This window comes from Mesoplodon densirostris, chromosome 16 (assembly GCF_025265405.1).
Source record: "Mesoplodon densirostris isolate mMesDen1 chromosome 16, mMesDen1 primary haplotype, whole genome shotgun sequence".
Classification (NCBI taxonomy): domain Eukaryota; kingdom Metazoa; phylum Chordata; class Mammalia; order Artiodactyla; family Ziphiidae; genus Mesoplodon; species Mesoplodon densirostris.
The window spans coordinates 15,560,450-15,698,973 of record NC_082676.1 but is presented as its reverse complement, the minus strand read 5'-3'; the positions used below and the strand labels follow the sequence as shown (position 1 = coordinate 15,698,973).

General features: G+C 49.9%; 9 protein-coding genes and 1 non-coding gene across 12 annotated transcripts in view; 6 read left to right on the top strand and 4 right to left on the bottom strand.

The window, feature by feature from the left end:
• Positions 1-1,610: 1,610 nt before the first annotated feature.
• Positions 1,611-3,002, bottom strand: SLPI (secretory leukocyte peptidase inhibitor). The gene is made up of 3 exons (XM_060079169.1): positions 2,921-3,002; positions 2,086-2,244; positions 1,611-1,855 (listed from the first exon to the last, which is right to left on the bottom strand). Exons 1-3 carry the CDS (start codon positions 3,000-3,002, stop codon positions 1,611-1,613), a joined length of 486 nt encoding a protein of 161 aa, XP_059935152.1.
• An 8,900-nt stretch (positions 3,003-11,902) lies between these two features.
• Positions 11,903-24,512, bottom strand: MATN4 (matrilin 4). Its single transcript, XM_060120254.1, has 11 exons — positions 24,174-24,512; positions 21,676-21,758; positions 20,378-20,947; positions 19,622-19,744; positions 17,211-17,333; positions 16,999-17,121; positions 16,783-16,905; positions 14,545-14,958; positions 14,293-14,445; positions 12,239-12,346; positions 11,903-12,158 (listed from the first exon to the last, which is right to left on the bottom strand). The coding sequence occupies exons 1-11, from the start codon at positions 24,320-24,322 to the stop codon at positions 12,100-12,102; spliced, it is 2,028 nt and encodes a 675-aa protein (XP_059976237.1). The 5' UTR covers positions 24,323-24,512; the 3' UTR covers positions 11,903-12,099.
• A 16-nt stretch (positions 24,513-24,528) lies between these two features.
• Positions 24,529-32,736, top strand: RBPJL (recombination signal binding protein for immunoglobulin kappa J region like). Its single transcript, XM_060079168.1, has 13 exons — positions 24,529-24,664; positions 25,062-25,071; positions 25,155-25,326; positions 25,415-25,431; positions 25,538-25,663; positions 26,856-26,926; positions 27,096-27,211; positions 27,481-27,655; positions 29,904-30,041; positions 30,447-30,556; positions 30,836-30,988; positions 31,978-32,081; positions 32,192-32,736. Exons 1-13 carry the CDS (start codon positions 24,529-24,531, stop codon positions 32,457-32,459), a joined length of 1,596 nt encoding a protein of 531 aa, XP_059935151.1. The 3' UTR covers positions 32,460-32,736.
• Positions 32,737-38,912: 6,176 nt separating this feature from the next.
• On the top strand, positions 38,913-38,985 carry TRNAE-CUC (transfer RNA glutamic acid (anticodon CUC)). Its single transcript has one exon. It is a non-coding gene; the product is annotated as a tRNA-Glu (tRNA).
• A 659-nt stretch (positions 38,986-39,644) lies between these two features.
• On the bottom strand, positions 39,645-60,417 carry SDC4 (syndecan 4). Its single transcript, XM_060120621.1, has 5 exons — positions 60,322-60,417; positions 47,386-47,524; positions 46,227-46,273; positions 45,215-45,407; positions 39,645-41,731 (listed from the first exon to the last, which is right to left on the bottom strand). Exons 1-5 carry the CDS (start codon positions 60,388-60,390, stop codon positions 41,580-41,582), a joined length of 600 nt encoding a protein of 199 aa, XP_059976604.1. The 5' UTR covers positions 60,391-60,417; the 3' UTR covers positions 39,645-41,579.
• Positions 60,418-73,085: 12,668 nt separating this feature from the next.
• Positions 73,086-100,815, top strand: SYS1 (SYS1 golgi trafficking protein). Of its 3 annotated transcripts, none has more exons than XM_060078091.1 (5): positions 73,086-73,140; positions 73,827-73,974; positions 74,191-74,432; positions 75,776-75,843; positions 100,732-100,815. In XM_060078091.1, the coding sequence occupies exons 1-5, from the start codon at positions 73,108-73,110 to the stop codon at positions 100,736-100,738; spliced, it is 498 nt and encodes a 165-aa protein (XP_059934074.1). In that variant the 5' UTR covers positions 73,086-73,107; the 3' UTR covers positions 100,739-100,815. The 3 variants fall into 3 exon arrangements, with proteins under 3 accessions (XP_059934074.1, XP_059934073.1, XP_059934075.1); XM_060078090.1 differs by lacking the exon at positions 100,732-100,815 and adding an exon at positions 76,998-78,220 and having other exon boundaries at positions 73,087-73,140; XM_060078092.1 differs by lacking the exons at positions 73,086-73,140; positions 100,732-100,815 and adding an exon at positions 76,998-78,220 and having other exon boundaries at positions 73,898-73,974; positions 74,171-74,432.
• TP53TG5 (TP53 target 5) lies at positions 84,178-86,913 on the bottom strand. The gene is made up of 4 exons (XM_060078162.1): positions 86,866-86,913; positions 86,465-86,539; positions 86,135-86,265; positions 84,178-84,634 (listed from the first exon to the last, which is right to left on the bottom strand). The coding sequence occupies exons 1-4, from the start codon at positions 86,911-86,913 to the stop codon at positions 84,178-84,180; spliced, it is 711 nt and encodes a 236-aa protein (XP_059934145.1).
• DBNDD2 (dysbindin domain containing 2) lies at positions 100,740-103,244 on the top strand. Its single transcript, XM_060078093.1, has 3 exons — positions 100,740-100,878; positions 101,070-101,207; positions 102,573-103,244. Exons 1-3 carry the CDS (start codon positions 100,740-100,742, stop codon positions 102,776-102,778), a joined length of 483 nt encoding a protein of 160 aa, XP_059934076.1. The 3' UTR covers positions 102,779-103,244.
• A 5,958-nt stretch (positions 103,245-109,202) lies between these two features.
• On the top strand, positions 109,203-121,157 carry PIGT (phosphatidylinositol glycan anchor biosynthesis class T). The gene is made up of 12 exons (XM_060078407.1): positions 109,203-109,414; positions 109,966-110,143; positions 111,933-112,060; positions 112,363-112,463; positions 112,618-112,704; positions 113,232-113,319; positions 113,428-113,525; positions 113,627-113,792; positions 114,475-114,675; positions 119,351-119,516; positions 119,633-119,716; positions 120,483-121,157. The coding sequence occupies exons 1-12, from the start codon at positions 109,228-109,230 to the stop codon at positions 120,733-120,735; spliced, it is 1,737 nt and encodes a 578-aa protein (XP_059934390.1). The 5' UTR covers positions 109,203-109,227; the 3' UTR covers positions 120,736-121,157.
• Positions 121,158-132,238: 11,081 nt separating this feature from the next.
• LOC132476583 (serum basic protease inhibitor-like) overlaps positions 132,239-138,524 on the top strand; it is an 11,550-nt gene continuing 5,264 nt past the window's right edge. Inside the window, exon 1 of the mRNA XM_060078618.1 lies at positions 132,239-132,332. Within this exon, the coding sequence (XP_059934601.1) occupies positions 132,239-132,332 (94 nt within the window). The remainder of the gene's footprint in view (positions 132,333-138,524) is intronic.

The following is a 138,524-nucleotide window of genomic DNA, read 5'->3' as shown; positions in this document are numbered from 1 at the left end:
TGACAATACTCCTAGTGTTGGGAAAGGCAGTCTCATGCATGCATCCCCCACTACAAAAGAATGGGCCTTGGACCTGGAATACTTACTTACCAAGACATAAGGAGCCCATACAACCTATGCCAGGCTTATTGTCATGAGTGGAAATATCTTTCCCTGTTTTAAGCTCAAAGCATGCTCCTTTGTTTTGTGTGTGTGCCCTCTGGCATCTGGTTAACCCCACTGCTGTATCTGCCCTCAGTGGGGAAGGGATGGGGTCCTTCTACCGTGTCATGAAAGGAGCGCCTACACGTAAATTGCCCGGCATCAGCTGCCAGGAGAGACTCCCTAGCCATGGGAAATCGAAGCCCGCTGTGGAAGCGTCTTGTGTAAGTGAAGCCTTGTTTCATCCAGTGCTCGACTATGCTGTGCTTTCCTTGGAGACTCTGATACCAATATACAATGGACAGACAGATGTGTTTGGAGGCCTCCCTTGGGCCTGATAATCGGGTTCTGTTCTGTTCAACACTTATTTTAAGATAGAAGAAATAGTGTCTTGGGAGAGAAGAGAAATGAAAGAAGCTCAAGATCATCACAGAAGGAAAGTATCCACCATTTTTTGAGAACCTGCTATGGCCCCGTAACATTGCTCTTCATTTTGCATTGGATACCCCAATGCTCCAGACACCAAACACTGTGAGAAGTTGATTTTTATCATCACTTTGCAGGTCAAGAGATTAAGATGTAGGAGATAAAGTCATTTGTCCCAAACCACAGAGCCAAGGCTTTTCAGACTCATGATGTAAATTCTGGTCTGTCCAGCCCCTAAGCCTCTTCCTTCCACTCCATATCTGTAAGAGGGAGGCCTCTTATTCAGACATTCCCTCGTCGTCTCCCACCCAACTGATATTCCCCAATGAACCACAGAAGCAGGATGTACGGAGAGAAATATGCTCATTTATTTATTGACCAATCAACAGGCATTTGCTGGCAGCCTACTGGGTGCCAAGCCTTTCTGCAAAGAAGATATTGGTGATAGGACCAAGGCTTCACCACGGAGTGCCCCAGTGATCCAAGTGTGGGAGTAGAAGGGAATTCCCAGACTACATAGAGTAGGAATCCAGAGCCACTTCCAAGTGGCAGGAATCAGGCTGTGAGAGAAAATGAGATCAGGGCTTCAATATAGGAACCAGCCAAGTCATCTCCACATTCTCTCCCCAAGAAACCCCTTGAGATAGAGAAAATAGCAAGGTGCTGATATAGTTGTATGAGTCTTGGTATCAGGAGGCTGATTTCAAGTCTCTATTTTACTAGAAAACTCTAAGGTCGGAGCACTGAGAAAGATTATCCTCAAAATCCACTGATCTTTTGGGCTTTGACCCTAGACAACATCTTGGAAATAGCCTTAATAATACATACTTAGTGCACAGTGCTTTTGACAATGCACTTTCAAGTTCATTATGTCCATTTTACAGATAAGGAAACTGAGACTCACAGTCACTTGCCCTGGGGCCCTTATTCAAAAGGGCTGGGATAGAATCAGAGCCATGAGCCATCCTATGGAAATCCTTGCCCTGGGAACAGGGCTCTTGAAAGACAAGGGAGTCAGGCAGAGGCTTTCCTTGGGGTCCGGATCAGGAGTCCCCCTGTTTATATGCCTGGAACTCCAGAGGGTTGAGACTGAGAGAGCCGGAGGGAAGGAGGTCAGCCTGCCCCAGCCCCTCCTTACCTTTCACAGGGGAAATGCAGGCTTTTCCACACGTGCCCTTGCAGCACTTTAATGTACCCAAGCACTCGCCGTCTTTCTCACAGTTATTGGGGGGGTTAAACATCAGACATTGACTGTCGACCACTGGACACTTCCCAGCCTTCTCCTCAACTGGTTAGAGTAGAGTCATGGGTTAGAAACCTTGTACCTTCTGGACCCCAGCCCCGGCCCCAGGCCCTGCCCCAGCCTGAGCCTCCCATCCCCATGACTACCACATCCTTCCTCAGGCTGGGATACCCTCTGAAGGTAGGCTCTGGCTCTCTTCTGACATTGGGTCCCCAGTCAGTGCAGGTGGCCAGTTGTCCAGTGCTGCGTGGCTGGTGGCTCTCTCACCTCCTCACCTGGGTTCAAGGTTAAGACAGGATCCATGCATTTGATTCTGCAAGTATCAGGGCAACATATCTTCTTCTCTGGACACTGCCAGTCATTCTTGCACTCGGGTTTCTCATATCTAAGGCACTGGGCAGATTTTCTGGTAGGGCAGGCTCCAGCTTTCAAAGCTTTGGAAGAGAAGATCAAGAGTTGGGGAGGAGGCTGGGTGTTGAGTAGCCTTCACGGCTCCTGGACAAAGCACCGCTTTCCAGTAGTGACCCTCATTCAGGTGACCATCCACAAAGTCCAAAGTGAAGTCCCTGTCTGACCTCCATGAAGTGACAGGCTTGATGAAATCACACACGTGGTCAGGAGAAAGGCATAGGGTTCCCAGCCAAGGTTTCTTTCCCCAGGGAGAAGCAAGGCTACACACAGGCAGATAGGCAGGCTGAGCATGATGGAGATGGAGGGAAATAAACAGAGATAAATAGAACCGACAGAGCAGGTGAAGAGCTGGAGCCAAAGACAGGAAAACAGAGATTAACGGAAAGAACCAGCAAGAGTCAGACTGATGATTGGAGAGCCACTGACCAGGAAATGAGACAGAGAGAAAGAGAGAGAGAAGAATAAGAACAGAAAGGGAGTGAGACCTGGGCTGACAGATGGCTGAGTAAAAGAACTTCCAGATGCTCAGAAGCTTGCACAGAGACCTTGGAGCCCAGATGGACATGAACACACCCCCAGGGACGTTTTCTGAAACTAAGCTGAGAGATTACAGTCTAGAGAAGGGGCCATCCCCACACCACTACGAGCCCCCATCTCTGACCCTGCAGCCAGGATTATACCACGGTGACTCCAACTCACCATTTACACTACCTTCCACAGCCCAAGGTGCCAGGGTTCCCAGGGCAAGAAGCACAAAGGGGAAGAGGCCACTGTACGTCATGGTGAGGGCAGGGGAATCTCTGCTGGCCCAGCCGCCCCAGTTATACCTTCCCTAGTGGGTGTGGCCTCACGAGCATTTCCTCGGCCCCTCCCAGTTTCAATGGCATAAGCAGGAAGCTCGGCCAGAGACCAGGAAGTTTGAGACGGGAGAGACAGTGGCTCATTCCTGTCCCGAGCAAGACTGCTAGACCAAAAGAGTAAAGGCCAGGGAAGAAATAGGAGAGGCTGGCCTGGGAGATGTCGCCAGGCTGATAAGGAAACCATTTCAGGTGTCCGTCTGAACGCTGAGCATCGTAGGGGCCCCAGGTTCCTTAGCTGTGTTAGTGGAGATGGGGGGTAAAAGGTCAAATGCAAAAATGCTATTTAGACCTGGATTCTGAGCTGAGACGTTGGGCAATGCACCCCCTAGTTCTCCCACTCCTGGAGGCACTACGCCAGGCCCTGGGGATACAAAAGTTAATGGGACACATAGATGCAGCACAGTGTAGTAGGCAAATGTATGAATGTTAGTGTTAACCTAATCTGGATTCAAACCTTGGTACCACAACTTACTATCTGTTGCCTCGGGCAAGTCAGAAGACCTTCTAGTGTCAGTTTCTGTAAAGCAGGCACCATTATACTTTTTCTTCTTATAATTGTCACGGGGAGTAAATGCACATCTGGCCCAAGGCCTGGGATATAGTAGACACTTAAAAATGGTAGCCATTATAATTATAATTATTATTATTATTAAAAAATAGTCTCTCTCTGATACACACACATGCATGTGCGCACGCACGTATGCACACACACATACCTCGGAGCTCACAGAAATTTATCAAGTCTTCTGCTAACTCAGATTATTTATTATATCTCGAAAGATCTTAATCCAATTGACTGTCAGTGTAATCTACTTCTGTATTCTAGAGCCTCTGTCACTGACTCGCTGTGTGACCTTGGTCAGAACACTGCAGCTCTCTGAATCTCAATTGCCCCATCTGTACAAAGAGAAGGTTAAACTACGAGGTGAAGTTCTCATCTAGAACCGGTACTGCCATGACTCAACAGCCCAGCACAGACTGAGGGCACTGCTGGTAGGCTCTCCTATTCTCAAGGTCCGTCTTGGCTATGCTCACAAGATGGCTTCTTAAGATCGAGGGTAGGAAGAGAGACCAGGAGAAAAACTGGTGGCTGTTCCTTCTTAAGGAAGGCTACCATACCTCATCTCTGGTTCTTGGCTGTAAGACTCATGGTCATGCCTCTGATTGGCTCTCTCTCTTTCACTCACAAATACCATCTGCCTTGCCATCCACTGGTGTTGGGGGAAGGGAGAGTAGGGGGTCTCTGACATCCTTTATGTTAGATGCTCTTCTCTGGGCCTCGCTTTACCTACTTCTTTGCCTATTGATTTGTTTCCACACAAGACTATGATTTCTTTGAGGGAGAAAACATGTCATTAAAAGATCACAGACTTTGGAATTACACTGACCAGGTTTCAAATCCTGACTCTCCCACTTAATAAATGTTCCTTTACATAATTATAGCTAATAATTACTGAGCATTTGTTATGTTCCAGGCACAGTGCTGAATACTTTGTATGATTCATTACCCTTAAACCTCATAACAGTATATTAAGTAGGTAATATAGTCATCCAGTTTGGCCTGCCATACAAGGTGAGAGGAAGACAAAATACTTTGGGTGAGGTTGATCAGGGACTGCCTAAGAACTGATGCTCCTTGCCCAGACATGGAAAGCAGCCAAGAGGTACCGTGAGTCCAAAGCTGGGGTCAGAGGAGAGAACCCCTGTGAGGGTCACATCTATAGTTTGTGCAATTCATGTGCCAGGTGTGCAGATGATAAATGAGCTCCAGAGAGAAATATCAGTTAGCATAAACTCTGTTTTTGGTGTCATCTTATAAAAAGGATAGGGAAATCTCTGGTGGTCCAGTGGTTAGGACTTGGCACTTTCACTGCCATGGCCCGGGTTCAATCCTTGATGGGGGAACTAAGATCCCGAAAGCTGTGTGGCATGGCCAAAAAAAAAAAAAAAGGATATATATTTTTATTTTGATGGAGTCAGTTTTACTCATCTGTCCTTCTATGGATTGTACTTTTTTTTTTTTTGCAATATGCGGGCCTCTCACTGTTGTGGCCTCTCCCGTTGTGGAGCACAGGCTCCGGACGAGCAGGCTCAGCAGCCATGGCTCACGGGCCCAGCCGCTCCGCGGCATGTGGGATCTTCCTGGACCAGGCCACGAACCTGTGTCCCCTGCATCGGCAGGCAGACTCTCAACTACTGCGCCACCAGGGAAGCCCTGGATTGTACTTTTTATGTCAAACTATCCTTACACATTCCCTTCCATTTTGTTTAAATATTTTCACAAGTTTTGTCTTCCACATTCAAGTCATTAATCCATCTGGAATTTATTTATTGTGAATGGTTTGAATTAGGGATCTTGTTTCCATTTTATCCTGATATGGAATGCCAATTGTTCCCCCATATCATTGATCCCTTATTAATTTATAAAACCACATCTACTGGGGGGGGGGTGTTTAGCTAGAAGACCTTATCAGTGGGAGCAGAGTGGAGAGGGGACCCTGAGGTTAGGACATTCCAGGTCTCCTCCTATCTTACCATATGTCAAGGCAACGCATCATATTGAATCCTAATTTGAAGTGTTGCATCACAGCTCCCTCGTACAAAATTGTTAAAGTGATGGAAGAAGGTGTTGAAGTTAGAAATGTCAGGTAGATGCTCTCCCTAAGGGTGAATGGGCAGGTGATCTCTTATCCATGGTCCAGGGCAACAGAGGTTGTGCTCACAAATGGGTTTTGTGTGAGGTCAGCCTCCTTTGATCTTTCACAATGGGGATACATGGGAAATACACACCCTTGCAATTGTGTGGGGGTTTGAGCATCACATACTGGCCTCTGGATACATCTAGGCTTGCATCACAACAGGGGAGCACAAAGCCACAGGTTATCTCCATCACTATGCTTCTACCCAGCTACTCCTGTAGGTGCAGTAGAGCCTGAGGATTACTTTCAGGCATGGGAAACCTAACTGTTGGCCAACATTGGACTTGCCCTGCCAGTACAACCTGTAACTTAGTCAGCTTCTGGCCTGTTAGCTTCCAATCAATGCCATGGACCTGCAAGCTTCTGGAAAGCAGCTGAATTGAGAGTACTCACCCCAGCCCTTCCCCCAGTCTCCTCTCTCCTCCCAGACCTCTGCCTTTTGGCTGCTGGTACTAAGTCAGGGGAAAGCCTCCCAATTTCACTCCAAACATTCTCCCCATTACTGATAAAGTGGAAAGAACCCTGGACGTAGACGTGCTCCCAGAATGGCTTTGGGAACATCTCTTCCCCTCTCTGGCCTCAGTTGCCTTTTCAGTGAAATGGAACTGGTGATACCAACCTCACAATGTTGCCATAAAAATTACATGGGATCGTATAGGATAAAGAGCCCATCACCATCCCTGGAACATAGGATGGTCTCTGTTCAGGTATGTGACCCTGCCTGCCTGAAATCCCACCGTGAACAGTGTGCCCTTTGGGTGAGCCTTACCCCCTTCCTTCCAGGCTTCTTTTAAAGTGCAGATGCCCCTGGGAGGGGGACACAGAAGTCACTGGTCCCTCAAGGCATCAGAGGCTGTGCAGATGTTTCCTCCCATGCTGAACTGAGATGATGAAGACTGACACGGGGAGGGGAGGGGTCTGGGTATGAGGGGCCCAGGCTGGCTGCCCAAACACACCTGCCTTCCCAGAATCATCTGCCACTCCCTTCCTGGCCCACTGAGCTCCCTGCTATTCTAAATGTTTGGCCAATCCTGCCTTGATCAAACAGGCAGAGGATCACAGCCGCCATGTGAGCCTGTGGATGAGGTTACTCCCCACCCAACTGTGCGCCTGTGGGGGTAGGGAGAGTGAGAGATGAGGTTACAAGGGCTGGAAAATAGGTTCTAAGAAGCATGTCTTTGTGTCTGTCTGTGGAATGTCAAAGAGCTGTAAATTACCCAGATATCCTCCAATAAGGGATGCTGAAATGAAATATGACACGTACACAGAATGGAATACTATGCAGCCCTTACAAAGAATGAAGCAGGGCATGGCCAGAGGTCTTGGGAGCAAGCAACAGACACACCAAGCCTGGCTCACTAAGCAGAAAGGGCTCTATTGGAAGGCTAACAAGAGGACCATTTCACAACGCTAGGGGGCACCATTCACATTGTGTTCTGAGTATATGCCTCTCTCCCACCAAGACTTTTGAAACCGTGCAACTTGGAAGCCTTGCCAGGATATCAGGTAGTTCGTGGAAATAAAAGTCAGAAACCAAGAAAATCAGCCAAGGTCACTAGCAAGAATCATCGGGTTAGGGTTCCATCAACGGACTCTCAATACAGTAAGTCCATACATACGAACAAGTTCCGTTCTGAGAGTGCATTCCTAAGTCCAATTTGTTCGTAAGTCCAACAAAGTTAGCCTAGGTACCCAATTAACACGATCGGTTGTATAGTACTGTACTGTAATAGGTTTATAATACTTTTCACACAAATAATACATAAAAAACAAACACAAAAATAAAGAAAACATTTTAAATCGTACAGTACAGTACCTTGAAAAGTACAGTAGTACAGTACAACAGCTGGCATACAGGGGCTGGCCATCTAGGGAACAGGCAAGGAAAGTTACTGACTGGAGGAGGGAGAGGAGGTGGGAGATGGTAGAGCTGAGTGATCGTCAGCAACAGGAGACGGAGGGCAAGCTGTAATTTCACTCACGCCTGACGTTGATGGCTTAGGTTCTGCTTCCTTGCTGGATTCAATTATATTTACCCTCTTGAAAAAATGATCCAGTGATGTCTGGGTGGTAGCTCTTTTTTTTCTCTTCATAGATGACACGGTAGCAGTGGATCGCATTCTGAACGGCTGCTGTAACCTTCGTGTACCATTCTACGTTCGGGTCCTGTGACTTAAAAACTAACAGTGCCAGACTTCCCTGCTGTCTCAGTGGTTAAGAATCCGCCTGCCAATGCAGGGGACACGGGTTCAAGCCCTGGTCCAGGAAGACCCCGCATGCTGCAGAGCAACTAAGCCCGTGCGCCACAACTACTGAGCCTGTGCTGTAGAGCCCACAAGCCACAGCTACTGAGCGCATGTGCCACAACTACTGAAGCCCTTGTGCCTAGAGCCCATGCTTGGCAACAAGAGAAGCCACCGCAATGAGAAGCCCGCGTACTGCCATGAAGAGTAGCCCCCGATCGCCGCAACTGGAGAAAGCCCATGCACAGCAACAAAGACCCAATGCAGCCAAAAATAAACAAGTAAATTTATAAAAAAAAAAAACAAAACAAAACAAAACAAAAAAAACTAACAGTGCCTCCTCAACTAAAGAAAATTCCCTTGCCGCTTCCTGTGTTGTGAATCTCTGGGGTTCTTCAGTTACTTCTTCTTCCTCTTGTCGCTCCACTCTCTCAATTATTTTCACTTTTGTTTCCATCATTATCACTTGGCACTTCTTAGCAGTACCAGCTACAACACTGCTGCTTTTACGCTTGCTTCCGGACATCCTGGGCTACTGTACAGTACTGTACAATAAAGTACACAAAAGCACAACCACTTGTACGGGATGCATGCATGTGACAATGTACGCCAGACACGTGAACTAACTTACGTGATTAGACATGCGAACACACGTTCGCATCTTTGAAAGTTCACAACTTGAAGGTTTATATGTAGGGGACTTACTGTACTATCACTGCACTGTCTTGAATGACTTCCCAACTGTCCCTGAACCTTTGCCTTGTTCCCTCAAGACTCATAGCCCAAGGAGAAAGCATAGAGTTTATTAAACCCCAGCTGTGCATTTTTGTTTTTTACATTTTGTACATACTATGTACCAAGCAGAGTTCTAAGAATATAAAATGGATTATCTCATTCAATCCTCACAAAAACCCAGTGGCATAGGGAATACTATCATCTCCATTATACAGATGAGAAAACTGGGTCTCCTTTGACAGAAGCACAGAGAAATTCAGAAACTTGCCTAAGGTCACACAGCTCATGGCAGAGCTGGGATTCGTAGAGGCAGTCTGGCTCCCATGTCTGTGCTCTTAACAGCTGCACTGTGCCATCATGCCCACATTCTAGCTTCCAAAGAATGGATAAAGGAGTTCTGGCTCCTGCAGCCTCCCCAAAAGAGAATCAGGAAATGGACAAAGGAACCATCCCTTGTTGACACCTACACACAGTTAGTAAATAGCAGGGCTGGTCTTCCAATCCAGGAGTGTGTGGTTACTGCCTAGGAAATGAAGCAGCTTCTCGGCTGGGGTGGTAGGGTCCGCCAGAGTGGGTGGAGGGGTGTGAAGGGGAAGGAGGGTCTTTCGGAGAAGGGCAGGCCTGGCTCAGCACAAGTGCCAGCCCCCAAGACCTGCAAGGGCTCTGGGACTCAACTCCAAATCAGAGCTCCAGGCGCCATCCAGTGGCTACTCTGGAGATTGCAGGAGAAGAGCAGGCGAGAAAAGAAACCTCACAGAAGACAGTCCTGGCCAGCACCAGGGAGGAGGGAAGCAGGAGGCCTCACCTTTGCCTCAGTGCCACCCCCATCGTTGAAGTCCCTGTTACAGTCAGACCCCCGGTTCTCTCACTGTGATCTTGGGCAGACAACTCTGCCTTCTAGGCCTGGTTTCCCGGCCGTAAAACAAAGGGGTTGGACAGGCACTTTTGCTCATCTGACCCTCAGGTCCAGGTGAGACCTCAATCATCCTGTCACCCTGTAGGTTAAGGTTTGGCTGGAAGTCACCTCCTCTGTGATTTCTCCCTCCTTACCCACCCTTTGCTCCATCCCTTCACCTGAAGGGTCCTCTTTCTGTTACAGTCAGGTGGACTTTACCCCCTCCAGCCCTGGGCTCCCCCAGCTCGGGGACTTTTCTCAATCATCTTTCTCCCTCCTCACCATGGCCAGTGAGGGGCCAGGCATATGCGTGCTTAACAGTGCCTGCTCTGAGCTCTGTCCTCCTGGCTTCAAGCCCTGTGTGGTAGGCAGAATAATGCACACACACACACACACCCCCAAAGATGTCCACATCCTAATTTCTGGAACCTGTGAATATGTTACCTTACATGGCAAAGACCGTTTGCAGACGTGATGAAGAGCTTGAGATGGGGAGATTATCATGGATTATCTGGGTCAGCCCAGTATAATCACAAGGGTTCTTATGCAACAGAGACAGGAAGGTCAGAGTCAGAGAAGGCGGTAATGATGCCAGAAGCAGAGGTTGAGGTGATGAGAGGAATTCGGGTAGTCTCTAGAAGCTGGAAAGGGCAAGGAAATAATTGTCTCCAAAAGGAATGCAGCCTTGCCAACCCCTTTTAGACTGCTAACCTCAAAAACTATTTGTGTGTTTTTTAAGCCACTAAATTTGTGGTGATGTTACAGCAGCCACAGGAAATGAAAACACACTAGTTCAGCTTTTTTTAAAATCATTTTTATTTGTTTTATTTATTTATGGCTGCATTGGGTCTTTGTTGCTGCACGCGGGCTTTCTCTAGCTGCGGTGAGCGGGGGCTATTCTTCATTGTGGTGCGCGGGCTTCCCATTGCAGTGGCTTGTCTTGTTGTGGAGCACAGGCTCTAGGCGCACGGGCTTCAGTAGTTGCGGCACACGGGCTCATCAGTTGTGGCTCATGGCTCTAGAGCACAGGCTCACTAGTTGTGGCGCATGGGCTTAGTTGCTCCGTGGCACGTGGGATCTTCCCAGACCAGGGCTCGAACCCGTGTCCCCCTGCATTGGCAGGAGGATTCCTAACCATTGCGCCACCAGGGAAGCCCTGGTTCATCTTCTTACTTGTCATGTGACTCTGGGAAACCTAACCTCTCTTTGACTCAGTTTCCTTGTCTGTAAAAGGGAATAATAAAGGTAATAATTCCTACCTCACAAGGTTGTGAGAATAAAATGAAAATACCTGCAAATCACTTTGAATAATGCCCAAGACTAAACATGTTAGCTATTAATAGTTAAAAGCTGCCATCTGAGAGCCTAATACGTAGTACCAGGCACAAGGTCAGATGCCTTAGAATAATTTCCTCCATTCTCACCATCACCCTTGGGCATAACGATTTCAATCACCATTTCACACATAAGGAAACAAACCCAGGGTAATTTGCCCATAATCACTCTAGGACTGGAAGCATTTTCATCTTTGCACTTGGGAAATTGTACCGGTTTGTGCTCTTTACCTAAAGGGGGTTCGTTTTTATTTTGTTTTTTTTGGAGGTAAAGCACAGGCTGGGAGGGCTACTCTGGGCCAGAGGTCCTGGCTGACACCCCCTCCTTTTCCTATCTAGTGCAGGGAGATAAAATCCAGGCGAAACTCACCTATCCTCCCCTCTCCCGTCCCTTTAGGGGATTCGATTACTGCCTCCCGCTCCTCACCAACACCCCCGCCGCCGCCCCGCCCAGTTCGAACAGTTTTTGAGCCAGACTCGGGGACACCAGTAGATAGGCAAGGCCAGAGAGCGAGGAGTCCGATCCGCTGGGGGTTGGAGGGGCGCAGACTTGCCCAGACCTCCAGTGTACCCGTGGAGCCCCCTCCCTTCCCGCAGGGGAAGGAGCCATCATAAGGAGCCATCTGTTCTCAGCTGAATAAACAAGCGGGGGGAAGCAGCTCCCGGTCCCCCGCCCCCCGGCCCGACCCCCGCACAATGCGCCTTTCTCCGAGGAGACGCCGCCCGGGCGCCGCCGGAGCGCGCTCCGTCTGGCCTCCCCTCCGCCTGGCGGCACAGCAAGACACGCACACCGACCCCGTGGAAACCAGATTTTTTTGTTCTTTTTTTTTTTTTTTTTTTTTGTAAGAAAAAGAAAACAAAAAAAGAAATCCTACAAAGAACTGAGCGCAGCACGCGTCCCCTACATCCCCTCCCACGATCCCCCGCAGTCCGGCTCCTGGTCCAGGCGAGGCCAGCTCGAGCGCAGCGCTGGGAGCCCGCCAGCGACTCCTCCCCGACAGCCCAAGCCTGGGGGACGCAGGTTCTGCCCGGTCGCAGCGCACGGGAGGGGCACGAGGGGGCCCAGTCCGCGGGGCCGCCCCCCTTGCCCGGGTCCGGGCCACCCGCGGCCCTCACTTCTGGGTGGCCAGTTGGTTCTCCACATCCTCCAGGCGCGCCGTCAGCTGGGCCAGTGAGCGGTTAAGGAAGCCGCCGGGGGCTCGCGGGGGTCCCTTCTCCCCTCCAGCCCGCGCCCCTGGACCCAAAGGATATGATTCTGCGACAGACTCTCGAGCGCCCCCAGCGTGCGGCTCTGGAACTCCACAAGACTTTCGCACTCGCAGGGGCTCCGAAGCTCTGTCCCCGCGCTGATGCCCTCCTCTGGCAGCCGGGCACAGAGAGTGGGGGAGTGAGAAGCTGGAGGAGGACCAACCAGCCCTGGCTGAGGCTCTCCGATATCCCTCCACCCGGCCTACGGCTGAGTGTTCGGGTTTGGGATTCAGACAGACCTGGGATGAGTACCAGCTAGGTAGCTGTGAGATATTGGAAAACCCCCTCAACCTTTCTAAGCCTTAGTTTCCTTACCTGTAAAAATGGATACAATGAGAACACCTATTCGTCCGGCGGTGCTCAGGATTCAGTGATTTTCGTGTGTGTATGTGTGTACACATCTTAGATGGTTTCTCAAACCTTGATGCTCATTGGAATCACCAGATCTTGTTAAAATATAGATTCTTGTTCTTAACAGGGAAGGGACTGGGACACTGCATTTCTAATAAACTCCCAAGTGATGCTGATGCCGCTGGTCTGTGGACCACACTTTGAGTAGCAAGAGTCCACAGCAGCACTGTCCAAATGAAACTTTATGTAGTGATGGAAATGCTCTGTATCTGCCTTGTCCAGTGTGGTAGCCACAAGACACAGGTGGTTATTTAACACTTGAAATGTGGCTAGTGCACCTGAGGAACTAAATTATTTAATGTAATTTAATTTAAATGGGCGTATGTAGCTAGTGGCTACCTTATTGGAGGGTGCAGATCTAGAGCATTTCCTGACGCAAGGAAACACTTTATAGGGTATTTCAACTAGGCCAATGGTTCTCCAAGTGTGGTCTCTGGACCAGCAGCATCAGCATCGCCTAGGAAGTTATTAGAAATGCAAATGATCAGATTCCACCCCAGACCTACTGAATCAGAAACTCTGGGGTCAGAGCCAACAATTTGTGTTTTAACAAACCTTCCAGGTGAGTCTGATGCACACTAATGTTTAAGAACCACTGATCCAGGGGACTTCCCTGGTGGTCCAGTGGTTAAGAATCCCCCTTCCAATGCAGGGGGCATGGGGTTAGATCCCTGGTGGGGGAACTAAGATCCCACATGTCGCAGGGCGGGGGGGGGGACTAAGCCCGTGTGCCACAACTACAGAGCCTGTGTGCTGCAACAAAAGATCCCATGAGCCCCATGCAGCCAAAAATAAAAAATAAATATTTTTTAAGAAGACCCACTGATCCAAGTCTATTTCCTCATACATTTCAACATCTCTGAAATCAAAATAGTTGCCTTACAATTAAATTTGGCATCCTTTTTTTCTTAGCAGTATAGAAAATAATGAATCTTACAATGGATGGTATCTTAGATTCACTGAATTCTGTAAATGTGTGCCATTTTTAATATTACAGTACAATGCCTGGCACTTGGCCTTCAATACAGAGTTGCTGTTATGATTTAAAAGTTATATCTTAGTCTGTATGTCATGTTTATCAATGATATTGATAACAGTTCCAGAAAGTCTCTTAACTTTGCAGATGGGGAAATCAAGGAAATAAATATATATTAAATATATATACTTAATACACATCTTTGTGTACCTGAAACACACCCAGTCCTGCCACTTTGCCAGGTCTGTAAAGTTGAATTCCAACAAGGTAAAGGGCTTATGATGTGGCTCCCCTTACCAATGCTGAGTTGGGCGTGCCTTTGAAAAAATTCCCCCCAAATTATTCTGAACGCCCACTAATTTGGGGAACAGGTAGTTTAGTCCAGTGCTTCTTACACTTTAACATAATACTAATCTCCTGAGGGTCTCGTCAAAATGCAAACTGTATTCGGTAGGCCTGGAGAGCACTGGAAATGCTGTCGTTTTAACAAACCACTAGCTGACAGCCCTGCCGCCCGGTCCCCGGACCACACTTTGAGTAAAGAGGCTCTGTCCAGCGAGCCCATCCCCTAGCTGTCACTCAACGAAGGGGGCGGGAACGAATAGGACCGGGAGATCTCGGAGGGTGGGCAGTGAGAGAAGGGGAGGGGTCCCGAGACCGACGTGCTCACCCGGGCAGATGCTGCCTTTGAGGTTCTCCAGCAAGTGCGTCATGGTGCTGAAGTCGGGGGAGTAGGACACGTGCAGCTCGGCTGGCTCCGAGGCGATCTCTCGCAGCTCCTCCTCCACCGCCTTGCCTACGCCCACGGCGTACATGACGATACCTGCAGGGTCGAGGGACTCAGGGGGCACCCTAGGCCTCAGGAAAGCCGCCTCCCCGCATCCAACCCAACCTCAGGCCAGTGGGCCCGCGCCAAGCCCACCTTCCTCCTTGGCGCGCGCCGCCCACACTGAGACGTCATCCTGGGAGCGGCCGTCGGTGAAGACCAGGCCCACGCGGGGCACGTTGAGCGCCCGGGGCCGCGCGCCCTGCGCCTCTGAAAAGCTGTGCTCCACCATGTGGCGCAGTGCAAGGCCGGTCATGGTGCCGCGCTCCATATACTCCACAGCCAGGACCGCCTGCTTCACCTCGGCCGCCGTGCCGTAGCGGCCCAGTGGGAACTCGGTGCGCACGCGGCTGGAGAACTGCACCAGCCCCACGCGCGTGCCTTCTGGGGACACGTCCAGGAAGTCCACGATCTGGTTTACGAAGCGCTTCACCAGCTCGAAGTTCTGCGGACGCACGCTCTTGGAGCCATCGACGAGGAGAACCAGGTCCACGTGGCCTTCCCGGCACCCTACACCCACCCGAGGAGAAGAGCTGGGATTAAGGGATCAGATCCTTGGCTGGCAGCAGCCACCTGCTCATTCATTCACTCGCAAACATTTATTATATAACAGATACTATGTGTGAAGTCCTTCCTATGCCAGGCACTGTGCTAAGTAATAATAATTATTATTATCATCAGTGGCATCATTATAATCTTTGCCATTTATTAAGTGCTTACCACAAGCCAGGCAATCTGCTAAAAGCATCTTTTTTTTTTTTGCTGTACGCGGGCCTCTCCCTGTTGTGGCCTCTCCCGTTGCGGAGCACAGGCTCCGGACGCGCAGGCTCAGCGGCCATGGCTCACGGGCCCAGCCGCTCCGAGGCATGTGGGATCTTCCCGGACCGGGGCACGAACCCGTGTCCCCTGCATCGGCAGGCGGACTCTCAACCACTGCACCACCAGGGAAGCCCTAAAAGCATCTTTTTAATCATCATCATCACCACAATAGCTACCATTTATTGATCATCTACTATGTATCAGACAGAATTCTAAACACTTTACCACTACTAACAATAATAAATAAAAACAAAAACATTACTATTTGACAGCTTACCATGTACCAGGCACTGGGCTAGGTGCTTTATATATTTTTTCTCAATTCTCCCAATAACCTTGGGTATTATCTCCATTTTCTAAGAATCTGAGATTCTGAAGGATAAAGTCATTTATTTGCTCTGGATTCCACCACTAGTAGTGGCTGAGCCAGGATTTGAAGCCAGGTCTGTCTGACCCCAAAACCCAAGCTCCTAATCACTCTACAAGATTGTCTCCCCTGTTCTGAGACAGGGACCTTGCTAGGCCCTGAAGGAGGTTCCCCAATAAATGAAACATAATCCTGATCCGTAGGATATCAGGACAGAGCAGAGCAGTGAGGCATGCCATTTGCTACCATCAAGGAAAGTGCTTGAATAGAGGGGCTTGCAGGGAGCAAGGTAGGGGTAATTCATTCTTCCTGGAGTTAGTGAGGAAGGCTGCATGGAGATGGTGACATGTGATTTGCTCTTCAGGGATGAGTAGGAGTTCTCCAAGGCAGGAAGGGACATTCTAGATGTTGGGGGCAATGTGTGTGGAGGCATGGAAGCTGGGAGCCCTGGACACGTTTGGGAACGGCTCAAATGTTCAAGTTTGTCAGGAGACAGGCTGATGGGGTTGGCTCAAGCTAGATTATAATGACCTAAGGCGGTGGTTTCAAAAATGTGACCACAACCAACAGTAAAAAAAATAATAATAATAATTAATAATAATAATGTAACAATACATCATGATGCACTTATACTCACATATAATTAAAATTAAGTTTGGTGAAACAATACTTTTTCTACATCCACGCAGTAAACTCTATTTTCTCTTTTTTTAAAAAAATTCTGGTTTTTAACCCACTAATTTGATTTTGTTACCCACTGTGGTTACACCCACCATTTGTGTATCCACTGTGGTTACACCCACTATTTGTGTATCCACTGTGGTTATACCCGCCATTTGAAAAACTCAGGGGTAAGGCATTTGACCTTTATTTTGTAAGTACTGGTGAGCCACAGAAGGCTTTTGAGCAAGGGAGAAATGTGATCAAATATGTATTTTTGAAATTAACCTTGGCAGCAGGGTAGAAGACTGAGGGGAAAGACATGGAGGCAGGGCATGGCACACCCTCCAACTCCACCACCACCAGCGCACACACACACACTCATACCACATTCTTGGGCCACAGCAAGGACAGGACAGAGTCAAGGATACTCAGAATGTGGGCTGTGGGTCAGAGGCAGACAGAACCCCCTCCCACCCATAACTCACGGCTGCAGCTCTTGCCATCTGCCTGGAGCTGCCACCGCTCAGGGCACAGGCAGCGGTAGGAGACGCCCTCACTCACGCACTGGAACTCGCATCCATGGTCTACGCCATTGCAAAGGTCCTGGGCTTAAAGGAGAGACAAGACAGAACGAGTCAGGGTGGACTCCACCAGCTAAGATCCCTCGTCCCTCTGCACAAATGCAGGAGACCCCTCCTCACCCTGACAGCTCCTGCCGTCGGGCAGCAAGTTGTAGCCCCCTCTGCAGCGGCACCGTGGCCCACCAAAGGTGTTAACACACTCATGCTGGCAGCTGTGGTTCCCAAAGCTGCAGTGGTCAATGGCTGGTGGGAAGGAAGAGACAGCAAGATGTCACTTCTGACTGGAGCCATCAGAGACCTTGGTCCAGGTGCTAACTGGGGGGTTCGCTCACCCCTGCAGCTCCTCTGGTCCTGCTGGAGTACAAAGCCAGCTCGGCAGCGACAGAAATAGAAGCCCGGGGAGCTGACGCAGTGATGCTCACAGCCATGGGTCCCTTCAGTGCACAGGTCGAGGGCTGAGGAAGAGGTGAGGTCAGGCTGTGCCCTGGGGATGCCCTTCTCAGCCCTGACAGCACAACCACCTGGGGAGCTTTTTAAAAATACCTATGCCTGGACCCCAACCCCTCAAAATCCTGACTTAATTAGTCTGGGGTGGTACCTAGGCATCTGTGATTCCTCCAAGCAAAGGCCCCCTTCCTACTAAGCCAAGCAGCCCTCCCAATTCAAGCCCCAGATGTATCCCAGTGGGCCCATGACTGAGCAAGGCATAAGAATGGGAATCCACAGTTGTAGAAGACAGGACCCCTGCCCTCAAGATGTTCACTAACCCACAGAGGAGGACCAGAGTTAGTGAGGCTCTGCCACTTTACCTGTCTGAGCCTCTATTTCCCCATCTGAAAAATGGGGATATAATGGAAGAGAACAGTTGCTATTTACAACTGCCTTCTGAGGAGGGTGAACTATTGCCCCGCTGAGTATCTTCATGGTTTTGATGTACAAATATGTCCTAGAGCTGAGCTGGGGAATAGGAGCTGGAGAGAGACGAGATGCCCTGCATAAAAGTGTGAGAAAAAAAAAAAGAAAGAAAGCCATTCTTTCTTTGGGCTTCCCTGGTGGCACAGTGGTTGAGAGTCCGCCTGCCAATGCAGGGGACACGGGTTCGTGCCCCGGTCCGGGAAGATCCCACATGCCGCGGAGCGGCTGGGCCCGTGAGCCATGGCCACTGAGCCTGTGCGTGTGGAGCCTGTGCTACGCAACGGGAGAGGCCACAACAGTGAGAGGCCCGCATACCGCAATAAAAAAAAAAAAGTGTGAGAATGTGGGGTTCCTAGAAAAGAGATGGGGAGTGGAGAGAGGAAAAAAAGAACAAGAGAGATGGTGTGGAGATGATTTACTGTGGGTTGAGTTTGCCAATGGAAAATCCCCTATAGAGGGGTGACTGAGGACTTTCGGGATCAAGGGTGCCTAATATTCAATTATAAATAATGGGTGTTTCTTTTTTTTTTTTTTCTTTTTGCGGTATGCAGGCCTCTCACTGTTGCGGCCTCTCCCGTTGCGGAGCACAGGCTCCGGACGCGCAGGCCCAGCGGCCACGGCTCACGGGCCCAGCCGCTCCGCGGCATATGGGATCCTCCCAGACCGGGGCACGAACCCGTATCCCCTGCATCGGCAGGCGGACTCTCAACCACTGCGCCACCAGGGAGGCCCGGGTGTTTCTTTTTCTGTGTGTATGTTTGACTTCACTTAGATGTAAGTCACACCTCTGTCCACCCCCCATCTTTAGTAAAATAGATGGATGCACGACTTAACATATACACACACATGCCCTTGTGTGCACAAGTGTGTCAACGAAGGAAGAGGCTGATTTACAGGCACAGGACAAGAACAGCATGTGTGGATTGAGAAATTGCGCGAGGACCCATAAATTGAATTCAGCAGAAGCTCAGAGCTAGAGGTGACCACAGAATGTAAGCACTTGGGGAATTCCCAGAGATCTTGGGAAGGGTTTTGAATGTTCACAGGTCATCAAATGGGGCTTCACGCCAGCCTTTTCTAAGCCCCAGAAACAAGAAGACCCCAGCTGACATCTGGGTTATTGGAAACACAGGACCTCTTTTTCCAGAATGCTGTGAGCTTGAGAGATGATGCATGTAACGCTCCTAGCTTAATGTCTGATGCTAACCTGGCATACAGTAAATGGCAGCTGCCGTTATGATCAAAGGATTGGACATATATACACAGGGGGAAAAATCCCAACTGTATAAGCAAGGCATTGTGTGTCATAGCTTTTCAGAAAGCAAAAATGAAGAACCAGGCCTTGAGAGATCTGCAGGTGCAAAGAGGAGTGGCAAGAGCAGCCCAGGTGAGCAGCCTGGAAAGAACTGAGATGCAGGAGCAGGAATGAGCAGCGTATATGGGGGTGGGGAATGCAGGGGATGTATGGAGACCCCAACTCTGTCAAGTAACAGAAGCAGTAAGGATATTCCTGTGAAATTACACCCCTTTGGGAGCTGTTTTGGAGCCAGGTAGGAGATGAGCCTGAAAGAGGGGGAGAGAAGGCTATAGAAAATACACTTAACTGTATTAACTGTATGACCTCTGTGAGGTCAAGATTTCTAGCCCTGGTCCCACCAAGGACTTACATGACCCCAAGCGACACCTTCCCTTTCCTAGACCTGTAAAGTGAGGGAGCTGGACTTTGACCTCCAAAGGCCCTTCCAGACTCATTGTACTGAGGCTAGGCCAATGGGGAGCCACAGAAGGCTCAGGAGCAGTGAGACTGAAGGGTGGGGGTAGTTCTCACCCAAACAGCTCTTGTCATCTGCTGCTAGCCGGTAGCCGGGGTTGCAAGCACAGTGGAACGTGCCGGGGGAGCTGACACATTGGTGCTGGCAGCCGTGTCCCCCCTCAGCACACAGGTCCTTTCCTGAGGACACACAAGAGTAGAATCAGCAGGGGACAGATGGGGAGAACCCTCCAACAAGAGAGAGCTGAATGCGGTCAGAGCAGACCCCATGCTCAAGGATGTCTTTAGATGGAATATGACTCAGTTGAGAGGGGCCAATACAGGTGGAAGGGCTTAGGGAAAGTATAGGGCCTCAGTGGCCCCTGTGAATAGGCTCGGAAGACCGGAGCACGGGGCCAGAGGTGTCAGTGGGATAAGGGAGGACTACACGGTGTAAAGTAGAGGAAGAAGAGAGATGCTAAATCAAGGTAAGCGGCATAACTCAAGGTGTGACGAGAACAGATCTTGCAGCATTATGGGAGGAGCTAAAACGAGAGTGGGAGGGGGTCACCCCAAGTGGGCGGGGCTTGACTCCCGAGTGGGCGATGGCTCTCAGCCTTGAGGGGTGGTGCTTGCCGAAGCCTTGAGCAAAAATGGGCAGAGCTGGAATTCCACACACCCCGCGGTAGGCCAAGGCAACTCCACGGCCTGTTGGGCGGGGCTCAAGATGGCGTGGGCGGGGCCAGCCGGGAGGGGGATGGGTTCACTGTGGTGGGAATGGGAATCGGAGCGGTTGGAGAGTTCGAGTCTCGCTCCAGCGCTCCCCTCACTCACGACACAGCCGGCGCTGGAACTGAAGGCCAAACTCCTGGATATGGTCGAAGGACTCGACGAGGAAGACGTGCTCGTCCAGCGGGGGAGACGCCATGGCGCGCAGGGAGGCCACGTCCGCGCGCTGAACCCCCACGGCGTAGATCTCGATGCCGCGGGCGCGCGCCTGCGCCGCCACTTCGGCCACGCGATCCTGGGGCCGCCCATCGGTCACGATGACAGCGACGCGCGGCACGCGCGCCTCCGGCGGGCGCGCGCCCTCGGCCACACTGAAGGCCACGTTCATGGCGTACTGGATTGCCAGCCCGGTCATGGTGCCCTGCGCCAGTGGCACTAGAGTGCGGATGGCGCGCTCCATGTCCTCGCGGCGTGAGAAGGTTCCGAGCGGGAAGACGCTCTGCACTTGACTCGAATACTGGATCACGCCGACGCGCGTGGCGTTGGGCCCCACGTCCAAGCTGCGGAGGAGGCCCACCAGGAACTGCCGCATCGTCTGGAACTCGAAGGGGCGCACACTGCGCGAGCTGTCAATCACGAATACCAAATCCAGGGGCCCAGTACGGCACCTGGGACCTGCGAGGAGATCAGGGAGGACTTTCCTAGGTTAGCCAAGCCTCACCTCCCGGGAGAACCCCACAGAAACCCAGGGCGGAATGGGGCTCTCACGGTGTAACAGCGCCCAGCACAGTCTTAACCTAGCAAATGCAGGTTAGCACTATCCACTCACGCAGCATTTGAGGAGGGCCTGGGCTGGGAGACTGTACCAAATCTCTATCCTACAGCTCTGAGGGCTATACTGAGGAGGTGTTATCCACTTGGGAGGAGGGCGAGGGGACGTCGCAAACTCAAATGCCTACAGGAGCTAGGCAGGCAACATAAATAAATGAGTGAATGTCATGGGATAGGACGGAGGACCCAGAGAGCCTGTATAGCTCACAAAGTGGGCAGCTCCAGACAAATGTTGCCTTGCAGCCGTGAGAACCCCATGTTGGCAGATCTTTGGTCTTTGCAAGAGAAGCCCGAAATTAGGGTTTTTATGTGAAATCTCCTGATGTTTTCCAATTAACTTTAAAAAATTAAACACCAACTGGACAGTTCTGCATGAGCCCAACTTGGGTACCTCCAAGCCACATCCTACAGATGGGAAAACTGAGGCCCAGAGAGTTGAAGCTGTGAACTCGAACCCAAGCCCTATGGTTCCAAAGCTCTTGTTTTTCTCTCCCCAGCAGGCAGTTAGCTGCAGATGGAGAACCTGCTTTTGCTCCCCTCCCCCTGCTTCTGAGGGCTGGGTTCTGGCTCACCTGCGAACTGGAGCTGGGTTTCCCAGGGTTGGAGAAGGAGCAGCAACATGGGCAGCGGCGAGCATAGAAGCCCCCTCATTGCCCTCGGGGAACAGAGAACAGAGGTATCAGAGCCTGAAGGGAGGAAGGAAAATAGCAAAGCAATAGAATTTGCAGAGCTCTTATTCTAGGTGATGGGCATTTTTACGGGGAGGAGGGTCATGGGTTTATTTTACTAATCTCTCTAGTTTTGTGTATGTTGAAATTTTTCGTAATAAAAAATTTCATCACGGTGAGATTGCTGGAAACACAAGGAATTCCGCTTTGCAGAACTGCAGAATAGTAAATAAATAGAAAGTAGATTAAAAAGATACAGAATTTAAAAAGGAAAAGCCTTGGAACTTCCCTGGTGGTCCAGTGGGTAAGACTCTGCGCTCCCAATTCAGGGGGCCTGGGTCTGATCCCTGGTCAGAGAACTAGATCCTGAATGCCACAACTAAGACCCAGTACAGCTAAATATATAAATAAATATTAAAAAGAAAAGAAAAAAGAAAAGCCTTTCCTTAATGCCAGCCACGATGTTAAACATTTTTCATGCATCGTGGCATTCATTGAACCCTCTCAACAATTCTATGGGTCTAAGGCTGTTGTTGTTCCCATTGCACAGATGAGGAAACAGGCTCCGAAAACTTCAGCGCTAGTACCCAAAGTCGCGCGGCAAGAAAGTGGCTGCACCAGGATATAATCCTACGCCTGTGGGGTTCTGAGAACCAGCCCGCGTGAACCTTTGCAGAAGGAAACGATTCCCCACCGCGCCCCCTCCTCTCTGCACACAAGGCGCCTCTGTGTGACTGTCCTCCCGCCCACCCCACCAACCCACCCCACAGCCAAACAGGCACCGTCCCAATGCAGGCCAGCATCGCGTTGGCCTAAACCCTCCACGCAGATGAAGTCTCGACTTGGCGCCGCCCCTTCCCGCCAGCTCTCAGGAGAGGCCGCCAGGGGGCGCCTTCGCGCGTCTGGCTATGTTGGCTAGGTGGCCGTGGGAAGCCCACATCTGCCCAGCAGGTGCCCCTGCCCAAAGCAAATAGGGGGCTGGGAGCCCCAGGGCCTTGGAGATAAGGCCCGGGCAGAATATATCCGGCGCTAGGGCCAAAGAGCAGAAGTGCGCAGGGCTCCGGGGACAGTGGCATTGGACGCGCCCCGGACGCGAGCCGGCCCGGGCCTCGGAGCGCAGCCATGGACCCTGTGGGGGCAGGTGAGCGCTCACTCTCCCGCGGCCCTTGGCGACGCCCCTTGAGAGTCATGAAGGACTCCCATTGTACAGATGGGGAAAGTGAGGCCCAAAAAGGTGGCCCGCCGCGCTGCAAAGGAACCTAGGACTCCTGGCTTCCCTTCTCCCTTCTGAGCTGTCTGGCAACCTGGCCCCTAGGCGTCACCTCTTTTCCTTCCATTCGCTCCCTGGGGTCCCTACCCCACGCCCACCCCCGCACCCCCTACTGAAGCTGTGTTAGCCATTTTTCTGTTTCTGTTTCTTGGCAGAGGGGGCCAGCTGACCCTAATCCAACCGCAGCCCCGCCCCCCGCCCCAATTCCGTGAATGGTCCTATTCTGAGCAAGGTCGGGTGCCTGGAGGGAGCGACAGGCGCCCTTCCCGTCCTGGATCCTCACCGTCTTCGCCTTTCAGGCCTGGTAGAGGAACAAAAATCCCTCTGGCAGGACCCATCGTGGGAGGGTGACTAAGCCAGATGTGCCAGCTGGAGGTGGGAGGGTGTGGAATGCCTTCTCCAGCTTGGGCCACAGTCTAGGCAGGCGAGCACCCTTGCGGAGTATGAGGGTAAAGGCACAAGGGGCCTTTGCTGCCTCCCATCCGTTCCTACCTGCAGAAGCCTCTGAGCCCCCAAACCTTAAGTTTCCCCTTATCCTGCTCTTGGCCTGAGCCAACATCTCGCCTGGCACCCCACCTCCACCCAATCCTAGAAAGTCGAAATAGCGCTTGCCTCAAAGTTCGTCACCTTTCCAACCCCTCATTCTACAGAGGAAGAAAGCAGGACCAGAGAGGGTAATGTCTTGCCCAGGTCACACAGCAACGTGGCAAGGTGACAAAGCTGACACTAGAACCCGGAGCGCCTCTGAGGCGGTTAATCATAGCTTTAAGGAGAAACGCCCTTAGGGTGGGGATAAGTGGACTCTTGAGGGAGGAGAGGTCTGCGAATAATTCCTCAAGAGTTGGCTGAAGAATAAACACTTTGAGGACGTTCCGGGGAGTGGCGGGGGTCGGGGGGAGCCTGGGGGAGGTTCCTGGAGGGAGGAGGTCAGGGAAAAAGTACCCCCCTCTCCATTTGGCGGCCGTGCTGGTGGGGCCTCAATTTGGAAAGGACCCTACATAGGTGGGGAAGGGCACAGCAGGTCGGACGGGGGCATCGTAGGCGGTGCAGCCACGCTTAAATACGGTCGCCTGGTCTGGCTGGATGCCTGCTCCCCGCAGACCCCTCAGCGCACCCAGGCCCTCTGACTCACCTAAGCCTGCCGGACAGCTCGGAGGCGCGGCCGCAGAGCGGAGCCGACGGGCGGAGCCTCCCGGGCAGTTGGACCAGGTAACGGCGCGGGCAGCGTGCCCAAGGTGCGGACGGCCAGGCAGCTGGAGCGAGCGGAGGCGGCGGCCGCATTTAACACGGGGGCTGGCGGGTGGGGAGGGGGAACGCGGGCCGCGACCCCTCCCACTGGTAGGGAGCGACCCCCCTTCCTCCGAGGGCTGGGGCGGGGCCAGCGCGGCGCCCCCTGCTCCCGCCACCCCTGGAGCCGCAGACGCCAGCTGCGGGGCCGGAACCGGGCTACAGTTGGAGGCTGGGCGGCTACGCTCTCCGCAGCTGGAATGCGTTGGAAGCCTCCGAGGCCCTTCCCCGGGGAGAGCCCCAAGGGGCGGAGCGGGGCCTGGCTCGGCCGCCGGCTGTTTGGCTCCGCTTCCGAGGGCGCGGCCCTGCTCTTATCCCCCGCTGTCCCCTCCAGGGGTGGGGAGAGGTCCCGCACTCCGATCCTGCGAAGAGGGTAAAGGGTTCAGATGGACAGCCTCAGGGTTCATTGCTCTTCCCAGGTCCCACCTGGTAGTCCCTCAAATTCCGCCATCACCGACGCCTTTCCACGGTCTCTGCAATTACTTAGGTCTTGGGTCCATCACCCTCACCCATCAAAACTCCCAGGCAGAGACGCCACCAGGCCCCTAGGCTCTAACTGGCTCACTCCACAGGGCCGATGGAGGCCCTGTAATCAGGAGAAGGAAAGCTAAGACAGCAACAGGCGCCTTCTCTTGGGAGAAAGGGGGCTGAGAGTGTTGCTTTAACCTGGAAAAGATGAAAATATTCCCCCGGATCCCGGGCACACCGTTTGGGGGCCCGTCCATTTTCCCAGGCATCCGCAGGTAGGCAGGAGAACACTCTGGTCCAGGGGTCCAGCAAAAGCTCCCCCCCCCCATCACGACTGCACCGAGGTGGGTCCCCCCAGGGTGCAGGGAAGCCAGGCGCCCTCACAAACTCTGCCTCCATCACAAGACCGGCACAAGCGGGGCCTTTGTGCCTCTGGGGCCTCTCCCCAGTACTCCAGGCTGCAATGGGCGTGGAGCCAGACCTGCGGAATGGCGCCTGGGTGGTCCCGGGTGGGCTCCAGGCAGACCTCAGTGAGCACCACGCAACCCAAATATTTAGCCCAGAGCTTGCACCCAAGTCCCCTCCCTTGCCTAAGGCTTCTTCTCTTTGACCCCCTAGGGGGCAGACCTAGAAAGGTCCCTTCCTCCCATTCATTGCATTCCACCTGCCCCCTTCGGGCGCTATGCCACCTCGCCCCTTGACGCTCCCTGCTGCGGGCGGCCGGTCTGTCCCCACTCCCAGGTCACCCCCAGAGCCCGCCGCGGTCCTGAGGGAAGGTGTGCGCCAGTGCCTACAGCAACAGTGCGAGCAGACGGTGCGGATCCTGCACGCCAAGGTGGCCCAGAAATCATATGGAAATGAGAAGCGGTAGGTCCCTCAGTGGCCCTCCAAGGTCCCTGCGACCCGACCTTTTACCCTATGTGCCCCTCCCTTTTTAGTGTCTTTTAGAACCTGGAGAGGACTCAGGGCTCAGCTATTGGCCAATCAGGGGCCTTTTCCTTCAGCCACCATCAGCCCTCACTTTGGTTTATAGCAGAACCTCCCTGTGAATCTCTAGTCCCCATTCACTCACTCATTCACCCATTCATTCATTCCTTCATTCCACAACTACCTACTGAGCGCTTATCATGTGTCAGGCTCTCTGGCACTGCTGGGCACCGGGCATACAGTTGAACAAGACAGCTATGGTCCCTGCCCTCCTGGCATCTTCACTCTAGTGTGTGAGAGACAGACAATAAACTCCTCACAAATCAGTAAACAAGAGGCTTCCAGATTGTGATGAGAGCTAGAAGGGACACAGAACGAGGTAAGGTGATAGAAACTGAGGAGGGGGCATGTACTTCAGCTAGCAAGGTCAAGGTGGTAGAAAGACCCTTTAAGGAGGTGACATCTGAACTAAGACTTGAATGTGAAAATGGAGCCAGACATGAGAAGATCACGGGGAAGCGTGTTCCAATTAGAAGGAACAGAAAACACAAAGACCTTGACACAGTACTAGCTTGGCCTGCTCCAGGACAAAAGAAGTCAGAGTGGCTGGGATTAGAGAAAGAGGTGGGCATTGCAGGAAGTAAAGTTGGAGATGTAAGCAGGGGCCAGATCATGTGAGGACTTTGAATTTAAACCACTGGAGGATTTTAAGAAGATGAGTAACATACTCTAAAAAAAATTTTTTTTAAACACATCTGGCTGCTGTGTGAAATACAGGTTGAAGCGGGTAGGAGTGGAAGCAGAGAGACCAGTTGGAAGGCTGATGCAGAGGTCCAGGCAAAAAGTAATGGCAGTAGGGACTAAGGTGGAGGTGGTGAGAAGTCAGTGGATTCTGGATATGTTTTAAAGGTAGTGGATAGGACTTACGGATGGATTGAATGAGGAATGTGAAAGAAAGAAAGATTCGAGTGTTAATGGGGTTCACAGTCATGGAGAAGCCTGGAGAGAGCGGTGAGAAAGGTGTGTGTGGGGGGAATCAAGGATTCTGTCGAGTCTTTGCTACCTTTGAGACGCCTACAGGACAGTCAAGTGGAGATGGATACACGAGTCCAGCGCTTACATGTCTCCGCAGGTTCTTCTGCCCCCCACCCTGTGTCTACCTCGCAGGTCCCGGATGGAGGGTGAAGCCAGTGCAGGGCCAAGGTGAGGGTGGACTCCAGGGATGCCGGGCGCCTCCCTCTGTAAGGGGACCCTCAGTAGGGCTCGGGAGCGGGGCGGTTCTCAGTCGCAGTCTCAACGCGCCCTCTGGCGGCGAGAACTAAGCTTGCCTGGCACTTGAGTCCTTCCAGACCCCGCTCGCGTCCCTTTCCAGCCCACCAGGCAGGGGAGACCGGGCCCATCGTCTGCGGTTACATGGGACTGGACGGCGCGTCCGGCAGCGCTGCCGAGACGCAGAAGTTGAATTTCGAAGAGCAGCCGGACTCCAGGGTGAGAGCGCATGGGAAGGGGGTTCGATTCTTGCTCCCATCCTTGCCTCTCTCTTTGGTGCAGGGGGGCTCGTTTACTCCCCTGCAGAAGCCAAAAGATAGGTGGGGATGCCGAGAGACCGGGGTTCTGCCTTGAGAGTGAGCCCAAGAGCTTGGACGTGCAGCTTCACGTCACGTCCGACGGGGCGGACGTCAGATAACTGGGGAAAGTCAGTTCATCCAGGGACTGAGGGCTGGGGTGAGACAACCCCATCTCCGCCAACCCTGTAGGAATTCGGTTGCGCCAAGACCCTGTACATCTCGGACGCAGACAAGAGGAAGCACTTCCGGCTGGTGCTGCGGCTAGTGCTCCGAGGGGGGCGGGAGCTGGGCACTTTCCACAGCCGCCTCATCAAGGTCATCTCCAAGCCCTCGCAGAAGAAGCAGTCGCTGAAAAACACCGACCGTGAGCGGGGTGGAGCCTGGCCGCTGGGCGGGGCGGGGAGGTGCCCCTGGTCTGGAAGCTGCTAGGTTTGGGAGGGGGGAGGGGGAGATGCCTGGATTGTAGGGGTGGGGTCAGAGTGGGAGAGGTGGAGTTTGAGTCGGAAGGGGGCGGGGTCTGGGTAAGTAGGTGTGGCTTAGGTCGGGGAATGGGAAAAGTTGGAGAGGCAAGAGCAGAGGAAAGGAGACAGAGGCCGACTTCAGGTTGGGGGGTCCCCAAAATGGCCGTCGGGTGCTGAGCTAAAGACAGATTAAAAGTGATAATGAGGGCTTCCCTGGTGGCGCAATGGTTGAGAGTCCGCCTGCCGATGCCACGGACACGGGTTCGTGCCCCGGTCCGGGAAGATCCCACATGCCGCGGAGCGGCTGGGCCCGTGAGCCATGGCCGCTGAGCCTGCGCGTCTGGAGCCTGTGCTCCGCAACGGGAGAGGCCACAACAGTGAGAGGCCCGCGTACCGCAAAAAAAAAAAAAAAAAAAAAAAAAAAAAAAAAAAAAAAAAGTGATAATGAAAGGGCAGGGGAAATTCAGTTAAAAATATTTATCCAGTGCCTGATGTATATGTAAGTATCTGTTCTGGAGGAACGGACAGCCTAGCAGAGGAGAGAGACACACAAAGCTGATCAAAGAGACAGTTTGAGATGAGTACTGCCCTGGATGCCAAGTGACAAATCCCAGGGCTGATGGCTTTGAAAATACGAGGAAACAAAGCCTGAATGACAATGACAACATCACTGCTACCCTCGCTGGAAGATGGAAGGGAGAAGTAGGTGATGGGGGACTTTCTTGGCAGGTATATACATACATCACCCTGTTTGATGCTCATCCTTGTAAGGTGAGTCGTAGATGAGGAAAATGAGGTTTGGAACATTCATCCATTCATTTAAGAAATATCTGGGCCTGGGACTTCCCTGACGGTCCAGTGGTTAAAACTCTGTGCTTCCACTGCAGGGCACGTGGGTACAATCCCTGGTCAGGGAACTAAGATCCCACATGCCATGCAGCGTGGCCAGAAAAGAAAGGAAGAAAGAAAGAGAGAGAGAGAGAGAGAGGGAGGAAGGAAGGAAGGAGGAAAAGAAATATTTGGGCCTGTCACCTTACAGGTGACTTGCCTAAGTTTGCCCAGCTAGAAAATGGCCCACCCAGGGTTTGAACTTGAGTCAATGTGACTGTGAAGCCCAGCTCCCACCCCTACACCTTACTGTCTGTTAAAAACCTTGAAGAATGTCTCAGATCCAGGCAGTGCTCTGGCTGGCCCCTGGTGTCAGGAAAGGGCCGGGCGGGGGGTGGGGGGGGTGGTAAAGTGGTATAGTGTGATGGCTTTGAGTGCAGATTCTGGAGCCAGGCAGCCTGGGTTTCAATCCTGGCTCTGCCACTGGCTAGCTGTGTGATCTAGAGGGAGTTGTTCTCTTGAGTAGAGATAATATTATCTACCTCAGAGGGTTGTTAAGAGAAGCAAAAGGACTAACACATTTTAAGCATTTAAAACAGTACCTGAAACACAATATGCATTAGCTGTCATCATTATGCAATGGATAGGAACTTGGGTTAAGTATACATTGCGCACCAACAGTATGCCTAGCACTGTGAGGCGAGAGAGGGAGATGACCCAGTGCTTTCTCCCCAGGTGGTCAAAATCCAATTAGAAAACAAAGTGGCTGCTCTGAGCCTGTGTTAAAAGGCTGGAAGAGATCAACGTCAAGCCCTAGAAATATGCTGCTGTTTCACACCACGCAGCCTTTGCTTATGCAGCCCCCTGAGCAACTCCTACCTACTTCATGCTTCCCAGCTGAGAGTATAACCTCCTCCAGGAAGCCCTCCTTAACCCAGCCAGCCCTCACTATATCATATTGAAATTTTATGTTTATTTCCTGTCTCCCCTCTGAGACTGTGAACTCCTCTAGAGCAAAACTGGATCTAATTCACCCTTTGGCACCCAGTACCCAGCACAGTGCCAGCCACCAAGTAGGCACTCAGTAACTACTTGATAAAATTCTATTTATTGAACTGAAGGATGCCCAGGCAGCAAAAAGAACCAGACAAAGGTACAGAAGCAGGATTACAGCAGGTGCTAGATAAATAGCGGTGACATATGAATGCCCAGTGTGTCTGGGAATTTGAGCCAGACAGGCTCAGGGGACAGAGGATGGGAACTTACCTGGCAAGTCCAAGGGACCAAGCCAGGCAGGGGCACTGATTCCACCTCCCCTCACAGTGTGCATATCCTCGGGCTCAAAGGTCTCCCTCTTCAACCGCCTGCGCTCCCAGACGGTCTCCACGCGCTACCTCTCTGTGGAGGATGGGGACTTTGTGGCCAGCGCACGCCAGTGGGCTGCCTTCACTCTCCACCTGGGTAATCCCACCAGCAGGCCTGGGGCTGGGCACCTCACACGCATTCCCTTTTTAAATCTTTATCACAACTCCTCAAGGAAAGTAAAATTTGCCCCATGGAACAGAGGCTCAGAAACACAAAAAGACTTGCCAAAGGTCCCCATGAGTTGGTGACTGATCCAAGCTATTCAGACCCCAGTGTCCAGCCCCTTCCCTCAACTCAGCCCCCACCCCAGGGGGCAGACATTCGCAAGGACGGCCACAAATGACATCTCCAGGCTGAGAATCTTCAGCCTGAGCTGCCTTCCTGTGTGCCAACCTTGCCCATAAGACCCATGTGCAATGTGAGGTGGAGCCAGAGGCAAGAAGGGTGGGATTTGGGGCAGAAGCTTGGGACCCCTGAAACCCTCCTTCTTTTTACTCCCAGCTGATGAACACTGTTCCCAGGGAGACTTCCCGCCTCGAGAGGGCTATGTCCACTACGGCTCCCTGGTGCAGCTGATCTGCACAGTCACGGGCATCACACTACCTCCAATGGTATGGGAAGGAAAGGCACAGCTGGAGGGGTCCCCCCAGATCCACACAGAAGGTGTGACCCACAAGTGCAGCGCTGGAGAGTGAGAGCCCAAAGCGTGATGACACCTCTCCTCACTTGGGATACTCAGTGCTTTGTGGGGCTGCATGGAGGTCGAGCGCTGGCGTGGGGGGAATATGCCAGTGTCCTGCCTGGCTATCGAAGTAGCAGAAAGAGAGAAGGGAAGCCTGTGGGCACCCAGGCAACTTGCTGCCACGTTTCCTCCCACCCTTTTGCTGTAGATCATCCGCAAAGTAGCTAAACAGTGTGCACTCCTCGACGTGGATGAGCCCATCTCCCAGCTGCACAAGTGTGCATTCCAGTTCCCAGGTGGTCCTCCAGGAGGGGGTGGCACCTACTTATGTCTCGCCACAGAGAAGGTGGTGCAGTTTCAGGTGAGAAGCAGAGAACGTCAGCACCAAGGCGTCCCAGAAAGTCAGAATGCAGAGAACGTAGAATGTAAGGTCACCATCAGCATCATGGCTACTACTTACTGAGCAATACTGCCTCCTGTGGAATGTTAGAAACGTAGACTATCGGGACAGAATCAGAGAATGTAGAAAAAATAGTGATAATGGTGTTGAGCGATACTCCTTCCCAAAGGATATTAAAGTCATAGAATGTTGTGATATAAAATTGTAGAATAGGGCTTCCCTGGTGGCGCAGTGGTTGAGAGTCCGCCTGCCGATGCAGGGGACGTGGGTTCGTGCCCCGGTCCAGGAAAATCCCACATGCCGCGGAGCGGCTGGGCCCGTGAGCCATGGCCGCTGAGCCTGCGCATCTGGAGCCTGTGCTCCGCAACGGGAGAGGCCACAACAGTGAGAGGCCCGCGTACCGCAAAAAAAAAAAAAAAAAAAAAAAAAAAATGGAATTCTAGAATTCTAAGAAAATACACCTTTAGAAACCAGCTAGTCCAGCGAGCTGATTTAACTCTAAAGAGAGAACTTAAGGGTTTTGTCCAAGCTCACACGGCAGGTAAACCGCAGAGCCGGGGACCGGAACGCTAGGAACGCGGAAGCCTCTGCACCGCGCTGGATGGACGCGCTGACAGCCACCATCCGCGGTTTCTGCCCCATCCCCTCGGCTCTCCCCCCAGGCCTCCCCCTGCCCCAAGGAGGCGAACAAGGCGCTGCTCAACGACAGCTCTTGCTGGACCATCATCGGCACCGAGTCAGTGGAATTCTCCTTCAGCACCAGCCTGGCGTGTACCCGGGAGCCTGTCACTCCGGTGCCCCTCATCAGCACCCTCGAGGTGAATCGGGCGCTGGGGGGCGCTGGCGGGCGTGGATACCGACTGCGCTGGAGGGTGGGAGTGCAGGTGAGGGAGGGCTGCGGGCTCTCGGCCACCGCTTCGCTCACACCCCCTGGTCTCACCCTCCCCCAGCTGAGTGGCGGGGGCGATGTGGCAACACTGGAGCTCCACGGTGAAAACCTCCACGCGGGGCTCAAGGTTTGGTTCGGGGAAGTGGAGGCCGAAACCATGTACAGGTATGAGGAGGGGGGACTCCCATGGGTCCCAGGGAACGGAGCAGGTTAGGGGTGGGGGCGTGCATGCCATCAGTATCACTGCAGCCCTGACCTCGATGCCCCACCCCCAGGAGCCCGCGGTCCCTGGTGTGCGTGGTACCAGACGTAGCCGCCTTCGGCAGCGACTGGCGCTGGCTGCGCACACCCATCACCGTGCCCGTGAGCCTCGTGCGTGCCGACGGCCTCTTCTACCCCAGCGCCTTCTCCTTCACCTACACCCCCGAGTACAGCGTGCGGTCCGGCCCTCCGGGCGCGCCCGCCGCTGACGCCGATGCGCTCCTGGAGAGCATCCATCACGAGTTTACACGCACCAACTTCCACCTCTTCATCCAGACGTAGGAGGCGCGGCCTGGACGCTGGGCCTGACCCCCGGCCGGTTTTCTGGGGCCTGGGCCCTGCCCTCTGCCCCTGTGCTGCGGAAGTGAAGGCTGCAGCCCGAGCAGCAGAAGCCTCTCGCCCTAGAAACCCGTCCCTGTGGGTCTAACACGGGTCACTCACTCGTCCTTTTCCAGCTAGGAAGACACGACCTGAGTGACGCTCCCTTTGTGTCCAGTCAGGAGTGTGGCTTTCCCTGTCTTTGTTTCTGGTTCACTCTCTAAATCAATCACACACTCCCTCTCCCTCAGTAACTTTGTAAATCTCTCTTATTTGTGCATCCCTATCCCTCCATCTTTGTCTTTCTCCATCTCTCTATGTGTCTTGCATACAGTTTCACACACTCTGAAAAGTGTGTGAAATTCCAAGCCTAGAGCATTTCCCCTCCCCGCAGCTGTGTCTCCCCTAGAAGAGGAAATCCGTAGTTTTACACATCCGGGCAAGGGGCAATGGGCTCCTGAGGCATGGCCTGCTTGCCCTGATGCACCAGGTCTTACGTGGAACACTGGATCCCACTCAGAGCACTGAGTCCCTTCTGGAGCATGGGGGCCCTGCCCTGGAGTACTGGGTTTCACCCTGCAATACAAAGCCCTAACCCTCCTTATTCTTCCTATGGCTGGAGCCAGGCACAGTAGCCATGCGGGCTGTTTGGTCTCTGGTCCACAATTTTGGTGGCTGGTTAGGTCCCTGGTGTGGTGGTCAGGTCTTGCCATCTTAACTGTCTACCCAGGCATTTCTCTCACAGGCCCAGTAAAATGCAGTCCTGAGGGTCAGAGATTGCTCTGCTGTGCTAGCATCAACTCCTATCCAAGGCAGAATCTGATTTGTATGACCCATCTCCACACAGAGGGAGGTGCCCCAGTGTACTTCACCCCCCATACACACAGAGGAAAGGACCACACGTGCAATGGAGCACATAGCTTACATTTGTGACCCTTTCTGGAGGAGGAATGGGGATTCAGAAGCAGCCAGCATCCCCGAGTCCCTGTCCCTGCCCTGGGGACCACCTGTTGCCTCTGGGGATAAGTTACCCTACTAACTATCCCTCCACCTCAAGCAAAGTTGCACCCCAGGCCCAGGGGCAACCACAGGACACAAAACAAAACTTTCCGAGGACAACTCCAGGCAGAACTCCTGGGATCGACTGGGCGATAAGCCAGCCAAGAAAGTAGCTTCTTTGCTTGGAGCCCAGAGACCAAATCAAAATTCATCCCTGCGCAGCCTTCCCACCCTCTGCCAAGTCCACGCTCTACAGGGAGGGTCCTGGCTCGGGCTGTTGGAACAATGAGACAGATCTCAGAGGTGCCAGCTACTTGTACCAGCCCCTGGGGGTGCTGAATGGGAAGAACTGGTCTGAAATGTGGGTTGAGAGCTCTCACCCCTCTGGGTCTTCCTTTGAACTCTAAGTTCATTTCCTGTGACACTCTCCCTTAGAACATGGAAACCCCCGTGAAAAAGAAGCAGCTGACATTTCCCAAGGGGGCGAAATGGGCTTTGCTCTTAGGCTCCCCAAAGTCTTGGCTAAGTTCTGTCCTCTGCCATCAGCAAGCTGAAACCCATGATGATGGGAAAAGAGAAGCTTGTTCAAAGCCTGGCATGGCCCCTGAGAGTGGATCCTGGCTGAGGAACGCAGAGAGCAAATTGATAGGAAATGTCCTCGACGTGAGTGCCTGCCCTAGGAGAGTTTGAGCTCGCTGCCCCGTGATGCTGTTGAAGCAGGAAGCCACTTGTAAAGAGGCTAAGAGGAGTTTCATAGCACATCACACGGGGAGTTAGGGCTCAAGGGCCTTTCCAGCCCTGCCCTCAAGAACTTCCTCTACCACTCCACAAGGCAGGAGTCCTAGAAGCCAAGGACCTAGGTTGGCCTGAAAGCCCAGGCCCAGCCATGCAGCTCTGTCTTTTTTTGCACTCCCCTCAGGGCACCCCAGGACACTTGGTTCCACCTACGCACCCACCTGAAAGTCTGTGGCCTCAGAGCTCCAACCCTGGCCTGTCTTCTGAGTTCCAGCTGCTGGACTGTCCTTGGACGTCTTCCCTGCCGCGAGCCTGAATCCACCTAACAGCAAACTCCCCTCTCTCTCCCCCTCCCTTTGCTAGAATAGGTTTCTTCCTCTGCTCCACTGCTGCCCTGTTCTCCAAACTCAGCTCACAGAGTAACTTCTTCAAGATTTCCACAAGGCAAGACTGGCTACATAATTTGTAGGACCCAGGGCAAAATGAAAATATATGGCCCCTTGTTCAAAAATTATTAAGAATTTCAAGACAGCGATAGCAGAGCATGAAATCAAGGCAGGGCCCTGCTAAGCACAGGGCCTTGTGTGACTGCCAAGGTCATAAGCCCACGAAGCTGGCCCTGGCCCCAGGCTTTCCACCTCTTTTTCCCATAGAATCCCACTGGGACCATGTACTGCCCACCTTGGATCAAAGGGCTTTATATATGCGTCAATTGTCCCGTCTAGACTGTGACCTTCCTATGGAAAGGAGCTCATTCTGGTGTGTCTTAGGAGGTGCATTACAACGCCTTGAACACTGAGTCGGCGCTCAATAAATACCAAATTGCATGGCATTGCATTGGCAGGTATTTGGATTTTGCAAGTGCAAAGTGAAACCAGCAGATGGCACTGTTCTCCTCTCAAGAATTGAGTTTTTTTGGTTTTGTTTGGTTTTGTTTTTGCGGTGCGCGAGCCTCTCACTGCTGTGGCCTCTCCCATTGCGGAGCACAGGCTCCGGACGCGCAGGCTCAGCGACCATGGCTCACGGGCCCAGCCGCTCCGCGGCATGTGGGATCCTCCCGGACCGGGGCACGAACCCGTGTTCCCTGCATCGGCAGGCGGACTCTCAACCACTGCGCCACCAGGAAAGCCCTGAATCCTATACTTTTAATGCTAAGTCTGGGGCTCTTGGGATTCTTTTAGCTTTCTACTTAATACTCTTAATTCCCTGGTACGTGTAGGTAGAATATGTGTGTTACAAGGGGCGGGGGGTGGGGGGATGGGGTAGGGTACATAGTGTACTCTCACTATGAATAAGGTCAAAATCTCCGTTCCAAAAATCTCCCAATTTACCAGCTCTCATGCTGCCTGAGACCCCACTGGGAAAAAGCTAATCTTCCGGTTTAAGCATTGACCTTTGGGTTTCTCTCTCTGTTCTGTTTCTTTTCAGTTGTTTCCTCAAGTAGAAAGTCATTATATAACCAGTGTGGGTAAAGTTCTCAGACCCCTCCTCCCTGAGGAGGATGCTGACAGCTGTGGGCACAGACCGTGAAGATGGCAAGGGAGAGAGGAATTAGCTTTAAGGGGAACGAAACCAGTAAGATGATATATACTAAGTTTTGCAACTGTCAGCCATGACCATATTCACCCAAAAAGGCCCCCCCCAGGCAGACCTGGCTCTGTTCCAGACTCCGAGGGACAAAGGCAGGCCGGGCAGCGGTGCTACAATAATGATTTCTGTGGTTAAGTGGTAAACACCTGTTACGGCTGGCTGTTCGCCTCCTGGGGGGACGGGAGGGGCAGGTAAAGTTCAGGGATGGGGGCGGGGGGTAAGGCAGATCCTTGTGACCAAGTTCTCTATGGACTCACTCTGGTTATAGGGCATCGAAGTGGGCCTCACTTTGCCAAGCTCATCCCCAAGCCCCCATCTGGTTCTAAGCATCCTCCTCCCGACCCTGGCTGGGGTCCATAAGTACACCAAGAGCACCTCATCCAGGGTGGGAGTATCCTGGGCTCGGCTGGTTGTGTCCAGGTATATACATATACAGACAGTCCCCAACTTACCATGGTTCAAATTACGATCTTTTCACTCTGCGATGGTGCAAAAGCAATACGTGTTCAGTAGAAACCGTATTTTGAATTTGGATATTTTTCCGGGCTGGCAAGATGCAGTCAGATTTTCTCTCCGGATGCTGGGCAGCGGCAATGAACCTCAGTTCCCAGTCAGCCACGTGATCGAGAGGGTGAACAGCTGATACACTGACAACCATTCTGTTTCTCACTTTCAGTACAGTATCAATAAATTACATGAGAGATTCAACACTTTATTATAAAATAGACTTTGTGTTAGATGAGTTTGCCCAACTGTAGGCTAATAGAAGTGTTCTCAGTACATTTAAGTTGGGCTAGGCTAAGCTAGGATGTTTGGTAGGTTAGGTGGATTAAATGCATTTTCAACTTATGATATTTTCAACTTAAAATATTTTCAATGTATGATGGGCTTATCGGGACATAGCCTCATTGTAAGTCGAGAAAGTATATACCTACACTATATGTATATACATACATTCCCTTCTCCTCACACTAATGACTCGTATGTATTTTCAGAGAAGTCACCTTAAAATGAAGGAATGCAGAGCTAACAGTGACATTTCAGATGACAGCCAAGCTGTATGTACTAGGTGGGTGAGTTTGTCTAGTTCAAGGCACTTAACCTCTCTCTGCCTCAGCTTCCTCTTCTGTAAATGGGGAAAATAGGACTGGTTTCATAAGATGTCATGAAGAATAAGATAATACATGGGAAGTACGTTCAACAGTGGCCCAGAGTTAACCACTTTATATGGGCTAGTTGCTGCCATTGTTACTCCAGAGGCACTTTTAGAGACGATCCAAACACTGCAATTTTCCTCCAACAGATGAGGAATTTGATGGCCCAGAGGAGGCAAGTGACCTTCCTGTATTCGTGTTCCATGTTACCTAACTAATTACTACAAACATAGCAGGTTGAAACAACATGGCTTACTGTCCCACAGTTTCCATGGGTCAGGAGTCCACACACGGCTTGGCTGGGTCTTCTGATGAGGGGCTCCCAAGGCTGTCATCAAGGTGTCAGCCAGGGCTGCAGTCTCTCCGAGGCACAGGGCCCTCTTCCAAGCTCACATGGTTGTTGGCAAAATCCATGTCCTTGTAGCTGCAGAACTCAATGGCAGCTTGCTTCTTCAGGGCCAACAGGAGGGCATCACTCTCATCAGGAAGGTCCCAGACCCTCATACATATCTTCAACTGATTAAGCCTGGCCCACCCAGGATAATCTCCCTTTTTACTAACTCAAAAACCAACTACTTCAGGACCTTAATGACATCTGCAAAATCCTTTCACCTGTGCTACCCAATGTGCCCTTACCATGCGGGTGACATCCATCATATTTAGAGGTCCTGCCCATACTCAAGGGGAGGGAATAGACAGGTTGTGTACTCCAGGGGGCAGAAATCTTTGGGGCCATCTTGGAATTCTGACCATCCCACTCCCCAAAACCACATAGCAAATTATTGGCAAGGGGGAATCCATTTGGCCTGTAGGCCTCCCTCTGCCCCAGGAAGGAACTGCCCCATACAGGGGTCAGTGCTTCTGGTGCTTCAGAAGATTGGCAGGATCATGAACAAAACTGGCCCAGTATTGTCCAAAACCACTTTGCATCCCCTGCCCGATTCTCAGAAATAATATTATACCAAGCTCCACTCAGAGTTAGCATTCCACATAAATTAACCCCTGGCCAGAGTTGACCAGCAGTGGTGCTGTAAGAACCAGCCTTTAAGGTGGCTTCTGACGAGTCTTGCCTCCTGGTATTCCTGCCCTTCTGTAGTTCCCTCTCACAATGAATAGGGTTGACCCCTTTGATCAATGGGATTTAGTAGAAATGACACTGTGTGACTTCTGAGGTTTGTCCATAAAAGGTATTATAGCTTCCACCTGTCTCTCTTAGATCACTCTTTGGGAAGAGCCAGCTGCTGTGTCATGAGGACACTCAAATCAGCCCTATGGGGGTCCACATGGCAAGGAACTGAGGACTCCTGCCAACAGCCAGCACCAACTTGCCATGTACATGCACTATCTTGGAAGTGGATCCTCCAGCCCAGTCAAGCTTTCAGATGACTGCAGCTCTGGCCAACATTTTTTACTACAATTCCATGAGACTCCAGAACCACCTAGCTAACTCCTGACCCATGGAAACTATGTGAGATATTTAAGTTGTGATAAATCCCTAAGTTTGGGGGTAATTTTACACGACAATAAAAGATACAGGGCCTTCTGGAACTAATACCTCACCCAAAAGACGCGTTTATGATGAGAATAAAGTGCCACTGTGGAACACTTCCTATGGACTAAGGTCTGACCTACCTCCCTGGAGCCCATTGGAGTCCAAAGTAACAGTTAATGAAGCTGAAATCCAAATCCTGGGATCCTGAGCTAATCTCACACCATCCAACCTAGCCCTACCATAGTCAATATGTTCTATATCTGCTCTATCCAACAGAGTAGGCACCAGCCACATGTGGCTATTGAGTACTTGAAATGTGGCTAGTGCCACTAAGGAACTGAGTTTTAATTTTTTGAATTTCAATTAATTTTAATTTAAATATTCACATGTATCTAGTGGCCACTGGATTGGATAATGCAGATCGAACAGATGGGAGGGACTGGGACTTCCCTGGTAGTCCAGTGGGTAAGACTCTGCACTCTCAATGCAGGGGGCCCAGGTTCCATTCCTGGTCAGGGAACTAGATCCTGCATGTATGCCGCAACTAAGAGTCTGCATGCCACAGCTAAGAAGTCCGCATGCCGCAGCGAAGATCTCGCGTGCCACAACTAAGACCCAGCACAGCCAAAATAAATAAATAGATAAATTAAAATAAATTTTAAAAAAGGATCTTACCCACCTCAGAGGGTTGTTATGAGAATCGAGAGGCATCAATGGTATCTGACCAGAGCCCACCAGCTTCAATGCCCAGAGGCCAAGCAGGTGGACAGACTGTGGCAAAGCAGAGAACCTGCATCTAAACAGGCACCCGCCCATCAGCAACTCCCAGCGGTTGCCATGCAGCCTGAGAGTTGCCAAATCTTGACTTTTTCCCCCGAAGAGAAGTAGGGAATCAGTCTGGATTTTTATGGGAAACTTCCTCACTTCCATAGTTGGCAACTAATTCAAGGATTTCTGTGTTTGTTTTTTAAACACGGTGCCGCCTAAACAAAAGTCCGAGGTAGGCAAGACATGGCCCACAGGCCAGTGTGCACGTTCTGACTTTCCTCCCTCCTTTCCAGGCTCTTTCCTGGCATCTTACATCTCTGCCTCTGGTGTCTGGCAGCAATTACCTCAGGCTCCACTGAGATCAAGGGAAAGGATGTCTGATGAACTTAAAAATGATAGAGGCAGGCAATCTAGAAAGTACCAGGTTTTATTATCTTTTTATCAAAAAAATCAGTAACAGACAACAGTGTGAGGTGCTCACTCCCAACATGGCCAGAGGAAAAGGACACCAGGGGAGGAAGAGGACCCAGCCAGCTGGGACCCTGGGGTTATGGTGATGAAAGGTGAGGGAAGCAAGGGTAATTTCCCCCCCGCCGCAACTCCAGCCAATGGGGTCAGGAGATGTGGCCTGCCCTGGCTAAGCCACTAGGCCTCTCCAGCCTCTCCTCTCTGGAGAGGAAGGGTCACAGATAACAGGGCCCAGAGCCAGGGCCTGATCAGCCCTCCCCCATCCCCCTTTGCCTAGGGAGACAAAGGTCATCTCAGCAAAACTGGGGCTGTGACTTGTTAAACCAGCTTAGTTCTTGAGCTGTGCTGTCCAACAGTTGCCAGTGGGCTCTGCCTACATGTCTGGTACACCAGCCACCAGCCACATGTGGCTGCTGAGCACTTGAAATGTGGTTACCATCACTGAGGAACGAACGTTTAACTTCGTGTAGTTTTCATTGATTTCAGTGTGGCTAGTGGCTGCCATATTGGATAGCACAGCTCTCCAATTTTCCCTTAAATTAGGAGACAGCAAATGAAGGAACCCCAGCTAGGCTCAAAGCAAATGCTAGAGAGAAGGTTTCCAGCCCAATCAGGAGAAGGCACCAAGGAACAGGACCAGAGAAAGAGGCAAAAATCCACTCAGCCACACAAAAATCCACTCACTCAACCACCCAGCCAGCTTTACATGGGAATATCATATCACACTATTTCCTGAAAAAATATATTTATCTATTTTGCTAGAACCAAGGAAGAATAATAATATATTACATGAAAAAGAGACACAAATATCCCACCATCCCCTAGGTTATGTTTTGGGATCTGCTAGAAAACTGTATTTCAGCAAAAGCTTCTTAGAGGAAGCAGCTTTAGAAAGGGCCAAGGTCATAAGCAGGGAAGTATGAAGAATTAAAAAAACACAAAACACGGGGAGGGGATTTAAAGAAAAAGAGGCAAGAGGAAAGGAGAGGCCCTGTCTGAAGCTATAAATAGTAAAAAAAAAAAAAAAAAAAAAAAAAAAATTAATAAAAATTATATCTCCGACTCTTCTCTCTTTTTCGAGTAACAAAAACAAAAAAACATTAAATACAAACTTAGCAGGTACTGTGGAAAGGTGCAAGAGGGAGGAGAATGCCTCGGCTTCTGTGTACTCTTGCCCAGGTAGAGAGGCTCTGTACAAAGGAATGAACCATTAAAAAACAATCCCACTAAAAATAGACTTATGAATATTCTACAAGTCCATTTCACAATGAACTTTCAGCTCTTCTCCCCACCCTCCCCAAATAAAAAAGGTTGATTTCCAAAAGTCACTTGGAAGAGCCTAGAATGGCCCAAGGTGTACCACAGACTCTCATAGTGTGGTTGCAGGTGCTCTTTGAGGGACACATCTCCAGGTACAGATAGATGGTTCTGGTTCCTTCCCCCAGCTCCTGGCAGAGGAGTCAGGCTGTGGAAGGAATGGAGGGAGGGAAGAAGGCCGGGGGTGGGAGCCGACCTCCAGCAGGATTCACACAATAGCTTAGAAAGGCTCTGGATGAGGCCTGTTCAGTACAGGCTCTCAGCTGGGCCTCGATTCTAAACCGGAAGATGAAGAAACGATCCAATCCCAGACTTGGCCTTGAGAAAGGCCAAGTTTAACCCTGTTTTTCTGCTGGGACAATGGAGGCCCAGAGAATCAAGAAGAGGCAGGCAGGAACAGTAGAAGATGATGTCTCTTCTGACACTGAAACCCTAATCGGAGCTGGAGATGCTGATAGATCAGGACTGGGTTGCCCTCCCCCTCCCCTAATGTCCACCCTTCGAAATCCTTCAGCGGCCCTCGCCCGTAGTAAAGTCCAAGCAGGTGCTCAGGAGGAAGCTTCAGGCATAGAACTCGTTGGTGGGGGCTTTTTTGTAGATAGGTTTCTTGCCCAGGTCGTAGCTGCCTTCATCCTTCTTCTTCATGCGGTACACCAGCAGCAGGACCAGGAAAATGGCAAAGAAGATGCCCACGCAACCGCCCACAATCAGAGCTGGAGAGGGGAGAGGGGAGCGGTGAGGTGAGAGCTGGCTGCCCGTCGGGACCTCAGGGTACACTGGCCACTTCCGCCTGGTGGGTTCTCCTACCACTAGACGTCCTAGCCACCCCCACCCCGGGTGTGCTCTGCTGGTGCCTTACTGAATTGGATTCTCACAACCTCATTAATGAGAAGGGGGTCACTGTAAGTCACCGAAAAAACCATAGAACCAGAGTGACAAAGGCACCATTCCAACCCACATCTGCTTGAGTCCAAAGCCAGGTTCTTTCAACACCAGGCCAACTCCCAGCTCAGCCCTGAGCCAGGAAGAAGAGAAACTGCAGGCTGTGGAAATCCCCCTTAAACCTACTTACCCCATGGTCCTTAGCACAGCGAGCTCTCTAGCTGACCCCGTGTGCATGCATCCCTGTGCAGACCTACATTTCTATAGACTGGTATATACATTCTATACACACGCAGGTATATGCTACCGTACACAGTTACCACATGCGAATGTGTCCACACTCCTACCTTATAGATAATTATATATGTGGTTTGGGACTTCCCTGGTGGTCCAGTGGTTAAGACTCCACGCTTCCACTGCAGGGGGCACGGGTTTTATCCCTGGTCGGGGAACTAAGATCCCATGTGCCGCACGGTGCGGCCAAAAAAAAAAAATTATACATGTGGTTTATGTCCCTACATACAAACTCAGTGCTTAAGGCCTACGTTCCACTGCCCTCTCTGCCACTTAACTGGCTGCGGGATCTAAATAATAAAATTCCTTCATCTCTCTCATTGCAAAAAGGACACAATAATACCTTTCTCATAGGTTTGTCCCCAGGATTAAATAAATTAAGCCACTTAGAGAGCTCAGAACAGTGCATAGCATATGCTCAATACTCATTAATGATGAACCTTCGTGGTTTATGTCTGTGTTCCTAGCACCCTGAATCATTCTGGCACAATAGTAGGTGTTTCATATATTACACAGTTTGGCTCAGAGAGGAACACTGGCTGAGGGCACCTGGTTAGTGTCAGGCAGATGTGGGCTTTTCAGGTGAACGTTATGTTCTCTGTACGGCACCAGGCTGTCTGGAGGGCTCACTCCTGTTTGTTGAGTGGGCAGGGATATCTCCCAGAATCCTTTCTGTAGCAGATTGAGTCCCTTAATTCAGTCTTAACCTAAGAAGATTAATTTTCTGCCCCTGCACACACTCCAAATCCATGCACAGAATGGGGAGAGAGTGGCAGAGAACCAAATCAGGCTCTTTCTTGACTAAAATGATGAAAAAGCAGCAACAAAGTACCCCCAGGAAATACCAGAAAAAGGACGTGGACTATCAGGTATCAACCCCCTTCCCGTGTCTATTGCCTTTCCCTCTGATGACTCCTCTGTTAGACCCTTGGTCTGTGCTGGGATTCCCCACAAGGTCATGGCTCAAGGACTGTCTCAGAAGTGCCTGTGGTCCTAGGTTCCAATGCCAGGTCTACCACTGTCTGGTCTTGTGCCTTTGGACAAGTGACTAGGCTTCTCCAAGCTTCAGTTTCCTTATCTGTAAGAGTATAGATAACCATACCTATCAGATATGGTTGTTATGGGGACTCAATGAGGCAGGTGCATGAATCACAAGGCACATGACAAGCACTTGATAAAGTCCCAGGTGCTGTTTAAAAGCTACTGGAATGGAGGGTCCCACCTCAGCTAGCTCAACAATATAACTTTTCAACTGAAGATCTCACACTTGTGTAATTCTCCGTTGGAAGTATTGAGATGACCCGGTTCTCTCTTGCTATGCGACCCAAAGTAAGCGGTTTGCTTTCTCTGGGTCCGAGTCTCTCTATGTATAAGAAACAGTTGTTTGGACTAGATCAGTGGTTTTTACGTTTTTCTTTAAAAGCAGTAGAACGCTTAGTTGGTAAAAGCCAAAACCTTATGCTTATCCCACATCCACCAGATAAAAGTGAAACTCTGTGGGTGAAGAAAGATGGGGCAGGCTTTACCTCTGAACCTCCACCAGATAGTCTGAAACTTACAAAGACTAAAAGGTCTCTAAGGGCCCCTCTAGTTTCGACAGCATCCCTCACCCCACCCACATCACACGTAAAGTTCAAAGAACACTGACTCAGGGACCCGTGGGCCAGGGTCAGCGCTGAGCTGGGCCCAATGTCCCCAGGGGTTATACCCTGCAAGATGCAGGCAAGATCCTTTATCTGTCCTGGTTGCAGGCAGCACACAGGGCTCTTTCCCTGTACCTCCAGCTTCCTCGGAGCTGCCGGCCCAGCTGCTTGCCAGAAGACAGGAAAAACCCAGCCTGGGCCCAGGGTGCCCCTTCACCAGGCTGGTTCATCCAGGCTGGCCCTCGGCCTGTAGAACCTGGCCAGAAAGGGAGTTCCCTCTGACAAAGCCCCCCACCCGGCTTTGGAGACGCCCACAGCTGCCAGGGAAGAAGAGGAGCCAAATACCACCCCAGCTGAAGGCCCCATAGCCAGGCTAGACGGAGCCACTCCTGAAGTCTCTCCCCGGGACAGAGCTTTCGCCACACAGCACGTTATAGTCAAGAATGCTACAGCTCTTGCCAAACATGTACTCTCTCTAGGCCTCTGTTTCTTAATCTGGCACATGAAGTTTCCCTGGGTGCCACCTACTACTAGAATACTATACTATACCATCTACTATTGTGAACTATACTAACAAACCAGAACAGCCCTTTATAGTTTGCCAAGTTATTTTAGATTCTACTTTTTTTTTTTTTTTTTTTGCGGTACGCGGGCCTCTCACTGCTGTGGCCTCTCCCGTTGCGGAGCACAGGCTCCGGACGCGCAGGCTCAGCGGCCATGGCTCACGGGCCCAGCCGCTCTGCGGCATGTGGGATCTTCCCGGACCAGGGCACAAACCCGTGTCCCCCGCATCGGCAGGCGGACTCTCAACCACTGCGCCACCAGGGAAGCCCTAGATTCTACTTCTCATGAAGTCATGAAACCCAAGGGGATAGCACTGTACCCATTTGCAGACAAGGAAGCTGAGGGTCACTTCATCAATTGAGGCTGGAAAGCTTCTCAGCCTAGGTCACAAGGCTGCCAAGTGACAGCAGGGGGAGGGGAAGACAGCCCAACCCAAAGGAGCCTCTGGGCTTTCAGGGGAAGTTTTCAAGGGAAGTTAAACTTTTAATAATTGGCTCCCCAGGTGCTAAACTCAGGCTGGGAAAGTGCTTTGTAAGTAAGAGAAGGACTTATGGCAAGTGAATGACTCAACATCTTTTTTTTTTAGCCCTTGAGATGTAATTCTTCCTCTCTGTCCAGCAGGCTGCACACAGAGTCAGAGTCACCTCTTAAGGGAAGTGTCATCCTTCAAGGCTCCAGGGCACCCAGGGGTTGTAAGGAAGGGGTACCAAGTTGCCTAATGGGCTAGAGGCATCCTTGCCTGAAGCTCTATTCTGCCCCCACCTGAAGCCCTCTCCCACTTTGGGGTATCTTGTGGGAAGCATGGGACCTTACCTGCCAGAACCTCTGTCCTCTCAAAGATGCTGCTGCCCTGGGCTGTGCTGGACATGGACACCTTGTTGGACACATCCTCGTCCCCATCAAAGGGTGACATCCTCTTGGGGATGACCTCATTCTCCTCCAGTTCCTTGGGTTCAGTGGGGACCCGGCTCCCTGTCTTTTCAGGGATGTGGTTATCTAGAGGCACCTGGATAGAGGGAAGGAAAAGAGACCAACATTCAGCGTGGTTTGGGGAGGGACCCAGGGCAGGGGACAGGGACATTCAGCCAGGTGAGGAATCTGGTTCTGCATCTCGCTGGCCCAACCACGTGGTCCTAGAGCAGAAATCAGCAACAACCTCTCAACAATTAGGCTGTCAACTTTTCTAGTAAATCTGTCCCAAAAGGGGAATGAATAATGTGACCAAGGGCACAGGGAAGCAGGTGTTCTAGAATATTCTAGAGTAACAGAATATTACTATTCTATTCTGGAGGGTGGTTTGGCAAAACTGCAGAAATAGCTTCTCCATTAAGGCAGCAAGTTTGCCTCTGGGACTCTGTCCTAAGGGGCTAATCAGAGATTTGTGTAAAAGATGCTTGCTGTAGTTTTGTCATTGAAGGATCAAAAAATCATAAACCTCTTTTCCATCAATGGGAAACCGGGTGAACTCTGATTACGCAGAGGCCATAAGAATGAACAGGAAAGACATTTAATTACGTGGGGAAATACTCATGATCACTTTAAGTGAAAAACGAAGTACATAGAACTGTATGTATAATTCGATTCATGTTGGGAAATACCTAGAAATGCACACCAAAAAAGAGGCTGGAAACACATCTAAGTGTTTATCACTTACTGATTACCCCTGCAGAGAGGATGGCCTGCCCATGACCCACAGTTGTGCCTGTCCCAAGAGTCCAAGGCCACAAATAGAAACCTTCTTGCAGAGTGAGGTCAGACTCCCGCTTATTCTGCTTCACTCAAAAGGTACTAAGAACAGGAGAGGCAAAAGTGTGTAGCTGCTTACCAAGGGATGGATCACTTCCGGGAAGATCGGGGTGTCTTCTGAGTCATCTGTAAGGACAGAAAGGCCGTGTGAATGTGAGGTCGGTTACCCCCAGGTCAATGACCCAGGGCTGGTGGGAGTTCGAATTCACAATCGGCCCCCAAATGTTCAGTGTCCAGCAGGTGATCATTCCCACCCCAGCCACAGTCATCTCATCTGTAAAATGGGGGTCCTGAGACCTGCCTCCCTGGCTCTTTCACAGGAATGTTGAGCTGGTAGCTGGGCAGATTTTTTTGTCAGCTCCAAACTCTTGCTCCATATAGATCCCAGGACCAACAGCATCACCCGGTAGCTGGTTAGAAATGCAGAATGTCAGGGTCCACTAAATCAAAATCTGTATTTTAACAAGATCTCCAGGGGATTCATTTGAGAAGAATCTAGATTGCAATAGTAAATATTAGAAATTGCAATATTCGTGTATTTCCTGAGTGTGTGGTAAATGCCGAAGGCTTTCACTCAGTCCCAAATCCACAACACAGACACCAATGCACTGTCTTTTCTATTCCCATCTTACAGATGAGGAAACCAAGGCTTAGAGGTCACCGAGTGGCAGTTTGAACTCGGGATTACGTGTCTCCAAAGCTCAAATTTCAAATTATTACACCACCTCACACATAGGAGGGATGCTTCTTGCAGCTCTGTCTAGCCTGGCAGCCAGAGCCAGGAAGTCACAGAAGACCAGGAGAGTTACCGGCCCCTGGTCTGGGCCCCTTCACTACTCCCAACCCCCTCTGAAGCAGGGGGTTTGTTCTCAGTTCCCACCCACACCTCTCGTCACCTTGCCCCCAGGCTTCTGAGCTGCTCCCTTTCCTTTTCAAAGGAAGAAAAACACTCAGCAGTCCTCCTCCCCACGCCCACCCCACCCAACCCTGTCCGAAGGTGGACAGGTTCGGGCTGGCGCAAAGAAAACGTAGAACTAAAATTGAACTCAAAGCAACAAACCATTTGCCCAGAGAGGGTCTCAGGGATGGGTTGATCCGGCAACTTTTGTTTCCTCCCTTTTTAGGGGGAGGGGCACGATAGGAAAATCCAAGCTTCAAGGCGGGGTCACCCTTGTAGGAGGAAGAGGATGGGTTCCCTCCAGCCCTGGGCCCCGGCCTGCCCACCACACCCTCCGTACCCAGATCTCCAGAGCCAGACAGCTCAAAGTCATGGGGCTCCTGCCCAGGTACCCCAACATCCTCGTCGTCCGGTAAGTCTCCGGAAAAGTGTCGGCCTTCTAGGAGGTCTCGGGGGTCGATGACCTCAGTTTCTCTGATCTAGGGTAAAAACAGGAGACACATCAGCCAGTCGCCCCCCAGTGCTCTATAGCAGCCCCTGAACCCTGGAGAGGCAGTGAAGTGGGCGTTCAGGAAGGTGAGCTGGGATGCTGGAAGAGGATCAGGCCAGAGCCTGGAGACCTGGGTCCTGGCCCCCTCCTGGCCCCTAACTTGCTGTGTGACCTTAGATAAATCCCATTCCCATTCTGGGCTAATAAAAATATAAAGGTGGTCATAAACAGAATATAAATATCTTAGGTGCCCTGTACTGAGGCACTTGCTATATGCCAGGCTCTGTTCTTAATAACTCTAAAGGCCAGTCTTTAACTCCATTTTATAACTGAGGAAGCTGGGTATCAAAGATATTAAATCATTTTCTCTTGGTGACGGGAGTAGCAGATGGAGAAGTGAGGACTCCACATAGGGCTGCCTGCCTTCAGAGCCAGTGTTCCCCATCCACACTCCAGGGCGCTATGACGCTATCACAGCTGATCCACCCACGGCAGGGAGAGGGCCACTGGTGCTGGTCTCGTCCTGTCCAGGACAACTTTCCCAGCTGAGTCGGACTGGGCTGGGACAGGCAGGGCTGGCTCACCCACACCCCAGGACAGGTTCGGGTCAGGGCTCTGCCCGGAGCTAGGGACTCAAGAGTACATGAGCACACTCATGTATTCAGCCTTGCAAACATCTCCCAGAGTCATTCTGCGGTGTGCCAAGTAAGCCCTGCCTCTGCCCTCACGGACCATCCACGGCAGGACCCATATCTATCATTCAGCTGCCACCTATTGGGGCCCTAGCTGTTCACAGCAGAATCTTAGGTCCATCCCCACTGAGAAGCTTTCAGAGAGAAAGTATGAAAGATCCAGGAAGGCGAAGAACTTTCCCCAGGTCCTACAGAACATCAGCTACCCTGCTCCCATCCCCTCAAGTTGAGCTGAGTGGAAAACAAAGCTTCTTCAAGAGAGTCGGGGAAATATTTGGGATGCGCACCACCCTTCCCCCTAGCTTCTGGGCTAAGCCTTCCTCTGCCCACTGAAGAGCAGCCCTGGGCAAAGTTCATTCTTTCACTAATGAACTCAAATGTTAAAGTGCCTACTATTTCCCAGAAGCGTCAGGGTTTCGAATACGTTCAATACACACCCCTGCCCAAGACGTTCTACTTCCCCCAACCCCCTAACTGCAGGGGGTGGAAGGTCTCCTCAGAACCAGGAACACCAGCTGGAGCCCAGGGAGGTCCTGTCCTCCCATTTCACAGAATTTGCAAGATGAGCCCTGGACACAGCAGTGACTTGCCCAAGGCCACACAGTGAGTTAGCTACATAGCTCAGAGAGGAAAGAGGCCAGGGGCCCGCTTCTGACTGCCCCAAGCTGTCCTCCACCCAGCGGAGACTTGCCAGTGACACAGGGGAGAGCCTGAGAAGGAACATCCGTTCCTAAGACAAGATTACCATCTGTGGGAGGGGCCCAGGCTTCCGGGGAGAGGTGGGCGGAACCGGACTATCATATCAGGTCCCCTTCCACCCTGTCAAGGGCAGCTGGATTCCCGGAAGGGAGCAGGGTCAGGCCGGGAGGAAGGCAGTGGGCAGGCAAGCCCCTCCCACCGCCAAGGCAAGAATCTCTGCTGAACGCTTGGTACACGTGGGGGTGGGGAGCCAGAAGGGGTTAAGCCCTGGTGAGGGGTGACTTCATGACTCGGGAATCAGGAGCTGTGGGGTTGCCGCGCTGGAATTCCAGCCCCCGCACAGCCCCATGCCTGTGGCTTCAGTTTGGCAGCTCCTCCGTGGTTGCGCAAGCTGCCTGTACCTAGGGTGGGGTCCCTGTGCTCAACCCCCATCTCCCGCTGCAAATTCCCCTGGGGCCCAGAATCAGAAACAGCAGGACCCCGGCGGCTTACCAGACTAAGCACTTAGCGTGAATGAGCTCCTCCTCATAACCCTGATTTGCAGAAGTATTAAGAGGCAGGGGGCGGGGAGATGCTCAGAAAATTAGTCACTTGCCCAAGATCACCCAGGCAAGAAAGGGCCCACACTGGACCAGAACCTAGGCATGGGTCACCTGAGCCTTTAGCCACATACGGATAAACACATGCATGAACACACGTGTACACAGAGTGCCCACCTACCTCGGTTAGGAGGGAGCCCTGTCAAGCGGAGGTCAAACCCAGCCCAGGAGGGAAAGAAGGTACTTTGACCAACTTGCTTATCTGGCCTGGAGACCAGTGAGAGCTCAAAGTCCTCAAGACGGGGGCTGGGGTCCCAACACTGTGTTGTTTCAGGCTGAGACCTTCCCCTACCTTCTCATTCCCAGGAGCCACGACTGGTTATTTATGAATCCTGCCTTTCTTTTAGTGGGTGAAAGTGCTGAGGAGTGTTTCAAAACAACCCATGGGATCAGCACGCTGACTGGTTGGTAATAGCTCTGTTTTACATCAGGAAATGAAGACCAAGTCTGCAGCAAAACCCAGGCTGAAAACTAGATTGATTCTCAGTTCAGCCATCTTGGGGGTCACCGGGTCATCCCTAACCCTTCATTTTTTGTTGTTGTTGTTGTTGTTGTTTTTGCGCTACGCGGGCCTCTCACTGCTGTGGCCTCTCCCGTTGCGGGGCACAGGCTCCGGACGCACAGGCTCAGCAGCCATGGCTCACGGGCCCAGCCGCTCCGCGGCATGTGGGATCCTCCCTGAACGGGGCACGAACCCGCGTCCCCTGCATCGGCAGGCGGACTCTCAACCACTGCGCCACCAGGGAAGCCCCTAACCCTTCATTTTTATAACAGGTTCCTTGAGAGCATGAATGACTTTTCTTAAGGTCAGGAATGGCCAGAATTAGCCAGGATTAGATCCCATCAGGTACCTATCTCGGCTCTAAAAGGACAGGGATTGGGAATTCCCTGGCAGTCCAGTGGTTAGGACTCTGAGCTTCCGCTGCAGGGGGCACGGGTTCGATCCCTGGTTGGGGAAGTAAGAACCTGCATGCCATGTGGTGCGCCATAAATAAATAAATAACCAAGCGGACAGGGATCCCTAAAGGAACCTGCATGGCGTGTGGTGCGCCATAAACAAACAAACAAGCAAATAAATAAATAACTGGGCAGGGATCCCTAAAGGCTGCATTAGATGAGCCCAGGTGCCCTCCTACAGCAAGTCAAAGGGCTTAGGAGGAGCTCTGTGGGGCGTACTGATGGAGGACACAGGAAATTAAATCCTGTCAACTCCAGAAGTGGCCCCTTCTCTGCCCAAGACCCCTGACAAGAGGGAAATTCCCAAGTGGGCAGAATCCCTAAGACTAGGCCAGCAAGACTCAACCAGGCTCCCTGGGATTGTGGGCAAGTATCCCTTTCTGTGTGTGTGTGGGTGGGGGGATGCCAAGAGACCTCCCTTCCCCCACCCTCTTTTCAGACAAGGCCCATTCAGTCTGAGGTGGCTTTGAAGAACCAGGCCCCCCAGCAGCCAGGCTGAGCCCTGACCAGAGAGGGACTCCACCCTGCACCTGGCTCACCCCATCCCTGCCCAGGGAGCGTGTGGTCACACGTGTGTGCACGCACAGGCACCCTCTCTGGGCCCTCAGGTCTCTCTATATCTTTGTCCTACTCATAGACACAAAACAGAAATCAGCAGCTGAATAAGCAGACCCTGGTGGGCACCTGGGGGTTGCTGCCTGGAGGTTTAGAGATACCGGATGCTTCCCCAGACTCTCCACGGAAAAGGTAGGCGCTATTTTGTGCTGTAAAGACTAATGTCTACCTACAGAAGGTGTCCGAGGCCCAACCATCTCACTTTATTACCCAGATTAAAAGATAAGGGCCTTTGCCAAGGTCACCCAAGCAGAACTGGACTTAGAACTTAAGTCCCTAAAAAAAAAAAAAAAAAAAAAAGAACCTAGGGCAGAAATAGAGACACAGATGTAGAGAACAAACGTATGGACACCAAGGGGGTAAAGTGGTGGGGGGTGGGGTGGGGGGGGATGAATTGGGAGATTGGGATTGACATGTATACACTAATATGTATAAAATGGATAACTAATAAGAACCTGCTGTATAAAAAATAAATAAAAATTCAAAAAAAAAAAAAAAAGAAGAAGAACCTAGGTCTCTGGGCTCCTGGGCTGGACTTGTCTTCCTTTCCCACTTCTAGGGTCTGGGCTGCCCCTAAAGGTCTCAACAAATCCACGGGCAGCAGCTGTCACTCCAGATATAACCCACATCCAGTCCTTAGGCGATTGGCATGAAGCTAGGAAAAGTCACCAACCCTACTGCGAAGTCCTGCAGCTTCAGTCACACAGGGAAATCATGGGGCCAGGCACTAGTATCCACGACATGCCGGGCACCAAGCTGGGTTTTTCTCCATATGAGCTCTTTTTATTCGCACAACAGCCTTGTAAGGTGTTCTACCCATGTTGCCGGAAAGAGAGCTTCAGTTGGGTCATTCATGTAAAGTCACAGAGCTAGAAAGCGACAGAGCTGGGATTCAAACCTAGATCTTTCTCAAGACCATGTCTTAGCCACAACCAGACTTCTCACTGCCACCCACAATTTACCTCTCCACCCCAGTGCCACAGCCCAGAGCATACAAATTCCAGGCCAGGGCTCCAGGGCACCCCTTCCCCTGGTCAGGGAGTAAACAAAGGTAAAAGTGATATTGCTTAAACAAAAGAACAGAAACTTGGCTGGGACGCCGGGGAGAAGTTCAGGGTCAGAGCTTGCTTAACTGTGAACTGGTGGGAGGAAAAGAGAGGTGAGCCTTCCTCCACCTGGCCCTTCCCCAGGGGAGGAAGCCACCCCCAGGGGTCAGGGACACACTCGACCCTTCTTTTGGGGGGTGAGACCAGAAGGTCAATTGGGCAAGCCAAATTTTGGGGGAAGCTGGGACGCTGAGTACCCTGGGCCCTAACTGCTGAACCCAGCACAGTGGTCCTGGCAGGAGATCCCCAGAAGGGGCCACTGATACAGGCATGGTCCTCCCCCATCCTCCTTCTGAAGGGTCAGATACCCCCTAGAATGAGCAAAACCTGGGTGCCACAATCAGGACTCTGCATGTTGGTAGAAATGGAAGGATCCACCACCAGAGTGATGACCTGTAAAGGCAGTTGCACCAGCAAACCACAGTCCTATCCCTCCCTAACTATACGAGCCTGGGCATTTATTTCACATCTTAAAGCCTCAGTTTCCTCTTTTTGTAACCAGGGCTGGTAGCACCTTGCTGAAGGATGAGGATTAAGTGAAACGCATTGGGGTGTGCAAGGGACCCAGCACGTGGCCTGGTACACAGCAGGTGCTCAGTGAGTAGCAGCTATTATTAATCCCCATCTGCCTTCCTTCTGGCTAAGGGGATTAGTGCTCAAAGGGTCAGAGAGACCTGGGAAAAGTCGTAGAAGCAGTTGCATTGCTAGAAAAGTGGTTGGTAGGTGGGGAGGTGCTTTGCAAACTGCGCAGGGACATACCCTATAACTTGTATTTATTTTGCTTCCGAGACCAGAGACTCTTTAACCACCAGTCAGGCCCCCTGATAGAAGAGAGAAAGGCCCAGAGATGGGCAGAGAGCTGCACAAGGTCACATAGCTTGGAGCACCTGTCCTAAGCAGATAGAGGCAGAGGAGAGACCAACAGCATTTTTCCAAAAAGAGCAAACGGCAGTGACCAGAGACACTTGAAGCTCTACTTGGGGACCTGTATCCCCAGGGTATTTCCTGACCTGCCTTGGGGATGAAAAAAATATCTAGAAGGCCAGAAGAAACCACACACAAATCCAGGACCTGGTGCGCTGGTATGGGAAGGGTTAAACCAGGTCTGGGGATGGGGGTTCGAATGTCAGCCCTGCCCACTCCAAGGTCGGGTTACTAGGAACACAATCGCTCAGGAGAGAAGCCAGGCCTGGCATTGCCAGCAGCTTTTCACCAATCCCCCCTGCCCATCCAGGGCAGCTCCAGGACCCAGGGGTGCCAGCTAGTAATAGAGGCTGGAAGGGGAAGGGTGGGGGGAGCTTCTGGAGCCTCTGGACATCCCCCTGGCCAAAGCTGATGCGGCATCCTTGTCACTAACACCCCGGATAATCGTGGGAGATTCTCTCTCTGGGCCTCGGTTTCCCCACCTATGAAAGGTGATTCTCAAAGAGACAAGCCTTCCTCTGTCTGGAGGCCTGGTAACCAAGCTGGGGACTGCTCCGATTACCGGTGGAGACAGCCGGGAGGGGGCTGGTTCCCTCAGGGCCGCAGAGACAGAGGTGCATTGAAGCTGGGCTGGTAATCTAGGCAGCGGATCCGAGGTCCCTGCTGGATCCGAGGGCGGGGTATAAACAAGCCTCCCGTGTTCTCTAGAGCAGAGTCGATATAGCCTTGTCTCGGCCGATTAGATCAGCCCTGGGTGCTGGCTTCCTGCCCCTTCCCAGCCTCCCCCGCCACTCGGGGAAGCCACAGCTCCAGATCGGGTCAGTCTGTCCCACAGACGTTTCTTGGCCGGGCTTCCCCAGGGCAAGGAGTCTCCCAGCCGTTGGTCACCACTGCCCCCATGCCCCGAGGTTGAACAGTACAGTCAGTCCCCGCAGGCCTGGCCACCACCGGCCAGGCCCCACCAAGTCACTGTTTCCACACATACCAGCCTCTCCCTGCCTCCCCTTTCCATTACCCCAGGTGTCACCTGACTAGCAGCCTCTGCTACTGTGCCAGAGAAAACTGGGGCAGCTGAGCTCCAAGCCTGAAGGAGGGGGAGGGGGGGATGCAGAGTAAAGCGGGGGGAGGGGCTGAGTAGGAGGGCCTGGGGGTGGGGTGGGAGGTAGGGAGTCACAGGGGTGGGTAGGGGGGACCACAGAAGGCTGAAGCTGGAAAGAACTGTTAGGACCACAGAGTGATCTTTTGGGGGACTCCTGGAGCCCTGTGAGAGGGATAAAAAGTTCTGAACCCCAAGAACCATAACTACTGGTTTACGTTTCTCAGCGCGCACACAGACAACCACCTCCCCACGCCAACCTCTGGCCAGGTTAAGAACCCTTGTCTAGCCACTAATAATAAACTAAACTTAAACCAGAACTTCACAAGTTTGCCAAACACTGATGACGACCCCGGAGTATTACAGGTGTTTTATAGAGGACGCTGGGGCTCACACCGGCCAAATGACTTATTAACGAACTGCGTGTCCCTGGCTGAGCAGCAGAGCTGAGATGGGGACACAGGTTTTTCTGACTGTGAAACGTACCCATCTTCCAGTCACCCAGCCTCCAGGGGACAGGGCCAGAGGGGACCACGCCCAAAGATCACCAGTGAGTTAATAACAAACCCGCCCAAGTCAGGTGGCTTGAACTCTTAGGGTTAAATCAGGCCCCAACTGTTGACACAAGCCTTCTCCTCTCTCCCTCGGCATCACACGATGAAAACATCTGAAAACTGGCATTCCAGAACACTGTACCTTTTCTGTCCACCAACACACTCCCTCCCTCCCCCAGAGCCCAGGGCGGTTTTTTTTGCAATTCCCTCGGCCTCTGGACTGGAAACACAGGCCCTCCCCCTACTGCACAAGGCTCCTCCAGCCTGGGAGGCCAACCCCTGAGGCCTGGGCAGTGTCCTGGTTGTCTGGTCCCCCTGCCCCGTCTCTCTCCAGGCTGAAAAATTGCCCAGCAGGGGGATTCCTACCGATCCCCGCAGGAGGGGTGGGGCTGCCGGGAACTGGTTCTTGTTTAAATATCAACCCATCCAGATAATTAACAAACTTCTAAGACAAACAGATAGGAGATTTGGGCTCTGTCAGCCCCATCCTAGACTCCTCCCTTCCCACCTTGCAGCTGTTGGGGGGAGGGGAGAGAGCTCTCCTGGGGCCCCTGAGGGTGGGATCCTTTAAAGGATCAGGGGCGGGATCCTTTAAAGGAAAGGACCATCTGGCATCAAGGCAGCCTGGGCAAAGCTGGGAACCTTCACTAAGAAGGCCTTCTGCCTACCAGGCGGGATCCTAAGAGCTTCACTTGCGGCCTTGTCATCTCCTACAAGCCTCCCCACAATCTCCATCTTCTTATAGACCAGAAAGCAGAGGCTTGGAGCGGTCCAGTGGCCTGTCCCAAGCCATGGAGCTAGTAAGAGGGGGGGCTTCACATCTCTGGAGTCAGGTCTGCCTAAATCCAAATCAATGTTCCAATCCCAAGAAGCAAGAGAGAGCGTCAGAAAAATCAGAATCCTGGGATCAAATCTGGACTGTACCAGCTTTGCTCTGTAAACTCAGACCAATTGCAGCCTCAGTTTTGCTTTAAGGGAGCGGGGGAAAAAAGCACTACCTGCTCTGCAGAGGGTAATTATTTTTTTCTCTTTTGCTCTAAGTAATCTTTTTTTTTTAAATTGAAGTACAGTTGATTTACAATGTTGTGTTAATTTCTGCTGTACAGCAAAGTGATTCAGTTATATATATATATATATATATATATATATATATATATATATATACAATCTTTTTTATACTCTTTTCCATTATGGTTTATCAGAGGATATTGACTATAGTTCCCTGTGCTATAGAGTAGGACCTTGTTGTTTATCCATTCTATGTGTAACAGTTTGCATCTGCTAACCCCAAACTCCCACTCCATCCCTTCCCCACTCCCTTTCCCCCTTGGCAACCACAGGTCAGTTGCAGAGGTCAATTTTGAGGACTGGCTGAACTCTATTCCGTCAAAGGCCACACACAGGCAAGGCGCTGTGAAGGTCTGAGGCCTAGTACTAGTATTTCCTGTATGTCCCTTCAAGGCCCTGGACACTAGTTGACTATCCCTAATAGGCCCCCAAAGGACAAAGTAAAACTCTGGAGCCCATGCCAACATGCCCACTGCAGAGCCATCCTATTAGCCAAGAGGTTGAAAGGAAATGGGTGACTCAGGCAGGCCAGCTACCACTCTCCTCCAGTGACTCACAGAGCCCTGTCCAGCCCCTTCCCCCAATTTTAAGTCGTCACTTGGAAATCACACCCACCAGTCCAGGAGGCTGAGGACAGCTAGAAGCCAATTCCTCCCAAGAGGGACCTGAGGCGGGAGAGCCAGGCCAGTCTTCCCGCCCCCTCATTCAGGCCAGCTCAGCACTCCAAGTACTTGGGAAAGCCCTGTTTCCAGGAGCTGGGGATGGCAGGAGCTGAATGTCTCCACCACCCGCCTCCCCAACGTTGCTTCTTGCGCAGGCTCTTAACCAAGGATGCCAAGAAAGTTCCCCTCCTCCCGCCAGAAAGGACCCTTTAAAGGGCTTTGGTCCAACCTCCTCATTCCAGAGTTGGGGACACTGAGACCCAGAGGGCATGTTTGCTCAAGGTCACCCAGCGATTCAGAAGGAGGACCCAAGGCATCTACTATCGAACCCAGCCAATTTCCTCATCTGGAATGTTCTCTGAGGACCTGCAAATCAGACACCTTGTGTTACCTGACAGACCTGGTTCTGGCCTTGGCAAGCCCCTACATTCCTCTGAGCATCACTTTCCTGTAAAAAGGGAGATAATAATACCTACCTCACAGTATCACTGGGAGGCAATCATGTTAGCAATAAATAACCTCAGTGCACCTTTTAGAATGAAGTTACATGCATACATTTATTTGTTCATTCATACTAACATTTCCTGAGTACTAACTACGGGCCAGGTATTTCACTGAAAGTGAATAGAGCAGAGTTCCTGGCCTGGGTGTGTCGGGCTGGAAGAGGAAGGGCTCAGAATTTGATGGGGTATGTTAATGCTCTCATGAACCATAAGTTTCTTCAAGGGAGGGAATGCCTTAGATGTCTTTATGGTTTCCACAACCCTTTCAAAGAGTAGCTACTTAATTATTAATAGAATATCCGAGCTGGAAGGGGCTCTCTATTCTGTTCGAACTCCATTTTACAGATGGGGGATGTCAACCCAGAGAGAGAAAGGGACCCAATCTCACAGAGTCCTCCAAAGCATGGCCCAAATATTTTCCTTTGGTAGCTCTCTGGGCTTCTAAGAATTCCAAAGAACTCTCTCTGGCCACTCAAGGGTCCTAGACCCCCTGGGCTTCCGTCCCCACCACTACTTCTGTGCAATCAAGGAGAGAATTCTCAAGAAGACCAGAAACATCTCTTAGCTAAAGTACACGGGGTGCATGGGGGACACTTCCCCAGAACTGACTGGGCCTGGTGCCACGTCTGTGCCCCTGGGCAGCAATACCACGGGGCGGGGGTCCAGCTCCCAAAACAAGGCTGCCTTTAATTGGCCAGGGAGGGAGTGGCAGGAAGGCAGATCAGGGGAATGCTTCCAGCTGGACAGGAAGAACTGGTTTAGGAAGGCAAGCCCCACCAAACAGAGAAGAGTCTGGCTCAGCCTGGGTTCCCTTCCCAAAACCTGTGGCACTGAGGGGGCAGAAAGGAGGGCACTACCCACGGGGAGGACAGGCCTTTGGCTTAAACTTAAAATTTGGACAGTGCCCCCAATAGCATTATTGGAGGAGGACTACAGGACAGAGATTCTGATGGCCTGGGAGCTCTCTGCTACCCCAAGATGGTACCATTTTACCTCATCTGTAAAGTGGGCATAATATAATCCCCACATGCTAGGGTTTTTATGAGAATAAAATGCACCAGACCTGGTATATGGAAAGCACTCCATAAACGACAACTGTTATTACCAAAACCCTTCTCTCTGGGCCTCAATTTTCTCCGCCTGCAAAAAGAAAAGGGTCGACTGGATCATCTCTGTGGTCTAATCCAACTGTGCCTAGGTCTGATTTTTCCGGCCACAACCTTGGGAGGAAAAGTGCTGGGAGCAGGGTGCGGGGGAAAAGCGGGGAAGCCCTGTGACTCAGTTCAAGGTGGAAGATCTCGTAACATTAGCCAGGAAGGGAGCGCTGAGGTCAGGCTGAGAGAGATGGACACCCCTCTCAGGAAGCAGCTGCCTAGGGCTCACTTCTCCAGCTGATGGGTCACCACATACCCTCCCCCAAACCATATCCTTCTGACTGTCCCCAGGCACAGCTGCCTGCTCCTCCCCCACCCCCCCCCCAAGCACCTGCAAGCTTGGCAGCCCCTGAACCGAGACTGGCATGTTACCTCTCAACCACCAGGCTCTTTCCCCTTTTCCCCACACCACCCAGGCCGATGCGACATGCCATGCCATTCCTTCGGATGCCTCCACAACTGTGACGCCAACACATCCTTCAGGGGCCTAGTTTAGAGCACTGCACGGGGAGCAGCAGGCTTGGGTTCGAGTCCTAACTCAGCCACTCACCTTTTGGCAAGGTTGCCCTTCTTAGTTTGGGGAAGTCATCACCTCACTCTGGCCCTCGGTTTCCTTCTACTCCACAATTCCTTGTGGCCGGCCCACCCCAAATCTTTTATGGATTCTAAAGAGTGACTCAGGGATGAGACATAAGAGCAGCCACTCAGAGTAGCATCAGACTACACGTCAAGATACGTGCAAAAGAGAAAAAGAAAGGGAAGCCTGTCTGCTTCATTTGCATCTGACTCAGCCTCTTATCAGCTGTGTGACCCTGGGCAGGTTAGTTGACCTCTGTAGCCTCAGGACCAGTTTAAAACAGTAAACAGAAGGGCTGAATTAAACTAGCTGATGGAGCCATTACAACAGCTATTAGAAAGCTATTAGAACAATATCATAAGCACTAAATGTTTGCTGTCATCACTCAGGGCTGCAGTTGTATGTGGGGATGGGGTCGGGGGTGGGTATAGCTCAGGGTCTCACCCATACCTCAGATGAAGCCTGCCAGGCAGAAACGAGCGCCCCTAAGTAATCCCAGAGGAATAGGAGCCCCATAAAGAATGGACATTAATGATTAGATGCCACTGGACTTGCTCTCCCCAAAACCGAGGTTTAAGGGCACCAAGGAAGCACAAAGCCCAGGCTTTTTTGGAGGGCAGGGGTCAGATTGCCTCTCAGCAATTCCTGCACCCCAACTTCCCAGATGTGACTGGCTCACTCCTTCCCAGCTGGCTGCTGGGACGAACGGAGCTTCTGGTGGGCCCCAGGCTTTGTAAACTACAGCAGGGACCAGTAAGCGGTGAGAGGGAGGCTCCTCGGGGCTCACTGAGACCTTCTCTTCCCCCAGGCCCCCTTCACCCCACCCCAAAGTGGGAGCTTTAGGTTTCCCCAGCGCTAAACGCTCTCCTGGCGGAGAGCAGAGGCTTGACTCCTGGCCAAGTGGTGAGCCTAAACCGTCTCCTCCAGTCCGCCCTTGAAAAATCAGCGTCCCAACTTTGTAGGGACCCTAAAGAAGCACTGGTCACCTCCTGTCCCAGTCCCCCATACGTTTTGTGCCGATGGGAAAATCGAGACTCAGAAGGGGCAGGGCCTTCCTTGCCCGGAGCCACAGGCCAGTGGCAGGGCTGCGGCCAGAACGGAGGTCAGGGCTCACTCCTTGCCCCGGTGTGTGAAACAAGGCCCTGCAGAACCCTAAACCCCTCCCCATTCCTAGTACAGGCAGCCCCCTTCACTCCCAGGCCATCTCGGATTCTAGAGGGTGAGAAGGGGCGTCAGGGCTCCGAGCCTGCCCCAGGATCACCAGGGAAGGGGCGAGAGGGTGAGGGGAAACGAGGTGACACCAGCTTAGTCACGTCCGAGCCTTGAGCCCGCGGCGGGGCTGAGGCCAGAGGGAGACGGGAAGCGCAACAGGCTGGGGGCGCACGGCGCGCGAGGGAGCCCCCCACCCCCCTCTCCCCGGAGCCTCCCTGGGACCCTGGAGCCAAGTTTCCAACAAAGTGTCCCTGGCCTCTGCGTCTAGCTGGGGGCGGCGCATCCCCCTCCCCATTGCCCCCGCATCGCAGGATCCCAGGAACAAAGGAGGCACCAGTCCGCCCCCCCGGGGATCTCCCAGGACCCACCGACTCGGCGGCGACGGCAAGGGCGCCTACGAGGAGCCACAGCAGCACGAGCAGGCGGGCGGGGGCCATCGTTCCACTGTCCGGAGAGAGCGCGAAGGCTGGTGGCCAGGGCTGGCGCGCGTTCCCTCTTATAGGCGGTGATCGGTCCCTCCCCGGCCCCGCCCCGGCCCGCCCCCGTCGCCCGCACCCCTCCCGGAATTCCCCAGCGAAAGCTGGGCCTCCGGGGCGCTACGCCTGCCGGCCCAGCTGGAAACCCGAGGGACCCGCCCCGTGGACCGGGCCGCTCAGTCCACCCGAATCCCTGGCCTCCAGCAACCCGGATCCCCGATCCCCTGCTAGGCAGGTGACGGGAGATCACTGTGCCTAACCCCATTTTACAGCTGGGCAACTGGGGAAACTGAGGCCCACGGAAAGGAAGGACTTGTCCAGGGTCGTGAATTTAGATTAGCGCCCTTCCAACCGGGTACGCTGCCCTCTGAGGGACAGGAGACTTTCCAAATGGGCAGTGAATGCGGGTTGTTTTAAGGCAGGGGTCAGCCATCATTTTCTGTAAAGAGCTAAATATTTTAGGTTTTGCGAGCCAGATGGTCTCTGTCACAATTACTCAAACTCTAGCGCTGCAGCTCAAAGGCAGCCTTAAATATTAATACTTAAAAGAAGGACAGTGGCTGTGTCCTGATAAAACACTATTATGGACTCTGAAATTTGAATTTCATATAATTTTCACGTGTCACGAGATATCATACTTCTTTTGATTTTATTTTCCCCCAACCATTTAAAGATGTAAAACTATTCTTAGTGGGCTGAACACAAACAAGCTGCAGAGCAGACTTTTTAGTCTTAGGGTGGCTGACCTCTGTTTTAAGGGATTTGTTTTCCAGATTTTGAACTTCTTAAAAAGTTTGATCTCTTTGAGAACTGGTGGACAAGTTTATTTTAATTCTGAGATCTGCTCCCACCCTTTGTAAAAGATAGTTTCATGTTCTCCTTTTCCCCTGACTATCCTCCTTACAGTGTGTATGTGTGTGTGTGAGTGTGTGTGGGTGGGGGGAGGGGTTTGGTAAAATTCTCTGAGGCCCCAAGTACAAGTACTGTTGGAATTATTAGGGGAGAGTATTCTATGACAATCAATCAAAGTGCCCAAAGTGCCTAGACTTGTCTCTTTCTGATTTAATTTTGTGTGTGTGTGTGTATATTATATATATATATATATATATATATAATATACACACACACACACACCTGTATATATACCATAAAGATACATAAAGATATATGTACATATAATACATATATATCTATCTTTCTAAGGCTGAAGCATGGCTTCAGAACCAGGGTATTTGGCCTCTGTTGGCACATTATGAATTCATACACAAAGTGGAGACTTGGGAGTAACTTTCCCTCTTCCATACCTTAATTATTATCAAAGGATGAAAATCTTTTGCGGCAGTGAACCTTGACAGTAAAGCAAGCTTCCAACCCTGATCATGTTTTCCCCTACAGGTTTACAGATGAGCAATTATTTTCAGCTCTTCTCAATACTCTTCCTTAGGATTTGGAAATAAACTGAGAAAATAAATGAATTTCAGGTCAGAATAAGAAATCCTTTTGCAAGTCAGATGGTTTTTGCAATCCTTGATTTCCACAGAATGGAAGGAGGGTCTAATCGAGTTGTCAGTAGATAGATCATTAAAAATAATTTTTGATGATAGGTCACTATGCAATTTCAGTTATCTGTCATCACATCACTGTAACAACACTCCTTTTGTTCCCATCAACTTCATTAACTGAAGAAGGTTTCTCAGCACTTACAGCCAGCCCTGTGCTGGTAAATGTGTAACAATAGGTTGGGGGAGGCGGGTAGTGCTAATTTGTACCATTGGCCAATTTCTGTGGTGTAAATACTCCCCCAGGGCTGATTTCAAGCTACCAATGTGATGTCACTGAACGCAGAGTTGGTTAGAGATGAGCAGTATTTCTACCACACAGACACAATAGTTGAGATAATATCAAGAGCATAAATAACAGTAAAATGTAGGGAAATAACGAGTAAGTGATGAGTTTTGAGTACTTATTTCCTTTGTTTTAAATACAGTTCATTTAACTGTAAGTTTATATGATTTAATTTTTAGTAATCATTATGTGTTACAACTACCCACAAAATTTCCCCAAATTGAACCAGTACAAGCTGGCTTTGGCACACCACTGTTTGACAGCAAGAAAAAAAGAAAAATTGGCATAAAATTATTGCTACAAACCTGTCTCATTCTAGCACAAGCAATATTCATTCAGGGATATTTGACTCATGGAGCGGGGAACCTTACTTTTTCTGCTAATTATCTAAGTTTGTAGGACAGGTTTCACAAGTGTATACATATGTCAAACGGTATGCTTTAAATACACATCGTTTATTTTATGTCAGTTATATCCTTATAAACAGTTAAAATTTTTGTAAAACCTTTTTTTGAATTTTATTTTATTTATTTTTTTATACAGCATGTTCTTATTAGTTATCCATTTTATACATATTAGTGTATACATGTCAATCCCAATCTCCCAATTCATCACACCACCACCACCACCACTCCGCCACCACTTTCCCCCCTTGGTGTCCATACATTTGTTCCCTACATCTGTGTCTCAATTTCTGCCCTGCACACCGGTTCATTGGTACCATTTTTCTAGGTTCCACATATATGCATTAATATACAATATTTGTTTTTCTCTTTCTGACTTACTTCACTCTGTATGACAGTCTCTAGATCCATCCATGTCTCTACAAATGACCCAATTTTGTTCCTTTCTATGGCTGAGTAATATTCCATTGTATATACGTACCACATCTTCTTTATCCATTCGTCTGTCGATAGGCATTTAGGTTGCTTCCATGACCTGGCTATTGTAAATAGTGCTGCAGTGAACATTGGGGTGCCTGTGTCTTTTTTTTTTTTTTTTTTTTTTTCGGTACGCGGGCCTCTCACTGTTGTGGCCTCTCCCCTTGCGGAGCACAGGCTCCGGACGCGCAGGCTCAGAGGCCATGGCTCACGGGCCCAGCCGCTCCGCGGCATGTGGGATCCTCCCGGACCGGGGCACGAACCCGTGTCTCCTGCATCGGCAGGCGGACTCTCAACCACTGCGCCACCAGGGAAGGCCCTGCCTGTGTCTTTTTGAATTATGGTATTCTCTGGGTATATGCCCAGTAGTGGGATTGCTGGGTCATATGGTAGTTCTGTTTTTAGTTTTTTAAGGAACCTCCATACTATTCTCCATAGTGGCTGTATCAATTTACATTCCCACCAACAGTGCAAGAGGGTTCCCTTTTCTCCACATCCTTTCCTGCATTTGTTGTTTGTAGATTTTCTGATGATGCCCATTCTACATAGTTTTTCAATAATCATTAGCGAGTAACTAGCAGAAAGGATTGAGGAGTGCTAAGTTGAGACAGTTAGTGGAAACTCTTCTGTAAATCTATCCTAACTTTCTGAAATTAAGAAATTAATCTCAACTAACCATCAAAAAAAAAAAAAAAAAAGAAAGAAATTAATCTCTGCTTGTCCAAGTTCTGAGAATCTCTCTGAAGGCATCTAGCATGTTTGAATGTAGTTATTTGTGAATTTGTGGGATTTTAAACTGTGCTCCTTGAATTGGGGATAAAAGTACGTGGATGGTCCCTACTTCTGTTGGGTATGTGTCTCTATGTAAAGTTTTCTGGGGCATAAAATTTGAGTCTCTCTTCAGATCCACAAAGAAGTCCTGACCCCCAAAGAGTTAAAAACAATTTGACCGGAACCTGGGCCCCTTTAAAAAGTTCTAATAGGTTTTTTCTTGGCTCTCACAAAACAAAATGCAGTAGTCCAAGGTTTGTAGAACTGAACTGAAGTCCCCAATTCCCTGCACCAGACTGAGACGCCAAGCTCAAGAAGCTACGACCAATTCTGTGCTTAATGACCCACCTCCAAGGCCTCCTCCTCCAGGAAGCCTTTGCAAATCCCTCATTCTTTCCTTCTACCTCTCATCTCTCCTTCCCCTGAGATAACTTGTATTTCATCTGTTCCTCTCCTTTGGCAGACATCCCTTTCTCACTCGTGTTAGAGTTAGAAATTAAGATCCCAGGCTTCAGGGTCAGAAAGATCTGGGCTGTAATCCTGGCTGTGTGACCTGGGGTAGGATACTTTACCTCTCTGTGTCACAGTTTCCTCATTTGTAACTTGGGAGTTGTTATAGTTCCCATATCATGAGTATTGAGAGTATGGTTCTTAGCACATACCTTGCACATAGATGTTACCCGTGGTTATGATAACAGAGGTCTACCTGTGAGAGTCTCGAGTTGGGAAGCTCCCTCCCCAACAGGTCTTCACACACAGTAAACAACAGGGAATCATGTCACTATTTTCAGAACATCTGAGAGAGTGAGTCATGGGGCCTTCTCTCTCCCAGAATGGCACCAGCCCTCTCTGGTCTTCTTTGCTCCATGCAAATCTCTCTTCAGCTCCAGATAATGACAACCTGGGGTTTCCAGAGGCTGTGGAATGTCCAGCCGCTGCCTTGCATAACCACAGAAACTGGAAACACTGGGCTCAGAAGGATTCTCCCAACCCATTCAATCCAACAGCACTCCCATTGTGAGACAGGAAAACCAAGGCCCCCACAGTGAGTCAGCATCCACAAGGTATTTTAAAGAATTCTCAGAACAGCCCTCCCCTCTTTCAGTCACTCTTTTTCCTTGCTTTGCTTTACTTTTTTTGTCATAACACTTCTCTTACCTGACATCATACATTGATCCTTTTTCTTGTCTATCATCCACGTCAACTCCAGACATAAGCTTCACAAGAGCAGGGGTATTGTCTTGTCCACGGAGAGATCCCTACCACCTTGCCCAAGATCTGGCACAAGTGGATATTCGGTGACTCTTTGCTCTTTGCTATATGGATAAATGGATAAATGACATTTGAATGTTTTTCCACAGGGGCTCAGACATAGAAATTCACTCATTTGGTCATTTATGTAATAAACTTTTTTTTCTTTTCTTTTTTTTTGGCTGCGTTGGGTCTTCGTTGCTGCGCGCAGGCTCTCTCTAGTTGTGGCGAGCGGGGGCTATTCTTCGCTGTGGTGTGTGGCCTTCTCATTGAGGTGGCTTCTCTTGCTGTGGAGTACGGGCTGTAGGCGCGTGGGCTTCAGTAGTTGTGGCACGCAGGCTTAGCTGCTCCGTGGTGTGTGGGATCTTCCCGGACCAGGGCTCAAACCCCTGTCCCCTGCATTGGCAGGCAGATTCTTAACCACTGCACCACCAGAGAAGTCCTGTAATAAACACTTGATGAACATCTTCTATGTGAGAGGCCTTTTGAAAAACCATGGTGGATGAGACCCCATCTCTGCTCTTAAGCAGCTCCCTGATTAGTGAACAGTAGCTACCAGGGGCCAAGAACATACTATATGCCAAGCTCAGGGCTGGCAACTTTATATGCATCTTCTCCGTGTTAGTGCAATGCTTCCAAGTGCAGGGAGCAATGTCTCACTCAGGACTCCTTAAGAAAAAAGGGCTTGGGGGTTATTAGAGGGATATAGGGGGGCCAAAGACGGAAACTGAAAGGAAGATATCAATAGCTGAGGTGATTCCAGGGGCTGGCAGACTTATCTTCAGCTCTTGAAGCCTGCCTGATCTTTATTTGAGGGTATCTCCTCTTCCTGGATGTGTGCCTCTGTCTCTTTTACTGACTTACTGGCTCTCTATTCTAGTCTGAATTTGGGGGACAGCCAGTCTGATTGGCTTGGCCAGTAGCCTTCATTGTCTCCTAGAGTGAGAGCTTTCAGGTCAGACCACTTCTTGGATTACTAGTGGGTCTAGAGGGTGAACATCATCTAGCTTCTAACATATCCTGAACAGAGGGTTTGTTTAGTTAAAAGGGAAGGTTGAACATCATCCTCACTCTGGCCCTGTAAAGTAGTATTACTTCTATTTTACAGATGAGAAAACAGGCTCAGAGAGGAGAAATGACGGCAAACCTGTAACAAAGCTGCCCTGGCTGACCTACAAACCCACCATTGAGAAATACATGCTGATTGCCCCTGAGATTTGAGGGTTGTTTGTTATGCAGCAACAACTGACTAATACACGATTGAAATCAGGTTTCATTGATTCTGTCTCACTGTGTTGTCCCACTGAGTTTGCAGCTCTCATTCCTCTTCTCCCCGCAAAAACATCTTTGAAGTATACTGTCCCCAAGGGAGCAGAGAGGAAGATGCTAGAAAAGAGGTTGAGAGATTGGTCCCTGAGAACCTCCTGCATACTGCTTCCCCTGCAGTCCCCTACTCTGACAGCTAAAGAAAGACACAGATGTTAATAATTCCAACCATTCACAGAGTGTTATGTAGTTCTTCAAAGAGATTTCATCTAGGTTATTGCATCTATACACCCCAAACAGTCCTAGAGGGTAGCCAGGGCTGGTGTTACTATAACCATTTAAAAACGAAAGCTCGGAGAGATGAAGTGAGTTCCCCAGGTTACGAAGCTTTCATCTAAACCCAGATCCCTTGGTTTCTATCCCTGGGCTCTTTCCACAACATCCTATTGCTTCTGAGTCCTTGATAGAGAGCATCCTCTGAGTACTTAGATGTGGTTGGCTTAGTGCCATGTGATTCACACCCGGCAGCGCCAAGGGCTGGAGTGCAGCGCAGAGAGCAGGGCACTTCCATCCTCAGCCCATCACCTCCCTTCACCAATCATTCAGCTCAACTTTCCATTTTCTCCCATCTCTCCTTGTTTACATGAGATCTTTTTCCCCAGCCTCTAGCCCCATCTGGTCAAGGCAGAAATAGCACAATTATTTTCTAGATGCCACAGCAATCAGAATCTGCTCTTCGCAAACAGCAAAAGCTATTGGTGCAACAGAAGGTAACAGAGCAGGGAGGTAAAGAGCCTCAGTGGAAGCCTGGCTTGGCCATTTGATTTATCACATGGGCGATTTACATACCATGTCTCGAGTCTGTTTTCTCCTTTAATAAACGAGAATTATTGTGTGATGACATAGGGACTGGTATAAATGTGCGGACACATCCTTGTCCTGGCTAACTCCACTCATCTTTCAGGGCTACTCCTTTCATACTACTTCCTCAAACAGACCTTCCCCTGAGGCCAAATTATGTTCCTGCCCACATTCTTTTACATGGCTTCTTTTATCATATTCACTGCAATTTATCTTTACTCAATTATTTCTTGATTTTCCTGCTTTATTGTGTATCTCCCCCGCTAGATCAGAAGATCCCTGAAGGGAGGAACTATGTCTGTTTTGGATACCTATAGGCTAACACAGTGCTTGCTACATAGTAAGCACTCAATAAATATTTGTGGGGACTTCCCTGGCAGTCCAGTGGTTAGGACGCCAGGCTTCTACTGCAGGGGGCCTGGGTTTGATCCCTGGTCAGCAAACTAAGATCCCGCAAGCTGTGTGGCACGGCCCACCCCCAATTTTTTTGTTATTAAAAAAATAATAAATAAATATTTGTGAATGAGTGAATCTGCCCCCTTCTTCCCAGCCCTCCCACCTACCCCCACCCAGCTACCCCACTCACCTCCCAGGGGTGTTGTAAGTTGAAAATAAATTGTAAGCTGTCAATTCTTGGTCAAGGGTGATGGTGTAACCTCTGTTCCCCGCTCTGTTCACTCAGATCCTGCCACACTGGCCTCCTTGCTCTCCCGTGAATATGCCAATCTCATTCCTGCCTGAGGGCTTTGCACTTGAGTTCCCTCTAACTGGAATATTCTCCCCAGATATCCAGTTGGCTTCATCCTTTGCTTCAGCCAGATCTCTGCTTAAATGCCACCGCTTCCGGGAAGGCTTTGCTGACTGCCATTTCTGAAGTGACAGCTCTCACCCTCCATCCTCTACTGCCTCTGTCCCCTGACCCCCATTTTTGTTCATAGTGATTCTCACTGCTTGATGTTCAATTTTACATTGTTGGTTGACTTTATTGTCTCTCTCCTCCATGAGAAAATAAATTCTACGAGGGCAGAGATTTTCTCTTTATTCTTTTTTGGCTGCGCCGCACGGCTTGCGAGATCTTAGTTCCCCAACCAGGGATTGAACACACGCCCTCAGCAGTGAAATGGCAGAGTCCTAGCTGCCAGGGAATTCCCCATTTTATTCATTTTTTTTAAATTCATTCCCCATTTTATTCATTTCTATCTGTATACTCAGACCGGTTCTTGGCACATAGTAAATGCTGAATGAATGTTTATTAAATGAATGATTGAATGACTGAGTGAATGAAAATGAAAAGGAAAGTGAAGAAAACATCTTTTCTTCTCAAAATAAAGCCCTGAATCCTTCAAGGTCAGAGTAAGGAGCAATTTCTAGGGAGGGGCAGAGAGTATAGTACACGGTGGGGTCAGAAAACCTGAAGGGCTGGGGCAACTGTTTCAGAAGATCTCACTTCTCTCCAGGGTTTCTTTGGCCTGGGTAACCAATCCCTGGAAAAGAGTTCTTGATTCAAGAGAAACAACACCCTCTGCTCGGAGGCCCAGCCACCCACTGGAATGCTTCGCATCGTCCATCCTCCACAGAGAGGTGATTTGTAGAAACCACTGACCACTGAGCACAGAGCACAGAAAACCAGTTCCTCGACCCCCTCTGGTGTAAAGAAGTGGGAGGCTGGAGTGGAAAGATTAAAGCTCCAGAGGCTTCTTAACTCTGATCATTCCAACTGACAAGACCAACCACACCTCAGCTGTATACTGAGCTGAGTCCCTTCTTTCTCTGAGCCTCAGTTTCTTCATCTGTAAAATGGGGAAAATGTATATATCCACCTCCCCAGAGCTGTTGGGATGATAAGATCATGTAGTTGAAAGCTCTATGTAAACTGTAATGTCCAGTGCACTTTCTATTGTGCACTGGGAAGAGGTATGTGTGGAGTCAGGCTAACCTGGGTTGGAGTTCAAGCTCTACCACTCACTGGCAGTGTGGCCTTGGGTAAACTGTCCTTTTCCTCAGCCTCAGGTTCTTCATCTGTTAAGTAGCACCATTCGTTGTACCTACAATTCACAGGCTCGTTTTGGAAATTAAATAAAGATTAAATGGGGACTTCCCTGGCGGTCCAGTGGTTAAGACGCCGGCTCCCAATGCAGGGGGCATGGGTTCCACCCCTGGTCGGGCTGCTCAGCGTGGCCAAAAAAAAAAAAAAGAAAAGATTGGGCTTCCCTGGTGGCGCAGTGGTTGAGAGTCCGCCTGCCGATGCAGGGGACACGGATTCGTGCCCCGGTCCGGGAAGATCCCACATGCCGCGGAGCGGCTGGGCCCGTGAGCCATAGCTGCTGAGCCTGTGCATCTGGAGCCTGTGCTCCGCAATGGGAGAGGTCACAACAGTGAGAGGCCCGCGTACCGCCAAAAAAAAAAAAAAAAAAAAAGAAAAGATTCAATGAGATAATATGTGTCTGGCACACAGTAGGTGCTCAGCAAATATCCTTCCCCGGAAACAGAGGCACACGCAGCCCTTAAAGCAGTGGAGGTAAACAAGGGTTCTCAGTTCAGAGGAAAAAACAAGCAGGCAATGAATGAACTCTGTCTGGTTTCCCTTCTAAGAGAGTGACTCACTGGCCAGAGCCCAGGATGATCACCAATGCAGAGGACAGGCAGCCAAATGCTAGCCTCCCACGTGGAGTTTCCAAAAAATGTAAGCACAGAGTTGCATAAGCTGAGACACGTGTCTCCCTTAAGTGTTTTCCTGCAAACCTTCCCTGAAAAAGATCACGGAGCGAAGGTTGTAGGGCAGCCTTGGGGAGGAAGAAGGGAGAAGTGGGGCGGGGGGTAGTATTGGAGAACTCAGGGGTGGGATGGGATTAGGAAGAAAAGGTACCACATTTACTGAGCTCCTATTATGTGCCAGGTAGTAGGAGCTCACTCTGTCTGTTATCTACTTAGATCCTTGCCATAAATCTGAGAGAACAGCTATTACCACTCCCACATTCCAAGGGAAGAAATAATAACAGTAATTAATATTGCTAATGTTTACATAACACTGACTACATATCCGGCAGTGGGACAATTCCCAACACACATTTGATTCTCAGGAAAGCCCAGGACATGGGTAATATTCTGACCCCCATTTCATAGAGGAGGAAACTGAGACTCAGAGAGATAAAGTAACTTCCCTAAGGTCACCCAGTAAAGACAGTAGTAGAGCCAGTGTTCAAAGACAAGAAGGGTTCCAAAGTCCATAGACCTCTAAGAGGGCATTTCCCAAGGGATTTATGGGGGTGGATCTAGAACGTGACCCCAGCAGGAGTTGTCTTTATGTGCTCACAGTGGGAGCCCAGTGTGAGAGTGACGTCAATGACCAAGTGACCAGAGGCAGTCTCTTCCTCTGCACCCAGAGGACAGTTTGTACCAGCTTGTGGCTTTTTGTCACTCTGCCTCTGACACAAAGTTTAAAATTTCATTCATAAGTTTGAAAACTACAAACTTGGCAGCGTGGGAAAGGCCCTTGGAGATCAGATATTTTAGTCCAACCCACTCATATTACAGACAGGGGAAGAAAACCCTGAGGCCCAAAGAGAGCCTTGGACATGGCAAGGTCACAGCACAATTTTCTGTTAGCAGGAGAGTTAGTTTGAGGTCAATTACAGATCATCTTGTTCTGTAATTATCAAATGCGGATGTTCCTCTGAATCACTTGGGGAGCTCTTTACAGATTTCTGTACTCTGCTTCTGGAGATTCAGATTTCGGTTTGCAGCAAGGCTTGGGAATCTGACTGTGTATGTTCCTCAGGTGACTCAGATGGCTCAGGGCCATGGACTGCATTTGGAAGTTGGAGTCCAACGAACCTCTTTTTTTTTTTTTTTTTTTTTTTTTTTTTGCGGTATGCGGGCCTCTCACTGTTGTGGCCTCTCCCGTTGCGGAGCACAGGCTCCGGATGCGCAGGCCCAGCGGCCATGGCTCACGGGCCCAGCCGCTCCGCGGCATATGGGATCCTCCCAGACCCGGGCACGAACCCGTATCCCCTGCATCGGCAGGCGGACTCTCAACCACTGCGCCACCAGGGAGGCCCCAACGAACCTCTTTGATTTTATAGTTTGGGATACTAAGATCCAGCGTGGGACTTGCCCAAGGTCACATGGCAAGTCGGCGGGACCCTAGCACAGGCTTTGTGGTCTGAACCCAAAGCTCATTTTCCTTTTCCAGGCCACCTGTAGTCAAATTCTCAAAATGGGTCACGAAGACCGGCCAAGAGTATTACCGTGGTTTTCCTCAGCTTAGTTTCCTTCTCGTAGCCAAATTAAGACTTGGGACACTGCCCATTTCCGGGGTTTGGAAAGGTAGGAATTCAAGAGCTGAAATTCTACAGGGAATAGGAAACTGCTGTCTGGCAGGCCCATGGGGGTTTCCCAAAGCCTAGCTCCAGGATTCAGGGATGACTCAGACACCAGCTATCCACCAGTCCCAAAGCCTCAGGGCTACCTGCATTTTCCATTTCAGGAGAAAGGGGAGGGAACGTCTTCCTTCTGTGGGAGGAGATGGGGTGGAGAAGGCCCAGATGTGACTTGAGGGGGCCCAACTCAGGAAGAGACACACCATCTAGCACCTGGAAAAAAGAGGAAGCTGCCTGCCGAAACTAAGTTGAACCTCTCAAGCACTTTTCCTGAGCCTCTCTTCCAACCTCTCCTTAATCCCTCACCCTGAACAACTTAAGCCTAGGAATTCACTGCTCCTTTCCCCCTTCCCACTATCCCACACATATTTCACTGTCTTCTTCCTTTCTTTCTTTTTTCTTTTTTAAAATTCTGGAATGGTATCTTGGTGTTTGGAGTCAGGTGTCCTGGGTTTGAATCCCAGCTCAGCTTCCTATGAGCTCTCTGACCTAGGTAGAGTCACGCCCCACTCTCAGAGCCTCACTTTCCTCACCTTTAAAGTGGGGGATAATATCTATCTTCTCTGATGATGATGATGATGATTTTGGCCGTTGTGGGATCTTAGTTCCCCGACCAGGGATCGAACCCAGGCCCTCGGCAGTGAGAGTGCAGAGTCCTAACCATTGGACTGCCAGGGAGTTCCCATACCTTCTCTGATTATGAGGATGAAACAAGATCACATAGATACTTAATAAACAGAAGATGTTTTCTCAGAAGCACTAGATCATGTGAGTCATTAATACACCAGGGAGATTTGGTGAGCTGAAATGAGGTGCCAAAAGAACAGTTGAACTGGAAATCACCTCAGAAATCTTTGAGCCTTAATGACTTCCAAGCTGGAGTCCAAGTGAACTGTTTACAATATTTCCAAATGATAAGGGAAATCACACACTTACTCTTGATAGCGTCTCAGGTTTCTTTACCTTTGTCTGGAATTGTAACAACTCAAGGTGATAACATGGTTAACACATGCTGTTCAGAAGTTCTGACTGGCAAGTTACATAGGTCTTTGATAAGCTTTTTTTAATGGGAAAATAATTAGTGGAGGGTACATTAAATGATGGAAAACATTAATATTGTCTAACTCCTCACTTCATAAACAGGGAAGCTGAGGTTTAAAGAAGAAAGTGGCTTGCTAAGCACACAGCTAGTAGAGCAGGCTAGAAAACCTGGACTCTTCCTGGAACCAGTTACTTCCCTTCTTTCCATTCCGGAGAAGGGGAACCTAGGATCAAGGAAATCGATGGGTTTTGGTCGGCTGAGTCAGGAGTGAAATGACTCATCAATTTGCGGTTGCCCTTTCTCTATTCTTGACTCATTCAGCACATATTTACTGACTGTCCACACTATTTGGACTCAGAAGAGAAGGCAGAGAGAAAGAGCTATGGCGGCAGGCAGCATCGGGATCTGCTTCCAGGTATGACTTCAGAACCTGGGCTTTTCCCCCCCATTTTAAATATATATAGATATATAAATATAAATGGATATCCACATTATAAAACACCCACTACTCTGCCTTCTAATACAGTTAGGTTATGTCTGAGGGCAGGGGCTGTCTCATTCGAACGTGTGCAAATTTTCCTGGCACTCAGTAGGGCACGAAATCAGTGCTGTGGTATTGGACACACTTGAAGTCTAATTCTGACTGCCACTAATTCTATGTCTTTGAGACAGTATATTCCATCTGTAACCCGGAAACAGTGGCAAAATCATGTGTGGAATTGCTGGCAAGTTCATTTCAAGTTATCCCAGGATTTAGCTAGGAGAAAGAAAACGTTGGGAATCTAGGCTGAAAACAGAGTCGACGTTATCACGTCCTTAATTCCCAAACATCTTTCCCTCGCCCTTGACCACTCCTCTATCTTCTACCCTAGCCGTCCTCCTTTTCTTCAAGATTTCCCTCTAGAGGGCACGCTAGCTCTACCGTTCTGGAGCCCCACTTCCGTTCGCCTTCATTCTTTCTTCTGCGCATGTGCACACTTCGCTTCCGGGCTTCCCTACCCTCATTTAGGTGGTTCAGCCGAAGACTGCACCCGCTACGCCTGCGCAATATCAGCCCCTCCCCTCCACCGCTGTCCCCGGAAACGCTTCCTTCCTACGCAGCCGCTACAGTCGCAGCAGCAGCTGGAGCTTTGCCTCTCTAGGCCGGTAGGGCCTCTTCTCCATGGTCCTGCCTGTCAGCACCGTTTCGGGGGCCAGTCGGTGAGGCTGGGCTGCGCTCGGAAGCTTCGATCCTCGAGTCCATCACCCGGTGAGTGAACCCCACAGGAACTCGAGTACGAGCGGGGCCCGAGCAGCTGCTGGAACGGGCAGGATTTCCCCTCACTCCGGGAATGGGTCTGTCCGCCCCGGCCTCCCCCCCACTCCCGGAATGGGCTCGCCCCCTCATTCCCAGTCCCTCCTCCCGGACGGGGCGACGTTGCCATGGTGACGGCCGGCGGGCTGAGGCCCGGCGTGTGTCCTCCAGGTGCCGGGGCGGCCCGGGGCCCATGGCGCGGCGGTGGCGCTGACCCAGGCCCGGGCGGCGGCCGGGCCCCGCGGGCCGGCATGGCGGGCCAGTTCCGCAGCTACGTGTGGGACCCGTTGCTGATCCTGTCGCAGATCGTCCTCATGCAGACCGTGTATTACGGCTCGCTGGGCCTGTGGCTGGCGCTGGTGGACGGTCTGGTGCGCAGCAGCCCCTCGCTGGACCAGATGTTCGACGCCGAGGTATGGTCCCCGGGCCGGCGCGGGCGGCGTCTCGGCCTCACCGGGTGGTCTGACACTACTGGGCTCTAGACCTGGCTGGGCCACCTTCTCGCTTTGTGGCCCTGGGAAAAGGATATCACCTTTCTGAGCCTCGGCTGCCTTATCCATAAAATGGAATGACAGGGAGGCAGATTAATACAAAGGAAGCGGCCTGCGTTCCAGGCAACCTGATACATCTCCTTTCTGACACTGAAAAAGTGACTTCACTTCTCTGAGCCCCAGATTCTCGGGTGCCAAATTGGGGACGGGGGGATGGATAAAAGAGCATTCACGGAGTATAATGGGAACTCCCTGGACTTTGGAGTCAGGTCTCTAAGTTCCATGTACGAGCTGTGTGACCTGGGGCGAGTGTTGTCATCTCTCTGAACCCCAGTTTTCTTGTCTGCAAAATCATGAGACCGCTGGCATAGAGGTCGTGGACTGCAGTACAAAGAGCCTGGCTTTGGATTCAGAAATGCTTAGTGTCCAGTGTAGGCTGAAACATACCAGCTGTGGGATTTGAGGCAAGTTGCTTTATCTTTCTGAGCCTGTTTTCTCTTCTGGAATAGAATAATCCTCCGCAAAATGTTATTAGGGCCAGAGGGGCCTAGGAGTAAGAAAGTGCCTTATAAAGTGTAATGGGAGGGTGGAGAGGTGTCTTGCTTCAGAGAGGAAGCTGTGGTATATGGTAATAAGCACAGTTCTTGGAGCCAGGAGGTCTGGGATGGAATCTTTCCTCCTGCTTATTCTCTATGTAGCCCTTGGGCAAGTTATTATCCAAAAAGAGGTAATAATAAGCAAGTTATTAGCCAAAAAGGGGTAACAATAACAACAATAACAACTTTATGAGGTTGTTGTGAGGATAATATGAGATAACGAATGTCAAGGCCTTTGAAAGCCGAAAGTGTGCAGATGCTTGGTATTGGATAGTACCACATGGACAGTGGTGGAGGTCACTCACCCACCAGGTGCCTAGTATACTGTACCTTCTTAGGAGCCTTGCTGAACCCCGATCTCACTCTTTTGCTGTTTATTTACCCTGTCACTTTGGGCAAGTGACTTAACTTCTTTGAATTTTTATTCCTCCTTTGTAAAATGAGGATAAGGATCCCTTCCCGGCTGCTGTGAGGGGCCAGATGGGATACAGTGGTGGATGTCTGTAAAAGCAGCTTGGTGGAAGTAGGCTGCCATACAGATGAAGAGGCCTATTGGCTTCTGTGGTCCTGGAATGATGTTTGTTCCTGAGCGGGGCTGCTGGGGTCCTGGAGCCTGGGGCTCTGCCAGGTCACTTCTCCAGCATATTTCCATTTGTGATTCCCCCTCAGATCCTGGGCTTTTCCACCCCTCCAGGCCGGCTCTCCACGATGTCCTTCGTCCTCAACGCCCTCACCTGGTGAGTATCACCAGTTTTGCTATCCAGCTTTTGGGGTCTTAGCACTGGAACTAACTTACTAAATTCAGACATGAAACAGGCTGGCACTTGTTCCTGGGCAGTGGTGGACTAAAATGGGTGGCAGAGGCCAGTTCTGGGACTGGCTCCACTATAGGGTTTCTTTGATCGCTGTTTTGATTTAGCTGGAAAGCTCTTATGTCACTCTGTGCATGCTGCCTTGGGACAGCTTTCATCTCAGATCACTTCCCTGATGTGGAATCAGATGAGGAAAGGATTGGACTGGGAGTCAGTCTATTCTTGGCCCATGTGCCATTGGCCAAGTTCCTTCCCTTCTCTCTAGGCCTTGGGTCCTCATCTGTACCCTGAGGGCTTTGACTGAGAGGTGGTTTAGGGAAGTGATTAAGAGCTTAGGCTCTGGAAGCCGACTCACTTGGCTTTGACTCTCAGCTTTACCACTAGTCTAGTGACTGTGGACAAGTTAATCTGTCTAAGCCCCAGTTTCCTCATCAGTAAAATCAGGCTAATAATATTACCCACCTCATAGTGGTAAGGGTTACATGAGTAAATTCACAAGAGGTGCTTAGAACGATGCCTTTCACATTACTGTTCTTGACCTTACACTGCAGGTTGAAAGCTGGTGGGGTGACTTTGACCTGAATTTGGCTCCCAGATATGTTCTGTTTGGCTTACACAGTTGTCAACCCATGCAGGGTGTTTAAGACTTTTTTCACTTAGTTGAAAATCAGGATATTTTACATTAAAAATACGGATTTTTGGCTTCTCTTAAAAAATGGGATGATCGATTGATTCCAGGCCAGCATTCTAGCATGGTGACTTGCCTAGCTGCAGGCCCCACTTTAGAGGAAACATGTATGCTTCATGCTGCCCCAGTCCCCCGCCAATCTCTGGGATCCCTTTGAGTGGCAGCTGCATTGATCATCAAGCTCGTACTTTTTTCTTCTCCCCAGCCTGATCCACTCTCAGCATTACCTGCCAGGTTCCTCTGGGCATCTGATAATGTAACCCCTGCCTCCCACTTCTCTCGCTTGCTTCTGACCACTATGCTGTCATCCTAATTGTCCCTGCTCCCCCAAATAACCTAATCTAAGGCCAGGACAACCCAGTGACAACTCACTGCTGTCCTCTCCCCACAGTGCCCTGGGCTTGCTGTACTTCATCCGGCGAGGGAAGCAGTGTCTGGATTTCACTGTCACTGTCCATTTCTTTCACCTCCTGGGCTGCTGGTTCTACAGCTCCCGTTTCCCCTCGGCGCTGACCTGGTGGCTGGTCCAGGTCGTGTGCATTGCACTCATGGCTGTCATCGGGGAGTACCTGTGCATGCGGTCGGAGCTCAAGGAGATCCCCCTCAACTCAGCCCCGAAGTCCAGTGTCTAGAGTCGGGTCCTTTGGACACCCAACTGGGCACTTGACACCTTGGGCTGCTCCGACTGTCCAGATGAGGTCCAGCCCAGGCCTGAGAGGAACCCGGGAAATGTGAAGTCTCTGTTGGTGTGGGAGAGAGAGTGAGGCCCCGTCAAGAAGGCAGGTAGCAGGCAGGATCACAGCTGCAAGAACAGCCTCTGTCCACTGAAGCCTTGGTATCTGGGAAGTCGGCAAGGGGGACCTCTTTCAGGGTAATAACAGAATCAGAACCATGTCACTCTTGAGCCACCATACCTGTCACCAGCCTGTTATTTTAAAAAGGAAAAAAAAAAAAGGATATCTGATCACAGCGAACCACTCTTCTAGCCATCTGTCTTACCTCCCTGGGCCAGCTGTTAGTTTTGCCATGCCGCTGAACTGCAGCTATTCTGTCTGGAGCAACACTTGGTTTCTGGATCCAGAGCCACAGAAAGAGACGTAGGCGCAAAGTAGCAGGCTGCTGTCAGGGAGAGGATGGCAGGTGGAGGCATCAAGCAGAAAGAAAACGCACAACCTGTGTCCTGCTGCACACATGTGTGTGTACAACAATGAACCCGTGACTGACTTTCTTCCGGTTCTCTCTACTGGGTCTCCACCCTGCTGCCAGCTTTCAACATAGCAGGCCGTAGGACCCAGAGAAGAATCTTAGCGTCGCTCCCCATCTAACCCTCGAACTAGAGTCACTGCCTGTTCTCTAGGAATGACTGGGCATCCCAGCTCCCACGACCTCCGTTTTGGCAATATTTCCCTTTTCCTGCCTTGTTTGGAATTACACAGTGGGAAGGGTACAGTGGGCGCCCAGACACAGGAAGCCCAGCCTTCCAGCTTGAGGTACACTTGATAGTGCCGAGGGAGATAGGAATTTGCTACTCAGATTTTTCTTTGGGGTGGAGTGGCCTCTGTGAGGGGCTTACAGCTGCCCTTCCTGTGTACATAAATACAGTGTTTTCCACGGCTCTGCCTGTACTTATTTTGTAATGCTGTGCTCGGGACTGGGAGAGATCAGCATAGCCAGACATTCTTTAGAGCCAGGAGCTATAAAGAAGGATTAGGCCACCTTCTTTTATTCCTGAACCCCAGTATTCCTCCAACTGGTTAAAACACTAAGTGCCGGGGACACCTGTGTCCCACCCCCGCCTGCAGCCTTCTCCGCCACGCCTTGGGCGAACTGCCATGACTCTCGGTACCTTTCCCGTTTGCCAGTGACTCCTGAACATGCCCAGTGGAATGCACTGGTCTAGACCCATTTCTGCCTGGAAACCGTTGGTGCTCCCCTTTGCGTCCTCCAGAGCCTGCCTGAGAGAGCTGTCAGTGTTCAGCTTTCAGTGTTAGGGCTACCCAGTTGGGGACTTTTGCCATCTCCCCAGGAAGCCTTTCTAGCCTCCTGGCTCCCAGCCCTGCAGAATAGGAAGTTGAGGCCGACAGGATGAAGGTTTAAGAGTGAACATGCCTGGGCAGAGGCTGGGAAAATGCTTGGGTGAGCCAAGCTGGGAGGAAGCAGGTTGTTAATGGGATTCTAATCCTGGCTGCGGGGTCCAGGAGGTATGACCAGCTGAAATGGCTTCCCCTGGGTGGATGGATTTCCCCCCAGACACCCCAGACTCTAAAGGCAGGTGACTGACTTTATTTTGAGGCAAGCCTCAGAGCACTCACATCATGTGGCCACAGGCTCCCGTGGCCACAGGCTCCCGTGGCCAGCTCTGGTGGTAGCAGCTCCAGCTGTGTTGGCATACCTCTTGGGAGTTTCCCATAAAGGCTGGTGCTGTCCTGCACATCTTCGATGACAGATCTCTGCCCCTTGAGTGTCAGTTGGATTTATGAAAACTGCCAAAGGTCAGGGGAGCCAAGGTGGGTTTTTTTTGTTTTTTGATACTATCATGACTAAGCTGAATGACAGTTGGGGGTCAAAAGTATGTGAGTTTCCTGAGATTTTTATGAATTCTAAAGTGACAAAGCAGTGTCTAGTCTAGAGGCAAGTTCCAGAGAGGACTGGGCAATGGAAGTAATAAATAATATCCACTGAGTGCTTCATAAAGAGATGTCCAGCAGTAGACTAAGTGCTGTACATCTCCTTGCTCATTTAATCTTCACAACAACCCTCGGAAGCAGGAAATAGCATCATCTGTATCTTACAGATGAGGAAACTCTAAGGAACTTGCCCAAGGTTAATGTTAGGAGCTGGCAGAGCCAGGAGTTGGGTTCCGGTAGTGACATTAATAAACTCATTCTGAAGAGATGAATAGTTAAAGATGTTTAAGTTCTTAGTGGTTAAACAATCTGCACCTTATAATCATACTCTCTCATCCTACTGTATTGTTTTAAATACTAAGGATGTAAAAAGCTTTATAACTATTACTTGCTTTCCAAGAAAAACTGATAGGCAGTGCATTAAATATGGCCACAGATTTCCAAGTGAACATAGGAATGTTGGAAATATTTTTATTTCCAAAGGATAAAGGAAAGTACCTAGGTCAGAAAGTTACCGCCACCCTACCACTGAGTTGGTGTAGCTCTTCTTCTAGGGGTCTGACGTCTAGAGCCGCCCCCCCCGCCCCGCCCCATCCCGTCCAGTACCATTTGGAGAGACAAGTGGAGACTAGTGCATAGCTGGTGCTCAGAATAGTTTATAACCCGCAAGAAGAATGGGAAAGGAGAAAGGGATGTCTAGCTCAGAGGGTGCCTCTAACCCCTAGTTCTAGGCAAGCCTGTCCAGATCAGAGCCAAATGGGGGCCAGAATGGCAGCCAGCAGGCACCAGTGAGGCGGGAAGCTCCAGGTCCCCGTGAGTCTTATGTGAGGCACAGCTCAAACAGTAGGTTCCCCTGGAAGCAGAGTCTTAGACTCTCTTCAGCAACTCCCAGATCAGGGTAGCTTCCCTCTTGCATTCCCGGGGGGCAGTCAGCCTGTAGCCCAGGGACTACAGCCTCAGGGGCAGGGGGAGGAGAGGCCAGTTCCGGGCACAAGAGAGGTTCTTTATGGAGAGGGAATTAAGAACTACTGCGTGCTTGAGGTTTACTGTAGGAAAGTAGCAAAGGATGGTGGAACAACATTGCAACAAGGGGAGTAGAGGGAGCTGGGAGTTTTAATCCCTGACCTGCCTACCCGGCCAAGCCAGGGAGAATTCTAGGGGCTTTAGAGAGCTGCAGTGGAGTGCAAGGTTAAGTCCTGGAGTCCCATTACCAGCTGTGAGACCTTGGATAAGCTACTTAACCTTCCCTGGGTTGAAGTTCCCTGAGTTTTTGTGAGGATTCAGTGAGATGTCATAATATAAAGCACTTAGTGCTGTGCCTGACCTATAGGAAAGTGATCCATGAATCTAAGCAGTTAGAATTATGGGACCACTGCCCCCTTCCCATTTTACAGAGGAGATATCTTTCTTCAAAGCCTCAACTGTTAGGTGGGGGACAGGCTTGCCCATGACCTAGGTACAGCCACCAAGTATTGAGCTCCTATGTGCCATGCACTGTAAAGTGATTTATATTTCTAACTTAATCCAATGAGATAGGCACCACCGTTTTCCCTATTTTGCAGACAATGAAACTGAGGCTTAGGAGTAAACAGCTTTCCCCAGCATCAAACAGCTGATAAGAAGCTAGGCCTGTCTGCCTCAGCAACCTCATCCCCATTCATATACCAATCATGTTTAAGTGGTACATGGCCCAGATTGGGAGAGGGACAGTCTCTGGGATCCAGATGCTATTTTGTGAATGTGAACATAAGATTGGCTTTTTAGGGCTTCCCTGGTGGCGCAGTGGTTGAGAGTCCGCCTGCCGATTCAGGGGACACGGGTTCGTGCCCCGGTCCGGGAAGATCCCACATGCCGTGGAGCGGCTGGGCCCATGAGCCATGGCCGCTGAGCCTGTGCGTCCGGAGCCTGTGCTCCACAACAGGAGAGGCCACAACAGTGAGAAGCCCGCGTACCGCAAAAAAAAAAAAAAAAAGATTGGCTTTTTAAACAAGCAGCTAGTTCCCTAAAGGTGGGCAGTTAGGCAGCTGCTCGTAAGTGAGAAACAGTGCCAGTACTGGCTTTATTACAGCAAGGAGGCCTGGAAAAAAGGCCGAACGTTCAACGTCCCACAAACTGGTTTCAACTACATCAAGCCTGATTTGCCCAAAGCCCTCTGGAATGGCTATTAGTATCCCTCTTTTAAGAAACAGATGGAATAGGCTCCGAGAGGTCGTGTGACTTGTTAAAATTCAAACATTAAAAATTTTCCCCAGTTAACTGTTAGGGAGCCATTTCTCCTGCGGTCTCTTATCCCTGAGATTATGGGTTGCAGCATCCTGCCCAAATCGGGATCTGACTGAGCCCTGAAGAGGGGCCTCAGGTTGAAGTGGTTAAACAATGGGAGGATGGTAGTGGGGAGACCCTAGTTCTGGGATTATGGGAGGCAGGTTGCCTGAGCCTAAATGCCAGGAGGTGGAAGGGATAAGGCTGGAAGGAGTGCACTGCTGGGAATCATTCACATCCTTGCTTCCCCAGCGGCACCCTGGCCACGCTGGGTTCCAGCCTAGGCACACAGGCTTCTGTCTGCTCACTTGATGGCATTGCCCATGGGCAGCTGGGGCCCAGCTCTGGCTTCCAATTGGGCAAAGCAAAAGTTGCCAATCTCGCCTAGGCTCAGGCCATTCGGGCCCCCACTTGGGGCTCCCCGGGGAAGGTTCCCATGAAGACTAGTGCATGCCCCCCCCCCCCACCACACACACACAGGGTTTGGTTTTTTGTTTGGGAGCGTGCTACCCTAATCGCCCGCTGATAGAGCACGCTGGACAGAAGTTTACTTGAGGGTTGATGGAACGGAGGTGCTTGGGAGGAAAGATCGAATAGAAGGTTGATGTGATTGATGATGCCCAGCAAGGGAACTGAAATGGAGACGACCCAGGAAATGGGCTGGATTGTAAGCTTAGCGGGAAGACAGCTTGAAGTGAAGGTTACGGGAGTGGAGGTTGCGCGGAGGGGGCGGGGCGAGGTGCTCGGGACGGGAGCGCCGCGCCTGGGTGGCCGCAGGTAGGGAGCGCGCTGCGAGGGCGTTAGGTCGCCGTTCCGAGGCTGAGCTGCGCGGTGCAGAGCGGTCCAGCGCCAGGCCCCGCTCAGGCTGTTCTCCCGGCCCGGTTTCCGCTGGCGGCCGCTTGGCGGATGCACAGTCAGGGTGCTGAGCCCCATTGGAGAGGAGGGGTGCGAGCCGGCCGGTTTAGCGGGAGCCTTTCCCATCCTTCTCTCGCCCTCCCAATCTGAGGATCTCCATCAGTGCCCTGGCTCCCTGGGAGTGAGGGTGGAGGGCTCTGCGCCCCTCGATGGCTCTGCTGCTCTCCCGGGGGCGCCCGCTGCACACAGCCTGTCTCCAGGGGAATACGGAGGATCAGGATCATAGTCTTTGTCCAGAGAAAGCCTGGGCCCCCTCTGTTTTCCTCTCCCCAACTGCATATTCAGGGCTCTGTGGCTCCTATCGACAGAGGGTGACCCCGACCGGACTTGGGGTTGGAGGATGGACGCGCTGTGTCCCACGGGAGCAGTAGGACGAAGTACCGGTTCCCCGCCTGACTCGGTGCTTTCCGTGACCCAGGCGGGGCATATTTCACATTTCCGGTTGGCATTTATTGACACCCGGAGCCGTGATAATCAGGGCGCAATGCACGTGCGTGACGGGCTGGGTGCTGCGTTGCATCTTTTCCCCTTCTTCGGGAAATGGAACGGGGAGCAGCCAGGAGACCTAAATTAGAGTTCTTGCTGTGCCACTTCCCAGCGGCGTGAGCCTGCGCAAGACCTTAGCTTCTCGGCGCCGCGGTGGTTTCCTCCTCTCCTTGGCCTGCAGGGCCATTGTGAGGCACCTGGCACCCAGGAAGCGCACAACCAACGCCCCCCTTCTATGACTTAATGGAGAGCACCGCTCAGGAGGCCAGCTTGCAGAGGCGGGGGAGGGGAGCAGCCCGCTTGCTTCTTTGTTACTGCTTCTGCACTGACTGTAGGGACGGAGTAGAATTAACCTGAAGTTGTGATTCACACTCTCCCCCCCCTCCCCCACCTTATCTCCGTGGAGGGCCTCTTTCCTCCATCCTTTCCAGCCCCAGATAAAGAGGCAGAGCCAGCGGCAGTATTCTTCCGCGCCATATGGGAGATTTTATTTGTAGACTCGCGAATTTTTCCGCCCATCCCTCCCGTTCAAATGGTTGCGCGATCTCCGCCCTCTCCGCACACCTCTGGCTCCTATCCAAGGTCACACCTGCGAGCAGAGACCTCAGTGTCAGTTAGGAGCTAAGACCGCCCCCAGAGGGCGCTGGCGTCCAGGGAGAGGGCTCAGGGACCAGGGCGCTGCGGTGTCTGGCCGACTGGAGATGCCCGGTTTGCTGAAGGGGCAGCTTCCCATTCAGCTGGACCCCCAGGCCCACCACCTCCTTCCTTTCTTGGGACCTCAGTGGAGGGGCTGGAGTGTTTCTACTTTTTCTTTTGCTAGGGAACTTTTGTTCAGAGTAGGTCTTATTTGAGGCACGAATAAATAAAACAAATGGAGAGTTTATCTAAGAGGGGATGAGATGCAGAAGAGCCTTACTTGACCACGCCCCCCCCTTAGCCCCACATTTGGAAACCCCTAAACTCACTTACTCAGACTTCTGTGAGATTATGAGCCATAGCAGATGGCCCCTCCTGAGGCCTCCAGGCAGTGGATGACCCACCTCAGAACCACACTCCCAGTGCCCTCCTTCCCCAGAGCCCCTACCTGGGTCCTGAGAGGACCCAGCCTGGCCACTGCCCTGCTGTGTGGACTTGGTCAATGGCTTCCGCCTCTCTGGGCTTCCCTCTCTGGGCATGAAGGTAGGGCCTCCCAGCACTGCCAGCCACAGCCCCCAAGACTCTGGGCCCAGCTCAGGGCCTGGCTTGGGGCTTGTGTCTCACCCTAGCCTGGCAGTGGCATTGTCACATCTTGTATGGACGGACCATTGGCAGCTCAAGTGATGCCGAGCAGAGGCGGGTGCAGCAGCGCTTGACCCAGCGCAGGGGAGATGATCTGCACATCACCCGGCGCCCTGGGAGGTGGACTCGTGTGGGCAGCCCCTCAAACCAGATCCGCTGGTCTGCTGTGTCCAGCTGCTTCATGTCCTCCATGGGAGGTCTGTACTGGTGGGTCTTCAGGAAGACAACCCTGGGGTCCGCAGTGGGTGATTGCCTCTCTTGGGCTCCAGGGCCGGTGGGCAGGCCGCGACCCTTTGACGTCATGGGAACCTCCCGCAGTGCCGCCTTGGGCCTTGACTGCTCCGGGTCCTCAGGCTCCCTCAGGGGCTCTAATTTCTTGGAGTCCAGTTTCTTGTTGGGACACCCAGCCTCCTGAAGATCTTTGTTATTTTGTTCTACTGTATCCCAGACATCTTCGTGCCTGGCAGGGAGAGGAACGGCAGTCAGCAGAGCAAGACCAAGGCCCTGGTCCTCCAGCTAGCCCCGAGACAGCTGTTCTGCAGTCAGTTCAGGGAGCCTGTCAGGAAAGCTAGAGAGAGCCTGAAAAGAAACTTCTCTACCACTCAGAGGTCTTGTTCCTGGGGGCAGGGGATGTGGTGATAAGTACTGGCAGAAGGGATGTGAGAGGTTGGAAAGGCCTGAGGCAAAGGCTGGTAGTTAGGACACCTAGAAATATATATTGCCTGCATCAGCCACTAGGTTAGGGTTCTGCCTCTTTGGATTTCAACTGATGGAGCGGACTGGTCCAGTGTTTTGTTTTCTGCTTTTTTTTTTTTTTTCAAACTGTGTTCCAAGAAATCTTAGAAAGTATCTCAAATGACCACCCCCCACCCCTGGAGGGGCAGGGTGAGGGGCAGGATAGCTTCCCTCCAACGACACAGTTGGGGCTTGGGGACAGAAATTTGAAGAGAGGCTCTGCTGCTTTAAAAAGGGTTGGAAGTCTCTGGGACTAGATGATCCTGACCCTTCTGGCTCAGTGTTTCCTGAGCGCCTGCATGGAGGACGCCAACTCAGAGGGAGGAGCCAGAGGGGTGGAGTTAACTAGAGGGGTTAGGAGACTTTCCCCAGGGGTGTCTGTCGTAGACTGAGTCCCCTGCAATGTGGCAGCCCCTGTCCTAGCTGAGTGTGTGTGGAGAGAGAGAGGCCTCAGGCTCAGGATAATGACCATACTGAGGATAATAATAGCCACCGCTGACTGGGTGCCCACTGGGTGTCAGGCCCAGGACCCTCACAACAGTCCTGCAAAGCAGGAGGCAGGGAAGTGGCGGAGCGGCTTGGAGAGCACAGGCTTTGGAGACAAACTGGGGTTCAAATTGGCTTCTGCCTCTTAACCATCTGTGTGATTTGGGGCAAGAAACGTAACTTGTCAGAGCCTTAGTTTCCTCATCTGTAAAACCGGGGTAATTCCTTCTACCTAATAGGATTTTTGTGAAGAATAAACTAAGTGAGAAAATGCTTTGTATGGTACCTGGCCCTTAGCGGGTGCCTCATGTCAGCTTTCTTAGCATCCTGATGTGACTTGTGAGGAAACTGAGCCTCAGCAGAATGACTAGTTTGCAGGTGAATCTCTGCGTGGTGTTGACTTGGGAGAGGCAGAAGGGGTGGCCCCTCTCGCCACACTAACCAGGTGGCGGTTAGTCCCGTGGTTGGATGATTATGACCAGGGTTATGACAACAGCTCTGATATCAGCTGGGAACCGCTTCAAATCCTAGCTCTGCCACTTACCAGTCCAGTTAATGGGACAAGTTACAACATCTCTTGAGGCTCAGCTCCTCATCAGTCAAATAAGGCTAATAAATAACTACCTTTCTCCCAGAGCCTAGTCAATAGGCAGGTTTCGAAATTCCTTAGCATAGTGCCTGTTCCTAGTAAAGGTGGCTATTGGGCCCATGATAGGGGCCATGGGCGGGCCATGCTCACCCAGAGGAGACCCTGAGGATCTTCGGAACTCTGAAAAGTGAATTCCAACACCTTTTGGCCAGGTTCTGCAGTTCTTGGGTCCGAGGGTTCGAGATCTTGAGCAGCTTCAAGAGCGACAAGTTTTTTAGCACCTGCCAGGGGTGAAGAGCCAGAAAAACTAAAGCTTCAGCTTTCCTGGGATAGCGTCCCACCCCGCCACCCGGACTTTGGCTCAGCTCAGCTCAGGGCAGGGCCAGGTGACTCCTTCCGGGTACTTGGCCTGGCAGCCAGGAGAAGCACTGCATGGGGGCCCAGGCTCTCCTAAGCAGACACCAAAATGGGGCACCTCACCGCTTTAAGTCGGTTCCGCTCAATTACTTTGCTGACAGGCTGCTGTATCTTGTCCTGTGGTTCCTCATGTTGCCTCTGACAGAGAGAGAGAGGGGGCAGGGGGAGAGGGAGAGAGAGAGAGAGAGAGAGAGAGAGAGAGAGAGAGAGAGAATGCTAACACAGTAGGAACCCCCCCGAACGCCTCCGTAATACCTCTCCATTGGGCTGGGCTTGGTGTGACCAACCCTAGACTGGGAGTTTTGTTACCTTGGTTTGGGGGTGGAAACAGGGAGCCCATTCTAACTCTCCTGACCTCCCTTCACCCTTCACCTCTCCCTCTTCCCCCCAGTCTGGAAGGCCCCATCCTGGGCATGGTTGGACTCTTTGTTGAGACCCACACTGGGTCTAGTCCCAAATCCAACCTTGGAAACCACTCTATTCTTGAGCCTCTTCTTTGCTGATGGACTCATGCTGGAGCTGTGAGGCCTCAGAGACAGACGGAGCAAGACTGGTACCAGGCACCGCCTGCCCCCTGCCTCTCTCAGCTCAGCCAGCGCTCAGGCTGGGCATCAGGATGATTGTGCTGGGGCTCCCAGGGAAGGGACTGTGACATCACTGAAATGTGTGACAGTGGCAGGGCTGAGTCTCCGAGGAGTATGTGGATGGCAGGGGTGGAGGGTGAGGAGGAAACTCCTGTCTGTGGAGAAACCTAGTAGGTGCCCGGCAGAGGCATATATTGTCACCATCTCCCTGTGAGGTAGGAAGATTCCCCTGTCTTTTTTTTTGTTTTTAATAAAGAAGCCAGGGTTCAAAGAAATAAATAATTTATCCACACAGCTGGATAATGTTGGAGCTGGAAACGTAAGGTCTGACCGTCAACCCATGAAACATAGGTTCCCAACTATGCTCATATGTTCATTCATGTCACATATGTTGACTGTGTATCTGCTATGTGTTAGGTGTGTGCTAAGCGCTGGAATAAAAAAAAAGACAATTCCTACCATCAAGGAACTTACATTCTAGTGGAGAGTGTGTGTGCTTGTAAAGGTTTAACAGTGGACTCTCTGAAACAAAGTGTGTATATGTGTGTGTGAATGTGTGTTTATCATAAATTTTACTGAAAGAAATCTAATAAAATTCTACAATACTCTTTATTGTGAATTCGGTATAGCCAGTTTATTCTTACAGTATACTTTTCTTGAATTTTGCCTAACTCTTGCATCCATAGTCAACCTATGGTTATAACTGATGAACAAGTGTAGTTCCAACATGAATGTTGATGTAAGAAAGTGAAAAAGTGAAAGAACAAAGATGTTGGAATTCAACTCATTTCTCAATGACCTGGTCGACTTATTCGCTGTATTAGATCACAGTTTTCAAATACCGGGAGTATATTTGCTCAGCTATTTTTGCATGTGTGTTGCTATTTACAATGTACAGGCATACCTCAGAGATATGGCAGGTTCGGTTCCAGACCACTGCAATACAGTGAGTTACCTGAATCTTCTGGTTTCCCAGTGCATATGAAAGTTATGTTTACACTATACTGTAGTCTATTAAGTGTGCAATAATAGCATTATGTCTAAAAAATGTACATACCTTAATTTAAAAATACTTAATTGCTAAAAACCACTAATCATCATCTGAGCTTTCAGCAAGTCGTAGTAGCAACATCAAAGGTCACAGATCACCATAACAAGTATAATAGTGAAAAAGTTTGAAATATTGTGAAAATTACCAAAATGTGACACAGTGACATGAAGCAAGCAAATGCTGTTGAAAAAATGGCACCTATGGACTTGTTCAACTAGGGTTTCCACAAACCTTCAATTTGTAAATACCGCACTATCTGTGAAGTGCAATAAAGCGAAATAAAATGAGATCTGCCTGTAGCAGCTGTAGACAGGACATATTTACATTTAATCTACATTATTAACATTTCCTCCATTACTTTCTTCAGGCTAGACCGGGGGTCGGCAAATTTCTTCTGTAAGGAGCAAGATAGTAAATATGTTAGACTTTGCAGGCCATGTAGTTGCAACTATTCAACTGCTCTTGGGATGTGAAAGCCGCCACAGATATGGAAATGAGTGGGCCTGGCTGTGTTGCAATAAAGTTTATTTACAGAAATAGTTGGTGGGCTGGGTTTGGCCCATGGCCAACTGCTGGTCTAGACAGTCAACAGAACAATAAGTCAAAACCTGACTTATCATACTTACCTATTTCTGTGGTGTAAATACTCCTACCAGGGCTGATTTCAAGCTACCAGTGTGATGTCACTGAATGCAGAGTTGAAAAGAAATGCACAGTAGCATGCCATTATATATTATATATTTGTACCATATTTCTACAGCTGTAAAGATTCTCAAGATCATAGATAATAGCAAAAGGTAGTAAAAATTAGAAAGTGATGAGTTTGAGCATTTTTCACCTTTGTTTTTATCTTTGTAAAATTTATTTATTTATTTATTTATTTATTTTTGGCTGTGTTGGGTCTTTGTTGCTGCATGAGGGCTTTCTCTAGTTGCAGTGAGCGGGGGCTGCTCTTCGTTGCAGTGCGTGGGCTTCTCATTGCGGTGGCTTCTCTTGTTGTGGAGCACGGGCTCTAGGTGCTCGGGCTTTGGTAGTTGTGGCACGTGGGCTCAGTAGTTGCGGTGCACGGGCTTAGTTGCTCTGTGGTATGTGGGATCTTCCCGGACCAAGGCTCGAACCCGTGTCCCCTGAATTGGCAGGTGGATTCTTAACCACTGCACCACCAGGGAAGCCCCTTACCTTTGTTTTTAATATCATTAACTTAATGAAGTTGGTATAATTTAATTTTTAATGATGGCATTGCTTAACAACCAGCCAGCCAAGTTCCTAAAAATGCCATAGGCTTTTGTAAGCCCTCAGAGTCGGTTCCAGCACGCTTCTGTTAACGTTGGATAGGAGTAAGTGTGTGGAGAAAAGTAAACAGTGTGGGCCGGAAAGGGAGAACAAAAGTAGAAGCTTTGCTGTATTAAAAAGGATGGAATGGGACCATTTCACCGACAAGATGAGATTTGAGGAGAGACCTGGAGGAGGTGATGGAAGGGGGAAGGAGTGGCGTCAGGAGATGAGGGCGGAGGCGGAGTCGTGGTGAAGGGCTGGGGACAGATCATGGGAGATTTTAACAGCTCAGGCTGCTCTGAGTAATCTGCCCAGCTGGCTGCATCTGAATAATCAGAAGAGCTGGCGAGATCCAGCTTCTCGGGCACCACCTCACTCAGTCAGCCAATCTGGTACCTAACCCAGTGTGGGAGCCAAATCCACACCATCCCCGGGCGGAGGGGTGTGCGTGCATCTGGGGTGCTTAGCTCTGCCTTTTAGGGGTGATGGACGAAGACCAGACTACCGAACAGCTTCTTACATGCACATGCCCTTTATTATTAGGGCAAAGGTAAGCGGGTGGTAAAACACGCTGTGGACCAGGGGAGAAACCGAGGAGGTGACTTGGGAGGGAAGGCGCGGAGCGCAGCCCCGCCCCTCTCGCTCTGTCTGCCTCAGCGCTCTCCGTGGCCCCTCTGCTTCCCCCTCCCTGCGCGATTTCAGCTCTTCCTGGACCCTGCTGGACTCTGGTGGGCTGCATCAGGGTCATCTACCCCCGCCACTCAGCACCTGGGCACCAAGGGCTGGGGCCCCGCTGTGCGCTCCCCACTGAGGATGGCACACAGGCCCAGGGGAGAGGTCCTTCTAGAACATGGGTTCCTCAGGGGCAGGGACTTTTGGCTGTTCTCTTCATTGCTAACCCCTCAGAGCCTAGAATAGTACCTGGCTGACAATAGGTGCCCACTAAGTATTTCGTGAAAAAGTGAAATAAATGGCATTACCTACGATAAGGGCTGGGGGGCGGGCGCTGCTGGAACACAGAGGAGCAGTGTGGGGAGGCCAGGGAAGTCTTCGCAGAGATGGTGACGAGGAACAAAGGAGGAGTATGGTCTCCAGGCAGAGGGCTGTGGGCTGGGCAGGGCACTCTCAAAAGAGGGGATTTTAAAAGTACAGGTGTGGGAGGGAATTATGAACTGGTGTATGTGCTGGAGTAGAAAGTAGGAGCCCAGAGCGGCGGTGACCAAACCCGGAGGAGTGAGCAAGACACGGACTGCTAAGGGCTTGATCACAGGCTGAGGGGCTTGGAGTTTGTCCTGAGGGTCAGAGCATCCTGGGAGCGTTCCAGCAACCGAGGCAACGGGGCTTGATTGAGCTCCAGGGGCTGGCACGCGCCTCTGCCGTTCTGTTCTAGTCTGTTCTTTTCACCGTCACTCACTTCCCTCCCTTTGGAAGCTTAGGGAGTTCATCCCCAAGGGGGCAGGGCATTCTCCCTGACCAGACATTGTACCCCAGCAATGGCTCCTAAAGCAAATTCCCATAGTCTGTCTTGTTTGTCTCTTCCGTTTACACAGGAAAAACCATTTATGGGAATAGCGACACCCAAGGACACACAGCTGGTCAGCCTTTTGGACCAAACCCAAGGCACTTGAGTGAGAAACCGCCACTCTGTTTTTCTTAGTTGTGGTAAATACACATAACAAAATTTACCACCTTAAACATTTTAAGTGGGCAGTTCAGTAGTGTTCGCTACATTCAACTGTTGCGTAACCATCACCGCCATCCATCTCCAGAGCTCTTTTCATCTTGCAAAACTGAAACTCAATACTAATAACAACCCCCCATTCCCTACTCCGCCTCAGCCCTGGCAACCACCTTTCTACCTTCTGTCTCTATGAATTTGACTGCTCTAGGGACCTCATGTGAACGGAATCATACAATATTTGTCTTGCTGTGATGGCTTATTTCACTTAGCATAATGTCCTCAAGGTTCATCATGTTATAGCAGAATTCCCTTCCTTTAAGGCTGAATAATATTCTGTTGTACGTATAGACCATATTTTGCTTATCTACTCATCCATTGGTGGGCATTTGGGTTGCTTCCACCTTTTTGGCTACTGTGAATAATGCTGCTATGAACATGGGTGTACAAATATCTCTCTTTTTAAATTTTTTTTAAAAAAATTTATTTATTTTATTTATTTATTTTTGGTTGTGTTGGGTCTTCGTTGCTAAGCGTGGGCTTTCTCCAGTTGAGGCGAGCAGGGGCTACTCTTTGTTGCAGTGCGCGGGCTTCACACGCAGTGGCTTCTCTTATTGTGGAGCACGGGCTCTAAGTGTACAGGCTTCAGTAGCTGTGGCACGCGGGCTCTAGAGCGCAGGCTCAGTAGTTGTGGCGCACGGGCTTAGTTGCTCTGCGGCATGTGGGATCTTCCCGGACCAGGGCTGGAACCCGTGTCCCCTGCTTTGGCAGGCGGACTCTTAACCACCGTGCCACCAGGCAAGTCCTGCAATTGCTTGATGAAGCATTTTTATAATGACTGTTTTTAAGTCCCTGTCAGGTCATTCCAACAGCACTGTGGTCCACCAGCATCTGTTGATTGTCTTTACTTGTCCAAGTTCAGATTTTCCTGGTTCTTGGTATGGTGAATTATTTTCATTTATGACCTGGATATTTCAGAAATTTCGTGGTGAGACTCTGGATCTCATTTAACTCTTCTGTGTTGGTAGGCCTCTACTGTCCTGGGCCAAAGAGATAGGGGCACCAACTTTTTACCACCAGATGGGAGTGCAGAAAGTCCAGGCTGCCCACATGGCCCCCACTGACACCACCCTGTAGGGGGAGGGGAGGGTTGGAAGGTTGGTTGCCTCATTACTGCTGGGTGGAGGTGAACATCTAGGCTCCACACTTGGCCAACTTTACATTGAGGGAAGGGAGCGGTGCCTCCTTACTGTTGGATGGGGAGGGCAGCCTACCTCCCCACATGCCCTCCACTGACATCATGGAAATTGTGGGGAGGGGTACTTGTTACTGCTGAGCAGTGATGAAGCCCAGGCTCCCCCTTCCCCCTCTTCTCACATCACACCATCTGGAGGTGAGAGGGAGAAGTGCCTTGTTACCATGAGACAAAGACTGGGAGTGAGGTTTTTCCTCTAGTATTTTGCTGGAGGGGTCACTTCCTGTCAAAAGATTTCTGTCTTGCTAGGGTGCCTCTTTCCCAATCCTTTGACAAGAGAGAACAGGCTTTTCATGGGGGCGATTTTTGTCTGTGCCTGTTTGGCTTCTTCAGAGCCCTAGCAAAAAGAAAACGCAGGGACTCACTGCTGTGTCATTTGTGTTCTCGGGTTCCTAGCTCTAGTCTGCCAACTAACTATGTTTACATTTGTTTTATATATATAATGCCCAGCATGTTAAGCTGCACTTAGTGGGAGGGAAAGAGAGGAAGGCATCTACTCCATCTTGTTCAGAACTAGAAATCCTTTTTTCATTTTATACTCTCTTTATCCCTCTAAGTCCAAGTGGAGATGTTTCTGGATATAGAATCCTTTTAAGAACTTGTGGGTCACTCTGCATCTTATTCAGATCCACACTATTAGACAAAAGCCATGCCCCAAATTTCTCCGAGATAACCCCTTCTCTCTATTAGGCTTCTGCTGAATTGGCTAAGGGGCAACACCCTTAAGGTTTCTAGAATCCTTCTTGCTTGATTAAAAGGATCTGTGAGGCACACCCATCATTTCTTTAGAGGTCTTTTATCTGACTGAAGACTACTCTGATGCATTGTCTTGAATCTTCCTGAGATGCAAACAAAAGATTTGATAGTCACATTCTCGGACCATGTTCTTCTGGTAATGCTCTGGATTTGAGCTTTGCTAGGAAACCTTTTTTTTTTAAATTAATTTTTATTGGAGTGGAGTTGCTTTACAATGTTGTGTTAGTTTCTACCGTACAGCAAAATGAATCAGCTCTACATATACATATATCCCCTCTTTTTTCAATTTAGGAAACCATTTTTTAACTTTACTATCATTTGCCATTTAGAGAGAGTGAGAATTTTCTACCATGAAGTCCTGGCTCCTTCATATTTAACAGTCCTTCCTCTTAGTTCAGGATTTCTCAATCTCAGCACTACTGACATTTCAGGCAGGATAATTCTTTTTTGTGGAGGGAGGAGGTGGTGGGTGGTAAGAGAGTTTTGTCTTGTGCATTATAAAATGTTTAGCAGCATCCCCGGCCTCTACTAATTAGATGCCAGTAGCAACCTCTCCAGATGTTTTTTTTTTTTTTTTTTTTTTTGGCCTTGCCATGCGACATATGGGATCTTAGTTCCCTGACCAGGGATCTAACCCACGCTCCCTGAATTGGAACCACGGAGTCTTAACCACTGGACCAGCCAGGGAAGTCCCCTCTCCAGTTTTGACAACCAGAAATGTCTCCAGACGTTGTCAAATGTCCCTACACACACCGGCACTCCCACCCCCCACCCCCCCCACCCCGCCTCCCCGCCCCAGGCGCCATCACTCTCATTTGAGAACTGCTGCTTTAGTTTCTCTTTTCCCTCTTGCGTTTTACTATAAGGAGCAAGAAGACACCAGGTGGCACCTTCAACACTTGATTTGGAAATATCCTCAGCCAGATCCCAACTCATTGGGCACGTTTTCTGCTTTCCACTTTACCACAGGCAACAGGGTTGCTAAACTGTGCCACAGCGTAACAGGAATTCCTCTTTCCCCAGTTCCCAATAGTGTTTACCTGACTTTCCTGTATACCCTGGCTGCAATCTTATCAAAGGCACGAGGCTTCTATGAAGAGCTTTTTCAAGGCATTTTGGGCTTTGAGTACACTCTTCCCAAGTCTATGGCCAGTCCACTGCCAGTCCCATATTTCAGAGTGCTGTGATAGTGGCACCCTGTTCAATACCAAAATCCCTATGTGTTATCTATTGCTGCATAGCAAATTATCCCCAAATTTAACAGTTTAAAAAAAAGAAGTATTGGGGCTTCCCTGGTGGCGCAGTGGTTGAGAGTCTTGTCTGCCGATGCAGGGGACACGGGTTCGTGCCCCGGTCTGGGAAGATCCCACATGCCTCGGAGCCTGCGCATCCGGAGCCTGTGCTCCACAACAGGAGAGGCCACAACAGTGAGAGGCCTGTGTACCACAAAAAAAAAAAAAAAAAAAAAAAAAGAAGTATTATCATCTCAAAGGTTTTGAGCATCAGGAATCCAGGCCTGCTCTAGCTGGATGGTTCTGCCACAGTCTGTCCCGAGGTTACAGTCAAGCTGCTGGCCTGGGCTGCAGTCATTCCAAAGGCTCTACTGGGGCCAGTGAATCTGTTTCCATGGTCACTCATGGGGTTGCTGGCTGGCCTCTGTTCTTCACTGGCTGTTGGCTGGAACCTTCAGTTCCTTGGTACATGGGCCTCTCTGTAGAGCTGTAGACAACATAATAGCCTGCTTCCCCCAGAGTGAGTGATCCAAGCAATAGAGAGAACACACACCCAAGATGGAAGCTCTGGGTTTTCCAATTTTTTTAATCCTAATTTTGGACGTGATGTACCATCATCTGCCATGTCTTATTGACCACATAAAGTAACCTTGATACAGTGCAGAAGAGGACGACACAAAAGTATGAATAAACAGAAGGCAAGGAACATTGGGAGCTTTTTTGGTGGCTGGTTGCTACATTTCAATTTTATTCAGTCAAGGTATTTCTCTAATTTCCTTTCGGACTTCATCTTTGACTCATGGGTTATTTGGAAGTGTTGTGTTTTATTTCCAAGTATTGGGGTGTTTTCCAGATCTCTTTCTGTTTTTATTTATATTTTCATTCTTTTATAGTCATAAAACATATTTTGTATGATTTAAATTCTTTTAAATTTGTTGAGGTTTGTTTCATGGCCCAGAAGATGTATCTTGGTGAATGTTTTATGTGCAGTTGAAAAGAATGTTTATTCTGCTGGTAAAGTGCTATAAAAGTGTCAATCAGAACAAGCTAGTTGGTAGTGTTCAGGTTTTCTGTATCCTTTTTTTTCTACTTGTTTTATTGATTACTGAGAGAGAAGCGCTGAATCCTCTAACTGTATTACGGATTTTTCTCTTTCTTATTTTAGGTCTATTTTTATCTCGTGTTTTTGAAGCTCTGTTAATAGATGTACACATACACATTTATGATTGTTAAGTCTTCTTGGTGAAATGAACAACCTTTTATCATTATGTAATGTCCCTCTTCATCCCTGGTGATAGTCCTTCTTTTGAAGTCTACTTTTTCTGATATTAATATCGCTACTCCAATTTACTTTGATTAGTGTTTGCATGGTATGTCTTATTCCATCCATTTACTTTTGACTCATATATTTCCTTATAGTTAAACTGGGTTTCTTGTAGACAGCATATTATTGCCTCCTGCTTTTTTTCCCCCAGTCTACTAACCTGCCTTTTAATTGGTTGCTATTCATTCACACAATTGGATAAAAATCTTCCATCGTACTATTTGTTTTCTATTTTTTCATCTGTGCTTTTTTTGTTGTTTTTCCTCCTTTTTCCCCCTTACTTTGGATTAATTGATTATGTTTTGTCAGAGAAAAACCTCATGGGTACCAAAAAGAGACAATAAGACTAACTGCATCCAATCAAGACAGTTTATTACTCATAGAACATCAAACAACATGAACATCAGCATAGTTTTGTGTTGATTCCTTCAGCCCAAAGTTCAACAAGTGATACGGTGGTCCCAGATGCACGGTACACACACAGCGGCTTTGCATCATGGCTGAGGAACCCAGGCCCAGCACTTTTATAGCAAGCAGTCAGCAAGCCTGCCTTTGTCTGAGAAAGACCTGGTCTTATTTCTCAGAGCTGCCAGCTGTATTAATCCTGAGCAAGGGCCCAGGTGAAAGAGAAGTCAGATCCTTGCAATCTTGACATGTTGAACACAAAGAGGCCCGGGGAAGATGCCGCCCAATACTTTTTTTTTTTACCTGTTTGCATGGAAACCTTGCCTTCCTCCTACTTCAGAGGTGTGCTAGTGCCTACATCCTATTTCTTCTTGGAGGTGCCTGTCCTTCTTTGGAATTCAGGTTAATTGGTTGCTCTGCAGCCTTAGCTCGCTGATGGGTTTGACGAAAGTAATAATTTTATAATTACCTAACAGTTTTAAAAAATTGTTATTAGTGTGGGAATGATGCTCTTCCCAGCTTTTGGCATCCTAGATGGAACCCAGAAGTCTAAGCCATCTACTTTTTCACTGATCCTTTCAACTCCTTTTGCCATCCACCCTTGGGTCTGCTTCCTGGGCCTTTCTCTTGGTTGATACCCTTCCAGCTTAACCCTGTGAATTATTTCTAACTTGGATGCTTTTCCCCCTTCTACCCTTGTATGTGGCAAATATCTGGCAAAGGGACAGAGAGGTTCCTGATCTGTCACCATCTTGGGGACGGCTCAAAATAATCCATGCAGTCCTGTTCCCAGGGATAGGCCTGAAAAGGGGGGAGGTGACTTTGGGAGCTGAGCTGTCATCCACTGTACTTTTGACTTGGCCTCATTCCTGTGCGCTAGAAAACGGGACCAAATATCTACTCCATCCATTAATGAGGAATAAGAATCAGACTGACCAGAACATTTCTCGGATGATGAAAACTGCAACGGGATAAAAGCGGAGCAGGCTGGGAGCCATGGTTATAAGCACAGTCTCTGGAAGCAGCCTACTTGGGTTTGAATTTCTGCTCCATCACTTAGTTGCTGTAAGGCCTTGGACAAGTTCCTTCACCTCTCTATATCTCAGTTTCTGTATCTGTAAAATGGAAGTAAAAATAGTATTTACCTCACAGGATTATTAAGAGGATTAAAAGAGTTAATACATGCAAAGCACTTAGAACAGTGACAGGCACATAATAAGCTCTGTAGAAGGTTAGAGCCTACTTCCTATAATTTCAGAAATTCGTGGAAGAAAGCAGTTTTCTCCCTTTCTCAGAACAGATTACAGTCAAAACAACTAGTGTTTATTGTTTACTGAGCATCTTCAGAGTGTCCAAATCCTGTACTAAGCATTTTATATGAATTATCTCATAGGAGGTGGGGATTAATTATTCCTACCTAATAGGCAAAGAAATCAAGGATCAGAGAAATTGTTTACACAGCTGGCTAGACACCAGAGCTAGGTTTACCACCCAAGAGGGCCTGACTCCCAGGCCTGTGCTCCTAACCACTGCACTTTTTGCCTCCCACAAACTGGCTTCCTTGCTTATAAAGTAATGGGAAAGCTGCTTGCTGTACTTATCTCACAGGATTGTCTAGGGACCTCAGTAACAATAGAAGAGGCAGAGCTTTAGGTGTTTGTACTGAGTGCTGGTCCCCTGACAGGGAAGCCTGAGTATGTCCGGACTTTTCACACCTCTGTCCCTCTGTACATGCCCTTCCCCCTCTTCTCTGCTTGTTGAACTCATTTCTTTAAGACTCAGCTCAGATATCAGCGCCCGGAGTTCATTCTAACAAAGGAGGGATTTAAGCAGGGGGTGGCACATCGGATCTGCGGTATTGAAATGACTGATGTGCGGTTCCATGGTTAGCACTCTCGATTCTACAGTGACGACTTAGTGCTGTGGGGATGGAGCGCAGCAGGACCAGAGTACAAGAAAACCAGAGAGAAGGTTTCCGTAGGAGCCAAGGGAGAGATGGTGGTGGAAACGGAGAGGAACGGCGGATTGGAAAGATATTTAGGAAGGAGAATCGACGGTTAATGGAGATGTGTTTTAATGTGGGCAGCGAAGGACAGGGAGATGCCAAGGATGACTCCTAGTGTCTGGCTTGCTCGCGGATGTTTGTTGAATTAATGATCGAGTGACCCCAAGGCAGAAGCATCTCCGACAGACGCCCCCCCCCCCCCCACCCCGCCACCCCGCGGTTTCTGGAGCTACATACGGACACAGGGTGGAAGGGAGGAGGAGGAGAATGAGCACAGAGCCTCGGTCCAGGAGACTTCTGGCCCTGGTGTGAGCCAGGAGGCACTGCGAGAGGGGCAAGTGTTTCCCCTCTGGGCCCACAGTTTCTGCTTCGCTCCTCCACCCCCGCCAGCCGGGACGCGCAGCGCCCCTCTTGGCACCCCGGAGGAGTTGGCTCCCCGCCGGCGTCCACCCCCCAACCCGCCCCGTCCCCGTCCCCGCGCCCACCCCGCCCAGTGAGCTGGAAGGCTGGACGGCGGCCCTGTCCATCCCGGAGCCGGGAACCGGGGGCTGCGGGGTGAGTCCCAGGGTCAGGGGGCCTCCGCCGCAGTGCACCTGCCCTGATGGGCGGCAGCGAGTCCCCAGCCCCTCTGACCCTGCATATATGCCTTCTCGAGAGGTGCGCGCCTAAGCGTGCCGAGAGTGGCCGAGGGTGCTGGGGAGTCCGGGTGCCAGCGCGTGGAGCTTGCGTCGGGGCTGCCCGGGGGTCGGGGAGCAGCCGGGCGCAGGGGCTGAGAGCCCGCGTATGGGAGCGCGCGGAGCCAGGCGGAGCGCCGAGGGGCCCGACGGGTCGCGGGGAGGAGGGATGCGTGCCGGGAACTTTTTGTCCGCCCTGGAACTACGAACGATCGCGCCCGCAGGGGCTCCTTGCGGCCGCCGGGCGACCGGCAGAAGCGTCTGTGCCCGCCGCCGCCCCTCCCCCACTTCCGCCTCCCGCCTCTTCCTCGTTCCCGGCTCCCAGGGCCCGTCCGTCCCGGGGGAGACCCGGAGGCGCAGCCCCACCCCGGCCGGCGCGGCCCGCTACCACGCCCCCACCGCCGTCGCGCCGCAGCGGACAGCCTGAGTCAGCGGGGCCTCTGGGCGCGGCAGGTAGGGGCTCCGCTGGGCGGGCGCAGGTGCAGCGGGAGGCCGGGGGGACCGGAGCGCGAGCGGAACGGCCGGGGGACCCCTCCGCCTAACCCCCTTCCCCCGCGGTCGCGGCGTGTCCCCTTTTAGGGAATTCTTTCGCTCTCGCTGACTCCAGTGCGGGTGGGGCAGGACGAAGAGGGAGCGCTCCATCCCACTGGCCGGGCCCGTGGCCGCGTCCGACCCCCCAAATCTCTTCAGCTCTCTCCACCCCTCTCCCCTGCACCTTCAGTTATGTAAACAACCCCCTTCCTCTCCCCGGCGCTCAGCTCCACACCTCCCCAGGGGGCAGCCCCTCCAGTTTCCTGAGGTTGATGGGGTGAGGGGGAAAGAGAGGGGGCGTCCCGGAGCCCGTGGCCCCCTCCAGCTCCCCGACCCCGACGCTCTTTGTCGCCCTTCCCCGCCCCCAGACAGCCCCAGAGGCCCTGGGTATTTTTAGTATTGTGACCTGGGCGGCAGCGCTAAGAGCCTTTCCCAGGAATCGGCGTCAGCGCCTCCCTCCTCCGCTGCCAGCCCCGGCCACATGCTCTCCCCACACTTCCTTGGCCCTGCCTGGCCCACTTGGGTTCGGGTGTCTCGCGGCCCACCCCAGCGCCGGTGGAGCCGGCCAGGGTCTCAGATATGCCGAGTCCAGATGAGGTGGGGAAGGCAGTAGGCGTAGGATGATGATCTGGTCCTCAAGCTTGATACTCCCTTGCCTCCGGTGATGGGCTCAGGAAGGGAATGGAGCGAATCCGAGTGAATGGTGTTCTGGAAAGCTCTCAGCACTGGGGCCCAGAAGGCCTGGTCTGAATTGCACCCTTCCGATTGCTACTCGATGCCTAGTGGGGAGATGAGTGAGATGTGTCAGAGGAGAGGAGCTCAAATAAAGAGCTGTGGGGGGCAGAGAAGAGATGATGTCCTCTAAATAGCACGGGGACCAGAGCTTTCCGTTTTACAGAGAACCTTCACCGGCTGTGTCTTGTGCTGGATGCAGGTAGGAGGATGATGCCATTTTCAGATGCGGAGACTGAGGCTGGAAAGCTGACTTCCTTAGGGGCAGAGCCAAGTCTAGAAGTCAAGTCTGTGATTAAAGAGCAGGGTTTGGAGGGGATGCTGGTGTGTGTGTGTGTGTGTGTGTGTAGAGAGGGAGAGTAGGGGAGGGGGTACTTTAGCTTTCGTCTGGGTTTTGAAGAACGGCCAGGAACCAGAGCTGCAGCCTGGAGGAAGGGACCTTCTTCTCTGTCCTCTTCCCCAGCCTTCTGAGGAGAGGCTGGGTCCATTAAGCGGAAAAAAGTGCCTCCCCCATTTGAGCTGAACCAGCCCTTCCAACCCTTCTCCGAAGGGCATGATGCTGAGACTTGGCCATTGACTGCGTTCCCTGAATACAGAGGAGCCTCTTTTGCTGTGCCTGGAACTGGCATCCCCTTTGTGGAGCTAGCGTCAGCCCCGCGCCTCTGCGTGAGACTTGAAGTTTGTAGTAATGGACTTTGTTTTAGGAAAGGGGAGGAGGTAGTCAAGTCCAGAGGCCCTAGTGCTGGGATGTTGGCTGCTGCGGGGCTCCCCAAGCCCAGGCCCCCACAGAATCCCCTCTCAACTTCATAGCTGTACTTGCTCTTCCAGGAGCTGACATGGACCCAAATCCGCGGGCAGCCCTGGAGCGCCAGCAGCTCCGCCTTCGGGAGCGGCAGAAATTCTTTGAGGACATTTTACAGCCTGAGACAGAGTTTGTCTTCCCCCTGTCCCACCTGCATCTCGAGTCGCACAGACGTAAGTTCTGAGTCCTGGGGAGAGGGACTAGGGTGGGGCAGGGAGGAAGTCCTATAGGTCCTGAATCTTGGTACCTCCCCCCTGGTTTTCTTGGCCCTCTAAACGTCTATCTCCAGACCTGACATATGTCTCTGACCATCCTATCAGCTCTGTCCTGGCTCCTCCTGACTTGCCCCCTTCTTGATCTGCAGCCCCCATAGGTAGTATCTCATCCATGGAGGTGAATGTGGACACACTTGAGCAAGTGGAACTTATCGACCTTGGGGATCAGGACGGAGCTGACGTGTTCTTGCCTTGCGAAGATCCTCCACCGACCCCCCAGACGTCTGGTATGCCCCTCTACTTCGGGCACTTGGGCACCGGTTAGCCAGAGCCGGATGTCAGAGCTCTGAAGTGAGGTTGCAAGGCTGGACTGGGGAAGTATGCATGTAGGGGCTGGGAGTGGGCATTTCCACCCATGAAACAGCTGTCTGTTCTGATTTTAGGGAAGTTGACCTTGAGGGAAGCTGGGTTACAGATTCCTAATCCAAAACTCTAGGAAGGCCCAACCCCCTTAGCCTTTGTAAATTTTATATTTGTGAAATTAATGTAGTTAATTAACATAATTAAAATAACATAAAAATATGATTTTTTAGGGCTTCCCTGGTGGCGCAGTGGTTGAGAGTCCGCCTGCCGATGCAGGGGACACGGGTTCGTGCCCCGGTCCAGGAATATCTCACATGCCGCGGAGCGGCTGGGCCCGTGAGCCATGGCTGCTGAGCCTGCGCGTCCGGAGCCCGTGCTCTGCAATGGGAGAGGCCACAGCAGTGAGAGGCCCGCGTACCGCAAAAAAAAAAAAAAAAAAAAAAAAAAAAAAGATTTTTATATTAGACAACTTAAGCAGTTTTAGTCATCTTAATATTAATATTTATTTAGCACTTTATTAGGTTTCTAATACTGTGCTAAGGTATTTTACATATATTATCTCAGTCCTTACAATGTCCTATTAAGGCAGGTGGGATTATTCCCATCTTATAAAGAAGGACATTAGAGGGACTTTCCTGGTGGTCCAGTAGTCAAGACTCCAAGCTTCCAATGCAAGGGGCGTGGATTCGATCCCTGGTCAGGAAACTAAGTTCCCACATGGCATGTGGCCAAAAAAAAAAAAAATATATATATATATATATATATATATGTATATATAAAAGAGGGACATTAGACTCAGAGAAATTGTTGTCACATAGCCAGAAAGTGGAAAAGCTGGATTCGAACCAGAGCTATCTGACTCCAAAGCCCACATCCTTAACCTATAAGATAGATATTCTCTTACTTAAAACTGCTATTTATTGGTGGTCTATGTGCCAGACAGTTTATGAGCATTCTCAGATTTCATCCTCAAAACCCTCTGGAATGTCGGGGTTCCTTTTTTACAGAGGAGGGGCAGAGTCCTTGAGAGGGAAAGTAAGTGACTTGCCCAAAGCTACTCAGTAGCAAGGAAGTGACGTAGGTAGAATTTGAACTCTGGACTTGATTGACCTGACTCTAGAGCCCAGATGTGGTGCGGTGAAGTGGAAGGAACTGGGAGTCAGGAGCCTGGCTGGGTGACTGGTCAAGTCCCTGCTCCCCTCTGGGCCTCAGTGTCTCCTGGCCAGAACGCCTCTAAGGGTCCTCTGAAGCCCTGTTCGTGGCCCTGACGGGCTCTTCTCTCTGGGCAGGGGTGGACGACCGTCCCGAGGAGCCGAGCCTGCCGATGCCCACGGCAGACAGGACCACATCCCGCACTTGCTCCTTGTCCTCTGACTCCTCCACCAATCCGCACAGCCCGGATGTCAGTGACAGCGGAGCAGACACGCCCTTGGCACAGTCTGACGAGGAGGAGGATGGGGGAGATGGCGGGGCAGAGCCTGGAGCCTGCAGCTAGCAGTGGGCCCCCACCTACGGACTGATTGAGCTGCCTATTCTCCACTTGAGACCCCAGGCCCAGCCAGAGCGCTTCGGAGAAGACCAACCTCTTTACCTGCAGCAGGCACCAGAGGGAGGAAAGGATGGTGGGTGGTGTACCTTTCTGGGAATTAACCCGCTCCTGCTTTACTGCTAACCTTGCCCTGCTGCAACTTCCCTGCCAGGTTTTGGCTTACTCCTGAGGTAGGGCCTGCAGGTGAGGAGATGGAAGGTGAGATAGGACAAGATGCCACTGCTTTTCTTAGCACTCTTCCCTCCTCCAAACTATCCTGCACTCTCCTGATAGAGTCTCCTAAACCAGTGTCTCTCAATGGCCGTGAACTCCTTAACACTCCCAGTGAGGTGGTACTCCAGCCATTCCGCTTCCTTACATCCTCTTTGGAACAGGGCACGGTATGAATAATAAACAGATAATAATATGCCAACCATTCCACTTCATCTGTTCACATTGTACAGATATCAAACCCAATACATTTCTTTAGCTCTCTAACCAATACCATATTCCCATGACTCATTTACTCCATTTATTCAAGAAGTCGTTATTTGGAATTAGCTGCAGATTTGGAATACAGTTTTGAACAAGACAGGCTGCCTGCCTTCATGGAGGAGAAAATCAGGTAAACACCACAATTCACAGCATCATAAGTAGCATGCTGAGGAACTGTTCTGTTACCAGAAAATGGGCATCTTAACCGAGCTTTTATGGTCGTTGAAGAGCTGACTTTTAAGCTGGGATGCAGAGGATGAGTAGGAGTTAGCCAGGTGGGGCTGTAACCCAGGCAGAAAGAGCAGCTTGGAAAGACTTTAAATGGAGAGAAAAGTCCTGAGGAACTGAAAACCATTCAGCTTGACTGAATTGTTGAATTTGAGCAGATGAAAGGAGAGGCAAGATTGGCAAAGGTCAGGTCATGAAATGCTTTGAAGCCTGTATCAGGTTTCAGTTTGCTAGTAAAATATCAGTGACTTAAGATATAAATTTGGTTTCCTCATATAAAAGAAGTCCAAAGTACAGGACTATATGGTTGTTCCACAGTTATTGGACACCATATTAGAAAAAATAAATCACCAGGGTCCTTCTTGGCTCTTTTTGCTCAGCCATCTAAGGCCCATGGCTGGAATTCTCACTGATACCTCATGGCTAAAATGGCTGTTGAGGCCCCAGCCATCGTGTCTCTGAAGCTGGTAGAAAGCAGGAGAAGAAATTAAGGATGGGCCAAAAAGGCACGGCCTGCTGCCTAGTCCCACTTCAACAAGCATTTTTGGAAGTTCTAACCAATAACGTCCACTTACATCTCATTGGCCAGAAGTTGGTAACCTGAGGGATGTTTCATTTACAGATGTTTTATAGACATAGGGACACAACATTATCTAGAAGAAAGGGAATTCTGGCGTTTGGAAAGACAATAACCCTTCAAGTTTCAGTTACCAATGCGTCTGATTCCTATACTTCCTGTCAAACCTCTCAGAAGCACCCTGGCTACTGCAGAGGCTGGGGTAGTCCTTTGGTAGGGCACCCTGCTGTCTTGATAAAATCAGGGTTATGTTACTGAGAAACAAGAGGACATCAGTCACTGGGTAGATAACTAGCAGTTTACACGTTTCGAACTTTATTGGGAGTAATGAAGGATTACAAGTGGTTGATGTTGCTTGTTAAAGAGATAATTCTGGGGCTTCCCTGGTGGCGCAGTGGTTGACAGTCCGCCTGCCAATGCAGGGGACACGGGTTCGTGCCCCGGTCCGGGAAGATCCCACATGCCATGGAGCGGCTGGGCCCGTGAGCCGTGGCCGCTGCGCCTGCGCGTCCGGAGCCTGTACTCCGCAACAGGAGAGACCACAACAGTGAGAGGACCGCGTACCGCAAAAAAAAAAAAAGAAAATTCTGGCTGCAGTGTAGAGAACATACTGGAAGAGGACAGGCTCCAGACAGACATAACACAGTAATCCAGGCAAGAGACAATGGTGGCCTAGAAGATAGTGGTGATGATTAGCTTAACTGGGTTGAGGCAGGGTATGAGCAAATAAATGACATTCATTCAATAAATATTAAATGTCAGTGTTTAACATGTGTAAGACACTGCGCTTGGCCTTGGGAATGTGGTAGTGGCACAAAAAAAGAAAAAAAAAAGACCCCGTCCTGCTCTTATGGAGTTCAGGATCTATTGGGGGCCCAAATGTAAAACTGCAGCTAGGACTAGTGCTAGGAAGGAGTTAATAGCCTATTAAGAGAGGTCACGAGGTGTTTGCCTGGAGGAAGTGGTTTTGAGCTGAGATCTGAAGGTGGAGTAGGAGTAGTTTAGGGGGAGAATGGCTGCAAGGACTCCTGGTAGAGATGTACTGATTGGAGGGGACCAGAATGGATGCCTGGAAGCCAGGAGATGATTGCAGCCATCTAGATAAAAATGGAATAGGGTGGAGGTGGGGTGGATTGTAGAAAAGTGGAAGGAATGGAGAGATATTGGGGAGGCAAATTTCAAAATATTCTCATAGATGGGTGTGAGAGAGGAAGGGCTCAAGGGTGCCATCCTTGCTTCTGCCTTGTGCAGCAGGATGATTTGGAGGCTTCTTCATCCAGATGGGGAGTTTAGGACAGCACCAGGTTTGGGGAAGAGGCCATAAATTGGGTTTTGGACATGTTGAGTTCGAGTTGCTTTTGAGACCAAGAGGACATTTTGAGTAGGCACTTGGACCCATGAGAGTGGAATTTAGATCAGAGGATTGGGCTGGAAAATCAATAGGTGAGTTATCAGTGCATAGGAGGTAAGTTTAGGTATGGGTGCAAGTGAGCTTGCCCAGGGAGAGACTGGAATAAAAGGAGGGTTATAGGACCTAGCCTTAAGGAACATCAAGTCATTTTTCATATTAGAAAAAATAAATCATTCCATCTCTCTTCATACATCAAACCATCCATGGAGTCAGTGACCTTCAGCCTAAATTCCAAAGCTCTTTGTACCATCCAGGCTGAGTGACAGGGGTGCAGTCTTCCCAATAGCCCCATTTTGCTTCCACCCCTGTAGGAGGCCATTGTAAGTGACAGTTCTTAAGTGCTTTTCCTAGCGCTACTGAAAAACTTGTGGGAGTTCTGTGTTCCTTTTGTCTAAAGTGTCTGTGTCAAAGTTGAGATCATCCACTAAGCTGGGCCAGGGCCCAGCCTCATGATAAATTTTGTGTTTTTTCTGGGTTGCCGATGACTTTGCTGCACACAGAAGACATGGTCTCTGTCCTCTTGTTCTTTGTCCCTTCCTTTGGAGTAGCGAGGCTCAGCCTCCTGTCTGACTATGGCTGAGCCTTCTCTTGGGGTGCACCCCATAATATCCACAGCTCAGCTCTGAGAGCTTCTCAGCTCCTGGGATCTCGCCATTCTCCTCCAAGGTGAATGACGGGAAGCTAGCCTAGCTTGGTTGCTGTCAGCATGTCAACAACCCAAGGCACACAATGCTAAGATCTGTGGGGTCTGGGGCAGGGAGCCTGTCCGGGGAGACGGATCTGAAGCCCTTTGGAGAGGTGGAATTGTTTGTGAGCCTACGGGGAGCCTCCAGTTCAGCTGCTATGAGCCCCAGCCCTGCCTGGGAAAATCTAGGGTCAGCTGAGACCCCAGGACCACTTCCTGTTTGGACAATGACCTCTTCTTCTGCCAAACCACAGGGGCTTGGCTGGCCTTCAGAGCCAGAGCCAGCATTTCCAGCTGACTGTTTTATTTGAGGCCACACAGGGCCCTTGGAGATGGGGGATGATTTGGCTCCAACTCCGAGGCAAGTAGCCCAGCTATCAGTCTCCAAGCCACCGTGTGGTGTCTTCTGTCCATTGCATAGACTTGTCATAGACTCTGGAGAGGAGGGAAGAAGACAAACTCCTGTAGAATCCTGTGCTCTGGAGGAAATAGGAGGGACCACATCTCAGGGGAAGATTCCCAGGACGGCTCACACTGTAGCAGTCCCCAGGGGTGCACAGAACTTGATACTGTGAACAGTATGGCGGTGTGGGGACAACATGGAACAGTGTTATGATGTTTTCTTGTTTGTTCATTCAAACATTACTGAGCCCCCACTATGTGCTAGCCTCCTTGCTTACACAACAGAAACACTAAGGTGGCCAAGAGTTCTTCCAGGAAGAGACATGGCCACAGATAATGGAACTATAATGTGGGCTGTAGCACACTAGAGAGGGAGAAGGCAAGTCTTCTCTGGGGGTGGCTGGGTCTTGAGTGATGGGGACAGGCAATTTCAAAAGGAAACAAAGCATAGAAGTACAAGGTAATCATAACAGCAACTCCCTTAAAAATTTGTTTTTGAAGTTGATAGTGTGGACTCGAGTTCTGGCTCCATCACTCACTGTGATCTTAGGCAATTATCTCAGTTTCTGTACTCAGTTTACTCATCTGTAAGATGGAGATAATAGTGCCTGCCTCATAGAGCTCTTTGAGTAAAGGTTAGTAGAGGCTATTAAGCACTTACTACATTCCAGATTCTACATTCCAGCACTTACTAATTTCTGATCCTTACAACAACCCTGAAAGCAGGTTTATCTGTTTTACAGAGCAGGAAGAGTGGCACTCAGGTTGCTCGTGCTCATATGGATTAAAGGCTGGCGTGGGGATTTGAACCCACATCTGTCTGACATCTAAGCTCATGGCCTTCCTTCTATTCCATGCCTAGTGAGGCAGGAGCACTGGATGTAAGTAGAATGAGGGCATAATGAGACAAAGACATCTTTTTGACACTTCCTCTCCAGTTGGTCAGGGATATATCTAGGCAGACCTGGCAGACACCAAATCTCTGGTTCTTCAGAGCCAGATGGTTGTCAGTTTTACCAAAAGACTGTCTACAAAATCCTTCATGAATGTGTACCCCGTTGGGCAGGTGGAAAAACCAAAGCAGGAATTGCTTGGAACTCCTACAACTCAAGTCAGCACAAAAGGGGAGAGGTGGAAAAAGATTTTAACAGATCTTTCCCAAAAGAAAATATATGAATGGACAAGAAGCACATGAAAAGCTGTTCGACATCACTAGGTACCAAGGAAATGCAAATTAAAACCACAATGAGATACTACTACAAACATGCCCACGTGGCAAAAATGAAAAAGTCCCCCAAATTAAATGTTCACCAGGATGTGGAGCAATGGGGACTCTCATACATTGTTGGTACAAGTATGAAATGACACATTTTGGAGAAAGATCTAGCAGTTTCTTGTAAAATTAAACATATACCTATTCTTTGACCACTCCTAAATATTTACCTAAAAGAAATGTAAGTATATGCCTACAAAGAAACTTGTATAGCAGCCTAGCTCATAAGAACAAAAAACTTGAAAGAGCTCAGGTGTACATGGACAGGAGAGCAGATAAACTATGGTATATTCAGACAATGTATGAATACTACACAGAAATGAAAAGACACAAACTGCTGATACATGCAAGAACATGAATGATTCTCCAAAACATTCTTCCCATGAAAGAAGCCTTTTACAAAAAAGTACACATACTATATGAAGATTTCATTTATACAAAGCTCTAGAACAGATTAATCCATTTTCTAGAGAAAAATCAGAACAGTGGTTGCATCTGGAAGGCAGGGGTCATAGACATTGACTGGCAAGGGGCATTAGCCAACTTTCAGGGATTTTCCAAACATATCTTGACAAGAGTTACACAGGTGAATCCATTTGTTGAACTCAATGAATGTGCACTTCATAGTTGAGCATTTCATTGTTTGTAAATTTTACACCAGAAGAAAAATGTAAACAACTATTGAACTCTAGTTAATGATATGCATGCTGAACTATTTAAGGGGAAGAGTCCTTATGTCTGAAATTTCTTTGAAATGCATCAAAACATAAGATAAACTGGGGGAGATAGAGGTTGATATGTGATAGAACAAGCACAGTAACATGTTAATAGTGGAATCTAGGTGATGGGGATACAGATGTTCATTGTAACAGGTATTCAACCTTTCAACTTTGTTGTATGTTTGAAATTTTTCATAATAAAAGGGTGAGTTATTTGAGGGTTTTGCAGGAAAGTTCTTGGCTAGGCTTAGGACAGGGCAAATAGAGACACGAAGCTCAGGGAGACAGGAGCCCGGCAGTGTGAACTTGCAAAAGTAATAACATTTTTCAGTCTGTTTCTTCAACTATCACGGAGGCACAATGGCGGTCGGTATTATTAAGAACTTTGTCGTGGGGAAGGGGGACCTCAATCCAGGTCCCAGCCACGCCACGTGCCCACTGCCCTTTGTGCCCTATCAGCGACCCTTTACACCCAGCAGCCCTTCAAAGGCCTATCCTGGCAGTGCTGTGGTAGCCGCACCCCGGCTTCCGGGACGGCACCGGAAGTCGCTTCTCAGACGCTCTTCCTATTGGAGGCCGGCCTTTCGCGGGGGCGGGGCCATTGGGAGGCGGAAACAGCCGCAGGTATGGCGGCAGCAGCGCGGCTGTGTCTGCTGGTGCTGCTGCTTCTCGGGCCGGGCGTCTGGGGCCAGACAGAGCCCCCAGGCGACAGCCTGCGGGAGGAGCTCGTCATCACCCCGCTGCCTTCTGGGGACGTAGCCGCCACATTCCAGTTCCGCACGCGCTGGGATTCGGAGCTGCAGCGGGAAGAAGGTGAGGAGAGCACACTGACGGGAGAAAGATACTGTGGCACCTGCAGGGAGTGGGGTGGATGCTAGCCTTGGGGGCGAGGACTCATCCCTCGGTGAGGTTCTGGTCCCTGGGCTTGGGGTCTGACAAAGATGGTCCTTGCAGAAGGATGGGATCGTTTTTGAAGAATCCCATTATACCAGTGAAGGAACTGAGCCCCGGAGAGAGGCAGTGTCTCTTCCTGACTTCTAGTCCAGTGCTCTCTCCGCAGCCCCAGGCTGCCACTCTAAACGTTTAGTTAAAACCCTCTGTTGACAACACTGATGATGATGCTATTGACGGTTACGGTTTATCATGGGTGCTGGGCACGGTGATAAGTTCTGTGAACGGTTACAAGGAAGAAATTGGAGGTATAGAGAGGTAAGGCACCTGTCCAAGATCACATCGCTTGTAAGTGACTGAGTCTGGTCAGGAATCTAGATTCTTCTGACCTCAGAACTGGGGTGTATTGTCTCTTTGGGGTGGCTGAGAACCCTCCCTCCAGGATCATCACTCACCTGCACCTCCTTCTCCAGTATCTCATTATAGGCTCTTCCCCAAAGCACTGGGGCAGTTGATCTCCAAGTATTCTCTACGGGAGCTGCACCTGTCGTTAACCCAAGGCTTCTGGAGGACTCGATACTGGGGTACACCCTTCTTGCAGGCCCCGTCAGGTGCAGAGCTGTGGGCCTGGTTCCAAGACACCGTCACTGAGTGAGTGCCCACCTTGAAGCCTGTGGCAGGCCGTGGTGGGAACATGGCAGGGCAAGTGTTGTCCTCCTGCTACTGCCCTTGGGGGCAGCAGTTCCATGGGGGTAAATATGGCGTTGGAAGTAAGAAATATCATGACTTAGTGGCATTCTTTACTTGGCTGAATATACTTCCTTCCGCTAATACTTCCAGACCTGAGGTAGCGTATGTGTATATCTACAGAGGCAGATAACAAATATCTGAAGCTTACTTGGATGTAAGGCAGTAGGAAGCTGTGGCAAACTGGATAGCCTTTTAAAAGACTAATAAAGACTTGTGGCATAATAATAACAAAATGCCACAAGGGCCAAACAAAATATATGTGGGCTAGAATTGGCCTACAAGACACCAGATCTCTGTATTAGAAAAATTGCTTTTATTTGCGGGGCAGGGTGGGGGGGCGGTTAGGTACTGCGGTTGGACCACAGTGTCCTCTCAATCCGACTATGGGAAATCAGTAGCACATGTATGATTAAAAAAAAAAATTGGAGTCAGAATAGGGAGTGATGGGGACTGTGGCAGAGCTTGGGAGGACAGCTGCCACTCAGCTCCTATGGATTGTTGCCACGTGGGAATAGGGGCCGAGGGTCGTCAGATACTCTCATTTTTAAAGAGTTACCAGCAGTCTGGATTTTAATGTGAAAATTGGCAAGTTTAAATATCAGCAAGTAATTAAAAAATTTAAGAAATGCCACATGGGTTAATGTTGTGCACGTCAAATGAAACATGGCTATGGTTTGGGTAGAGCTTTCAGGCTTCCAGTTTGCAGTCGTTTTTTGAGGCCTAAGGATTGGAGCAGTTGGAAAGCTCTGAACAGAGGACTATTGAAAACCCCCAGGACGGCTCTAAGGTGATGTCAGATGAGGAGCAAACCCCACGGCAGCCAAGGCTTCCTCTCTTGTCTGAACCCTGGCTTCTTTGCCTTTTATCCCAACTGCTCTGCTGTCTTTGTCTCCCCTCATAATTACCTATAATATGGAGGTGATGCTCAGAATTCTAGTTTTATTCTCTTATGAGTATAAAGAGCAAATCTGTTTTGGCATTTCTCTAAGAAAAACATCTAATTTAATTTGATGTTTCTGTGGGGTCCTAGAATGCTTGTTTTCCCTTGCTCAGTGAGCCTCGTAGATGTAAGAGTTCCCACCCCTGAGGGGAGAACGAGGACTCACCCAGGGTATTCACAGGGAAGTATGTCGTTTTGCCCAGCTGAGCACACCTCAGCGTGGATCAGTGAGCTGATCTCAGCCTCTGGCGTGGGGGGTGTTTTGCATAGCATTGTGGGAGGTACGTGGGTGACCCAGACTTGCTCCCTGTCCTCAGGTTGTTCACAGCCTAGGTGAGGAGAAAAGATGCTTAGGATGCGATGCTATTGCCACCCAGCCATTTCCCAGGAGGACCCTGGTGAGAGGCTCGGATGGTCAGTACTGCAGCAGCCCAGGAGGAGGCTGTGGTTGAGGAGGGTGGGAAGGCTTCCTGGAGGAGGGAACCTCTTCGAAGGGGAGCCGAGAGGAGTTAGGAGGGCATTACTAGGTGGGAGGAGGAACCACCCAAGGACAGGCCTCTGGGGATGCAGGGGTGTCCAGAGGGGAGTGAGGACGAAGGGGCTGATTGGGGCGACCCAGGAAGCAGGCCGAACGGGGCACTTCCGGCTCCAGCAGCTGGCCGGCCTCATGGCTTGGCAGCCAGCTGCAGGCTTTGAGGGAGGAAGCAGACGCAGCCCCGGGACAGTGAGCGGGTTTGTGTCTCCGTTTAGCGTGGATAAGTCCTGGAAGGAGCTCAGTAACGTCCTCTCGGGGATCTTCTGCGCCTCTCTCAACTTCATTGACTCCACCAACACAGTCACGCCCAGCGCCTCCTTCAAACCCCTGGGGCTGGCCAATGGTGAGACAGCCTCCGCGGCCCCTTCCTTCTTCCTGTTCCTCCTACCCAAGCCTTTGCCTCCCTTCCCCTCTGCTGCCTTCTTCCTCAGCGGGGCCAGGTCATAAATCCCCTGGGTGTGCAGGCCCCAGAGGAAGGTTTCCCGAGACTCCGCTGTCTCCGCATTGCCTTCTCCCAAAGGGAGGAGGGTGTCCTCCCCGCTTCCCCCTGAGCTGACACAGTTAGGGCGGTGGTGCTAGAGAGTATGTGTGGGTCCTGAGGAGGGGCGCCCCGAGAGCCTCCCCAGACAGGCTTCCATCTCTCAGGCACAGATCACTCCTTCCTGCGCTATGCAGTACTGCCTCGGGAGGTCGTCTGCACCGAGAACCTCACCCCGTGGAAGAAGCTCTTGCCCTGCAGTTCCAAGGTGAGGCCAGAGGGGCCTCAATGTAGGTGGGAGCCCCAGAGAGTGGATGGAGTCGGCCGATGCCCCCTCACTGCCTGACAGATAACCTCGGCCCCGTGCCCGGGTGCCCTGCCGTGCGGGGCACTGACCTTTTCTCTCTTGCCACCTCCTCCAGGCAGGCCTCTCCGTGCTGCTGAAGGCCGATCGCCTGTTCCACACGAGCTACCACTCCCAGGCAGTGCATATCCGCCCTGTTTGCAGAGTAAGTCACAGGGAACAGGTGATGGGGGCCGTCCAGAGGCTCTGAGAGAAGGTGCAGGCAGAGCACATAGCCCAGTGTCTCCTGAGGGCTGAGCCGGTAGTCAGTGGCAGATGTGATGATGATGATTCAGGGCACTGGCCACGCCCCAAGGAAACCGAGTGGTTGCCAGGCAAGCATTCACTCAGCCTTCGTAGTGGTTAAGAGTGACCGCCGTGCGGGTGCAGCTGGTAGCTCAGCCGCTCGCCAGCTGACTTGACCTTGAGTGAGTCATTTTAGTTTCCCGGTTTTCTCATCTGTCAAATGAGAATAATAGTAGTATCAGTTCCTCTGGTTGTCGGCGATGGTTCATTCCAGTGATGCGCGTAAAGCTGCTGGCACAAGGGCAAGTGCTCTGTAGTGGATGGTAGCAAATTGATGCATGGGGAGATACAGAATAGACAAGGGACTGAGTCCGGGTAGTAGTCCCTGGGGCTGTGTGTCTGGGGGAGTGGTAGGTCCTCACTGCTGCCTTCTGGCCCTCGTGGTAGGATGCACGCTGTGCCAGCATCTCCTGGGAGCTGAGGCAGACCCTTTCCGTTGTATTTGATGCCTTCGTCACGGGGCAGGGGAAGCAAGGTAAGCTACCTTGGCAGCCCATCTCTGCCCACCCACTGCCAGCCCCACCCCATCGACGTGGAGCAGGCCTAGTCCCGCCCCTGCTCAGCGCCTCTCTCTGCTCCTCAGACTGGTCCCTCTTTCGGATGTTCTCCCGAACCCTCACGGAGCCCTGCCCCCTGGCTTTGGAGAGCCGAGTCTATGTGGACGTCACCAACTATAGCCAGGTACTAAGACTAAGGCCTCCAGCCACACACATCGTCCCCCCCGGCCCCCAAGGCCAGCCTGCCCCTCTGCTCGCTTCTCAGCCCTGCCGTTGTGTCCCCAGGACAATGAGACATTGGAGGTGTACCCGCCCCCGCTCACCACATACCAGGACGTCGTCCTGGGCACCCGGAAGACCTATGCCATCTATGACCTGCTGGACACGGCCGTGATCAACAACTCGCGCAGCCTCAACCTCCAGCTCAAGTGGAAGAGACCCCCAGGGAATGGTGGGTGGGAGGTGGGCGGCCGCAGCCCCATAGGCTACAGAGGGTTCAGCCACTGGGGGAGACTCACAGTCCTCCCTCTTCACCGCGAGGTAACAGGCTTGTATTTAGACCCAGAACTCTTGAGTCAGACGTCCTGGTTCTAACTCCACCTCTTCTAAGCTCTGTGCCCTTGGCAGGTTCCTAACCTTACTGTCTGGTCTTGAAAGCGGGGACAGTAATACCTAGCGGATCAGATGAGGTAATTAATGGAAAACATGGAGGTCACTCATGCATTCATTCATTCAGTCAACAAAATTTTTTTTGAAGACAGAAGTACCCTGCTTTCAAGCAACCTTAGCATATGATAGTTGAAGCAGGCATCAAACAATTGTGATTATGTTCAGTGTTACCAAGGAAAAATGTGGAATATCGTGAGGAGCACTTGGTTTGGGTTGGAAGAAGCTCGGCCTGTATAAGTACTTAGTAAATATTTGTAATTCTGTTATCACTGCTGTGGGCTGGGGAAGCCAGGGATGGTTCCAGAATGCAGGTTTCCTAGTTCTGATGGCAAAGCATTACCCCCTCCCCTCCCTGGCTTTGAGACTCTGAACCTGGCCCAGGGAGTGAAGGTGGGGAGTGATGCTTTTTTTTTTTTTTTTTTTTTTTTAAAGGAGTGGTTAACTGTTGACTTTACTCTGAACAGAGGCCCCACGCACGCCCTTCCTGTACACCCAGCGGTATGTGAGCGGCTACGGGCTGCACAACGGGGAGCTGAGCACGCTGCTGTATAACACCCACCCGTACCGGGCCTTCCCCGTGCTATTGCTGGACACTGTGCCCTGGTACCTGCGGCTGTACGTGCACACCCTCACCATCACCTCCAAGGGCAAGGAGAACAAACCAAGTGAGTGCCGAGTCCCGACCCAGCCCCCCACCTCCCCTCCAGGTCCCCCAAAGCCTCAGTTCCCAGTGTCATTCCGGAAGTGCCTCAGCAGTCTACACAGGCATCACGAGTTAGGAATAGTTTGAGAAATGGAAAGGGTAGCCTCACCAGTGCCAGATCTGGAAGTATTTATAAAGCCAAAAGAGTTAAACCTAGTAGTTCTGGTGACTCTTAATAGGACTTGATAAGGGCAGGAGTTTCCATATCTTTTTCATTTGCTTCCTCCTGCTTCCTGGTGCTCTGGGCACATGTTTTTGTTTTCTGATGATTCATAGGCTCTTTCAGGTGGAGAACGGGTCAGCAAGAAAAACAGAGTACTGGAAACGAAGAAGATAACAGCTGGAATAGATGGTTTTGCTTCCTCGGGTGGGGTAAAGAGGTGTGATCTTTAAAATTTGTTTTTATTTTCTATTATTTTTCTAAGGAGGAGTTGATATTTACTGAGTGCTTTCTAAGAGATGCCAGGCATAGCACAAAAGCACTTGTTTTCCTTGGGAGTGGAGGGAGACGAGTAATACAGAAGACGACTTCCTAGGAAGAGGTTACGGCACATCCCAAACAGCTAGACTTACGATCTTCTCTAAACCCCTCTGTTGTTTCCCATATTTTCAAGCCTGTGGTTAATAGTTTTACTTATTTTCAGCCCCACTATCTGTACCACCTTCAAAATCTCTACTTCGAACATCCTACCTGTGTATTTCGTAGGTTTTTTGGTTTTTTCTGTTTGTTTCTTTGGTTTTTTTAACCTTTCGCTCTGGAAAATTTCAAACACATACCCATATGGAATAGTGTAATGAACCCCCCCATGTACCCATTATCCAGCCTCAGCAGTCTCCAGCTTCATCTACTATTTTTTGTTTGTTGTTGTTGTTGATGTCTTTCTTCCAGTTTTATCGAGATATAATGGACATATAGCACATTATAAGTTCAAGGTGTTCAGCATACTCATTTAACTTACATCCGTCATGAAATGATGACCACAGTAAGTTTAGTGAACATCCACCATCTTGTACAGATACAAAATTAAAGAAATAGAAAAAAAATGGTTTTTTCCTTGTGATGAGGACTCTTAGGATTTACTCATAACAGCTTTCATACATAATGTACAACAGTGCCTATTATATTTACCACGTGGTACATGACATCCCTAATTCTTAGAACTCTAAGATTGTGCCTTTTGACTGCCTTCATCCAATTCCCCTTCCCCCTACCCCTCACCTCTATTAACCACAAATCTGATCTCTTTTTCTATGAGTTCATTTATTTCTTTATTTTTAAAATTTATTTATTTATTTATTTATTTATTTGGCTGCAGCGGGTCTTAGTTGTGGCATGCAGGATCTTTGTTGCCGTGTGCGGGATCTTCATTGCGGCATGCAGCATCTTTAGTTGTGGCATGCGAACTCTTAGTTGCGGCATGTGGGGTCTAGTTTCTAGACCAGGGATGGAACCCGGGCTCCCTGCATTGGTAGCATGGAGCCTTAGCCACTGGGCCACCAGGGAAGTCCCCTTTTTTGTTTATTTTTGAAGTATAATTGACCTATAACACTATGTTAGTTCCTGGTGTGTAACATAGTGATTCAGTGTTTCTGTACATTTCAAAATGACCGTCATGATGAGTCTAGTTACTGTCTGTCACCATACAAATATTATACGTAGTTATTGACTATATTCCCCACACTGTGCATTTCATACCTGTGATTCATTTATTTTGCAACTGAAAATTTGTACCTCTTACTCTCCCTCACCTATTTCTCTCCTCCCCCCCCACCCACCCCCCAGCCTCTGGCAACCACCTGTTTGTTCTCTGTATTTCTGACTGTTTCTGTTTGGTTATGTTTGTTCATTTGTGTTTATTTTTTAGAGTCCACATATAAGTGATATCATACAGTATTTGTCTTTGTCTGATTTATCTCACTTAGCATAAGATCCTCTAGATCCTTCCATGTTGTTGCAAATGTCAAGATTTCCTTCTTTTTTATGGCTAATATTCCATTATTTATATGTACCACATCTTCTTTATCCATTTGCCTATCGATGGGCACGTATGTTGTTTCCATATCTTGGCTATTGTGAATAATGGCTTCAGTAAACGTTGGGGTGCATACATCTTTTTGAATTAATGTTTTCATTTTCTTCAGATAAATACCCACGAGTGGAATTGCTGGATTGTATGGTAGTTCTATTTTTAATTTTTTGAGGACTCTCCCTGCTGTTTTCCATAGTGGCTACACCAATTTACGTTCCCAACGCAGTGCACCGGGGTTCTGTTTTCTCCACATACTCACCAACGCTTGTCATTTGTTTTTTTTTTTTTTTTTTTTTTTTTTGTCTGCGTTGGGTCTTTGTTGCTGCGTGTGGGCTTTTCTCTAGTTGTGGTAAGTGGGGGCTACTCTTCGTTGCGGTGCGCAGGCTTCTCATTGCGATGGCTTCTCTTGTTGCGGAGCATGGGCTCTAGGCACATGGGCTCCAATAGCTGTGGCTTGTGGGCTCAGTTGTTGTGGGTAACAGGCTTCAGTAGTTGTGGCACCTGGGCTCAGTAGGTGTGGCTCGTGGGCTCTAGAGCACAGGCTCAGTAGTTGTGGTGCACGGGCTTAGTCGTTCCACAGCACGTGGGATCTTCCCAGACCAGGGCTCGAACCCATGGCCCCTGCATTGGCAGGCGGATTCTTAACCACTGTGCCACCAGGGAAGTCCCTATTTGCTGTCTTTTTGATGATAGCCATTCTGACAGGTGTGAGGTGATAATCTCATTGTGGTTTTGATTTGCATTTCCCTGATGATCAGTGATGTTGAACATTTTTTTGTGTGCCTGTTGGCCATCTGTATGTCTTTGGGAAAATGTCTATTCAGGTCCTCTGCCCAGTTTGTAATTTTTTTTTTTTTTTTTACGTTGAGTTGTATGTGTTCTTTGTATAGTTTGCATATTAACCCCGTATTGGATATATCGTTTGGAAATACCTTTCCCATTCAGTAGGCTGTCTTTTCATTTTGTTGATAGTTTCCTTTGCTGTGCAAAAGCTTTTTAGTTTAATGTAACCTCATTTGTTTATTTTTGCTTTTGTTTTCCTTGCCCGAGGAGACACACCCTCCAAAATATTGCCAGGTCAAAGAGCATACTGCCTATGTTTTCTTCTAGAAGTTTTATCTTTCAGGTTTTACATTTAAGTCTTTTATCCATTTTGAGGTTTTTTTTGTGTGTGGTGTGAGAAAGTGTCCAGTTTGATTCTTTTGCATGTAGCTATCTAGTTTTACCAATACCATTTATTGAAGAGGCTGTCTTTTCCTCATTGTATATCCTTGCCTCCTTTGTCATAGATTAATTGCCCATATAAGTGTGGGTTCATTTCTGAGCTCTCTATTCTGTTCCACAGCTTCCCGTCATTTTTGTTTCATCTCTCCCTTTATTTATTTATTTTTTGGTTTGGTTATGTTTCTGCTGGAGTATCTTAAATTCTAGACATTGTATCAATTCACCTTTAAATACTAAAGTACACAAATATATAATCTATCATTGTCACTCCTGTTTCCCCAGTGTTCTTGAAAATAATTTTATAGTTGGTTTGTTTGAATTGGACCAAAGTAACCTCGTCACATTACATTTGCTTGATATGCTCTTAAGTTTCTTTCCCTCTCTTTAAGATAATAGACTTAATTTTTTTAGAGCAGTTTTAGGTTTATAGAGAAGCTGAGCAGAAAGTACAGGGCTCCTGTATACACTCCCCCTCACCCCCATTTCCCTTGTTATTCACGTCTTGATTAGTGTGGTACTCTTAAATCTCCTTTAACCTATAAAACAGTTCCCAGGCTTTTTTTTTTTTTTTTTTTTTAATTTATTTGTTGGCAAAACTGGGTCATTTGTTGTATAGGATGTTCTACATTCTGGATTTGCCCGTGTTTAACACATTCCTCTGTCCCTTGTGTATTCTTGAGTTCATCAGTGGTTAGATTTAGAAATTTGATTAGATCCAGGTCTTATATTTTTGGCAAGAAAACTTCCCAGGTGGTTCTGTGGACTCCCTTTCACATCACGTGAGGCACCTTATGTCTGGTGGCCCAGTTTTCATGATGTGAAGGTGGATTAGTTTGAACACGTCCTGGGATGGCTGCCCTGGAAACACCTTTTCCCTTTTCTGCGATCCTCCTCCCTCCTGTGAGCCTGCCTGTCTTCTGTGATCCAAAGCCCTCCTTCTAGGCACCCCGATCCAGGCCCCAAGGCCTTGATAGGTAGGGATGAGAGGTGCAGGTAGTCTGAGCCCAGGAAAGAGCTATGGGTGGGATTTCCCTGGTGGCGCAGTGGTTAAGAATCCGCCTGCCAATGCAGGTGACACGGGTTCGAGCCCTGGTCCGGGAAGATCCCACATGCCACGGAGCAGCTAAGCCCGTGTGCCACAACTACTGAGCCTGTGCTCTAGAGCCCACGAGCCACAACTACTGAAGCCCGCGCGCCTAGAGCCCATGCTGCGCAACAAGAGAAGCCACCTCAATGAGAAGGCCACACACTGCAACGAAGAGTAGCCCCCGCTCGCCGCAACTAGAGAAAGCCCGTGCGCAGCAACAAAGACCCAATGCAGCCATAACTAACTAACTAACTAACAAAAAAAGAGCTATGGGTGGCCCCCTACCTGTCCCCCAGGTTACATCCACTACCAGCCTGCCCAGGACCGGTTGCAGCCCCACCTCCTGGAGATGCTGATTCAGCTACCGGCCAGCTCGGTCACCAAGGTTTCCATCCAGTTTGAGCGGGCGCTGCTTAAGTGGACCGAGTACACCCCGGACCCCAACCACGGCTTCTATGTCAGGTGGGCTCCCCCGACCTGCTGCCCCCACCCTCCTGACCCACCCTCTCTGCCACTTACCCTTGATGGAGGCACCATGAGGAACACGGCTCAGAGAATATCTGTCTGCTTCTCTGCAGCCCATCTGTCCTCAGTGCCCTCGTGCCCAGCGAGGTGGCCGCCCGACCCGTGGACTGGGAAGAGAGTCCCCTCTTCAACACCCTGTAAGTGTGACCTCAGCCGCTGGGCTTCAGGGTGACACCAGCACAGAGGAACAGGTTCCTACGGGCTGGGCTGGGGCTAGATGCTGCCTTTTCCAAAGTAATGAGTAGGTTCCCTCGGTCCTAATTAAAATCCTAGTGGAACAGGTTCCTGCGGGCTGGGCTGGGGCTAGATGCTGCCTTTTCCAAAGTAATGAGTAGGTTCCCTCAGTCGTAATTAAGGTCCTGGTGGTCTCTAATATTTGTACAGTCTTTATGGAATGATCCTAAAGAGCTTCTAGGAGAATCAGTAGGTGAGAAGCGCAGTACATGTGGCCCAAGTTTACTCATTATTTCTCCTAACAAACATTTCATTGAGCGCTTATCAGATGCCAGGCACTTCAGAGAGCACCATGTGTAGCACAGTAAACAAAACAGACTCGCCCCTTCCCTTCTTGTGCTCAGTCTAGAGGGGAGCTGCTAGGGTCACTGGGGAGTAGTCTGGTGGGTAATTTAGGAAGGCTGCTTTGAGGAGAAGGCCTTTAGGCTGAGACCAGAAGGCTAAGGGAAAGGCAGCCAAGCGAAGGCAGGGCCCCTTCCCTCTCCCTCAGCACACCGGAGCTGCTCTCCTGTGATCAGATTTCTGTGTTGAGCTTTAAAAGGCTTTGAAGCTAAGAAGGCTTTGAAAACCCTTACTGCCAAGACTGGCCCAGTGCGGCCCGAGGAGGGGGTGGCGAGACGGCGCGGGGTAGCAGCCGGTCCAGCCTCACCTCTCCTTCCCAACCCCCAGCTTCCCAGTGTCCCACAGCTCCAGCTACTTCGTGCGGCTCTACACGGAGCCACTGCTGGTGAACCTGCCCACGCCGGACTTCAGCATGCCCTACAACGTCATCTGCCTCACGTGCACAGTGGTGGCCGTGTGCTACGGCTCCTTCTACAACCTCCTCACCCGAACCTTCCAGATCGAGGAGCCCAGCAAGGGCGGCCTGGCCAGGCGGCTGGCCAACCTCATCCGGCGCGCCCGAGGCGTCCCTCCGCTCTGAGGCGTGCCCTCCTCACCGCTGGGCTGCTGCTCCTGTCCGAGGTGGGTGGTGACTGACCCCCAGGGCTGCTTCTGCTGTGTGCCCTCCCCCGAGGCAGTTTTTGAACCAAGCTGACCCCTGGATTGGGCCAGGGCCTAGAGTGGCGCTATCGGGACAGTAGCCACGAACCAGGTGTATGTTTGAATTGAAATTAATTTAAATTGAAAGTGTACTTCCTCAGCTGTACTAGCCCCATTTCAAGTGCTCGGTAACCAGAAGTGACCAGCAGCTGCAGTACTGAGCAGCGAGGACAGATGTTTCCGTCCCTGCAGAAGGTTCTGTCACGTGGTGGCCTGGATAATAGGATGTGCTGAGGAATTCGTATTGCTCTGCGGTAGGTGGAGTTCACTGGGTGTGGAATAAAAAGTGCCTAATTCCTTGGTTCTTTGCCTCCTGTCCCTGAGGCCTGGGAAGAGCTGGGGACTAGGGCGTGTTTGCTGGGTGCCTGAACAGGACCTCCTACCCCATCCCCTACTCCCCACCAAAGAAACAACCAACCAACCAAATAAAATTCCCCTACCTCCTCCCACCCCTGCCAGAAATTCCTTCTCATCTCCTGCTTCCCTCCCCGCCCACCATCGTCTGACTGTAATTCCCAGAACTCCCTGGGTTTGGCTGGGAGTGTTTTATGTCAGCATTTCCATGACCATGAAAATGAATCATCCTGCGCCTTTGAGGAGGCCTGAGAACCAGTCCCCTATCACCAAGGGTAGGGCTGGAGAGATGGAAGAACTCTGTGTGGTGGTTTTCCAACCAGACTGTGTATTAGAATCATCTGAGGCTCTTGTGAAATAGTGCAGATTCCTGGGGTCCAGACCCTGTGAATTCAGTCGTTCTGGGTGTAGCCTAGCCTTCGAGTGTTTATGTTTTTATCAGGCTCCTCTGGAGCTTCTGTTGCAGGTGGTCCTTAGACCACCCACAGGCTTTGAAGCCCACCCCTGCGTACCTCTCCTGGTCGTATAACCCTGGATTCCTGTAAAACAAGTCCTTAGGCAGATGTCTGCCCTGCCCCCATCGTCTGTTTCTTCTTCTAACACGCTTGGCATCAACTGTATAAGCTACTTGTGGTCTGCCCCTCCCTCCCCCAGTTCTCCCATCATAGTGGTTTGGTGGATTGCCCATCAAACAGAATGCCCTGCTCCACCAACCACACGCCCCCCTCAACTGCTAGGTTCACTCTGACTTACAAAACCAGGTGGGATGTTGCTTCCCCCAGGAAGTCTTCCCTGATACCCCGAGCTGCTGTGTGCCCCTCCCCTCCTTGGACTTAGCTTTCACATTCCTTATCACCCTGGCTGTTACTGTCCTTTAACTTCCATTAGACTAGGAGCTTCCTGGAGGCACAGGGGCTGTACTCCATCTGGACCTGACTGCACTCAGGACCAGTTGTAAGTGCTCAGTCAACAGACGTAAATGTATGAATGGGTGTGGGCTATTCTGGCTTGGGGTCTGGGATCTAGAGGTAGGGATGGGTAGGGTGAGGGGCTTTCTAGAAACCCCACAAGTATGAGTGCAGAGTCTTTAACACAGTAGGATTGGTCATGTCTGTACAGCTAACATAGATGGGGCTGTTGAAGTTACCTCTGAAGATTTCCCAAGAGCCTCTAGAACATACAAACGACGTGTGTGTGTGTGTGTGTGTGTGTGTGTGTCTAGGAAGGGAGGTGATGTGAGTGAGCTAGTCCAGACCGTGGGCAAAAGCAACTGGGTCAAGATGCTTTTACTCAAGTTTACTTCCAAGCAGTAAATACACAGGGTGTAAGTGAGATAAGAATGCAGGTGGGTAGACAAGGGAAGTGGTCTTGGCTGCCTGCATGGAGCAGGGTGTCTGCCAAGTCAGAAGAGCACAGAGTTGTGGCCTGGCTGTCTTTTATACCCCCAGCCAAGTCAGCACCTAGAAGTGCCCTCCACTACCATGTCTTATGTAATCTGTGTACAGACAGCACCCCATATCCTTAGTCTAGACCTCCTCCCTGAATTCCAGGTTCATTTACCCAGCTGCCTACTTGCCATCTCCACTTGCATGTCTAAAGGCATCTCAAATTCAATATCCCCAAAACCAAACTTCTGATAATCTCCACCCCCACCCCAAACATGCTCACCCGTCGTCACCTCGTCTCTGTTAATGGCAGCTCTCATCATTCCAGTTGTCCAGGCCAGAAACCTTGACTCATCCTTGATCCTTCTTTTCATTCCCCATTGTGCTCTGTCAACAAATCTGTTTGCTCTCCCTTGAAAATAAATGCAGAATCCAACTCCTCTCCACCACCTCCACCATCAAGTTATTGATGAGGTCTTCCTGGCCACCCCGATTTTAAATTGCTGCTCCAGCTACCAGCTCACCACTTGCCTATCTTGTTTTCCTCTGTATCCCTCATCACCATCTAACGTGCTGTGTGTCTTACTTATCTTGTTTATTAATGATTACTCTCTATAAGGGCCAGGATTTGTCTTTTGTAGCTGCAGTGTCTGGAACACTGCCTGGCATGTCGTTAAGGCTACCCTCACTCTTATCTTCCAGAGCTCAGTCTCTGGTAACAGTTCAGAACACAAAAGAGAGTGGGGAAATAAAGAGAAAAGCATGCCCTTTGTCTCAAATATATATGTACTCATGCCTATTTAATTTAAGTACTTCAGGCCTTGGATAAAGCCCAAGGGTCCATTCAACTTTTTTTTTTAAGGTTTTTTTTTTTGATGTGGACCTTTTTTTTTTTTTTTTTTTTCAGTCTTTATTGAATTTGTTACAGTACTGCTTCTGTTTTATGTTTTGGTTTTTTGGCCGTGAGACATGTGGAATATTAGCTCCCCGACCAGGGATCAGACCCGCACCCCCTGCATTGGAAGGCGAAGTCTTAACCACTGGACCACCAGGGAAGTCCCGGTCCATTCAACTTTGGATCCCCACTTTGAGTCTAGGGCAAGGCTGGCTACTCAGCATGTCCTTCCTGACGTGATTTCACATGATCTAGATTGGCTCCTGGGCAATAGGATATCTGAAGGGGATGGAGGTGGGAAGGGCACACCAAGGGTACCAGTGACATCACCAGGACGGGGATCTAGTCTAGGGATTCCAGGTTCTGGCTTCTAGTATTGCTCTTTGACTTTGGGCAGCTTTCCCTTTCAGCAAGAGGAAGTGGTTAGATTAGATGCAGGACAGGAGGAGACAGTTACAGGGGGTGGTGGGCATGGTGGTCAGGCAGGCCTGTCTGGTTTTCAAAAATGTATATAAGAGTGGAATGTTATTTAGTCTTTAAAAGGAAGGAACTTTTGGGAATTCCCTGGCGGCCCAGTGGTTAGGACTCCGCACTTCCACTGCTGGGGGCACAGGTTCGATCCCTGGTTGGGGAACTAAGATCCCTCATGCTGTGCGGAGCAGCCAAAACAAAACAAAAACAAACAAACAAAAAGAACAAAAACCAAAAAAGGAAGGAAATTTTGATACAGGCTACAACATGGATGAACCTTGAGGACATGATGCTAAGTGCAACAAGCCAGTCACGAAAGGACAAATACTGTGTGATTCCACTTAGATGAGGTTCCTAGAGCAAACTCACAGAGACGGAAATTAGAGCGGTGGTGTCCGAGGGTTGCGGGGAGGGGGAAAGAGGAGTTAATTTTTAATGGGTACAAGTTTCAGTTTGGGAAGATGAAAAAGTTCTGGAGGTGGGTGGTGGTCATGTTAGCACAACAGCGTGAGTGTACATAATGCCACTAAGTTGTACACTTAGAAATGGTTAAAATGGTAAATTTCATGTTGTATTTTACCACAATTTAAAAAAATACGTAAAAATTTCATTTTTCCAGTATCCCCCTGGGTGGAGAGGGGACTGCCACCCTAGCTGGCCAAGATTCCCTGAATTTCCACCCCTCGCCACACTCCTCCAGGCCATGGTTCCTGCTGGACAGGAAGGACCTTCTGGCTCGTCCTGCAGCCCCGGGCAGGAAACAGCAGCAGGCCAGCATCTAGGGACAGACACTCAAGGTCCCCGAATTTCCATTCAGTCTGGCTTGCGTGAGGACCCCTGGCAACAGGGGGACTTGTCTCCTCTGTCCTCATCTTCATTCTGGGGACATAGGGCAATGCGGGTCTGAAGGAGGTTAGGGGTGGGGGTGATGCAGGTTTGATTGCCCCTGTGGCTGTGAGCAGTTTTGGGGGACAGGCCCAGGGCCCTTGTAGGAAGGCTTCAGGTCACATCAACTTTGAACACTTTATTGACTCAGTCCCGGAGGGTTACAGGATGGGCTCAGAACAGGGCCTCTGCGCAGGAATGGCCGCCGAGCCAGCTTTCGGTCAAGGCCTGGGAACGTGCAGGTATCACCTTCAGCTGCTCTTGACCTTGGTCTCTGTAATGGAGATGACAGCCAGCTCCCTATTTGGCTGGCCTGTTGGCGGCCTAGAGCCAGAGCCGTCAGGCTGGACTCCTTGCCCAACCCCTTCAACACCCACGAACCTGGGGGCCTCCTCATTTCCATCACCTCCCACCGCGATCAGTGCTACAATCTCGTCCATCACCTCTGTCAACAGGATCACCCCTGTGAAAGTTGCATTGCTGTCTTCACCTTTACCAGCCCCACCATGCATTTTAAAAGGGCTTACTGCAATGACCAAGCTTCCTTTCATCTTTACCATCCATGCCACCATCCACCGCAGCCTTACTGTCTACACCTCATTACCACCATCACCAGCCCATCTCTTACTCCCATTGTTCTCATCATCACCAGCTTCCATATTTACATGCTCATCTGAATCACTGCCAGCATCCGCACCAACACCACCTCCCTTCACATGCCCAGCATGCTGTCACCTCCATTACTCCTGTTTCCATCAGAGGACTCACCAGGGGCTTTGCAGACCCTCAGACAGATCTCTGTGGTCTCAAAATTGTTGGCATTGCCCTGACAACCACCATAGGTAAAGGGCTCACACTCAGTGGACGTAGAGTTGTAAAAGTATCGGTGCAAAGAGGCTTTGCAAGGGCCCCTCACCGGGGGGAGCTGGCAGAGGGCAGGGGGAGTCTCTTGCTGAAGATTGGCTGCAAGGTAAGGGAAGAACAGGATTGTCACATGTGTCCTTTTAAAGAACTGGTAAGTATTTTTTCCCCAGTATTTATTCTACACCAAGCACCTCCTAGGTGTTTGCTATACTTGCCATTATTTAAATAACCTAATGGAGAGGGTATTACTGTCCCCACTTCACAAGTGAAGAAACTGAGGCTCAGAGAGGTTTGGTAATTTCCCCCAAATCATAAGACCTGTAAATTGAGAGAGGCTTGGGATTTAAACCCAGATCCAATTTCAAATCCCAAGTGCTGTGTCCTACAGCCTCTCATAACTTGACGTCAAGATGTTTGTTGTAGCTTTGTTTATAATTGCAAAGAATTATAATTTGGAAAATATGTAAATGTTCACCCACAGGGGATCCATGGGCCATTATGCAGTCACTAAAAAGCATAGTGTTGGGACTTCCTTGGCGGTCCAGTGGTTAAGACTCTGGCTTCCACTGCAGGGGCACTGGGGAAGTAAGATCCCGCATGCTGCACAGTGTGGCCAAAAAACAAAAGCATAGTGTTGATCTATACGCATCAGCATGGAGAGAGGTCCATAACTTTTGTTGAATAAAAAAACCAAATTACAAAATAGGATATCTAGTATGATCTGTGGATGTAAAATATATGTATAAACCAGTAGAATGATGACATGAAAGTTGTTCAATATGTTTAGAGTAGTTATCTCTGGGTGGTAGAATTTGAAGGGATTTTTATTTTCTAAAAAAAAATTTTTTTTTTGGCTGCGCCATGTGGCTTGCAGATCTTACTTCCCTGATCAGGGACGGAACCCGGGCCCATGGCAGTGAAAGTGCCAAGTCCTAACCACTGGACTGCCAGGGAATTCCCTAAAAATTCTTTTTAGTTATCATTTGAATGCCAGTGAACAAGTATCAATTTTTATAACTAGGAAAAAGATATTTACATTAAATAATCTTAAATATCCATGAGTAATCAGCAAATAAGGAAACTGGCCTCTTTTACTGAATCACTTGTTATTTTAACTCCTAACTACATCTAGGTCCAGTTATCACACAAAGGAATTTATCAAACACTCACACACACCCTCCCTCAACCATTAGCCTTGGACACTCAGGACTTTTTATGGGATGCAACAAACTCCACTTTGATAATTACACTTTCCCTAATAAGGACAGCATCCCTCAAACAAATAAGCACATGGGTCCACTCACCTCTACCGAACCATTTTGTGAATCTTCACTGCATATGACACTGACCATGCTGACTATACTGGGAGAAACTTAACCCAGAATAAGGAAGAGGCCATTCTAGGAAGGGAATTCGAGACCTTCTGTTAGGCAGCAATTCTCAATCTTGGTTAGAATATTAGGATCTCTTGGGGAACTTTTAAAAAATGTCCCAATGCCCAGGCTTCATCCCAGACCAATCAAATCAGAATTTCTGAGTGTGGGACCCAGAGACTCCTCAGGGCACTTCAGTGTGCAGCCAAGTCTGAGAATTTGGCCTCATCTTCAAAGAAGTATGAACATTTATTTTCTTGCTTAAGAATTCTAGGGAGTAGGATTCTGGAGAGCAGGATGGTTGGCGCTGTGTAAAACAGGGGACCCACATTTTAAACTTCGTACATTTACATATGGTTTGTCTTTAACACAAACGTGTATTGCTTTTTAAGAAAAATTAGAATTCGGTGAAGATGTCACATAGACACCGGGGAGGTCTGGTCCCACATTTTCCTGAGACCAGATGGTGACCCCATGGGAGCCCCTTCCCATACCTAGGCCCTGGTTTCCTCCTGAGGGGGAAGAGACCAGGTGGCCTCTTGGATCCAGCATCCTCCCAACCCATAGGCTATGCTCTCAGGGACCCTTTTCCCAACCCCTCAGCTCACCTAAGGTCTTTCCTGAGCTGGCCAAGCCCACCAGGCAGAGGGTGAGGCAAAGGGCAAGGAGGCGGCCGGGCTTCATGGTGTGAGTAGCTGCTTGTTCTGGGCTAAGGCTGGGAGGCGGGAACTTATATCTGCAGCTGAAGGAGAAGGGGTCCTCTTCCCCAGGGCTGAGGGAAGTACTCGCTTTTCATTACTTGGAATAGGAAGCACCCTGGGCAAGGGGTGTGGGCTGGAAGAACTGGACTTCTTACCTGGAGGCTGTGCCACTGGCCTTGGATGGGCTCTTCATGGCTATTGAGCAAGTCCCCTAAGACGGTGCTTCTGTAGCATCCGGAACGCAGTCCCCAGCCTCATCTACTGCAGACTCGAGTCTCTGTGACCTTGGACTGAAAAGGGACCTTTGGGGACCTTGGTTTCCCTCTCTGTAAAACAGGTGGGCTAGACCACATGGCCTAAGGGCTCAGCACAGCTATTCTCCATTCTGTTATTATTGGTTCCTATCCAGAGCCTCCCAGCTAGTGTCAACATCCCAGGAGAGAGAACATAGCTCTTTGTTCATTGGCTTATTTATTTAATTTTGGGATAACGAGTTTATTGTTTAATAGAAATCATATTTATTTTTATTTATTTTTATTTTTATTTTATTATTATTTTTTTTTTGCGGTACGCAGGCCTCTCACTGTTGTGGCCTCTCCCGTTGCGGAGCACAGGCTCTGGATGCGCAGGCTCAGCGGCCATGGCTCACGGGCCCAGCCACTCTGCGGCATATGGGATCCTCTCAGACCGGGGCACGAACCCATATCCCCTGCATCGGCAGGCGGACTCTCAACCACTGCGCCACCAGGGAGGCCCCATCATATTTATTTTTAAAAGATCAAGCTATACTGAATAGCATAAACAAAAGGCAAAATCACTCCCCACAGATTCTACCATAGTGCTGTGCAGCAGAAATATAATGCAAGCCACAGAGAGAATTTTAAATTTTCTAGTAGCAGCATTGTTTTTCCCACACTGCATAGCCTGTGGGATCTTTGTTGTTGTTGTTGTTATAATTTCACTTATTCATTTATTTTTGGCTGCAATGGGTCTTCGTTGCTGTGCATGGGCTTTCTCTAATTGTGGTGAGCGGGGGCTACTCTTCGTTACCGTGCGCGGGCTTCTCATTGCGATAACTTCTCTTGTTGCGGAGCACGGGCTCTAGGCACACAGGCTTCAGTAGTTGTCACACACGGGCTCAGTAGTTGTGGCTCGCAGGCATAGTTGCTCCACAGCATGTGGGATCCTCCTGTACCAGGGCTCAAACCCATGTCCCCTGCATTGGCAGGCGGATTCTTAACCACTGTGCCACCAGGGAAGTCCCAGCTTGTGGGTTCTTAATTCCCCAACCAGGGATTGAATCCGGGCCCACGGCAGTGAAAGCACTGAGTCTTAACCACTGGACCGCCAAGGAATTAGCAGCTTTTTTTTTTAGCAGCAGCATTTTAAAGATTAAAAAGAAAGAGGTAAAACTAGTTTTAATAATAGTTTAGCTCAATAGATCCAAAATAGTATAATTTTAACATATAATCAACATGTAATAAAAATTAATATGATATTTTACTTTTCTTCGTACTAAGTCTTTGGAATCTGAGTGTATTTTGCACTTAAGGCACATCCTGATTCATACTAGTCATATTTCCTGTGCTCAGTAGCCACATGTGGCTAGTGGCTACCATAGTGGGCAGTGAAATTCCACTACGTGAAATAAATATCTCTACTTCAAGTTATCCTCATAAACATTTTGTTAGGTAGATAAAAAAATAATAATTCTAAAAAACAAAGGGTTTACAGGTATTGTTTTCCCTGAATTTTTGCATATTGCCTTTATATTTCAAGGACAAGTTGATGGGATAAAAAATCCTGGATCAGACTTCCTTTTCCCAGAACAATTGTGGACCTGGTTCCACTGAATTCTGCCATGGAGTGTCGCTGTGAAGTGGCCTGAATGTTTTTCTCCCTTAGGGGTGACTTTTTTCCTACCTGCAAAGCTTGAAGACCTCTTTGCTTATCCTTGAGATAACGTATTTTGGTATCATTCTGCATCTTTTCTTTTTTTGTACTGGAACATGGAATGCTTTTTCCAATCTACAGATTTTTGTAAGGGAAATTTCCTTGTATTACATCTTGAAATAAAGTTTCTTTTCCAATTATTGAGTTTGCTATATGAGATATCAGTTATGTTAGATTATCTTCACTTGTGATTCAGTAGTTGTTAAAAACCTCACCATTGGAGATGGAGGAATTCTAATTCCAGCTTTCCTATTCACTATCTGTGTGACCTCAGACAAGTTATTTACCTTCTATGGTTATAGTTTCTACTTGGGGATAACAACGGAAACTGTTGCCGAAAAACCGGCCTCTCTTCACCAGTACAGAATAGAAACCCGGAGACAGAGCTTTGGAGGAGTAGAAAGGAGTAGCTTTATTACTTTGCCAGGCAAAGGGGGCCACAGCAGGCTAACACACTCAAGGCTGTGCCCCGCTTCCTGGGAAGTAGAAAAGGGTCTTATAGTTTCAGGGTGGAAAATAGGGCTGTAGATAAGGATCGGGGCTGATGTAGTTTGCATCCTTCTTTCCTCCTGGAGACATTGAGATCATTAGGGCTGGCGTCACGTGGTTCCAGAATAGGTTCTGGTGGTCCTCGAGATTATCGTTCCGTGACCTTCTTTTTGGAATGAAGAACGCTCACAAAGGAAAGGAGTGTTACGGAGGGTTGTCTTGGAGAAGTGAACATCAGGTGCATAGTGCAACCTTAGCTAGAGGGCAATCATTTTCAGAGTGCAATTAAGCAAGAAAAGGGGAAAAACATCTGTAGGAGACAGGTGGAATGGGTGGAGGTCTAACATAATGGGGGTGCCTCAACTATTTTCTGCTACAGCAAGACTACTTGTGTTTGGAGTTCACAAGACCACACTCAGGTTTAATTCATAAAAGGACTCACAGGACACAAAGGTGTTATACTTAAGTTTATATCAAATGGATGCAGAGTAGAATCACCAAAGGGGGAAAGTGCATGAGGTGAAGCTGGAGGAGCACAGGCACAAGCTTCTGCTTGTTTCGCTCAGCCCAACACATCCGAGGTGTTGCCAACCAGGGGAGCTCACTCCTGTCTGGGAGTCTTGGGTTTTTACTGTGGTCAGGCATGCAGGCATATACTGCCTGCACAGCTGACCTCAGGGAAGCCCCAGACCCCAAAGGGAAAGCAGGCATTTCCCTTGTCTAAAATGATTAAAGAAGACAGTTCAGGTGACACAAACTTAACACTTCATGAAGTGGGCAGTCTCCAACCCCAAGGGTCCAAAGAACTGTAGATCATTTACAAGAATAGAGAATTAAGTTTCAACTTGCTGACATGGCACCCCAGACATCTTGGGTCTAGATATTTATTTCAACACAGGCCTGAGATCAGATCCAGACGTTCCTACTGGGAGTTGGGTGTCATGTTGATGATCACAAGAGGAGCCCTGAATCTTTTGAGTATTTACCACCTAGAGGCACAGAGCTGAGCATTCTCTATTCATTAGTCGCAAATGCGTTCACAGCATCTCAAAGAAATGGAGTTGATTTTATAAATAATCCCGTTTTACAGATGAGGGCACCAAGGCCCAGGAACACTAAGTAATTTGCCAAACCCAGGTCCTCCTACTGTTGTTGGGGAGGAAACCTTTCCCTGTTTCCCTTCTAGGTTCCTTGGCTGGTCTGGTAATTCAATCAACATAAGACAGATGAACAGGAGAAAACCAAATTTCATATGTAGAGCATCCCCAAAGACATGGGACCCAAAGACGGTCAGGCAGTTGAGGCTTATATGCCATCCTGAGTGAAGGAGAAGGGGATGGGGATCTAATCAATCACTTCATCCTCGGGGAATGGAAGGAGACTCATGTTTGTTTTTACAAAAGAAGTCCCGTGACTTGTACTTGTCATAGGCTACCAGTGTGTGATCATTGCCAAGAATTAAGGTGAAGGCAGAGAATTAGGCAGAGGCGCAGGTTCGTGGCAGAGAACGCGGGGCTTTCTGAGATCCAGCTCTTCCCGACCTTGGCTTCTCTGATCTACGTCCCAAGGTGCGTGGGAAAGGCAGCTTTTCTCTGCACCTGCTACCCTTCTCCTCCACCCCGGTGAGGCTCCTTCAGGCTTGCTATCAAATTGTGGTCCTGTGGACCATCTCATAGGAGGGGAAACTGGGACTGGGGACACACCTGTAATGGTGAGCCTGTTAGGAATGCAGCTTCTCAGGCGTCACCCAGACCTGGGGGATCAGAATGTGTATTTACTTGCACAAGACCCACAGGCAGAGTCAAGTTTGAGAAGCACTGTTACTGGGCATTTGGCCTCAGCAGGCGGAAGCAGGAACCCTGGTTACGTGGGAGGAGAAGCATGAACAGCATTGACCCCAGATCCTCCCCTTCCTCACTCCCCTCCTCATTGCCTGTCCCACCCCTCAGCTGGGATATGAAAAGCTCCGTCAGCCCCCAGCTTCCCTCAGAAGCCCTCCTGCAAGGCCACGACCATGAGCCAGCTCTGCCTGTCCATCGCCCTTCTGGTCCTCCTGGGCACCCTGGTGGCTGGCACCCCGGGGGGTAAACACAAGAGCCGTGCCAGAGGTAAGTCCCGGCTCACCTCTCCTCCACAGGCTGGGGGAGAAATGAGGCTAGTCCATTGTCAACTGAAAAAAGTGTGCAACCTAAAAGTTGAGAGTTGATTTACTCGGAGGAAATTTTTTGAACTTCAAGCCTGGGAGGCAGCATGTCAAGTAACCGCGAGAGAACTGCTCTGAGGAGGTGGGGGGGAGCCAGGATATATAGAAGGAAGTTTGCCAACACAGGGCAGGTAGTCTGAATGTCAAAAGATTATTGTATAGTAAAGAAAACCAGATATCCCAAGTTAAGGAATTTAGCACTTTGTTTTAAATTAAAAAAATTAAAAAAATTTTTTTTTGTTTTTAACGTTTTTTCCCCTGTAATTTATTTCTAATCTCATAGCATTGCGGTTGGAAAAGATGCTTGATATGATTTCAATTTTCTTAAATTCACCGAGGCTTGATTTGTGACCCAAGATGTGATCTATCCTGGAGAATGTTCCGTGTGCACTTGAGAAGAAAGTGTAACCTGCTCTTTTCGGATAGAATGTCCTATAACTATCAATTAAATCTATCTGGTCTGTTGTATCATTTAAAGCGTGTGTTTCCTTATGAATTTTCTGTCTGCATGATCTGTCCATTGGTGTAAGTGAGGTGTTAAAGTCCTCCACTATTATGGTGTTACTGTCGATTTCCTCTTTTATAGCTGTTAGCATTTGCTGTATGTATTGAGGTGCTCTTGTGTTGGGTGCATATATATTTATAATTGGTATATCTTCTTCTTGGACTGATCCCTTGATCATTATGTAGTGTCCTTCCTTGTCTCTTGTAACATTCTTTATTTTAAAGTCTATTTTATGGTTCAGAAGAACCTAGGGTCAGGACAGGAATAAAGATGCAGACGTAGAGAATGGACTTGAGGACACTGGGAGGGGGAAGGGTAAGCTGGGACGAAGTGAGAGAGTGGCATGGACATATATACACTACAAAATGTAAAACAGATAGCTAGTGGGAAGCAGCTGCATAACACCGGGAGATCAGCTCGGTGCTTTGTGACCACCTAGAGGGGTGAGACAGGGAGGGTGGGAGGGAGACGCAAGAGGGAGGGGATATGGATATATATATATATATATATATATATATATATATATATATATATAGCGATTCACTTTGTTATACAGCAGAAACGAACACAACATTGTAAAGCAATTATACTCCAATAAAGATGTTAAAAAAAAAAAGCTAGGTGGCTTCCCTGGTGGTGCAGTGGTTGAGAGTCTGCCTGCCGATGCAGGGGACGCGGGTTAGTGCCCCGGTCCGGGAGGATCCCACATGCAGCAGAGAGGCTGGGCCCGTGAGCCATAGCCGCTGAGCCTGAACGTCCAGAGCCTGTGCTCCACAACGGGAGAGGCCACAGCAGTGAGAGGCCCGCGTACCGCAAAAAAAAAAAAAAAAAAAAAAAAAAAAGCTAGAACAATATTATCCCAAAATAAAAACATAAAGTCTATTTTACCTGATATGAGTATTGCTACTCCAGCTTTCTTCTGATTTCCATTTGCATGGAATATCTTTTTCCATCCCCTCCCTTTCAATCTGTATGTGTCCCTAGGCCTGAAGTGGGTCTCTTGTAGACAACATATATATGGGTCTTGTTTTTGTATTCATTCAGTGAGCCTGTGTCTTTTGGTTGGAGCATTCAATCCATTCACATTTAAGGTAATTATCGATATGTATGTTCCTATGACCATTTTCTTACTCGTTTTGGGTTTGTTTTTGTAGGTCCTTTTCTTCTCTTGTGTTTCCCATTTAGAGAAGTTCCTTTAGCATTTGTTGTAGAGCTGGTTTGGTGGTGCTGAGTTCTCTTAGCTTTTGCTTGTCTGTAAAGGTTTTGATTTCTCCATCGAATCTGAATGAGATCCTTGCTGGATAGAGTAATCTTGGTTGTAGGTTCTTCCCTTTCATCACTTTAAATATGTCCTGCCACTCCCTTCTGGCTTGTAGAGTTTCTGCTGGGAAATCAGCTGTTAACCTTATGGGAGTTCCCCTGTATGTTATTTGTCATTTTTCCCTTGTTGCTTTTAATAATTTTTCTTTGTCTTTAATTATTGTCAATTTGATTACTATGTGTCTTGGCATGTTTCTCCTTGGGTTTATCCTGCCTGGGACTCTCTGTGCTTCCTGGACTTGGGTGGCTATTTCCTTTCCCATGTTAGGGAAGTTTTCAACTATAATCTCTTCAAATATTTTCTCAGGTCCTTTCTCTCTCTCTTCTCCTGGCACCCCTATAATGTGAATGTTGGTGTGTTTAATGTTGTCCCAGAGGTCTCTTAGGCTGTCTTCATTTCTTTTCATTCTTTTTTCTTTATTCTATTCCGTGGCAGTGAATTCCACCATTCTGTCTTCCAGGTCACTTACCTGTTCTTCTGCCTCAGTTATTCTGCTATTGATTCCTTCTAGTGTATTTTTTTTCATTTCAGTTATTGTATTGTTCGTCTCTGTTTGTTTGTTCTTTAATTCTTCTAGGTGTTTGTTCTTTAATTCTTCTAGGTCTTTGTTAAACATTTCTTGCATCTTCTTGATCTTTGCCTCCATTCTTTTTCCAAGGTCCTGGGTCATCTTCACTATCATTATTCTGAATTCTTTTTCTGGAAGGTTGCCTATGTCCACTTCCTTTAGTTGTTTTTCTGGGATTTTATCTTGTTCCTTCATCTGGTACATAGTCCTCTGCCTTTTCATTTTGTCTGTCTTTCTGTGAATGTGGTTTTTGTTCCACAGGCTGTAGAACTGCTCATCTTGCTTCTGCTGTCTGCCCTCTCTATTTTTTATTTTTAAATTTATTTATTTATTTTTGGCTGCATGGCTGCATGTGGGCTTTCTCTAGTTGCGGCGAGTGGGGGCTATTCTTTGTTGCGGTGTGCAGGCTTCTCATTGCGGTGGCTTCTCTTATTGCAGAGTACAGGTTCTAGGCATGTGGGCTTCAGTAGTTGTGGCACGCGGGCTCAGTAGCTGTGGCTCATGGGCTCTAGAGCAGAGGCTCAGTAGTTGTGACGCATGGGCTTAGTTGCTCCGCGGCATGTGGGATTTTCCCGGACCAGGGCTCAAACCTATGTTGCCTGCGTTGGCCAGCAGTTTCTTTTTTCGTTGTTTTTTTGTTAAAAAATAATTTAAAAATAGAACAACATAGAGATAGAAACTATTTATATATTTTCCAATGCCTATTGTGACCCAACAAGGTTCCTGCAAGGGCTGTCCTCCCAACAGTTTCCTGAATTCTGTATTTTCACCATTAAATACCACAATAAAGTTGGAAATCCATTCACCATTTTTAAATGCATACTGATGTATTTAATAAAATGGCATGGACTATATCTTTTTCATTCCTGAATCCCAGCATTAAGTACGGTGCCTACCATGGACCAGGTTCTCGATACTTGAATGACACATAAATAGCTGAGACCAGCAAGTGTTTTCTGGGTGGGCTTGACAGAATTTCTGTACTTGCTGGGGTCACCATGAAGTCCATGGTCTTCAGCTTTGCACTTTCAGCAACGTAGCTTTATCAAGTTATCCTCAGGTGAGTAGTGAGACCCTTGGGAGCTGTTTCATGGCAGGGTGGCTTTGTAACGTGTCACCTTGACTAGACTACGTTTCCCAGTATCCCTACCTCGTAGGCTTCTGGTTAGGATGGGCCACGAGACATTTTGCATGATAACTGGAGGGCAGAAGTGAAGCAGCCGCGCACTCGGAAGGTTGGTGCAGGGGCACCAGGCGCTGTTGCAGTTCACGCATGTCATTTATCTGCTGGCTCACCCCGTTGGTATGGGGCAGCAGCCAGGCCTGCAGCTGCTCCACCTTCCCCAGGATCTTCCTTCGGCTTCTCTAATTCCTGGCCCAGATGCGTATTTAACTCTGTGATGAAGGGCACCAGCTTCTTCTGCAGGAAACCCACATCATCGAAGTTAGGGGTGGTGAGGGGCTGACATGGGTTCTGGGCCATCCGCGTGGTTTCCAGCTCGTGCTCGTGGGCGCCAGTGTGTCCTCGGTCTCCCACTCTTTACATCCATCTTCCCTTTCCGATTGCCTGTCCTTGGCAACCATACTGCTGTGTCCCGGAGGCAGGTTCCACCCAGGCTGAAAATCTCCATGATCACAGGCGTGTCAGCCCCTCCTACCTCCTCCTCTGCGGACAAGTCAGAAGTGGAGTCATCCTTGTCCTCCTTAGGGTCAGGTGGCTCTTGCTTCACAGGTGGCAGGCCAAGGGGAGCTTCAGGGTCTGACCCGGAAAGGGTCTTCATGTAGAGCCAGGCCTGTTTCGACACAGGCAAGGCGTGGGTGGCCCTGTGCCATCCTCGGACCCTGGCAGGCAGATTCATAACCACTGTGCCACCAGTGAACTCCCCAGACTAAGACATCGTGCTGTAAATGGATAGCATCGGCCATGGAATGTGAAAAAACTCTTTATGTGACGATGGGTAATCCCTTCCTAGAACCTGCGTGGCAGGTGTCACCTGTCTACATGGGGAAACTGCAGATATGTGAGTGGCCACTGGGCACTTCGTGGTGAGTGGTAAGTTCAAGTCAAGACACTATTCTGTCAAAATCCAGTCAGTGAAGCACCTGACATCTGCAGGGACTTGGTAACATGCAGATAATGGGTAAGAGTTTCTGGATGCACTGCCCCACACTCATTCCTCCCCTGTCCCGAAGCCGCATCTCAGCCACCAAAGCCCAGCGACGAGTGGGTCTGGGGTTTTTTCCCCCAGACACCAAATCCATGGTGTCTCTACCAACACCAACCAACTCTCCGACACCCATTGGGCATCCCCCAAGTCAATTCCCTTCTGACCTTAAATCCCCAGAGTTAGACTAGAGCCCACAGGTGGAAGACTGTGCCACAAAACTGCCCCACTTCAAGGGCCAGCCACAAACCCGTCCCGTCCTCTGCAGCTCATCACCCAGCTGTGTGCCTCTGTGACACTTGGCTGGGCTTGCTCCTGGGGCTTCTGGGCATTGAGCCAGCTCCCTTCTCCTTGACCCTGGAAGTGGAGCACAGGGTGTGTGTGTGTGTGAGAGAGAGAGAGAGAGAGTGTGTGTGTGTGTGAGAGTGTGTGTGTGTGTGTGTATGAATGCCTAGAAGGTTAGACTGTGGTCTTGTTTCTACTGCTGATTAGCAGTTTGGTGCTGGGTGATGCCTTCACCTCTGTGTGCTGCATTTCTTCTCCTCTGTGATAGGTGGTAAGGTAGAAATATACCCTAGAGAGGAGAGATTTGATGTGATCATGAAAGGAGATAAAAGATTTACACTGAGGGAATTGTAATCAGCACATCTCGGCAGTGTTAGCTGTTAGTGTGTGTGCGTGTGTGTTAGTGGGAGGATGCTTGTCTGTGTGTGGATGAGTGAGTGTGTATGGGGGGGCCTTGCTGTACATGGTTGTAATTGGGAGTGAATAGATGGGACAAGTGAAGAGGGGAGGGTATGTAAGCCTTCACACGTGCCTGCACTTTATACCTTACAAAGCAGCCGAGTGCATGGTGCGCAGACTCTGAAGCCGGTTTCCTGGGTTCAGGTCCTGTTCCTACCCAGCATGACCTTGGGCAAATTACAGATTTCCTGTGGCCTCAATTTTCTCCTCTGTATTGTTAGGAAATATTAAGATTTCCTCGCCCTCTGTTAGGATTATCGTGAGGATGAGATGGGTTAATATACGTCCAATGCTTAGGATAACGCCTGGCACGTGGAAGGAGCTACTCGTTTACTGCTGTCTTTACTCATTCTTCTTCTTCTTTTTTAAAATAAATAATTAATTAATTAATTTTCAGCTGTGTTGGGTCTTCGTTGCTGCACGCGGGCTTTCTCTAGTTGCGGTGCGCGGGCTTCTCATTGCGGTGGCTTCTCTTGTTACAGAGCATGGGCTCTAGGCGTGCGGGCTTCAGTAGTTGCAGCACGCGGGCTCAATAGTTGTGGTGCATGAGCTTAGTTGCTCTGTGGCATGTTTGAGTCCGGACCAGGGCTCGTATCCGTGTCCCCTGCATTGGCAGGTGGGTTCTTAACCGCTGCGCCACCAGGGAAGCCCCTATTATTCTTATTACAAGGACTGACTTTGCAGGGAGAAGGAATATATGTCTGTTGACTCCACTGCTTCCATAGCAACCCCACGACATGGGCAGCAGGGATCTCAGATGACACCTGACAACACAGGGCGGTGGGAGATTTCTG

Coding starts and splice junctions, on each gene's coding strand:
- SDC4 (XM_060120621.1), bottom strand. CDS start 60,390: ATGGCCCCCGCCCGCCTGCTCGTGCTGCTGTGGCTCCTCGTAGGCGCC. Junction 47,525..60,321: donor TTGCCGTCGCCGCCGAGTCG/GTGGGTCCTGGG, acceptor TTTTTACCCTAG/ATCAGAGAAACTGAGGTCAT. Junction 46,274..47,385: donor GTCTGGCTCTGGAGATCTGG/GTACGGAGGGTG, acceptor CTGTCCTTACAG/ATGACTCAGAAGACACCCCG.
- SYS1 (XM_060078090.1), top strand. CDS start 73,108: ATGGCGGCAGGCAGCATCGGGATCTGCTTCCAG. Junction 74,433..75,775: donor ACCAGATGTTCGACGCCGAG/GTATGGTCCCCG, acceptor ATTCCCCCTCAG/ATCCTGGGCTTTTCCACCCC. Junction 75,844..76,997: donor GTCCTCAACGCCCTCACCTG/GTGAGTATCACC, acceptor CTCTCCCCACAG/TGCCCTGGGCTTGCTGTACT.
- DBNDD2 (XM_060078093.1), top strand. CDS start 100,740: ATGGACCCAAATCCGCGGGCAGCCCTGGAGCGCCAGCAGCTCCGCCTT. Junction 100,879..101,069: donor GCATCTCGAGTCGCACAGAC/GTAAGTTCTGAG, acceptor CTTGATCTGCAG/CCCCCATAGGTAGTATCTCA. Junction 101,208..102,572: donor ACCGACCCCCCAGACGTCTG/GTATGCCCCTCT, acceptor CTCTCTGGGCAG/GGGTGGACGACCGTCCCGAG.
- RBPJL (XM_060079168.1), top strand. CDS start 24,529: ATGCGTTGGAAGCCTCCGAGGCCCTTCCCCGGGGAGAGCCCCAAGGGG. Junction 26,927..27,095: donor GAAGCCAGTGCAGGGCCAAG/GTGAGGGTGGAC, acceptor GTCCCTTTCCAG/CCCACCAGGCAGGGGAGACC. Junction 32,082..32,191: donor GAGGCCGAAACCATGTACAG/GTATGAGGAGGG, acceptor CCCCACCCCCAG/GAGCCCGCGGTCCCTGGTGT.
- PIGT (XM_060078407.1), top strand. CDS start 109,228: ATGGCGGCAGCAGCGCGGCTGTGTCTGCTGGTGCTGCTGCTTCTCGGG. Junction 112,464..112,617: donor TCTTGCCCTGCAGTTCCAAG/GTGAGGCCAGAG, acceptor CACCTCCTCCAG/GCAGGCCTCTCCGTGCTGCT. Junction 113,320..113,427: donor CACGGGGCAGGGGAAGCAAG/GTAAGCTACCTT, acceptor TCTGCTCCTCAG/ACTGGTCCCTCTTTCGGATG.
- TP53TG5 (XM_060078162.1), bottom strand. CDS start 86,913: ATGAGTCCATCAGCAAAGAAGAGGCTCAAGAATAGAGTGGTTTCCAAG. Junction 86,266..86,464: donor AGCGGAACCGACTTAAAGCG/GTGAGGTGCCCC, acceptor CACCCCTGGCAG/GTGCTAAAAAACTTGTCGCT. Junction 84,635..86,134: donor ATCCTCAGGGTCTCCTCTGG/GTGAGCATGGCC, acceptor TCTCCCTGCCAG/GCACGAAGATGTCTGGGATA.
- MATN4 (XM_060120254.1), bottom strand. CDS start 24,322: ATGCGGCCGCCGCCTCCGCTCGCTCCAGCTGCCTGGCCGTCCGCACCT. Junction 17,334..19,621: donor AGATGACAAGAGCTGTTTGG/GTGAGAACTACC, acceptor CCTCTTCCTCAG/CCCTCGACCTGTGCACTGAA. Junction 14,959..16,782: donor AGATGGCAAGAGCTGCAGCC/GTGAGTTATGGG, acceptor GGGTGGGTGTAG/GGTGCCGGGAAGGCCACGTG.
- SLPI (XM_060079169.1), bottom strand. CDS start 3,002: ATGACGTACAGTGGCCTCTTCCCCTTTGTGCTTCTTGCCCTGGGAACC. Junction 2,245..2,920: donor TGTGGAAGGTAGTGTAAATG/GTGAGTTGGAGT, acceptor TCTCTTCCAAAG/CTTTGAAAGCTGGAGCCTGC. Junction 1,856..2,085: donor TGTCTTAACCTTGAACCCAG/GTGAGGAGGTGA, acceptor TACTCTAACCAG/TTGAGGAGAAGGCTGGGAAG.